The sequence below is a fragment of the Erpetoichthys calabaricus genome, chromosome 1 (genome assembly GCF_900747795.2).
Source record: "Erpetoichthys calabaricus chromosome 1, fErpCal1.3, whole genome shotgun sequence".
Classification (NCBI taxonomy): domain Eukaryota; kingdom Metazoa; phylum Chordata; class Cladistia; order Polypteriformes; family Polypteridae; genus Erpetoichthys; species Erpetoichthys calabaricus.
Window position 1 is genome coordinate 332,077,992 of NC_041394.2, and position 144,179 is coordinate 332,222,170.

General features: G+C 40.6%; 4 protein-coding genes across 4 annotated transcripts in view; 1 reads left to right on the forward strand and 3 right to left on the reverse strand.

The window, feature by feature from the left end:
* The first annotated feature begins 7,547 nt into the window (after positions 1–7,547).
* Positions 7,548–31,595, forward strand: LOC114661382 (gastrula zinc finger protein XlCGF57.1-like). The gene is made up of 3 exons (XM_051925559.1): positions 7,548–7,621; positions 8,879–9,394; positions 29,964–31,595. Exons 2-3 carry the CDS (start codon positions 8,917–8,919, stop codon positions 31,385–31,387), a joined length of 1,902 nt encoding a protein of 633 aa, XP_051781519.1. The 5' UTR covers positions 7,548–7,621; positions 8,879–8,916; the 3' UTR covers positions 31,388–31,595.
* A 22,236-nt stretch (positions 31,596–53,831) lies between these two features.
* LOC114665614 (oocyte zinc finger protein XlCOF6-like) lies at positions 53,832–92,591 on the reverse strand. Its single transcript, XM_051927908.1, has 5 exons — positions 92,427–92,591; positions 84,259–85,313; positions 74,796–75,859; positions 65,883–65,886; positions 53,832–55,591 (listed from the first exon to the last, which is right to left on the reverse strand). Exons 2-5 carry the CDS (start codon positions 84,635–84,637, stop codon positions 54,390–54,392), a joined length of 2,649 nt encoding a protein of 882 aa, XP_051783868.1. The 5' UTR covers positions 84,638–85,313; positions 92,427–92,591; the 3' UTR covers positions 53,832–54,389.
* Positions 55,619–61,764, reverse strand: LOC127527729 (uncharacterized). The gene is made up of 3 exons (XM_051927389.1): positions 61,314–61,764; positions 58,399–59,420; positions 55,619–55,913 (listed from the first exon to the last, which is right to left on the reverse strand). Exons 2-3 carry the CDS (start codon positions 58,883–58,885, stop codon positions 55,630–55,632), a joined length of 771 nt encoding a protein of 256 aa, XP_051783349.1. The 5' UTR covers positions 58,886–59,420; positions 61,314–61,764; the 3' UTR covers positions 55,619–55,629.
* Positions 92,592–132,818: 40,227 nt separating the features above from the next.
* The window catches only part of LOC114666580 (zona pellucida sperm-binding protein 3-like), a 515,374-nt gene continuing 504,013 nt past the window's right edge, over positions 132,819–144,179 (reverse strand). Inside the window, exon 11 of the mRNA XM_051926578.1 lies at positions 132,819–132,912. Within this exon, the coding sequence (XP_051782538.1) occupies positions 132,833–132,912 (80 nt within the window). The 3' untranslated portion in view covers positions 132,819–132,832. The remainder of the gene's footprint in view (positions 132,913–144,179) is intronic.

Consider the following 144,179-nt stretch of genomic DNA (forward strand, 5'->3'; position numbering starts at 1 on the left):
TTTTTTTAAAGCATATCAGCTCATGGGAGCCAGAAAGTCACTGAAGATACATACATTCTCATCTTGACCTTATTCCTCCAAATCTGAGCAATAAGCATGGGCAAAGATTTCATCAAGATATAAAGGTGATGGAAAACAGAAATCGGGGAGAATTCACTCCGATGGGTGACTACTGTTGGCTCTTGTAAAGATAGACGGCTGTGCAGTACAAGCGCAAAAGCACGCTGACCTCACTTTTATATTGAGGTAAACTGACATAAACATGTTTTAACGAGTCTCTGGTATCGTCTTCTGGTTTGTTTTAAAAATAAAACATATCAAACCAATTTTGGTGGGAAACTCCAGATATTGTGTTGATATATTATATCGATATTCGAAAATGTCAAGGAGGTGTATCTCAAAAACCTGACATGCAAACTTAATTCCGCTTTCATATAAAAAGTCAGCGTAAAAAACTTAATAAAGAACTGGTCTTAAATTCCCGTTGGCAAACAAAGTATACATTTTTTGTAGACCAGTGTTATGGATTAAGGTTTTGCATCAAATTCATTTTTTAAAAAGTTTGGCATTCTGTAGACATAATATCTAAGGGTCTGTTATGGTAAAATCAAATCAACCTTGCAAAGTGGAGATAGGACAATCATCCTTCCATTTACATTGAGTTAATGTCTTATTGTTTAAAAGGTCATAAAGTAAATCTCCCTGTAAAAACAGTTAGTGGAAGGCAACTGGGAGCACCTTAAGTGAAGCAGGCACAGTTTTGGGTGGATTGGTTCAAACAATGCCAAGACGATGATGAATATTTCTTTGAGTCCAACAGTGGCTGTGATTGTGACTGCTCCACAGTTATGTCATAATATGGAAGTGGACCTCGGATAACATAAAGAAATCTTCATTTTTTGCCTATTTATGTAATAGTGAATCACTTTGTAGTGTAAAAGTGTCCAAGAAAGGCACTTTAACCTCTCAGGTTCTATTTTTATATTGGTGCACAATACCTATTCAACATTCACTGGGCACAGATAAGCTCAAATACAAAGCAAGAATAATGTCAACATTGGCCAAGGTAACCGACCTCAAGTTCAATATCTTATCAGGGGCTAGAAAGCCACTCAAATCATGAGATATTACTGCCAGGATTCACTTTAAAGCAATTTAAGAATAATATGTCTCTAATGATCAGTCTAATGCTGTAGTCAGATGGCCTGGGAGGACAGAAAAAAATAAAATCTCCAGGAGTTGTGATGTACTGTAAGGGAAAAACACAAAATCTGCAGGAGCCCAAAGGCCAGAGGAATGCCCAGCCAATTCTGCACATTCTACTTAGCATTAATGTGTGTAAGAAGTTCCTGTTGTTTTTATAAGCTTCATCTTGGAAGAGTATATAAATATATCCTTTGGTGAACATTGACCTGCAGGGTTCACTCTCTCTGTCCAATGTAATCTCACTTCGGCGCATTGTTCAGCAGTAGTGCAATCCTGCGGTGCAGCGTCCATGTTCATTTGACTTTAATGAGCCTAATGGCCGAGGGTATCCATCAATAAGGGCGCGCACATAAAGGCGACCTTCAAAAGGGCGACCTCAATTGGGCGCGGCGAATAAAAGCGCACATAAAGGCGATCCTCAAAAGAACGACCTCAATTGAGCGCCGAATAACTGCACGCATAAATAAAGGAGTGCTTCAAAAGGGTGACGTCAATTGGGCGCAGCAAATAAAGGCAAACACAACAAAATTATTACAGAAAATTTATTAGATAAAGGCAATGATTGAACGTATAAAAAGGTGAAAGCAAGAATATTAAAATATCCAATTAATTAATGCATGAACTTCTAACGAACTATTTCTAAAGCTCTCTATATTTCGTTGTTTTCAAAATTACAGAAAATTAGATTAAGGCAATGACTGAATGTATAAAAAGGTGAAAGCAAGTTACACTTGAAGCTGTAGATTATGTGCAATGCCACGTAGATATTCGAGATGCGGTCTATTAGCATAATCAAGGACAATTAATTTAATTGATTCGGCGCTCAATTGAGGTCGTCCTTTTGAAGCTCACCTTTATTTATGCGCGCCTTTATTCGGCGCTCAATTGAGGTCGCCCTTTTGAAGGTCGCCTTTTTGTGCACGCCCTTATTGAATAGAACCATGGCCGAGTGCTGAGCTCTACATGTCTGAACTACTCATAAGCCAACTTAACTGTGTTGTGTTCTGTCAGCTTCAATCTGTAATTTTCAAATTGCCTTTGTTTTAATTTTCCCTATCCTGTATATATGTAATGGATTTATCTTCAGACAAATATGCAAATTGCTGCACTGCTACAGCAGTGAAAACCCCATTAAATAACAATTTTGTTTGTGAAAAATAAACACACGGAAACAATTCAAGTGTCATTCACGTCGTCAATAAATGCAGTGGTATGAGGGAGCTTCTTTCTCTTCTGTGATTGAAAGACACCATCCTTGTCAGATTGTCCTTTTATACATAACCCCCAGCCTGGAATTAGTATGGTGTAGATCACTTTGTGGGCAGCTGCGCTAGGCCTCCAGTCCAGGGGACCTCTCAGTCCCCTTGTAAAAGTAGGAGACATTGTTAGAGACATCACCCCATCCTGCCTTGGAATGTATCGATGGGCTTAGCGGAACCGGAAGAAGAAAGACGTACGAGACTACAACATGAAGCTGAAAGAGAAAGTGACTCCATCGCCAAAGTGAAACCGCTGAGCAAAGTCAAATGAGAGAGAAGCTTGCTTAGCCGCTGATAGACAAGGAGGGCGAGCACGTCAGCAAAACGAAACCGCAGACTCTGCATTTCAAATTTTTTTCTGAAGATTTGAAAAGTTCCTAGGAGCCCTGGCTTTTTACAGCATGGACTTACACAGCTAATATATATATAAATATATATATGATCGAGGACAAACACACAGACTCTTCCAGCTCTTATTATAACAAACGGTAAGCTAACTATGAATACAGAAAGGGCAAATCTTTGTGTGTGTGTGTTATTATTTGCTAGAAAATCAATTCCTGAGAGTTTAAAATACCTAGGTTTTTAATCCTGCTTTTAAGGTTATTTTATGTAAGTGTTCACTTCTCCAAACCATGCATCAAAAAGTTGAGAACGCAGTGGTGGCTAAACTTGCAGCAACAGTTACCTTGATAACAAAGGTCTTTCTTTTACTAGCATTTTATAGCACCTTGAACTATAAGCATTCAAAATGTCCACAAAGAGTAATCACAGAAGCAATTCAATGCTGTGCTAAGTAATGTTATTTATTTCATAAAATAGAAAGTAAATGTTAATAAATACAAACAAGAAAACCTTTTTGCATACTACCTGACAATAGACTTGGGATGTTGTGATTCAGATGGCTTGTTATTCCCGCCAGCATTTGAATGTTAAGAAGGACAATTAATGATGACACTCGCCTTGAGCAATGTTACAGACATGTCCAAAATATTGTGTTTAGTTTGACATCATTTTGAAAATAAGTGGAATTTCTGAAATTCTCTGAAAATTATTTCCAGCATCATGATACTGACATTCATAGCTGACCTAATGATGTAGTAACTGTACAAGTTTATATAATTCAAAGTGTCCAAATCAAGGTGTGCAAAGCTTAAAGAGATCCACCCAAGGAGACTCAAATGTTTAATTGTTGCAGAGATTTATTGCACAGGCTCTATATAATTGTGTAATGGTATTCTAATGAAGATATAAGAATTTCGAAACCCGGTGTACACTGTTGAGGTGTGATTCTGATCTGGCTAAATGGGTTTAAGATACTGATAATATTTGTACTGGTGGGTTTCTCTTGACTGACGTGGTTTTAATCTAATCTTAGGAGTTTAATTCATTGCTGACTTATAGATACAGTATAGGTTTTAAAATAAAAATGAAATTTACAAAAAGAGAGAAGGGTAATACTAAGTGTGTATTTGAATATTTCTGATGGTTGTAGTGATAGCAGCAGAGGCCCTAAAGCACTAGGAGCTCCTACTGCACTTGGACTGAAGAGACCTCATTCTGTTCAAACCTCCCTTCAAACTAATATGGAGTAGCCCTTTACAATTCCATGACTTACTATGCAGACAGGTTTCCTGTTACTTGAAAACAATTTACACTCTTTTAAGTGGATTTGTATGTGCAATAAACAATGATAGTATTAAATATTCTATTTGAAAGAATCCAGTAAACCACAATTCCTTCATTTGGAGACTGGATAACCCCATTTGCCTGACTTCAGTTTGAACTCAGTTATTTTCGTGAAAGAACCAAGTAACTCTTATTTCCTGATAAACAATATGACATTGTGCTTTGAGATTTTTCCACTTGATTTGCAAACTTTTATTAACCTTGCATTTAAATGCCACATCCAAACCTTCAAAAGAGAAGACTGCTTGCAGAATTAATGTCACTGATGAAGACATATCCACAGCCCTGAGACATCATGGGCTTCATTCCTTTACCACTATGGTCACTGAGAAGAAATGACCCTAAACCTACCCGTATACCAATTATGAGCAAAAAGGCGAGGATTGAGAACTACATCTCATATGGATCATGAAACAGACCCTTACACCCTCCATAACTAGATCCTTTGAGAGAAGATTTTTACTTAATGTTGCCATTTGACAAGGAAAAACTGACACAGAACGTCTCATATACTTCCTTTACAGTAAACAGAATGGCAGTTTCTGGCACCCAACATACAAACTGCCTGAAGTGAGCAGGATACGCCATCTTAATGAACTTTCACCATACCAGGTCACTCAGTTGTGACTGCCTTTAACACTCAGACCACTAAAGGGTTCACCTTAGAAATAAGCCAACATGTTTAGATCAGCGAGTCCCAAACTTCATCCTAAACACCCAGGATTTTGTTCCAATGTTCCTATTTTAAATTGGACTCCTAGCCTAAACTATCCATCATCCAACCTGCTATATCCTAACTACAGGGTCACGGGGGTCTGCTGGAACCAGTCCCAGCCAACACAGGGCGCAAGTCAGGAAGCAAACCCTGGGCAGGGCACTAGCCCACCGCAGAGTGCGCACACACACACACACACCCACAACCCAAGCACACACTAGGGACAAGTTAGAATCGCCAATGTACCTAACCTGCATGTCTTTGGACTGTGGGAGGAAACCCACGCAGACACCAGGAGAACATGCAAACTCCACACAGGGAGGACCCGGGAAGCGAACCCGAGTCTCCTAACTGTGAGTCAGCAGCGCTACCCACTGCGCCACCGTGCCGCCCTAGCCTAAACTAGCCACATGCTTTTTTCCCTCCCAGTTTGTGGTGGGTGTAGGTATGTTTAGACTTTACCTAATTACAGGTTTTTTTCTACAGTATATTGGTATTACTTACTTTGAAGGTAGCTGGATATTTAAGGAGGTCTCACTATCCATGTTTTACTTTAACTTCTGCTAGTATGTCATGTGCACCGGCTTATTTATTTAAATCTAAAACCTCCTACATTGCATGGATCAGTGTCACCTAATGAGGACACAACTTGTGCATGTTCTGCAATGAAGACACATATGGTTTGTAGTTTACATCACAATATCAACATAAAATCTTCAGAAAAAATGACATTTCAATTTTTTTTAATAGAAGCTTATTTATTAGCTCACCATGGAAGTGAAATTTTAGAAATTATTTTGTGTGTTGTTGCTGAGACTGTTCTCTTAGGGAGAAGAACAACTGAATTCCTGGTATGAATGCAAGGGTTGTAACTGTAAGGAATAAACAAAAAGAAAAAATTAAAAACTGTATGCTGTTGTGGGGGTACAAATGTCTGACTCATACCATTTATTTATTTATTTATTTATTTATTTCTAGGAGTGCACAGTAAGAGCAGCACAGGCTGGTCAGCAGTTTCAAATTGATTCATGAAAAGGAGGCAAGGCGTAAAGTGGTCACTTTCCCTAAATTCACTTGCATAGAGAAAGGGAGAGCAGGAGATTTGTGGACCTATAAAATACACTCTTTAAAATGTTGGTTGTTTAATGGCACTTTATGGGTTCTTTTGTGGTTCCTCATTGAACTATTGCTTGACCACGCACTGTTTCATTCTGGGAAGGGTTCTTTGCATGTGACGTTGGTTCTTTGTGCTTTGAAAAACTTCCTAATATGTTAAAAAAAAAAAAAAAAAATACAAACTGAAGTCTTTAATGTCTAGTAGGCAGCAGGACACCGACAGATTCAGTAAACCTGCACTTGGCCCGTGTTATTGAATGCAACGAGAGTCCTTTCAAAATCAGGCACTCGTTCACAAATCGTTTACTAGATTTATTTACTGTTTGTAGCTTGTTATGGATATTAAAAAAAATCAAAGTTCTTTCTGGAACCTTCATGTGGATGGGTCTTTTGGGAAGCAACAATGGTTCCCCATTGGCATCACTCTGAGGAACAACTCTGGCACTTTATTTTTTAAGATATCTTCAAACATTTTCAGAGGAATACAATTGCTGCAAACAATACGGGCATCCCAGAATAACTCTGATGTTATAATACATGCAATATCTAAAATGCATTGTATTTGCACATGCATCGATTCATTTCTGTGCCCAGAAAATAATTAAAAATTTAGATGGAGTGTCCAAAGCATCTTTAGTATTTGTATGTATTTGAACAGCTAGTCCTGAGTGACATAACAATGAATGATATTGTACTCAATATAAAACTTTTGGCAGGTAAAGGAAATACAATCTCACCCAAGCTCCCAAGCATTAATATCCTTAAAACAAAATGATTCTTCACAGAGACTCCCCAATACCAGCTGCATGTGGTGTTACCTTAAACTGTGGAGGCCAGTGACTTAACAAAGTTTTTATTATTGTTGTTATTACAACTGAATCACAACTTGAAAAGCAAAGCTACAATACTTGTCATAGTATTTTATACAGCAAATAATTAATCTGAAATAAATACATTTTTTTACAAATACACTTCCACAAGATCCAAATCATAATATCATTACTTTTTTAGTCTAACATGTTCTGCTGTGTATGCCCATTTTAAATGACAAGTTGACCTCACCATTGATGTGTCTAAAGGTAAAGCAAATGTCGCATCTATGTGTGTACAACAATGGATGGACCTTTTTTTTTAGCTACTAATTACATTGGATGACATGCATTCTAATTCACAGAGTTCTTTCTTCTTGTTCTTTATATAGATTAGAAAAATTACACAAATGTGTTTGCCTTTTGTGTCCTTTTTGGGCAATGATGTAGCTTTTTCCGTTTGTTGGGTGTCTGAATAAGAATTCAATTGAATTATTAAGTAACAACATATTGCCTACTACAGCTTATTGTATCCACTTTAAGCAATGGATACATTTTATCATGTAATTTGTAAAAAAAAACAAACAAAAAAAAAAAAAACATAATAATAAAATGTTAATATATCAACAAAAAACAGCTTCATCAGTTCAGTTATGTAATTTAATGGCGACTTTGCTGATATTTTGAATTCGCCTGAAATCGTTGATTGACAGCTCATCCGCTCTTAGACCCGCCTGATTGGACCGCGTGGAAAGACGGTGACGTCACTAGAGCGACGGAGGAGGACGGACCGGCTGGTATTGTCGCCCACCTGTGTTTGGGAAAAGGTATGTACTTATAAAAATTATATGAAAATGAGACAGAAAAACTGAGGAAAGGAAGATCCATTGTCGGCGTAGGAGTTCATTGTAGACAGAAACACAGACTGCAGTCACCGAACGGCTCTTCCGAGTCTGTTGTGTGCCGTGCAGACTCTCTGCTCGGGTCTTGACACCTCAATCAGGGATCCGGAGAAGGTGTCCGCACGTACTTAGGTGGTCGGTCAGTGAAGGGCCTTGGGGTTTGCTGGTTGTAGACGTTTTTTTTACACGCCAGGTCAAGTTTTCTTTACTCGCTTCTTGTAGGGTGCTGCACTTGTGCATTGAGTGTCTCTGTGGGTCGCTGTGCCCACGGTTCACGTTCTGCTCAGTTTTCAGTGCCAGTTCTTAAAATTCATGCCAATAGTCAGTCTGGGGTCTCATACTCTTATCCTGCAATTAATTGGTGACCTGTGCACCATATGCATGTATTTGTGTTTTGCACGCGGCGTAATTAGAGAATATAATCCGCACCGCAGGAGTAACTTGTCAACTCTCTTTTCATATTCCTCTTTGTCATATTGTTTAAAATGAAAGAGATTCCTGTTTAGACTTACCATTACTTAAAATTACTCAAGACAAATACAGAAAGGAGCACTTTATGGGGAGATGAATTTATTCTGTAGTCAGTGAGTGGAGATCAATTTGGGGCTCTGAGGTCTTTCTTTGAAATGGTTTTGATAAAGGTGTAACTTATCAAATTAATTCATTCACAGGTAATCCTAAATTAAATAGGCTAGCAGTTCCCATAAAGACCGGTCAGTCCAAACAGGTGCATTCTGGACACGATTTAGATCTGGGTTAATATGTGGTTCATGAAGTTAAATGTAAAGGCATGAAAAATTAAGCCAAAATGTTAAATATAATTGATTATACAATAAGGGGTCTGCAGGTTTAAAGTTCATGTTATGAAAAAGTCTGTCCACAATAAGATTGTTCATAGCAGCAATAAATCAAGTCTAATAGGATTTTGTGTTACACCGCACTCCCACTTGTATGGGGTCAGCTTAAACTAAATGGCATTCTGTCAATGGCCACACCTGGAACACTGTGTTCAATTTTGGGATTCATATTGTAAGGAGCTTCACATAAAATGACTACAAAAAGTCAAGGCAAGCAGTGCCACCGAGCAGTAAGCCGTGAGAAAAGAACAGAGGGGGTGGGTGAGGTGTGTTCAGTGCTTTTTGGTGCATTTTAAATCTATTCTATTTTGTTCTTTCATCTTAGAGAGGAAGAAAAGGCAAACTTTATAATAGACATGTAATATGGAGGACATGGGCCCAGTTACACAGGAGCCTCCTAAGATGGCATATAAGTGTGAAGAAGCAGACTCAGAAGAGGTGAGCAATGAGGAGGAAGAGAAGAGTCACACACAACACACGGGCCTCCATTTAACGAGTAACTTGGAGGAAAGACATGTGGACATGAAGGAAGAGGACTGTGAATGGGAATATGTGCACCTTCCTCAGGACTGTCCTGGCATTAAGGATGAGGACTGTGAGTCTGAGGTGACATTTGACAGCTGTGACATGCAGGAAACTGAAATGGTAAGCAGTGAGACAAAAGAAGACTTAAAACTGGAGTTTGTCTCCCAGGACGTGTGTTCAGATGTCACTGGATTAGGCCTCACTCTGAAGAGTCAGCACACCCTACATCATTGCTCTGTCCCTGTGAAGCCAGAATATTTGGAGTCTGACGTGACCAGGATTGAGAAAGAATTAAGTTCATGTCCCTCTGAAGAAGGTAGGTGTCAAAGACAAACACCATGTTAGGCCTGCAGCTTGTGGGATTTTATGTTGTGGTCTTGTTTTTTCACCGAGTATGCAAATTCATTGCTGAAAAGTTACAGATTTTTAAACACTTAATAACATAATGGCGTTTTTTTAAATTAAACAAGTCCTTTATTCCAGACAGAAAGAGAGGCAAAGTAAATCGGAACAGTGAAGGACAGTGGAAGGATTGATGTCGGACATCATGAGCAAACGGATTACATGAGCTGAGAAGTTTTATGCATTCGGAAAAATTCTATGGCGCAAATGACTAGGAAAAGAAATGTAATACGGCACTGGAGAAAAAACTCGAGTTCAGGCGGTGCATTGTCATGTCAGGTTGTGCAGGAAAGTCACTGCAGTCAGATATATCCGTGTAGATGGGTACTGGAGAAACAGCGGGCTGTAAAGGAGAGAGAGGTATGAGATACTTATTTAAAGTTAAAACACTGGGAAGAGGCCATCATGTTTAAATAGTGTGGAGGCATTTATATTGTGGACCTAAGAGTATTACTATAGATACTATAATAAGTATTTGGACAGTGACACAGTATTCATAATTTTGGCTCTGTGCACCACCACAAAGGATTTAAAATGAAGCAATCAAGATGTGATTGTAGTAAACCCTTACATTGATTACAATATGCAAGCTTTCGAGGCAACTCAGGCAAGATGTAATCTTTTTAGTTAGCCAATAAAAGGTGTCATTTTGCTTGGCTTTTCTCTAGTAAACCCTTTAAATTAAAATTGAAAGTCTACACTTCAAATATCATATGAGCCATTTAGGAATGGCAGCCGTTTTTATAGATGGCCCCCCTATTTTCAGAGGCTCAAAAGTATTTGGACAGAGTAACATAATCATAAATATAATGGTTGAAACTCCTTTACATTCAATGACTGCCTGAAGTCTGAACCCCTGGCCATCTCCAAATGCTGGGTTTCCACCCCATTGATGATGTGCCAGGACTTTACTGCCGCTGTCTTCAGGTGCTGCTTCTTTGTTGGACTTTCAGCCATCAGTTTTGTCTTCAGCAAGTGACATGCATGTCCAGTTGGGTTGAGGTCAGTTGGTTGACTTGGCCATTGAGGAATATTTTAGTACTTTGTGCTGATAAGCACTTGGTTTGCCATCATAGTATGTTTTGGCTCATTGTCCATCTGGACTGTGAAGTGTCGTCCTATCAGTTTTGTCTGAATCTGAGCAGATAGTATAGCACCCTGGACACTTCAGAGCTCATCTTGCAACTTCTGACAGCAGTCATATCATCAATAAACACCAGTGAGTGACTTCCATTGGCAGCCACTCATGATCATGTCACAACCCTGCCACCACCGTGTTTCACAGATGATGTGGCATTCAGGAGCTGTTTCTTCACTTCTCCATGTTGTTCTGTTTCCAACATTCTAGTATACAATGATCTTAATTTCATTTGTCCAAAGAAGACTTGTTTTCTTAAAAATGTTTTCTGGCAAATGGAATGCAGTTGACTGATTTTTTTATTATTCATTTTTCACCTTCTCTTTCTTCCTAAAGAGAATTAATATTTTAACTTAACACTGCAAAAAGGGTTTTATTTAGGAATCCAAAATCTTGGATGCTATTAGCTGTGGGCTGCCATCTTCTATAGCATTAAATGACACATTGGTACACATCACATGACTAGCAGCCATCACTGGCAAACACCCAAAGGACAAATTGGACACGTTGTGACGTCTTTAAAATAAAGATTAGTTTCTGGTAATGTTTTGTATTTTTATTCATTAGTTTTTTATGTTTTAAAACCACGCAATCATATATTAAGATCTGTATTTCCCAGAATATAACGTACAGATTTTGACTTTTAATAAAACAACTTTTGTTGATTTTTTTCAACGACATGCGTTTCATGAGTAATTCTATCCTGCTCATTTCTTCTGTTTGTTATTGTTGTGATTTACCAGCAGTGTGGTATCCCTTCATCACAGATTTTAGTTCATTGTTTCCTCACTCGTCTCTTTTACAAGACGCAAGGTATCTTTATTGTCACTGTACAATACAATGAAGTATGGTTTGGAGCAAGCCTATAGAGGCCTTAGATAAAAGAATATAAGAGCAGACAATTAACTAATTAAACATTAAACTATGAGAAGCACAGTTACTATTAACAGTTCCAAATATACACAGAGTAAAAGTAAAGGTGAACGTGTAAGCATAAAAAGAGAATTAATAAATGAAGTCGCAGTGAAGATTATGGTCAATGTAATGGCCATGAGCTCCACATGGGTCGTGTAGAAGTGTGTGACTACAGTATGTGTGGCTGATGCAGAAGTTCAGTTCAATCAGAGGTGGTCTCTGTTATATGAAGGGGCAGGGACTGCTGTGCATTTAAATGGCTGATTGCTTTGGAGTCAAAGCCTGGTACTGTGGGCATGCAGGGCTCTGAAGCGCCTGCCAGAGGGCAGAGGAGTGGAGCCTGATTTATCAGAAAATAATGGCACCACATGTGGCCCGACATCTGGTTTGAGCGAACACTGATGGGACTGGTCGCCATTGCCGGCAACTACACTGTTGATTTTAGCTATGACTGGTGATTTTGCTGGTGACATTGCCATTATCGCTTATATCTCTGCATGGCTGTGTATGCACTATCCTCCGCCTAAACCCATTTCGAAACTTGCCTGGTTTGTTCTCTGGACGCCTGAGCTGCTTGTGGCCTTGCCTACAATGTGGACTGGTAGGATATTCACATGGTTTATGTTTGTTTGGTCTTTCCTGTCGCTCACTATCCAACCTGTGACAGGCCTTCTCCAGTATTCAGCTGCTGAGCTTCTTCAACTGCGTCTCCACCAGTCTGTGCCTTTGATGTCTGTGCTTCATTTCGACCCGGACGTCATATTTCTCCCCCACCCGAGATTTCAAATGGACACCTCGAAAGGAATTAAGTCCTTCTGGTCTAACACTCCGCACCCTCCACGTAACACAGGTAGGACTGCTGACCACAGTGTGTTAGCCAGCCTAGCTCGTTTGGCTACCACTGTTGCCAAATGCGACAGAACCATTGTCAATTTCGGTCTTCTGAACATCCGGTCATTCATGAGCAAGGGGAATCTCACCCTGGATCTCCTCATTGACCGTAAGTTTGACTTTCTGTGTTTAAACGAGACATGGCAACAACCTCAAGACTTTTCTCAACTTATTGAATCCACCCCCCCCGGGGGGTTTGTTTACATCTGTCATCCCCGTGCCTCTGGCTGTGGAAGAGGAATCGCGATAATTTATCGTGAGAAGTGGAAAGTCCTGCCATTGTCTGCTCCTGCTGTTAGCTCTTTTGATTCCACTGTGTGTCAATTATCTGGGCCTATTCCTACCATCATTGCAACTGTCTACCACCCCCCTAAATCAAACGATGATTTTTTGAATGACCTTGCTACCTTTCTTACCCATTTATCTACAATTACGTCAAACATAATTCTTTTGGGGGATTTTAATATACATATGGACAATATCAAAATCCCTCTCACTAGAGACTTTTTATCTTGCCTGGAGAGTTTTGGATACCAGCAGTATACTGATGTTCCCACCCATTGTAAAGGACATATCTTGGACTTGATCTGCTACTCTGGTGTTGTCCCTCTCTATCTTACAGCAGATGAATTCACTATAACTAATCATTTTCTCCTTTTACTTAATGCTAAAGTTACTTTTTCTATTATTAAGCTCCCCCGTCTCATATCTTTTCGTAATATTAAGAGTATTAACTTGGATTTTCTTTCTTCTAGAATTGATTCACACATGGACTTTTATAATTTATCCACTCTTGAAAAATTAGTCTTATATTATAACACTGGCCTCAATGATATTCTTAATTCTCTCGCTCCATTAAAAATGAGATCTGTTTTCTTTTTCTGCCCCATGGTTTATGCCTGAACTTTGGCTTCTTAAAGCCAAGGGCAGGCAACTTGAACAAGTCAAGTCAAGTCAAGTCAAGTTGAGGAGCATGCACTGGTACAGTGTGTTGCCGCATCCACTACACGACAAAACAACTCGGGATCTCGGTTGGCAACCCTCCAGGCAGACACGTGGTCCAGTCCCACCCTCCGGAAATGACCCTCTATCTGCCGCAGCCAGGTGTTAGTGGGTGACCACTTGGCCTGGTCCAGCCACTCGGGTCCCCAACAATGAGGATCTTACAAGCCGGATCACCCTTGGAGAAACGCGCCACATGGCCTTAGTGCTGTAACTGATGCTCCCTCACAATGCAAGTATTGTGCCTCATTTGGGACTCCATGAGCAACCGCTTATTCGACATAAAGTCAAACCAACGGTACCCAAGGATTCTCCAAAGAGACACAGTACCAAAGGAGTCCAGTCTTTGTCTTAGGTCACTGGATAGCATCCAAGTCTCGCACCTATATAGCAAGACATGAAGCACCAGGACTCTAAAGACTTGGACCTACGCCCTTTTGCATAGATATCAAGAGCACCACACCACCATTTCCAGCGACCTCATGATCCCCCATGTTCTCCCAAATCGTCTACTGACTTCATAGGAAGAGTCACAGAGACATGAATGTCACTACCAAGGTAAGTAAACCTCTCGACAAGGTCGACACTCTCTCTGCAGACAGACCCACTGCTGATGGCTGTGCCTAAGAGGTCATTAAAGGCCTGGATGTTGGTTTTTATCCAGGACACACACAATCCCAGACGCTCAGACTCCTCGCTCGGTCTCTCAAGCGCCCCAATCAAAGCCTCAATTGACTCCGCGAAGATCATAGCATCGGCAGCAAAGTCAAGATCCATTAATTTTTCTTCACCAACAGATGCCCCACAGCCGCTGGACCCCACGACCTTGCCCAACACCCAATCCATACAAGCATTGAACAGAGTAGGAGCAAAAACATACCCCTGATGAACCCCAGCATCAACTGGGAAAAACGCAGAGGTCCTGCCTCCAACTTGAACGGTTATATAAAAAAAACTGGACACTTTGTCCACAAAGAGATGCATAAAAGTCACGTATTTTATTATAAGGACTGGATAGCTCAAACCAAATCCAACTATTACACTCAGTTAAAGACTTGGCGTTACCTTGGTGTTTACAAGAAATTGTTTTCATTACTTAATAATGTTACACAACCTCCAGACTCTTTACCATCTCACCTTTACTCGACTGCAATTCTCTTATGTCCTTTTTTAATGAGAAAATCCAGAGGATACATCAGCACCTCGGTCCAGATTCTCTCTGTATTTCCTCTGAACTACACTCGCCTTTTCACTCATTTTCCTCTTTCCAGCTTCCCACCTTCTCAGAAATCTCAGATCTCATCTGCAAATCTAAGCCATTCACTTGACAGCTGGACCCCCTTCCCACAGTTGTGGTTAAAGCCTGCCTTCCCTCTCTGGTCCCTCTTATTTCTGCTATAATTTACTCTTCTCTCACTACTGGTACTGTTCCTTCATCTTTTAAAACTGCTGCAATAACCCCAATACTGAAAAATCCTGGTGCTGATCCAACTATCAATAATTTTTGCCCTATTTCTAATCTGCCCTTCTTGAAAAAATAGTTGCTATCTAACTTCACTCCCATTTATCTCATAATAATCTGTATGTACAGTTCCAGTCTGGTTTTCTATAGTACATAATAATCTGTATGAACAGTTCCAGTCTGGTTTTCCATAGTACACAAACTGCAATTCTTAAAATTACTAGCGACCTTCTTATGGTTGCTGATTCTGGTTTAATTACTGTTGTCATCCTCCTTGATCTGAGTGCAGCCTTTGATACTATTTGTCATACCACTCTCCTTAATAGATTATCTTTGATTGGAGTTACCCAGACTCCACTAGATTGGTTTAGATCCTACCTCTCAGGCTGCACTCGGTTCACTCAGCTTAAAACTTTCACATCCCAACCCACCGCTCTTATTTCAGGTGTGCCCCTGGGCTCTGTTCTGGGGCCTCTTTTTATTATTTACCTTCTTCCCCTTGGCAATATCTTTCGTAAATATAACATTAATTTTCACTGTTAAGCCGATGACACCCATCTCTACCTTGCTAGTAAACCCACTTCTTCTTTTCCACCATCTTCGCTTATCGACTACATTGCTGAAATTAAATCCTGGTTTTCTTCAAATTTTCTTAAATTAAACAGTGACAAAACTGAGGTTCTTCTCATTGGTACAAAATCATCATCATTATCCAAAGCCAATAATCTTTCACTTGCTATTGATAACTCCTTTGTTTTCCCATCACCTCAGGTCAAGAGTCTGGGTGTCATTAATAACATCACCCAGTCTGCTTACTTCCACCTACGTAATATTAATCGCATCCGCCCCTCCCTCACTCCCCATACCACTGCCATTTTTGTTCACAGTCTTGTTACTTCTCATCTGGACTATTGCAATTCATTCCTCTTTGGTCTCTGTAATAAATCGCTTCATAAGCTTCAGCTAATCCAGAATTCTGCTGCTCGCATCATTACTTGAACCCCGTCTATTCACCATATTACTCCGGTCTTGCAGCAGCCTCATTGGCTCCTGATTACGTTTCCAATTGATTTTAAAATTCTGTTGTTAACATTTAAGGCCATTCATAACCTCGCCCCTCCATATCTGTCCGACCTTCTTCATGTTGGCATTCCATCCTGTAACCTTAGACCCTCTTCCTCCATCCATCTGACCTTCCCTCTCTCCCGTCTGACCACCATGGGGAGCCAAGCATTCAGCCGTTCTGCTCCAAAGCTCTAGAACTCGCTACCTACTGCACTTAGAAATATTGAATCTTCAACTTTCAAATGTAAACTTAAAACCCATCTGTTTAAAATTGCTTTTTCTTTATGATTACAGTGGCTTTGTTTGGTTTCAGTTTTTACATTTTCTGTATTTTCTGATGTTTTAAGTTTTATTTATAATGTGTTTTTTATTTATTGTTTGTTTGATGTCCTTGAATGCTTAGAAATGCTCCTTGTATAAATAAAACATATTATTAAATGCTATGGCCAAGGTGGGTTTGATCTTTACAGATATTCTTTGCTTTTCTGCTGCAGTGGGTAGTGTAGATATCTTCCAGTGATAGTAGCTGAGCGCCAGCAATTCTCTGAGTTATTCTGATGATACGCTGGAGGGCCTTCCTGTTCTCTGAGTACCACACTGTAAAGCAATACGTGATGACAGACTATGGTGCACCTGTAGAAGGTAACCAGCAGTTGTGGGAGTTGTGTCTTCTTCAGGCTCGTCAGAAAGTGAAGCCTCTGAAAACCTTTCTTGGCCATGTTTGTTGTCCATGACAGGTCCTAGCTGATGTGGATTCCCAAGAATCTGAATCATCCTCTCACCGTTAATGCTTATGGGATGGTGTCCACTGTAGTTCAGTCTTCTGATGTCCAGAACCAGTTCCTTTGTTTTCTAGGAACTGAGTACAAGGTTGTTGTTGTGGCTCCAACTCTTCAGGTTCTTGTTCTCTTCTCTATAGGCTACTGCATCATTATTGGAGATCAGGCCTATCACTGTGGTGTCGTCTGCAAAGTTATTATGATGTTAGTATAATGGATAGGTTTGCAGTCGTTTGTGAAGAGGGAGAAAAGGAGAGGGCTCAGCACACAGACCTGTGGCGCCCCAGTATTTACTGTAACTGATGAAGAGAAATGCTCACCCATGTGCACAGTTTGTGGTCTGTTAGTGAGAAAATCTAAAATCCAGTTGCACAAGTGTGAGTTGTGACAACAAGTTGTTTAGTGTGATAGCCATGTTGTTGGGGGTTTGCATTGAAGGCAAAGCTGTAGTTGACGAACAGCATCCGCACAAAACTGACCCTCTGCTCCAGGTGTGACAGGGAAGTGTGAAGGGCAAGTGAGATGGTGTCCTCAGTAGACCGGTTTGTCCTGTAAGTGAACTGGTATGGGTCCAGGGAGGTGGGGATGTTGCTCTTAATGTGTCTGAGGACAAGCCGTTCAAAGCACTCAGAACAATAGGGGTCAGGTCCACTCAGGGACCTCGCCACTGCCTGTTTTGGAATAGCGGCAAGTGGGGACAGGGATGGCTGGTGAATGCTGCTGTCTGCTGTTCCACACAAGGCTTCAGTTGTGCAGTTGCTCCTTTCTGTCCTCTTCATGCTGATTGCTTCCTAGCCTGACCCTAAAACCGCCAACCCTGTCTTAGTGTCTTTTTCTCCCCTATTAGATTTGTAAAAGCACTTTTTAAAAAATTTGTAATACACTTTTAGTGGATCACTACAAACCAGTGGCAGCAAATATTCAAATAGATAGATAGATACTTTATTAATCCCAAGGGGAAATTCACATACTCCAGCAGCAGTATACTGATAAAGAACAATATTAAATTAAAGAGTGATAATGCAGGTATACAGACAGACAATAACTTTGTATAATTTTAACGTTTATCCCCCCCGGGTGGAATGATAGAACATCTGCAGCATCTTATTGCAGATTGTTTTGAAGGCCTTTGTTTCCAGTCGAGTCTCATGTTCCTTTAGTTACAGTACCTGATTATTTGATTGAATTGTATTATGATTCTGATAGTCATTATTTATTAAGGCTGCTACTTCAGCAGAGTTTAAGGTAAGCTGTAACAGTAAAAATCGAAGATAGTTGGGAAAAAATGACATGATCGTCAATGCAGGATCAATATCAGGCTTAGTAAAACAACATTTTTTTTTTCATAGGTTTTCTGATGTGGACTTGTAGATGAGGCATTGTGGACCTGCACGGCCAGAAAAACGGAGTCTTGTACGCCTCATCTTGTAATGTGGTATTGCAGAAAAAATATATAAGCCATACAGCCCTCTCATTTACTGCAAATTAACTTCAGTCAAATATAAAAAGGGAAAAATAAAGAGAAATGTAAATTAAAATAGCTTGCCATATTTTCCCTGAATATACCGTAAACCACGAGCTAGAAGTTTAAGTTAAAAGACATGATCAAAAATGACACTACAGATTATTACTGTTACTGATGAGATTAAATTATCATCTGTAGATATACTTTTCTTTTTTAATAAATTTCATTGCATCATCGGGCAGATGTACAACTGACACAGTGGAGTTGCTGCTAGCAGAGGTTGTCGGTGTTGAAATTCTTTGTCGTCAGATATTATTTTTGAGTTATTGTGGCAGGTCTGGGGTGTAACACAGCTTTTGCCCATTAACGTTTCTAACTGCATCTCATTAGTACTCCATTCAAGGTGCCACTTGCACAAATTGTCTGAAAACACAATAAAAAAAGACCTCCATAATTTGAAGTTTGTACATCTCTGCTTTAATCTGTGCACAGAGAGATTCTGACATTCAGCCCCAAATGGGTTATCAAGCACCCCAGTGCACTCAAGTAAAGAGATGCTTGCCAGCCTGCTTCTGTCCAGGTGGGCCAGGTTCAGGGCTGGGAATCCCACCGTCCAAAGGTTCTTTCATTTACAGTGCTGCCTCAATGCCACAATAGCAGTATAAAAACCACAATATCAAGCACACAAGTCCATCCCAACACAAATAAGAAGTGGATGTTAATCCTGAATTAAAGAATCTTTCAGCAAACAATTCCATAATTAGCTTCTACAACGAGGTCCAAGATAAAAGTCAACAGTCAGCTGAGCTGTTCTTGGTGCTCCAGCCATTATGTTCTCTGAGTGCTGTCAGAGCATCAAGAAGATTGGACTGGGAAATGTTATGGAGGACCACACTTCAGAAGTCCCAGAGTCGAGTAGATCAGCAGCTGTGGTGGTGCTCCTGCTGTGAGGTTCAAATGCCAGAGTGTGTTGTCACTCTTTTATAACTTTAAGACAGTACAGTCTTTTTAGAGCAACCCAGTCAGGCTCTAAGTAGGCACTTCACCCATATCACCCGCCTCAATCCCTGTGCTAGAAAGAACCTCATCAGCATTTCACTTGGCACCACTCAAGACACACGTTTTCATTGTGTAATAATGGAATGGAAACAAAAGCAAGAGTTTATAAAAAAAAAAAAAAGAAAGAAAAACAAGCAATGTAGCCTAAGTAATAAATACTGTATATCCAAACACATTTCCTCTGTGATAATAAAAATCCACCTAATCTAGAAATGATACATTAAAGAAAAACAATTTATAAGGAGGTTATAGGAGTGCAAAGCTGGTGGAATTCACCAAACCACATATTAATTAACTCCATGAATGCTTACAGCGCTCCTCCAAATAAAATGGAAGGTAGATACAATCTGTAATGGGCTGGTTTTAAAAATGGTTACCCCTTCTTACTGGTTACGAGGCCAAGCATCTCAGTGAATGCCGCTGAAGCAGTCAGACTAATGCAATGAACAGGGAACTGCAAAATGAGGATGGTGACGTACTGCATAACTGTTTGTTTATTTATTTTTGTGAGATGGTGTAAAATTTTAATTTTCCCTTGGGGGTAAATAAAGTATCTATCTATCTATCTATCTATCTATCTATCTATCTATCTATCTATCTATCTATCTATCTATCGGTTTTGTAGTTATCCATTATTTGCTTTTAAATGTTTTGGTACTGGTACTGGTACTGAGCTCCCAAAGCTGGTATTGATACCAAAGTCTAAAAATCCAGCACTAGTCACTGGTGGTCCCACTTCATCTTGAGGCACAGACCTGGATGCCGCTGCCTTGATCAGCTACAACAGCCTCCTCCTCTATAAGTGCTCGCCATTAAACCCTGTAACCTTGTTACTTGTTCTAAACCTTGGATCGATGAATGAAGCCATGTCCAACAGACCATTTGTATCATGGTCACCATATTTCTCACTCAGATAAATTTAATGGTCCTGATTATTAAATCAGGACCATCCAGCATCGCATGTAATGCAGCTGATTATACATACATCAAGGTATAGAGTGTATTTTTTTGGTTCAGATGCCTGATCAGGTTGCTGTCATCCTCCTGAACTGAGAAGATGCTGATGTTGAAGAACAGATACAACCCAGGTTTGATATAGCAAATGGTGACAAGTGCTTCATCTGACAGGACATCTGTAAATTACAGGGGGGTTTGGGTTGAGAGCCTTGGGGATTGACTAAATCAGAGGCCAAAACTTGGGAAATAGCTCTCTGCAGCTCCAGTACCCTCTCTATGATCTTATGTCCTTTCTTGTGGGAGACTCGGTGATGAGCTGATGTACATGAACATTCAGCTCTGTCTGAGCACTGGCCAGTTCTTTCCTTCTTTTCCAGCTGTATGAGAAGCTGTTCACAATCTTATTGTAGACCTCAACAGCTCGTTCAACTGTGGGGTCTCTCATACTTCTCTCTGTGAGGAGAACGAATACAATATTACATACACAACATCTATGCACAATATACAGTATGATTGTGTATATCACAGCATACAAGGAGATTCACTTGAAAGAGGCCCTGTTCTGTTCTGTAATTACTCTCCCGAGGAACGAAGCAATCTGAACGAAACAACATGCAATGTGCTCCTCAGTGTATATGGAGCTTTGAACAAGCCAGGATGCCCCTGCATCGGAGCAATGAGTATAAAGTACAAAATGTACATTTCTGACCACTTTTGGGCTATTTCCATTAACTGGAAGTGATACAGTGCATCCAGAAAGTATTCACAGCGCATCACTTTTTCCACTTTTTGTTATGTTACAGCCTTATTCCAGAATGGATTAAATTCATTTTTTTCCTCAGAATTCTACACACAACACCTCATAATGACAATGTGAAAAAAGTTTACTTGAGGTTTTTGCAAATTTATTAAAAATAAAAAAACTGAGAAATCACATGTACATAAGTATTCACAGCCTTTGCTTAATACTTTGTCGATGCACCTTTGGCAGCAATTACAGCCTCAAGTCTTTTTGAATATGATGCCACAAGCTTGGCACACCTCTCCTTGGCCAGTTTCGCCCATTCCTCTTTGCAGCACCTCTCAAGCTCCATCAGGTTGGATGGGAAGCGTCGGTGCACAGCCATTTTAAGATCTCTCCAGAGATGTTCAATCAGATTCAAGTCTGGGCTCTGGCTGGGCCACTCAAGGATATTCACAGAGTTGTCCTGAAGCCACTCCTTTGATATCTTGGCTGTGTGCTTAGGGTTGTTGTCCTGCTGAAAGATGAACCGTCGCCCCAGTCTGAGGTCAAGAGCGCTCTGGAGCAGGTTTTCATCCAGGATGTCTCTGTACATTGCTACAGTCATCGTTCCCTTTATCCTGACTTGTCTCCCAGTCCCTGCCACTGAAAAACGTCCCCACAGCATGATGCTGCCACCACCATGCTTCACTGTAGGGATGGTATTGGCCTGGTGATGAGCGGTGCTTGGTTTCCTCCAAACATGACGCCTGGCATTCACACCAAAGAGTTCAATCTTTGTCTCATCAGACCAGAGAATTTTCTTTCTCATCGTCTGAGAGTCCTTCAGGTGCCTTTTGGCAAACTCCAGGTGGGCTGCCATGTGCCTTTTACTAAGGAGTGGCTTCCGTCTGGCCACTCTACCATACAGGCCTGATTGGTGGATTGCTGCAGAGATGGTTGTCCTTCTAGAAGGTTTTCCTCTCTCCACAGAGGACCTCTGGAGCTCTGACAGAGTGACCATCAGGTTCTTGGTCACCTCCTTGACGAAGGCCCTTCTCCCCAGATCGCTCAGTTTAGATGGCTGGGCCAGCTCTAGGAAGAGTCCTGGTGGTTTCGAACTTCTTCCACTTGCGGATGATGGAGGCCACTGTGCTCATTGGGACCTTCAAAGCAGCAGAAATTTTTCTGTAACCTTCCCCGGATTTGTGCCTCGAGACAATCCTGTCTCGGAGGTCTACAGACAATTCCTTTGACTTCATGCTTGGTTTGTGCTCTGACATGAACTGTCAACTGTGGGACCTTATATGGACAGGTGTGTACCTTTCCAAATCATGTCCAGTCAACTGAATTTACCACAGGTGGACTACAATGAAGCTGCAGAAACATCTCAAGGATGATCAGGGGAAACAGGATGCACCTGAGCTCAATTTTGAGCTTCATGGCAAAGGCTGTGAATACTTATGTACATGTGCATGTCATTATGGGGTGTTGTGTGTAGAATTAAGAGGAATAAAATGAATTTAATCAATTTTGGAATAAGGCTGTAACATAACAAAATGTGGAAAAAGTGATGCGCTGTGAATACTTTCCGGATGCACTTTACGTTTTATTCAGCTGCAGAGTCTGATTTATTCAACTTTAATGTTAATGTCAATGTCAATCTATTTATATAGCATATATAAAACAACATAGGAATGCTGTGGCCAAAGTGCTTTACAATAAAAGAAGAAAAATCATACAATTAACATACAGTGGTGTGAAAAACTATTTGCCCCCTTCCTGATTTCTTATTCTTTTGCATGTTTGTCACACAAAATGTTTCTGATCATCAAACACATTTAACCATTAGTCAAATATAACACAAGTAAACACAAAATGCAGTTTGTAAATGGTGGTTTTTATTATTTAGGGGAAAAAAAAATCCAAACCTACATGGCCCTGTGTGAAAAAGTAATTGCCCCCTGAACCTAATAACTGGTTGGGCCACCCTTAGCAGCAATAACTGCAATCAAGCGTTTGCGATAACTTGCAATGAGTCTTTTACAGCGCTCTGGAGGAATTTTGGCCCACTCATCTTTGCAAAATTGTTGTAATTCAGCTTTATTTGAGGGTTTTCTAGTATGAACCGCCTTTTTAAGGTCATGCCATAGCATCTCAATTGGATTCAGGTCAGGACTTTGACTAGGCCACTCCAAAGTCTTCATTTTGTTTTTCTTCAGCCATTCAGAGGTGGATTTGCTGGTGTGTTTTGGGTCATTGTCCTGTTGCAGCACCCAAGATCGCTTCAGCTTGAGTTGACGAACAGATGGCCGGACATTCTCCTTCAGGATTTTTTGGTAGACAGTAGAATTCATGGTTCCATCTATCACAGCAAGCCTTCCAGGTCCTGAAGCAGCAAAACAGCCCCAGACCATCACACTACCACCACCATATTTTACTGTTTGTATGATGTTCTTTTTCTGAAATGCTGTGTTCCTTTTACGCCAGATGTAACGGGACATTTGCCTTCCAAAAAGTTCAACTTTTGTCTCATCAGTCCACAAGGTATTTTCCCAAAAGTCTTGGCAATCATTGAGATGTTTCTTAGCAAAATTGAGACGAGCCCTAATGTTCTTTTTGCTTAACAGTGGTTTGTGTCTTGGAAATCTACCATGCAGGCCGTTTTTGCCCAGTCTCTTTCTTATGGTGGAGTCGTGAACACTGACCTTAATTGAGGCAAGTGAGGCCTGCAGTTCTTTAGACGTTGTCCTGGGGTCTTTTGTGACCTCTCGGATGAGTCGTCTCTGCGCTCTTGGGGTAATTTTGGTCGGCCGGCCACTCCTGGGAAGGTTCACCACTGTTCCATGTTTTTGCCATTTGTGGATAATGGCTCTCACTGTGGTTCGCTGGAGTGCCAAAGCTTTAGAAATGGCTTTATAACCTTTACCAGACTGATAGATCTCAATTACTTCTGTTCTCATTTGTTCCTGAATTTCTTTGGATCTTGGCATGATGTCTAGCTTTTGAGGTGCTTTTGGTCTACTTCTCTGTGTCAGGCAGCTCCTATTTAAGTGATTTCTTGATTGAAACAGGTGTGGCAGTAATCAGGCCTGGGGGTGGCTACGGAAATTGAACTCAGGTGTGATACACCACAGTTAGGTTATTTTTTAACAAGGGGGCAATTACTTTTTCACACAGGGCCATGTAGGTTTGGATTTTTTTTCTTCCTAAATAATAAACACCACCATTTAAAAACTGCATTTTGTGTTTACTTGTGTTATATTTGACTAATGGTTAAATGTGTTTGATGATCAGAAACATTTTGTGTGACAAACATGCAAAAGAATAAGAAATCAGGAAGGGGGCAAATAGTTTTTCACACCACTGTAAGTAACATAACTAGAAATAATATAAATGAAAATAAATAAAATAATAAATAGAAGTAAGATTACATAATCACAATGAGGAAACCATCAGTATTACTGAAGGTCACGGAAAGCAAGTGAATAGAAATGAGTCTTTAATCTTGTTTTAAACAGTTCAGTTGTAGACGACTCCTTTATGTGATGAGGTAAAGAGTTCCACAGGCGAGGAGCAGCAGCTGTGAAGGCCCTGTCCCCCTTGGTTTTACACTTGGTACGAGGGACAACAAGAGACAACTGACCAGAAGATCTAAGCACTCTAGATGGCTGGTGTAAAGCACACAATTCAGATAAATAGGCAGGAGCAAGCCCGTGTAAAGATTTAAAAACTAGCAACAAGATTTTAAAATCAATTTGAAAACTGACAGGCAGCCAGTGTAAAGAGGTTAATATTGGAGAAACAGAATCAGACTTTCTTGCCCCAACCAGAAAGCGAGCGGCAGTATTCTGGACCAACTGTAACCTGTGTATCAGGGATTTGCTAATCCCAGAATCCAGCGAGTTGCAGTAATCAAGGCAAGAAAAGATAAAAGCATGAGTAGCTTTCTCAAAATCCCTAGAAGATAAAAAAGGTTTGATCTTACCTAAAAGATGAAGCTGGAAAATGTAACTTTTGACTACGGAATTAATCTGTTTCTCAAAAGAGAGGTTACTGTCAAAGATTACACCAAGATGGTGGACTTGATTGCGGTTTGCAAAAGACAGAGAAAGAGCTGAGAAGTCCAAGACCAATTTAGGCTTTAGCTGATGGACCCACTGTAAGCATCTCCATTTTATTTTGATTCAGATCAAAAAAATTATTAGCCATCCAGGATCTTAGTTCAAAAAGACAGTTGTGCAGTTGATTTATTGCAGATGGGAATATAAACCTGTGTATCATCAGCATAGGGCGGCACAAAGGCGCAGTGGTAGCACTGCTGCCTTGCAGTTAGGAGACCTGAGTTCGCTTCCCGGGTCCTCCCTGCGTGGAGTTTGCATGTTCTCCCCGTGTCTGCGTGGGTTTCCTCTGGGCGCTCCGGTTTCCTCCAAAGACTTGCAGGTTAGGTGGATTGGCGATTCTAAATTAGCCCTAGTGTGTGCTTGGTGTGTGGGTGTGTTTGTGTGTGTCCTGCGGTGGGTTGGTACCCTGCCTTGTGCCCTGTGTTGGCTGGGATTGGCTCCAGCAGACCCCCGTGACCCTGTGTTCGGATTCAGCGGGTTGGAAAATGGATGGATGGATGGATGGATGGATGGATGGTATCATCAGCATAGCAGTTAAAAGAAATGTTAAGTTTCCTAAACATAGTTCCAATAGGGTGAAGGTATATAGAGAATAAGATAGGACCCAAAATGGATCCCTGAGGAACACCACATTTAAGAGGAGCAGTAGACGAAAAAGAGGAATTTACAGTCACTGAAAAGTGTCTACCAGTTAGATATGACCTGAACCAGTTAAGAGCAGTCCCTTTAAGCCTAAAAAGGTGTTCAAGCTGCAACAGCAATATCTCATGGTCAATAGTGTCAAAGGCAGCGGACAGGTCAAGGAGGACAAGGACTGCAGCGCCACCTGAGTCAGTAATAATAGAGATGTCATTGAATACTTTCAGGAGGGCCGTCTCAACACCATGATAACGCCTAAAGCCAGATTGGTAGATCTCAAAAAAAATTATTGGAGTTAAGGTGATCAACCAATTGATTATAAATAATTCTTTCTAATATTTTAGCCAGAAATGGCAATTAGGAAATAGGGCGAAAATTGGCTAAACTCCAGGATCTAATTCTGCCTTTTTTAGACAGGGACGCACCGCAGCATGTTTAAAAAATGAGGGCACAACCCCCACACTAATAGAATCATTGATAATGGCTAGTAAAGGTGGTCCCAAAACATCAAAGGCTTCCACTAAGAGGCGTGGTGGTACAATAACAAGAGGACTGAGAGCTGGTGTAAGGGTGTCAATAGTTCTTTTTAGCTGTGAAAGTGAGACAAGATCAAAAGATTCGAAGAATATGCCATGATTAACAGTAGGAAGTTCATAGGCAGTTGGAACAATACCACAGTGGATAGTATCAATTTTACTGACAAAGAATGAAAGAAACTACTCACATGAAAGAACAGTGCTATTTAATCCCGTCACAGAATGAGGGTGAATGGTCGCATTAATTAAATTAAATAAGACCCTAGGATTCTTAGAATGACGGGATACTAAATCAGCGAAGAAGTCACGTTTAGCTGTCTTAACTGCAACCTGGAAGTTGAATAGAGAAGTCCTAAAAATCTGTTTAGAAACAATCAGTCCATCTTTTTTCCAACGCCGTTCCACAGTTCGACAGGCGTGGCATAGCGGTTACGTAGTTTCATTTAGCCTGGGAGCAGGTCTTCCTTTATTACAGTGCGGAGCAATTGAGTCTAAGACCGTTTTACAAGAACAATTAAATTCTAAAACAGAATCATCGATATCATCATATTGGACATGTACATCAAGACTAGAGAATATGGTTTTAAAATCGGATATAATAGAAAAATTAAAAAAGCGAGAACAGCATGGAACACAAATAGTAGTAGGGACATCTACAGTAATATTCAAATCCATCATTATAGAAAAGTGATCAGTAAAAGAAATATCACATAAATCAATATTATTAACTGAAATATCACGTGTAAGAATGAGATCAAAGGTGTGAGCGAGAGAGTAAGTTGGCGTATTAATATGCTGGATAAAATCAAATGAGTCCAATGGTGATAAAAAGTCATTGACCAAAGGTTTCGATTGACAACAAACGTGAATGTTAAAATCACCAACAATAAATATTTTGTCATGAGAGAGGGTGATATCAGCCAGGAGATCAGAGAATTCAGAAATGAAGATATCATTAATTACAGGCGGTCTATAAACCACAGCAAACAAAGAAGGGGAGCTGCACACTTTGAATAGTTGCAGTTCGAAGCTACTAAACGGACCCTTTGTAAGGCTCCGACACAAGAACATACTTTTAAAAACAGTGGTAATGCCCCCACCACGACGAGTCAGCCGTGGAGAGTTTAAAAATGAATAACCTGATGGTACCAAGTCAGTAAAACATGAATAGTCACCATTTACAATCCAGGTCTCAGTGATGAAAAAGAAATCCAGTTTATTTGAGATAATAAAATCTTGCAGAATAAAAGTTTTATTAGACACTGATCTCACATTCAAGAGAACAGCCTTGATAGAGGTAGAAGAGTTGCTGCGGGATGAGCACAGGTGAGCGTGCGAAGATTAGCAGCGTTTACTCCCCGAGAGCACACCGAGGAAGAGTGATGCCGCTTTGAAATGGAGAAATTAAATCCGGTATCCAGCACCCTTGGACCAGGGATGGAGTCCTGTGCAGGAGAAGATGGGTCATAGACGACTCGCAGGCATTGGGAATTCAAGCTTTGGGACTTGAGTCAGCATTGTTTAACAGCAATATCGTCTCTTTTTCCATGGCAGCAGCTGATACAGGTGAACACCGGCATCCAGGTGAAGAAGTCAGGACATGAATAAAACAAAGGTGGAGGTTCACATAATATCCCATCAGGAGAGGAAAATAAGCAAGAAAATATGTTAAGTAAAGAATCACGATCATAGGGCAGTGGCCGTTGAGATAAACTAATACAGTGGTACCTCGGTATACGTCTGCTTTGAATAAGTCCAACTTGGTATACATCCTGTTTGGACGTGAAAAATTTTGCTTGGCATACGACCTTTGTTTGGAATACGACTCGCATGCTAGAACACCACGTGTGGTATAGCGGGTCTGTGGATTCAATAAAAGGGCCAGGTTTTAACCCGTATAGCCATGTCAATCTCCGTGGGCGCGAGTGCACAACCGTGGAGAAGTTAATGAGGTAGCTGGAGCGAGTCGCACCTGCACAGGTGGGCTGTGATCGGGAAGAGTGAGACTGCATTTTTAACCTCAGATTTTATCGGATTTATTTATTGTTGTTTTTATCCCCACAGAACACTTGTTTTTATGGATATATATTAAATAATTATTTATTGAAACCAGATGCACTGCATTTTTTGTTTGGACTCTGATTTTTGTTTTAAATAAAAGCACTTGGCATTCTTGCACTATCCCCTGGCTTCATTTGAGAATTGTCCTCATTTGTTAGCTCATCTCGGTGACATTACTGATGCTGTCGGGTTCAGGGCTGCCCGTAAGGATGTATGGGAGCGTAGAGCGGACCTGCATCGTCCCACCATGCGCTACCCTATGCTGCCCACGAGCGACAGTATGCCAGTTGCCAACACGCGCTATAACTGTATGTGAATTTTCACTTGATTTTGTGTTTTTTCGCGTAAATTTGAATTGATTGTTGAAAAGTATGAAGGTGGCGTGCATATCCGGGACATGGCTGCTGCATACCGTATGCCGAGAACGACGGTATCTACGATTGTGAAAAACAAAACGTTAAGTGAGGTTAAATTTTAATTTATTTCATCTAATTGCTTTTTTATTTATGTATTTTAGTATTAAGCAGTGTATAAATTATTTTATACAACTCCATCAATGTATAATATACCAATAACAATAGGATTTTTTTTCATTGGAACAGATTAATCATTTTCCCTTTATTTCTTATGGGAAAAATTTGTTTGGTATACGTCCTGTTTGGTATAGGTCAAAGGATCTGGAACGGATTAAGGATGTATACCGAGGTACCACTGTACATAAAAACAAAGTTAAAACAGATTAACGAGACGAGTAGATGGCCAGCCACACCAGTTGGCGACATCTTAGTATCTCAAATAAGGACAATTCACTGATGAGCCACTGAGCTTGTGGCTGCTGAGTCTCCGCCGGCAACGCGAGCAATGGGTGAGTCGGGAAGAAAGAGAAGGAGGAGTTAATCTGCATTTTTTAAAAAAAAATTATTTATTAATTTATTGTAATCATTCTGTACAAATAGATCAATTTATAACAAAAAAAAATTGAAGACAAATCAAACCCCACCCCTGAGAAGGAGAGCTTAGCCAAAGGAGAATTACTTAGGGCTTTTTAATAAGGCAACAATAATCTGCATTTTTAACCTCAGATTTTTAATGGATTTATTTATTGCTTATTTTTATTCCCACTTTTCGTTGGATTTTATGGATTTATTTATGTACTTCTTTTAGAACTGCACAATTGACACTTTTGTTGATTTTACTTTTGTTTTGACTGGTTTTTAATAAAAGCACTTGAACACTTTTTCCACCATCCTCTGGCCTCATCAGTGAATTGTCCTCATATGTCAGCTCATCTCGGTCATAACTATCGACGGTGTTAGTTCAGCAGACTCCCATGTGGGAAGAGGGAGTCTGTAGGGGACCGGCATTGTCACAATATTATTAATTTGATTTGTTGTGGTTCTTTAATGTACAGAATTTTAAAATGTATTCATTGTCTTGTGGTTTACTCCTCAAATATCCATCCCCATCGAGGGGAGACCACTCCCAATTTTTTTTAAACAGAAGATAAAGATTCTTTTAATTAATATCCTGGAAATCTGAAAGTTTGTCTCTCATTGTGAGTTTCTTTCCACAGTAGTACGCTATTATACACTAAATGATTATCTCTTGTCAGTTCTCTTTCAAAACTTTATATATTTACATGAAATTTTGTATCTGTCTATTTCTGCAGATTTACAAGAAAGTCACACAGTCTCTCCATCATTATTTCCTCTTCACTGTAAGCCACGGGAAAATGAAAACGTGAAAAAGTTGAAGTTTGGTGCAGAAGTTTTGTTGCCAGCCTCTTTGCCATGTAGTTCTCTGCCTTTTGAAAAATTAACTAGTACAAATGCACTCAGTGCACAACATCAGGTGTATGATACAGATGTCACAGCTTCTAAACAGAAATTTAAAACCAAACATAAGTGGAGTCACACAAGGCAAAAATCCTACTGCTGTACTGAATGTAGCAAACAATTCTCACAAGCTGACCACCTTCAGACTCACACAAGAAATCACACTAGAGTGAACCTATTTTGCTGTACTGAATGTGGCAAAGAATTCTTCACCAGTGGCGATCTTCAAACCCACAAAAGAATTCATACTGGAGAGAAGCCATATTGCTGTTCTGAATGTGACAGGCGATTTTGTAACAAGAGCAGTCTTAAGAACCACACAAAAGTTCACACTGGAGAGAAGCCATATTGCTGTTCTGAATGTGGCAAACGATTCTCAAGGAACTGCAATTTTCAGATACATGCAAGAATTCATACTGAAGAGAAGCCATATTCTTGTTCTGACTGTGGTAGGCAATTCTCGCAAAAAGGGCATGTTCAGAGCCACATGAGAATTCATACTGGAGAGAAGCCATATTGCTGCTCTGAATGCGGCAAAAAATTCTCTAATAAACGCAATCTTCAAACCCACAGCAGAATTCACACTGGGGAGAAGCCATTTTGCTGTACTGAATGTGGAAAACAATTTTCTACAAGTAGCCATCTTCAATTCCACACACGAATTCATACTGGAGAGAAGCCATACTGCTGTATGGAATGTGGCAAACTATTCTCCAGGAGTAACAATCTTAATTCCCACAAGAGAATTCACACTGGGGAGAAACCACATTGCTGTCCAGATTGTGGCAAACGATTCTTCACCAGTAGTAATCTTCAGAGCCACACAAGAATTCATACTGGAGAAAAGCGGTTCAGCTGTTCTGACTGTGGTAAAAGATTCTTTGACAACTGTGGTCTTAAGATCCATAGAAGAATTCACACTGGAGAGAAGCCATATTGCTGTTCTGAATGTGGTAAACGATTCTCTACAAGTAGCTATCTTCAGACTCACAGAAGAGTTCATACAGGAGAGAAGCCATATTGCTGTTCTGAATGTGATAAACGTTTCAGTACCAGTGGTGATCTACAAACCCACAGACGGATTCACACTGGTGAGAAACCATATTGCTGTTCTCAATGTGACAAACGATTCTGCACCAGTAGCAGTCTTAAGACACACTTTCGAATCCACAGTGGAGAAAGTAAATACAGAACTAAACAGCAAAACATGACTGAACAGAAAAGGAATGGATTTAAAGTGGAACATAATCTGTCATAATGAGATACTGGCAAAAACAATGAATGTTTTGAAGAATTAAAGCAAAGCATAGAAGCACAAATGAGGTAAAGTGACAGCAGAATCTTAAGTTATACAAGCAACACAGTAATCTCGATAATATCATCCCTGCTATACAACAAGCAGAGACTAGAAAATAAAACATAGTAAAACATTTCCTCACTACAAACCAAGAGTGAGGGCCTACCTACAACCACACGCTCATTCAGGAAGTGGTTCCCTGAAGCAGAGCAGGCACTGAGAGACTGCTTTGGAACTACAGACTGGGATATCCTGCAGGGATCATATAGTGAGAACATTGAGGAGGTTGTTGACTGCACTACAGACTACATCAACTTCTGTATGGACATTGTAGTTCCAGTAAGAACTGTACGCTGCTATGCTAACAACAAGCCATGGATTACAAGTGACATCAAGGGCATTTTGAACCAGAAGAAAAGGGCTTTTAAAGGCGGTGATCAACATGAGCTCAAGTGCGTGCAGAAGGGACTCAGAGTCTAGCTCAGGGCGGTGAAGTAGCAGTACAGGAGAAAGCTGGAGCAGTAGTTGCAGAATAACAGCATGAAGGAAGTGTGGGATGGGATGAAGATCATCACTGGCTGCAGCTCGAAGCCGGGTGCCACCATCGAGAGAGACGTGAAGAGAGCAAACCAAATGAACAACTTCTTTAGCAGGTTTGACCACCTTAACCCACTCTCACTCTCACCTCGGAGTACTGCACCCTCCACCCATCCCTGCTGATACCAGCATAGGAGAGACATCCCCACCCACATTTACAGCAGTGCAGGTGAGCAGAGAGCTGAAGAGACTTCGTGCCAGCAAAGCAGCGGGTCCAGATGGAGTATTGCCACGACTGTTGAAGGTCTGTGCATTGGAGCTGGGGAGTCCTCTACAGCGCATCTTCAACCTGAGCCTGGAACAGGGGAAAGTCCCGAGGCTTTGGAAAACATCTTGCATCACCCCAGTCCCAAAGGTATCACGTCCTAGTGAGCTGAATGACTTCTGGCCCGTCGCTCTGATGTCACATGTGATGAAGACCATGGAGAGACTGCTGCTTTACCACCTGAGGCCACAGGTCCAACACGCCCTCGACCCTCTGCAGTTCGCATAACAGGAGAAGGTGGGAGCGGAGGATGCCATCATCTATATGCTACATCGATCACTCTCCCACTTGGACAAAAGCAGTGGTGCTGTAAGAATTATGTTTCTGGACTTCTCTAGCGCCTTCAACACCATCCAGCCTCTGCTCCTTAGGGACAAGCTGACAGAGATGGGAGTAGATTCATACCTGGTAGTTTTGGCGCCCGGACGTGGGGCAAGAGATGGCCGGTCGACTCCTCCAGTGAGACCATTTCAGTGATCCGTCTTACCAGCGGACTGCCGTCAACTTGAGTACTCCGGCAGCAGAGCATGCAGCTCCGGCAAAAGTTAGGACTGCCCTGTCCTGAAAGAGTTCTTGCGTGAGGAGCCCCTGGTCTCCTCTTTGCTACATCCACAGTGACTGAACGGATTTCCAGACAGAGCTTGCACACTTCCAGGCTGGGGTAAGCACCGGGGAATTTCCGAACATTTTTTTTATTTATTTTCTAAATTACGGGAGGGCGAGTTTCCTGTTGACCGTCTAGTCATATTCATATCTCAACGGGTTGCTTAAGGTGATGGAGACTTGACCCAAGCAGTTTGACGCATACGAAAGGTCTGACGAAAGGATACTGGCCTCACCCATATCCTAGACTCGGCTGGACGTATTGATGTAGTATTCTGCTGAACCGAATCGGACACGAAGTCACCTGAGCTGGAATCCGGGGATGTGAGCGGACAGGCTAACGGGACGAGTAACGGGGTGGTATATATATATGGAAACATAAACAGAAAAAGAGCACAGATTGCAGGATTGCTGTTAGGACGGAATAAATAAATCTACATACTAATAGGAATACCGTGTTCTCCTGGGAACTGGGACAGGACCGATAGTTGGGTGTCTCCCCTTGGGACTAAAGAAGGGAACAGTAAGGGAATAGTGAGTGGCACACTTAATACCTCGCTGATTCATACGTACAAGGGATTAGACGAATCAGTATATAGTTGGAAAATTAAATACAGGACCCGGGAGGGCAAGGGGACATAATGGGAACTTATAACAGTAAGCCTGTTAATCGCCGCACAGGGGGATCAAAATCATTAACGCTGGAAGAATTATTTTCGGAGGATCAACAGACGCCCCGTAAAAATGGGTCTCCTAGGAAATTTATAGAAAAGAAGACAGGTTTAGATTTCAAGAAGGCATGTAGGAAATGGAATAGACAGAGTGGTGGGCGTTGGCCGATAGAGGGGACAGTAGATGCAAGTGAAATACAGGAAGCTAGGAAGATCCTGTGTAGGAATAAGCAGGGTTGTTATAATAGTGGACCGTATCGAATGGATATGTTCGATAGATGGGAATTAGTAATAAAAGACAGAAATTTAGAAGCAGTACAGAAACAGAATGAATTGTTGCGGGCAAATGAGGGAAAGGCTAAAAAGGAGAAAGAGGAATTACTAATTACATTACAGAAAGTTCAGACAGGCACTGAACCACAGGCAGACGGGAGGAAAAGGAAGAATAATCCAAATAAAGACCCCCTTTATCCTATTATTTGTTCCCCTCCTCAGTACCAACCTCAGGCACCTCCATTATCCCCTCCTCTATCCCCCATTCCGACTGCCCCCCCTGCACTACAACTGGCAGAAGTTTCCCCTGATGATCCCCCAGGCACAGATCACTATGACCCCTCTACCCATCGTGATGACCCACCCTGTACTAGACAAACCCCCGTCTCCAAATGCACTCGCCCAATCCCCATTATAACCCTGCCCATCCAGCCGGACCCCAAAATCCCACAACAGTTATGATAAATCGGAACTGGGACATCCAAGAACTAAAGGATGTCGTGAATGCACTTCCAGATCCAAAGGAAGTAGGGGCGGCTCAGTGCCTCACATTTCCTTAGCTAAATCACGCACTGTTAAATGGGGGGAAATAGGACCATGGGTAGAAAAATGCCTTGAAAGAACAGACTGGTTACAAGTTACTCCAGGTATTTTTGATACTCCTGACCATTTAATAACTAAAGTGGTGCTTCAAACTGATTTTTTAGTACATCGCGCTTTGTGCCATCCTTCCTCTTTTGCTTGTTCATTGCAAACCACTTTCCCTTCTTGGCTCTCTATGCTCCCTGATTCACTATGGTCCCAGGGAAAGAATGATTATGGAAGGATAGCCCATTGTGAGCCTCTGGTGATCCACCCGAAATCCTCCTTCCGCCCGCACCGTGCCCAATATCCTCTGTCTCCCGAAGCAGAGGCTGGCATCTCCGCCGTACATTCCGATCTCGTCAAACGCGGTGCCATTATTCCAATTGAATACTCTCCAGTCAATTCCCCCATTCTACCTGTAAAAAAGGCTGACGGTTCATGGCGTTTCGTACAAGACTTGCGACAAGTAAATTCTGCCATCTTCCCTAGGGCCCCTATCGTCCCTAATCCTTCCACTATCCTCTCTACTATCCCTCCTTCCGCTCGGTACTTCTCCGTTATTGACCTAGCTAATGCTTTCTTTTCTATCCCTGTACACCCTGATTCTCAATTTTGGTTTGCTTTTACTTTCCAAAACCGCCGTTGGACATGGACCGTCATGCCTCAGGGATACACTGAAGCCCCTTGTGTATATGGACAAGCTCTTGCCCAAAATTTAGAAGGCTTTTGGCCGGACAGAGGTAGTACATTGATACAGTATGTAGATGACATAATGATATGTAGCGCTACGGAAGATGATTGTACAAAAGATACCCAGAAATTGTTGCTGTTTTTGGGGGACAATGGCCATAAAGTTTCTAAAGTTAAGCTGCAGCTAATCAAAACAACTGTAAAATATCTAGGTCATGACATTACGTATGGAACAAGAGCTCTCTCTAGCGATCGCATTACAGCCATCCAAAATCTTCCTTGACCGGTCACAAAACAACAGGTTATGTCTGTTTTAGGTATTCTGGGCTACTGCAGACAGTGGGTTCTAAATTTTACTGAAAGAGCACAGCCGTTGCAACAATTGGCTAATACTCCTGGCATCCCCCTTTCTGGCCAGGTCCAACGGAATGAACAGGCTGAGAAGGCTCTCTGTAACCTAAAAACTGCTCTTCTATCTGCGCCCGCGCTTGGTTTGCCTGATCATTCTCGTCCATTCACTTTGTTCGTGGACGAAAAGCAGGGATTTATGAATGCAGTACTGACGCAACAACATGGAGATAAACAAAGACCGGTGGCTTATTTTTCTAAAAAACTGGATCCAATGGCCGCAGCACTTCCTCCGTGTCTTCGTGCTGTGGCTGCAACAACAGAAGCTGTATTAGCAAGCACGGATGTAGTTCTCATGAGCCCCCTAACAGTTAAAGTGCCTCACGCTGTACATTCTATCCTAGTACAAGCCAAAACTTCACATCTCACTACTGCTAGGGCAATACACTATCAGAATGTACTCTGTACTTTGTCAAATGTTACAATTGAAAGATGCTCCACTTTAAATCCAGCCACTCTTCTCCCAATTAACAACGAAGGAGAACCACATAATTGCCATGATGAAATAGCAAAGGTTGTAAAACCTAGAGTAGATCTACAGGAAACACCTTTAGAAACTGGAGAAATGATTTTTGTGGATGGATGTTCCTTGCGATTGAAAAATGGAGCACCCTCAACCAGTTACGCAGTGGTCCAAGGGGACCGCCTGCTGGAAGCAAATCGAATTCCATCAAGCTTGAGTGCACAAGCAGCTGAACTCGTAGCACTCACTCGAGCATGTCAGCTGTCCGAAGGGAAGATCGTAACAATTTATACGGATTCCAGGTATGCTTTTGGAGTCTGCCATGATCATGGAGCACTATGGAAACTAAGGGGATTTAAGACCAGTACTGGCAAACCCATCCAACATCAGAAATTGATCGAATCCCTTTTAGAAGCTATAACCAAACCATCGAAGCTAGCGATTGTTAAATGTCAAGCTCACACAGGAAAACAGGATCCTGTTAGCAAAGGAAATGAATTAGCTGACCACTTTGCTAAAGAGGCTGCATATAATAACACACCAATTTCTTTATTCCAACAGAGAAATGACCAGGACCCTGATAATCAAATTATTTCTTTACAGAGTGCAGCCACGGATATCGAAAGGAGAAAATGGTCCAAAGAAGGGTCCCTCTCTGATGGAGTCTGGACTCATAAACACACTAACAAACCTTTTCTCCCAAAAGCCTCTTTCCCAGGAATGGCAGAAATCGCCCATGGCCTCGATCACGCAGGTAGAGATGCCATGGTTCGAGATGTTGAAAAACATTAGGAAGCTGTAGGTTTCTCTACATATGCAGAGCAATTTTGCAGACGCTGTGCAATATGTCAAAAGTTTAATGTGGGAAAAGGTACCCAGGTAAGTCCCGCCGTTACCCCTAATCCAATGGGTCCGTTTGAACACCTCCAAATGGATTTCATTGAACTAACCCCGTCTAAAGGGTACCGATATTGTCTTGTGATTGTCGATGTGTTCTCCCGATGGGTAGAGGCTTTCCCTTCAAAACACAACGATGCCAAAACAGTAGCTAAAGCACTAATTAAAGAGATTATTCCAAGATGGGGTATCCCTCAAAAGTTACAAACAGATAATGGCACTCATTTTGTGAACTCCGTTATAAATGAATTAACCACCTGGCTCCAAATTAATGTGCACCATTATTGTAAATACCATCCCCAAAGCGGAGGCATCGTAGAACGATGCAATGGCACTTTAAAAGCTAAACTCGCAAAAATTTGTGAACAAACTAATTTATCATGGCCGGATGCACTACCCTTAGCTTTAATGGGACTAAGGGGACGGACACACCGACAACTGGGACTATCGCCGTTTGAGATTCTGACCGGACGTCCCATGCCCATTGGCATGGTTGTAGGAAATGTGAGTTTGCATACTGTGGACAATGATCTTCTCTCTAGTCTTGCAGGTCTCCGAACCTCGTTGAAGGAAGTCCACCAGCAGGTTAATCAAGCCTGGAGGACCAGCCCACCTTCTAAGGATTTACCAATTCCCTTGGGCACCTGGATCTTGGTTCGAGATACTCGGAGGAAACACTGGCATCAGCCTAGGTGGAGAGGACCATTCCAAATTCTTCTATCCACACCACATGCCGTGAAAGTTGAAGGACTGCCTGCCTGGATCCACGCATCGCATTGCAAGAAATGGCTATCTTAAAAATACTTTTTCTGTTGACTGTTACCCGCACCCTCTCGGGCTACCCAAGGATGGGTGGTGATCTTTATCTTTATAAGGTAAAACAGAACCAGAATCAGAGATACCCGAATATCACAGTCACACAGGGACTCACCACTTCAGTGCAAATTGATTGAGTCGGACGACAAGAACAATGGACCTGGTCTGATAAATATGTTTGTGTTTCAGCTCCTACGGATTACGAAGACTGGTGCAGTCGGTGGGGTTTAGTTTTTGCAAATACAGGGTCAGATGACTGGGGATATTCTCCTTATAAAAGCCTGCAATACAGCTTGAAGACCCGATTCTCTATAATTAAGGGGCATGCCGTTACTAAATGTGATGAGAATCAATGTAACTCTCTAATTATTACGCTTAAAAACCCTACTGTTCATGATACTGGCACTTATATTCTTGGGGCTTATGTCTCAGGAACTGACCCCTTAGGAAAATTTAATATTAGAGTACAGGACCACCTTCCTTCGCCCTCCAACGTTTCCTTTGAAACCTCCACCCCCACCACCATTCCTTTACCTGACGATTCGGCCCCTATAGTTCGCGTGTTAAATCTAAACACTTTAACAAGCACCTTTTCAGTAGAAACTGGTTATGGGGATCAGAATAGATGGTTGCAGTGGGTTCTCTATTCAGCTAAGCAAGTTAATCGTTCTCATTGTTACGCGTGCGCTGCAGCCCGTTCCCATTTAGCTACAGTCCCTTTCCCATTATCTAACATTTCTGACCCCGCGGGGTTGCCCTGCCTTCTGTACTTATTCACTACTTCTAAGAAACCCCTCTCTGGTTCAAAGTGTTCTAATCTATCTATTCTTTTTCCCCCCACCCGTCACATGACTACCCCTATGTTTCAAACTCATGATACATGTTTCAAATCTAATGGAACGACATGGGTAGGAGAATTACCATTTTCTTTCTGTTCTCAAACTTTTCAGGTCAACTTTTCTCTGAATACCGTTCTGTCTTCCTTTCTCCTCTCCCAAACCACTCCTAGGTGGATGCCACCCTTCCCCCTAACTGGTCTGGTACCTGTGCTCCAGTCCAATTAGTAATGCCTTTTAGACTTCTATCCTTACCTCCCTCTCACTCCCCATATTATTCCACCCCTCCTTTTTATTTCCGACATACCCGCTCCCTTTTCCATATGCCTACTAATATCTCCTTACATGGCCCTGGAGTATACATAGATGCTATTGGAGTCCCCAGGGGTGTCCCAGACAGATTTAAAGCTAGGGATCAAGTTGCTGCCGGTTTTGAATCTATTATACCCCAAATTACTATTAATAAGAATGTTGACTGGATTAATTACCTTTATTATAACCAACAACGTTTCCTTAACTTCACCAAAGACGCTATTGAAGGCATACATGAACAGCTTGACCGTACTTCTCTGATGACTTGGCAAAATCGTCTAGCCTTGGACATGTTACTTGCGGAAAAGGGAGATGTCTGTGCTATGTTTGGCGATGCTTGTTGTACATATATTCCTAATAATACCGCGCCAGATGGATCAATAACTCGTGCATTGGCAGGCCTCACTGCTCTCTCTAATGAACTTACCACTAATTCTGGCATTATAAATCCCTGGGATCAGTGGTTTGCATCCTCCTTCGGATCCTGGGGACAATGGATAAGATCTGTTTTCATTTCTTTGGTTGTGGCATTTTGCCTCCTCCTCCTGGTTGGTTGTTGTATTATCCCTTTGTTTCGCTACATAATATCTAAGTACTTTACTGCCTCTATGGAAAGGGCATATATGCTACATGAGGAGCACATGTCTCGTATAGCTTCTTCCATTTTCTCCTCCCCATCCCCTTTTTCCCCCCCTTCCCCTTCATCAACCATTTCAATTTAATTATACTGCCCACATCATTTTGTTCAAAAAGGGAGGAGTGTAAAAACATAAAATGATGTAATTGAACAAAATGTATGTGTGTAAGTACAGAAAATAGGACAGAATGATCAAACTTGTTTGTGTTTTGCGTACGTGACAAAAAGCATATATACTTTCTGGAAGTTTTCTTTCAATGATGTGTGTGACAAGAAAATATACCTTTAGGGTAAGGACTTTACCAATTGGAATAATACAAAATGAGTCAGGACGCTATTTTTATTGCTTACGTGGTCAACGATCAGGAGACTAGAAAGGTATAAAAGAGCAAGGACATCTGCGCTCGAGGCAGATGAAGTGCGGTGTCCTAGGACTGTGTTTCTCTGTCATTTTACCCTTGTCTGGTATGTATCAATAAAAGGTTTTTACTAATTTTAATTTCTTCTCTGTCTTCAGTCACAAAAAGTGTCCACAGTAGCATGGATCGTGGACTATCTTACAAACAGACCTCAGTATGTGCGTCTCGGGAACTGCAGGTCTGACATTGTGGTCAGCAACACAGGAGCGCTGCAGGGGACTGTACTTTCTCTGGTCCTGTTCAGCCTATATACATCGGACTTCCAATACAACTCGGAGTCCTGCCATGTGCAAAAGTTTGCTGACGACACTGCTATCGTGGGCTGCATCAGGAGTGGGCAGGAGGAGGAGTATAGAAACCTCAACAAGGACTTTGTTAAATGGTGCAACTCAAGCCACCTACACTTGAACACCAGCAAAACCAAGGAGCTGGTGGTGGATTTTAGGAGGCCCAGACCCCTCATGGACCCCGTGATCATCAGAGGTGACTGTGTGCAGAGGGTACAGACCTATAAATACCTGGGAGTGCAGCTGGACGATAAATTGGACTGGACTGCCAATACTGATTCTCTGTGCAAGAGAGGACAGAGCTGGCTATACTTCTTTAGAAGACTGGCGTCCTTCAACATCTGCAATAAGATGCTGCAGATGTTCTATCAGATGGTTGTGGCGAGCGCCCTCTTCTACGCAGTGGTGTGCTGGGGAGGCAGCATTAAGAAGAAGGACGCCTCACGCCTGGACACACTGCTGAGGAAGGCAGGCTCTATTGTTGGCGTGGAGCTGGACGGCTTGACATCTGTGGCGGAGTGACGGGCACTCAGCAGGCTCCTATCAATAATGGAGAATCCATTGAACAGTATCATCTCCAGACAGAGGAGCAGCTTCAGCGACAGACTGCTGTCACTGTCCTGCTCCACTGATAGACTGAGAAGATCATTCCTCCCCCAAACTATGCAACTCTTCAGTTCCACCCGGGGGGGTGAACATTATTCAGTTATTGCCTGTTTTTACCTGCATTTTTTATTACTCTTTAATATTAGTTTTTTGTATCAGTATGCTGCTGCTGGAGTATGTGAATTTCCCCTTGGGATTAATAAAGTATCTATCTATCTATCTATCTATCTATCTATCTATCTATCTATCTATCTATCTATCTATCTATCTATCTATCTATCTATCTATCTATCTATCTATCGCAACAATTTATGTCCTAAAAGGATTAAAATGCTTAAAAAAGGCAGAAGTAGCTCTTACAATATGGACAAAGTGAACCAGCAAAACCTTAATGGACCTCCTTGATAGAGATGAGTGCAAAGAACCACACAGAAGAGAGCCATTACAGAGGATGTTTATAAACAGCACTGAATACATCCTAATATTTAAGGTAGGCGCGACTGTGTAATCTACAAATGAATTGTCAATTCCTGTTTTATTCCAGAGTTTAGGAGTCTGCCACGATGCCCTCAGTTGTGAGAAGCAGATCATAGAATGGTTGAAATAGTTTACTGTCAAATAATGCAAAGAGTACGCGACAGGGCATCGTGGCGGATGTTAGCCGACCTGCTGGCCAACCACAAGCGTTACCTGGTAGGTAACCACCCATACAATCAGATTGTGACACAGACTACGAATGCAATGAATGTAATTACCCCGATCTACATGCTGTCAAATAAATGAACCACACGCCGTGGCGCAGCGTTAGGGGCTTTGCCTCTAGCGCGGACGTCCGAGGTTCAATTCCCCGAGAGGGGGTGCAGTGAGTGTGTACGCCTGATGAGCCAAGAATTACGGCGAAACATGTGTTGCGTACTCTTTGCATTATTTGACAGTAAACTATTTCAACCATTCTATTATCTGCTTCTCACAACTGAGGGCACCGTGGCGGATGTTAGCCGACTTGCTGGTCAACAACAAGCGTTACCTGGTAGATAACCACCCATACAATCAGATTGTGACACAGACCACGAATGCAATATATATATATATATATATATATATATATATATATATATATATATATATATATATATTACATACAAATCAAATGATTTACAGAACTATACATGACAAGGGCATCTTCAGAGCAAAGATAATGTATGATTGACACAGTTTGCTGGCTCGTTTTGTATCTCATTATTGTTTGGCTGCTAACCAACAAAAAAAGAAACAACGAATGGGCCTGCATCTTAAATAGCAAATGAACTAAAGTAAAGGGGAAATAGTTCAACAGCAGCACAAAATGGTCATTAATTAAGAAAAGGGTTAGAATGAAAACCTGCTGCAACAGCACCACTCCCGGACCAGAGTTGGAGACCCCCTGCTGTGGAGGATTTGAGAGAAATCCAGGAGGTAACTTCAGCACAAGTTAGCAAGAGAGTGTTTCCATCCATCCATTTTCCAACCCGCTGAATCCGAACACAGGGTCACGGGGGTCTGCTGGAACCAATCCCAGCCAACACAGGGCACAAGGCAGGAACCAATCCCGGGCAGGGTGCCAACCCACCGCAGGACACACACAAACACACCCACACACCAAGCACACACTAGGGCCAATTTAGATTTGCCAATCCACCTAACCTGCATGTCTTTGGACTGTGGGAGGAAACCGGAGCGCCCGGAGGAAACCCATGCAGACACGGGGAGAACATGCAAACTCCACGCAGGGAGGACCCGGGAAGCGAACCCGGGTCCCCAGGTCTCCCAACTGCGAGGCAGCAGCGCTACCCACTGTGTCACCGTGTCGCCCGAGAGAGTGTTTGAAGTTGTGAAATGTGCAAAAAGTACAAATAAGCGTAAGGGTACATGTGATCTGGATCCAGAATTACTAGTGAATAGATTTTGCCCCCTTGGCTTGGGGCTTGAGACCCCCACATACACATGTAGACAGAAAAAAATGCAGAATAAAAAGAGGGTATGTGGCAGTCATTATCAAGTACCGTTGAGTGTTATGCGTGCATACAATGAACAGCCACTCATATTTTAGGCAACAAATACCAGGATTGGAATGAAAGAAACACTTTAGAAGTGTGAGACGTGCTGCTGTGGCCACAAGGGGGCATCTCACAACCCCCAAACCCTTGTCATAAGTCCTCAAAACTCAAGTTTTGGGTTCAAAAGGCTTTATTAATTATTATTATTATTATTATTATTATTATTTTAATTTCACGATATACCCTTACACTTTTTTTTCTTTTCATTGAAATCAACACCAACACAATTCCTTCTCCTCTGTGTTTTTCCTTCTTCTCCATATTTCTCAGGCAAGGTTTGTCCTCCTCCTCCTCCTCTCCTGACCATGACTTGCCACAGTGAAGCAGAGCAGTTCCTTTTTAACCCGGATCCAGGAGTAAATCTGGTACAGCAACATTGCCATCAGGAAGAACTTCAGAGCTTGTTGAAACTTTCTTAGGACAGTGAAGCATCATTTTAGCAACTCTCCCTGGTGGAGTGGCTGAGTTAGTTTATTATGTTTTATTTTAGTGAACATTCTCAAAACTATGGATTTTTTTATACTGAAATGCTTTTGTTTTGTATAGTGTGAATTTTGTTTAATATGAATGCAATCAGTGTATCTTTTGTATAATAGTTCCTGTTTACCTGTTGTAGCGGGGGGGGGCTTTAATTGATGAAACACCCACAGGACGCACATGCAGCATAACAGCAGACTCCCGGCAAAAGCTGGACGATGCTGTTGCAGGTAAGACACTTCTCTATGCTCTCTTTCTCTCGTGTAAGCTAACAAGTTTTGAAATTGTGCATTCTGTCTCAAGCTGCATAGAAACATCACATCATGTGGTTATTGATGTATCTTGAGGTTCTGTCGTCACTTTTTGTAGGCAGAAATTGATTTTAAAAAGTGTTTAATTTGACGGAGGTCTAGACTCATTAGCATATTGTTTGGCTTGCTAGGAGACTGAGAGAGCCTGTCAGTGCGTGTGTTGACTGTGCCCCTTACTGATTGTCTTATAGGTATGTTACAACGTTAATAATACCCCTTCATTGTTATTGTTCATATGCATTTGTTAAATTTGTATGGTTTTGAAAAGGTTAATTTGGATAACAAAAAGTATTTATTTTTATGGAACACATATTTTGTTTAGAAGGAGATATTTTGCACTTGTTTGACCAGGATTTGATTTCTGTTGAAATGTATTTGTTTCATTTGGTGTTAATTTCGTTTTCATTGTATTTATATATACAATATAATATATATATATAAAAGCTAGACAATGCTATAGCAGGAGACTGAGAGAGAGCTTGTCGCTGCATGTGTTGACTGTGCCCCTTACTGCTTGTCTTATAGAATAAACGGCAGAATCTGGATATTGGTGTATCTGTCTTCCTTCAAAGCATCAGCAGCCATTTTAAAGCTGCTACAGTGGCACCCAAACACTATAACAAGACCACCCAATGGGACAGCTCCCATACTGCTCTGCAGGTGTAGAAACAGAACTCCCATCAGATTAGTGCTGCTAGGGAAACACATGACCCCATGAGGCAGCATCCCAGCTAGGAACAAAAACACCATCCATCCATCCATCCTCTTAAGCTATCCACTACAAAGGCCTCTAAGCTGGTTAAGAAGACATTTTCCACTCCAGAAAGGATGCCAATCCATGCATGTCCTTTACACTGATTTAAAATTAAACATGCTATCAAATTTCATAATGGAAAAAATAAAAGTTGTTTGCAGTGAGAAGACGCAGAGAAAAGTTAAAAGAATGAGAGGTGGGAACAGAAAGTGTTTGAAACCTAATGCTGTTGAATGAAGGAGGCTGTAGAACATCTGTGCCTGCAACACACTCTAACATCAGACGGAAAGGAAAAGTAGAGGACATGGGAAGGGCAAGCATTTTACACACACATCTCTGCAAAGTGGCCTAAATAAATTCCAAATCTAGACCTCAAAGTAACTGATGGCGGTTTTTAGAAGTCAGTGTTCAGTAGATGCAACTTTGTCAGCCATGATAGTCTGTGCGTACAGGTCTCTATCTATGAGTGTACTGCCTTTATCAAGTCCAGCCACAAATTCTCAAGTGGAATAAGATCTGGGGCCTCATGCATAACGCCGTGCGTAGAATTCACACTAAAACATGGCATAAGGACAAAAGCAGAAATGTGTGTATGCACAAAAAAATCCAGATGCATAAATCTGTGCGTTCGGCAACTTCCACTTTCTTCCACACAATAAATCCCGGTCAGCGTGAAAAGTAGCGCACGCACCTGCTGCCACTTCCCCAACTCCTTTCAGAATTACGCCTCTTTGAATATGCAAATCAATATAAATAGCCCTTAAGCTCAGCGTTCTGTGAAAAGGTAATGGCAAAAGCATGGGGGGAAATAAAAGAATTTCAGTGAAAACCATGTAGAGGCAAGGAAAAATGTACTATTTATTGGATTAAACAGTGGTATAAACAACCAAAGGAAGTTGTTCGAGTGACGTAGCGTGTCGGAGAAACTCGAAAGCTCAAGTTCACAAAGTTGCACAGTGCCCGAAATAAAAAAAGAAGTTGCCAGATATTAAAATTGCCGTGAAAAGGCGAGTCGTAGCCCACCGTCTGAGAGTCATATGAAAGCTTATTAGAGTACGGAGAAAAACAAATAGGCACACAGTGGGGAAAAAAGCATGAAATGTCAACTTTAATCTCAAAATTTCCACTTTAATCATGTTTATTTTGTCATTAAAGTAGAACATCATAAACTTCATCTTAAAATCCCTTAATTTACTAGATTCTCAAATCCCATCGTAACTAAAGTAGCACGTTAAATGCTTTGTTTTGTATGTGATCTTCTATGTGCTATATGTGTGTGAATCACTACGTGCTTCTTAAACGGGCTTTCTCTTCCTCTGACAGGAAACAGAATCCATTACATTCGTGATATTACATCTCTACGAATAATTAAAATACTGAGATGTACACTTGATATCATTTTCATGATGATAGGAATTAAAGCATGTTATTAAACATGGGAACATGGTGGTGCAGTGATCGTTCATGCCTCACACAAGATGCTTGCTGCGCCATGCGCGACCTTCAATTAAATACTTTATTGCAGCAGTACTGTCACTTTCAAATGTACTAACCCCCAATTCCTGTCCTTACTTTTCTTTCTCCAAATACCCAATCGCCACACAATCAGCTCTGTAATAGACGTTAAGCCATCTGTAAGCTTAGAATGCCGATTCTTCAAAACTTTTAAGGAACATTGAAATATCTTCGTAGTGCATGTTTAATTATTCTATCCATCTATCATTCCAGTGTTGCGCCAACCCCAGCAAGAATACAGCACAAGGCAGGAACAATCCGTGAATGAAGCGTCAGCTCCTAGCTAGCGCTGCAGCACCGTGTCCTCACATGTTTAATTATTAACAACATAGATTATTTAAATTAAGTTAAAGTTTTATTTGTATAATAAACATTTTGCTGCATTTCATCTTAAAAATGATATCGTCATCACATGTAAATATGCGCTTTATAAAGTGGCTCAGGTTGTGCAATATTATAACCATATCGCAAGTTTACAGTGAGGTAATTGTACTTATAAGTACAAACAGTTCTACAAGGAGCACTTGATGGACTGATTGAGTGCATTTATAGTTCTTGGGATGAAACTGTTTCTGAACCGTGAAGTCCGTACAGGAAAGGCTCCAAAGTGTTTGCCATATGATAGCAGTTCAAATAGGCAGCATGGCTGAGGCAGCGTGTGCTTGATGCTGTATACCAATAATTCTCCTTCTGATCAGCTGCTCCGAGTGGTGCAGTGAGAGTAATATAGAAAAAGATGATCTGTTGTCGCAGCCCCTAACAGGAGCAGCTGAAAGAAGAAGAAGAAGGTGCAGTGAGAGTAACAACATTAAAGCAGTTATGGTATTTGGAATAGTTTGACCATTCTGTGGAGCATTATATTGTTACTGGTTAATTACAATCAGATGCATTAAACGAATAAACAATATGTGGTTAATTTCAGTGTATTTATAAAGCTGCTTCAGGGATGTGGATCTAAAAAAGAAAGAGAAACCACACTGGAACAGTAGCATTGCTTTGACGCTGGGTGCTGCCAGTTTGCAAAACTGAGTGGAGAACTTGCGTACGTCAAGCATTTAGGTACCATGAAAATGTGCATGGCTTTATGCCAAGTTTAGGTTGTATACATCGCGATTTGAGCATGAAAACATTTTGTGCGTACGCACCGTTTGTACATGAGGCCTCTGGACTTGGTCACTTCACATTGGTGGTTTGAAGCCATTCATGTGTAGCTTTGGCTTTATGTTTGGAGGGGTCTTTGTCTTGCCGGGCATGCTTTACGCTGGTGATAATGTGCAGTAGTGTTCAAACATGGCATTTATCCTGATAGCCAAAAAGACCAACTTTGGTCTCATCAGACCATAGAACCTTCTTCCAGCTGACTTTTCACAAATGTTATCCAAGATGTCATGTTTATATTTTTTCTTTGTTTTTATCCCATTAAGCTTTGACTGGTGAAGCACCTGTGCACAGCTGTGTCTACACAGAGTCTCTAATCTGAACTACTGTAGCTTTTAACTCCTTCAGAGTTCTCGTTGGGTTCTCAGAGAATTCTTGGTGGCCTCCCTCATTAATCTTCTTCTTGTGTGATCACTCACTTTTTGAAGACAGCCTGATCTTTGCAGATTTCTAGTTGTGCCGTAATTTTTCTATTTCTTAATGACTGGTTTAACTAGACTCCGAGCATATTCAATGACTGTCATTTTCTTGTCTCCATCCCCCTGAGTTTTGCTTTTCAAGGAATTGCATTGTATAGGTGAGACCACCATACTAACCCAACACAAGTTGGCCCTCCTTGATGCTGAAATTATTATTAGAAAGTATAAAAAAAAGAAAGTAAAGATCGCAGTAGCACAAACAAATGGAAATTATTACTCGAAAAGGAGAAAATAATCACCACGGACCAGGTGTCACTGAAAAAAAAGCAGGATAAAGCAAGGTCAGAAATAAAAGACATAGTAGAAAGCAAAGTAAAATGTCATAAAGAGGTTAAAAAACAAGGGGGCCACACACATGCAGAGCAGGTTAGAGATAATGAAAACTGGAATTTAAAAGCCTCAAAAAAAAAACGTAGGCACGATACACATGCAGAGCAAGATATGTGAAAGCTGAAAAAAACGACAGTGTCAAAACAAAGAAAGTAAACATTGCATTAGCGCAAAAAAGAGAAATTATTACTCAGAGAAATAATGAAAAGGCAAATAGGGATCAAATATATGGACATAGGTGATATGTCAGAAGTATGTATATATTGTAAGGCTTTGAAATTTAAGTCAAGAGAATTTCAAAAACGGAGTTTACCTCACGTGCATTTATTGGTTACTTTGCAAAGAAAATTATTACCTGCTGATGATATGGATTGTTTTGTCTGTGCTGAAATTCCAAACAGAGAAACCTATCCTGAATTATGGTACAAAGTCATAAACACATGTCTCACTGACCTCATTGAAAAGATTCAGCACACTGGGACTCGGAAGATTCCAAATATTGTTTTTACAGAAGTTCAGAAATAAAAGTGAAACTAAAGAAATAGCAACAATTCAAAGAAAAAAAAATCTTAAAAGTGTGTATCTGGAAAAACAAAAATGGCGGTTGGCGAGCAAAGCCCCCTAGTGTGTGTATGTATATATATATATATATATATATATATATATATGAGAGAGAGAGAGAGAGAGAGAGAGAGATTATCTTCTCTGCACAGCTTTTCATGATATACACAGTTATTTTCATTTAGTTACGAGTCCATCCTTGCGCTCCTAATTGCTTAGCTATTTCTTTTTATTGCCAGTATGCTATCACTTGAGAATACGTTCTATTTTAGTGCAGTCAGCTTCTAAGCAGGACTCATTTTTGAATGTATTTAGTGGGCAGCATCAGCCTGAAAATGACGAGTATTAGAGAAGAATCATTTGCACAGGCAGAACTCCAATACGACATCTCTTTACGCTCCTTAAAGGAGCCACTGATGGTGGATTGTTTTCAATAATCAGAACACTTATAGGGCTTCTCTCTAGCTTGAGTTTTTGTGTGAATCTGTAGCAAGTCATTGTAAGCAAATACTTTGTTGCTTTCAGGTCAACAACATGGTTTCCCAAACATGACTTGCTGTGCTTACTGTCAAAATGGCATTGTGGTGAAGTGAGGTCCATGGCTGGTGGGTGCATTTTAAATAAATAATTGTAGCTCTCGCGTGGGGGAGTGGCAGAGTGGCATGATCGGTTCCCATGCAAGATGCAGAAGTTGACGGCCCTGCACTCAGTGCACAAGTGCAGGATCACCCACAACCCTAACTGGTGCCAGGAGCTGCTGATTGCCATACTCGTGCTACATCCTTGTTTTAAAAGGTAATGTGCAAGTGCAAGAGGGAAGAAAAGCAGATCAGAGGGTCGAGAAGAAAACAGACTGGCCAGTGACTGAGAGAAACAGACTCAAGAGACACAAAGGAGGTTAAAAGGAAAAGGAGGACAGAGAGGCAGAGATGGAGAGTGAGAGCGCCTGAGCTGAAGGGAGTGAGGCAGGTGGTCAGGAGTGAGCCTCAAGGCTGTGGGAGCTGGAGGCTGTGAAAAGGGCACTTTCTTGGGAGTAGGAGCAGCCATATTGATGGCGTCTCCCCGCAAGGGCCAAAGGTGAGCAGTGGGAGAGATGTATGGGGCTCGACAGAATGCCCTGCATACGACGTTGGAAAGGCGGCAGGGAACAGAACCCCAATATGAAGGTTGAGTGCTTAAAGGGAAGCACTAGGGCTTGCTCACTGTTTTTATGGATTGTCTTTGGTTTTTAATCTCATTGTTTATAATGGATAATTTATTGAGCTGTTTTTTAACCTCCACCACCACCTTTAAGTTTTTGGATTATTTATTTACTAGGGGGGGCAAGCTGCCCCAGCACCTTTGGTGCCCAACCCCCAGTTGCAGCCAGAATATTAGTAAAATCTGTAAATGTCTAAAAGAAAAATGATTTTTTATTGGAGTCAAAATCATGAAATGAGAATAAAATATTTACTTTCTTACCGATTGGAGTAGTCCCATTAAACTGTGGTCCACTATGCTCAGTGCATGACTTTCTTGATATTTTAGTTTATAAATTTAAAAATGGAATAAGAATCTGAAAATCCAACAACATCACATTAAAGTTTGATGATAAATTCTGAAAATAAACATATACACACACATATATATACAGTATAAATATATTATATATATATATATATATATATATATATATATATATATATATATATATATATATATATATATACACACACACACATTACACACATATATATACATATATACACACATACTGTATATATATATATATATATATATATATATTAGTACATTGAACAATCGATGCACTGCACTTTGGGACACAGTTCATTTGATTGCTTTTAATAAAAGCACAATTCACTTTTGCACCTAACCCTTGCAATGTGCTGTGTCTTTTGTTCTCATCTGGTCATGACTATCGATGGTGTTGGGCTCAAGAGGCTCCCAAAACAAGAGTGGGAGCATGGAGCCGACCCGCACCATCACAGGCATAACCGGGAAAACAGCTGAAAAACGTGTGTTGAGACAAAAGCGCAGAGCTAGTAAACTCCCCTTTGCAAATAATTTCCCATTACACCTATAATCTAATTTATGAAATAAAAGCCTGCAATGATTTGTGATATTATTACTGAAAAGAGTTATTTACTGGAATGTAATTTTAATAATAAAAAACAATATAAATGAAATAAAGAAATCATGGCCGATTAAAAAATGTGAGAACAAACACAACACAAAGAGAAAACAAAAAAAAAAACATCTAAAGAACTGGTTGCTGTACTGTGCAGTTTGTAGTGTGCCACAAACAAACCTTGCTACACAAAATGTATAACAAGGGGAAGCAACAGCATACAAAAATGGAGAGACCACAAAAAGTCAGTTATAGAGGAACCGTACCATGCAATTTATAGTTACATTATACATATACATACATATACATTATGTGCAATTCCTTGCAAAAACTGTAAAAGCGGCACCCATCCATATAGAGTTAGGTCCATAAATATTTGGACAGAGACAACTTTTTTCTAATTTTGGTTCTGTACATTACCACAATGAATTTTAAATGAAACAACAACTCAGATGCAGTTGAAGTGCAGACTTTCAGCTTTAATTCAGTGGGGTGAACAAAACGATTGCATAAAAATGTGAGGCAACTAAAGCATTTTTTAATACAATCCCTTCATTTCAGGGGCTCAAAAGTAATTGGACAATTGACTCAAAGGCTATTTAATGGGCAGGTGTGGGCAAGTCCGTCGTTATGTCATTATCAATTAAACAGATAAAAGGCCTGGAGTTGATTTGAGGTGTGGTGCTTGCATGTGGAAGATTTTGCTGTGAACTGACAACATACGGTCAAAGGAGCTCTCCATGCAGGTGAAAGAAGCCATCCTTAAGCTGCAAAAACAGAAAAAACCCATCCGAGAAATTGCTACAATATTACGAGTGGCAAAATCTACAGTTTGGTACATCCTGAGAAAGAAAGCAAGCACTGGTGAACTCGGCAACGCAAAAAGACCTGGACCTCCACGGAAGACAACAGTGGTAGATGATCGCAGAATCATTTCCATGGTGAAGAGAAACCCCTTCACAACAGCCAACCAAGTGAACAACACTCTCCAGGGGGTAGAAGTATCGATATCCAAGTCTACCATAAAGAGAAGACTGCATGAAAGTAAATACAGAGCGTGCACTGCAAGGTGCAAGCCACTCATAAGCCTCAAGAATAGAAAGGCTAGATTGGACTTTGCTAAAGAACATCTAAAAAAGCCAGCACAGTTCTGGGAAAACATTCTTTGGACAGATGAAACCAAGATCAACCTCTACCAGAATGATGGCAAGAAAAAAGTATGGAGAAGGAGTGGAACAGCTCATTATCCAAAGCATACCACATCATCTGTAAAACACGGTGGAGGCAGTGTGATGGCTTGGGCGTGCATGGCTGCCAGTGGCACTGGGACACTAGTGTTTATTGATGATGTGACATAGGACAGAAGCAGCCAAATGAATTCTGAGGTGTTCAGAGACATACTGTCTGCTCAAATCCAGCTAAATGCAGTCAAATTGATTGGGCGGCGTTTCATGATACAGATGGACAATGACCCAAAACACACAGCCAAAGCAACCCAGGAGTTTATTAAAGCAAAGAAGTGGAAAATTCTTGAATGGCCAAGTCAGTCACCTGATCTTAACCCAATTGAGCAGGCATTTCACTTGTTGAAGACTAAACTTCAGACAGAAAGGCCCACAAACAAACAGCAACTGAAAGCCGCTGCAGTAAAGGCCTGGCAGAGCATTAAAAAGGTGGAAACCCAGCATCTGGTGATGTCCATGAGTTCAAGACTTCAGGCTGTCATTGCCAGGAAAGGGTTTTCAACCAAGTATTAGAAATGAACATTTTATTTCCAGTTATTTATTTTGTCCAATTACTTTTGAGCCCATGAAATGAAGGGATTGTGTTAAAAAAAATGCTTTAGTTGCCTCACAGTTTTATGCAATCGTTTTGTTCACCCTGCTGAATTAAAGCTGAAAGTCTGCACTTCAACTGCATCTGAGTTGTTTCATTTAAAATTCATTGTGGTAATGTACAGAACCAAAATTAGAAAAAAGTTGTCTCTGTCCAAATATTTATGGACCTAACTGTATCAGTTGCAGGTGGTGATTAAGCATGACATGAAGGGAGAGTATTGTAATAAGCACCAAGATGGAAGAGACACAGACAGACAGGCACCACAAGCAGTCTGAGCTCTCAGATGAACAGCCATAGTTATTGTTTTACTATAAAACAGAACAGGCAATTTGTTGAACACTAGCAGGTCAATGTAAACTTCCCCACTATTAAGGCTATGGGGGACGCCACTACAACAATACAAGAACAAATACGCAAACAAGCAGTGAGACAAGTTGCATCTCACCTTTGTCGTGTCTTCATGCTCACTCGGAATGATTGCAGGACATAGCCCACTGTACAACTGTTGACCGGAGGCAAACTGCTTGTGGTCCTCTCTCTCCTGCACATAAATCCTCAGGGCTCCTGACTCTGTCCTCTTTGGCTGATTTGCTGCCCACCATCTCAATTAACTTCTCTATCTACCCTGTAGGTTCTCCTCTGCTCCATGAATTTGCTTCCTGCCACTATAAATGCTGGACTTCCCAGTAATCACTGTGCTCCTGTTTAAAGCACCAGCACTGCAGACTGCACAGGCCCTGGATGGTTGTGGAAGAGACAGAATGCTTCTAGTGAGTTTGTTGTCAAATTAGAAACCTGGCTCCATTTTTGTAAGTACCATTCCCCGCAGTAAACTCTAGAGACACTTGCCATGCAACAACTGGTTTTGTCTGCTGGTTGCTGCAGTATCCACAACCTTTTCAAAAACAACATGCACATCACCACAAGGCACAATACTTGCTAATACCATTCTGTCCTGCAGGTGCAACTTTTATGATTTGTGCAACTGTCCACCAAAGTAAACTCCAGGGTTTTTTTTCCCCACAGAGACTATCCAAGATGGAAAAAGTAAACCAATATACAGTGGAACCCCGGTTCACGAACGTCTCGGTACATGTACAAATCGGTTTACGACCAAAAAGTTTGCCAAACTTTTGCCTCGGTTCACGACCACACACTCGGTATACGAACAAGCCAGTTTCCCTTTCGGTTTGTACATGTTCAGTGCATTTCCTGTGCAGCGAGCAAGAAAGAGAGCGAGAGAGCACCACACACACACAGGCAGCGCGAGAGAGAGAGACGCGCGCGCACACACACACAGGCAGCGCCAGAGAGAGAGCCTCGCACACACACAGGCAGTGCGAGAGAGACAGATGCACACACACAGGCAGAGTGAGAGAGAGAGCTGGACACATAAGGTAGGAAGGCAGTTAAAGAATACACTGGGCTTGATTTTGTTTTCACTTCTGTTTAAAGCGAGCGGTTTGTAGCGTGCATTGTTGCAATGTTACTTTTCTTGGTGGTTTATTAAATTATGGATTTTTTCAAATGTTCATTTTTTTTCCCCTGTGCTTAAAGCTTATTTTAAAAAAAAGTGTTTTTAGCCAGCGGTTGGTAGCGCTATAGCACAAACTATTGCAGTGTTAGTTTTCTCTGTTGTTCAAGGTTTTCTCAGTGTTATTCAATGTTATTCAATGTTTTTACATTTAGTTTACTATTACACTGTGCATTCTATGGTTTAATTAACTATATTTGTGCTTAAAAACTTAAAAAATATATATATTTACATACAGTTCGTATGGTCTGGAACGGATTAATTATATTTACATACAATCCTATGGGGGGAAATTGCTTTGGTTTACAACCAGAGTTTTGGAATGAATTACGGTCGTGAACCGAGATTCCACTGTACTGTGCACATATTTGCCCAATCATGATATTATGTTGTTCTGCTACTGTTATTCTGTTAAATTAATGACAATGGGTCAGTGTAGCACCTTTTCTAATGCTTCCTTTTGTAGTTCCTAAGGGGTTATGGTGATTGGCAGGAGGTGCAGATGGGCCTGGAAGTTCCCTTTTCTGTTCAATGTGGATTCTTGTATGTTTTTGAAGACCACGCTTATCAGAGAATCGTTTGCCACATTCAGAACAGCAGTGTGGTTTCTCTCCAGTATGAATTCTTGTGTGGGTCTGAAGATCACTCTTCTTGTAGAACTGTTTGCCACAGTGAGAACAGTGATAAGGCTTCTGTCCTGTGTGAATTTTTTTGTGCATATTACAACTGCTGCTGTCAGAGAATCGTTTGCCACAGACAGGGCAGCAATATGGCTTCTCTCCACTATGAATTCTAGCATGGGTGTGAAAATATCCTATTTGGGAGAACTGTCTCCCACATTCAGAACAGTGATATGGCTTATCTTCACTGTGAAGTCTTTTGTGGATCTGAAGATTGCTGTTCCTTGAGAATTGCTTGCCACAGTCAGAACAGAAATATGGCTTTACTCCAGTGTGAATTCTTGCGTGGCTCTGAAGATTGCTTTTGTTGCTAAATTGTTTGCCGCACTCAGAACAACAATATGGCTTCTCTCCCGTGTGAATGCGTTTGTGAATCTGTAGCATGCAACTGTGAGCAAATACTTTGCCACATTCAGAACAGCAATAAGGCTTCTCGCCAGTATGGATTCTTGTGTGTTTCTGAAGACTGTAGTTGGTAGAGAATTGTTTTCCACATTCAGAGCAGCAATATGGCTTCTCTCCTGTATGTATTTTTTTGTGGGCTTGAAGATTGCTATTCCGTGAAAACTGTTTGCCACATACAGGACACCAATACGGTTTTTCTCCTGTATGAATTCGTCTGTGGTTCTGAAGGGAGCTAATTTGTGAGAATCGTTTCCCACAGTCAGAACAGCAATATGGCTTCTCTCCAGTATGGATTCTCGTGTGGCTCTGAAGGTCACTGTTTTTGCAAAATTGTTTGCCACATATAGAACAGCAATATGGCTTCTGGCCTGTGTGAATCCTTATGTGCCTCTTAAGACTGCTACTGTCAGAGAATCCTTTGCTACAATGAGAACAGGAAAATGGCTTCTCTCCAGTGTGAATCCTTGTGTGGGTTTTAAAATTGGCAATCTGTGCAAATTGTTTCCCACAATCAGAACATGAATATGGCTTCTCTCCACTCTGAATTCTTCTGTGTCGCTGCAGACTGCTATTATTTATTATTATTATTATTATTGCTAGAGAATAATTTGCCACATCCAGAACAGTATGGCCTCTGTATTTTATCACTCCTCTTTTGTTTGGTCATGGATTTTTGTTCAGCTATTTTCAGCTGATCTTCATAAGAATACAGAGCTGCTGAACTACATGACGAAGTCAGTATCAGAACATCTGATCCTACTGTGAAGTTGTTCATTTCTTCATTTTTCTGGGGCTTACAGAGAGCAGAGGTCTGGGTAAATAAAGTCGAGGAGACTGTACCACTTTGTTGTAAATCTGCAGGAATACATAAGTTACAAATTCAGGTAAACAAATTCTGAAAGAGACTATGATTTAGTTTGTAACAGTTTAACACAATTTACAACATAGAGAGTGTTTTCACTTTATTAATGAAACACTTTTTATATCCAGATAAAAATTGGTTTGACCTGAGAACCTAAATGTAAAGAAACTAACAATTAAAATAGGACACAATAAAAAATTGCAATAACACAAGAAAAATGATTTTAGCTTTAAAGCACAACCCCTAGTTCCCATTAGTTTTTTGGTAACTGATCACAGTCTATGTGGTGCTTAAACGTTCTCAAAAAGTCCCCTGGTTCAGTTTGTTTTGGTGATGTTTTTATTATTTAATCCTTCTGCTCCTAAACAAACTCAGCTTGAGTTAATTGGTGGCTGCAACTTGACGTGGTATGAGAGAGTATAGGCATGACATGAGCAAGACAGACATCATGTTCAGGATTGGTTCCTGCCTTGTGCTTGACATCACTGGGATAGGCCCCTGAATGTGAAAAGAACTGAACTTGAGTTCAGAAGCAAATGAGTGGTCACACTGAAATTACATTATGTCCAAGACATTAGGAAGTAGAACAACAAAGCAGTATGTCAGAAGGCGGTCTAACTTTGTTTTTCTACATAACAATTCCCCACTATACTGCATAAGAACTCAGTTTCTTAATACATTTTTACTTAAAATACAAGCACTAAAAGTTCATGAAAAAGCAACTTCAACAGTAAAAGAAAATGTTAACATCAGAGAAACAAAACACAAAAATACCATGTTCATGTTGAAAAAAGTAAGCACTCACCATCTTCCAAACCAGAATAAAACCATTTAGAAAATAGGGGGATATATACCAAAATATCAAAAGGACAGAGAGAACAACACTGTAAAAATCAATGTACAAAAGGCAGCAAAATCAGAAAATCTTAAACTTGAGCTATCTGCCCCATGGAATGTATGACCCAGTGACCAAGGTCGTCTGTATCTCGCTTTTCATCAAGTAAGTGTGAAGTTGAGCTGAGGAACTGTTCAGACAAGCAAACTGGGGCCACTCTTGATCTGACGCTCCCTCCTCCCCTTGGCCGACAGCCTCTGTCTCAGATTAACACAAATATATCACTCCTGCAAGCAAACTATGATTCTTAGCGTGATGAGAAAAGTCACAAAATCAATCAGAACGTTCAAGCAAATTATAGAAAAAAAACCCCAATCAAATCCGTTAAGTAGTTCTCTTGTGAAAAGCAGACAGACATACAGACATTGGATTTTATTTATATAGAGATGTAAACTTGTGACAGAAATCTCAGTCTGCACTCAGTCAAGAGTGCTACATACAAATAAACTGCATATTGCCAATCATACTCAATATGAATTTAATGTGCCATGTCATTACATTTCAGTGTTAACAATTTAAATAATCAAGATGAACATAAAACAATAATCAAAACACCATACAGTTGAACTGCAGGTTTCTCAGTCCGCTACATCTTTAAGCGGAAATTTATTTTTTGGTAAAACAGTGTCTTAATGAACTCACCCTTAGATGAGCAAACAAATAAACTAATGCGGGTCTGTTGAGTCTCGGCCACAAGAGAAAATTATAGCCATTTAGGAAAAAGCCCCTAATATAATATTTTCACATAGACTTAAACCAATACAAGTCCATAAGTGGCTAGAATCATTGGAACAAGAGTAATGCTCAGTGGGCACCAGTCCTTTACTGGGTGGGTCGAAATACTGTACACAGTTGGCTGATATTTTAAGAAAAGTTGCAAATGCAAGCCTCTCTGATGTGTTTTCTGCTTTTATTTATTTATTTTTTTTTGGTTTGGTTGGTTAGTTTTTAGGTCCAAGATAAAGATTTTTTTTTTTTTTGCCAAATCAAGGCAATTAACATGTGATTTCTTCTCTTTGTGAAAAAGAAAAGGGAATTTTTGCCTAATATTACCTTGTATGACCCAAGAAAGTAGCAAAGTACACTGCTGTCAGAAAAGATGGGAGGCTAGACAGGTCAATGTGGCACAGGAGTGGGACAATGAGTATCAGGATGGAGTGCATCTCTGACATGTCGTTCCACCAGTCACAGAAGTGTGCCACTCTGTTATAGGATTATGAGTAACACCAGTTAAAGGTGCTTTGCTATGTAATACACACCTCAAGTAACAACCTGCTTTGTGTGCTTTAATGCTTACAATTGGACTGCATTTGTGCTTGGATTTCTATTTGCCATAATACTGGTTAACTGTGGCAACATGGTATCTTTAGCATTTTTGGGAAATCAGATTAATAAATAAACCTTAGATAAATGGATGTCTTTAGTCTGAACGGTTACTATGAGTATATTTCAACATTTCAGTATATAATGTATAATTTAAAACAGACCAGCACTGCGAAGTTCAGTGAAAGGGTAGGGGGACGTCCTTCCCTTCTGGTAAATCACATAAAACTTTGTGTTGATTTTTACATCTTAGCTCTTACCTTCTCCTGAATACCTTGAACAAAGTGCCTTCTCAGAATCCAAAATTTCAGTCTTCACCTGGACAGAATGACTCTGGGGGAAACCGGGTCCACCTTTTGTGCAGTCTGTCCCAGTCACTTTCTCATCTAAATGGACAGACTTAGTGGCAGACTCTGGTTTAAAGTTCTCTGCCTTGATATGGTTTACAGTTTCACTGTTTTGCTGTTCGGTAGCCTCATAAGTTTGCTCAGACTCTTCTTTAAAAACTACTTGCTCCCATTTACAATCCTCTTCTTCCTCAGTGCCATAATTCATCATCTTATGTTGCACGGATTCCCACTTACAGTCTTCTTCCTTAATGGCCACATTTCTTTTGTTCTCCATGGCATACCTGGAGAGAAGACTTCTGTTTATTGTGAGATTCCTCCCCTTCCTTGTTGTATTATACAGGGGGTGCTTACACTTTAATGCTGTAGTCTCCTTGGCAGCCCACCCCAAGTAGCCCATAGAGAGAATATATGACTCAAAAGACACTGAATAAGTAAGTATTTACTGAAAATAGCCAGCATGTCCAGTTATCAACAATAAATGAAAACCAATGGCAACCAGTAGCAGGCCTAGTCTTTGCTCTTGTGTCCAACAAGTTTGGAGGATCTTATACCTTGATAGACTCTGCACTTCTTCTACTACTACTACTACTACAACACTTGGAGCTCTGTCATTCTGCATAATACAAAATATATGCATAAGTTGTTTTCTTCACTCCAGTTGGCTAAGAGAGTCAGTTATGGGAGGTCTGCTGAGCTGTTTATTGATAGGGACTTCATGTGCAGGGCCTCTGCTCCACTTTCTTTATGTGTGCCTTCAAGTCCAAAGCACACCTCCACAACAGTAACCATTAAGCAGCACAGTATCTCTGAGGTGACAATGCCACTGAGCACAGCACCTCAAACATCACTTGTTATTACTCATCTCTGCTGGGGTCACTTCTTCATGTTTATATTCTTATTTCTAGAAGATCTCAGACAGCTTCTCTTTGTAACTCTAAACAAAACAGAGTAGAATATATTCAAAGTGGCATGAAACAAACAGAACACATTTTAGTCACGTTATCACCATTTCTTCAATGTTCTTTACGGAGGGCTCTTGACATTATCTAACTGATTTTGCCTGGACTTTCTCCATGGCTTTTACACACCTATATTTAGAATCTGAAGAAGCTGAAAAGAATGATCAAAAACAAAGTCAAACAAAATCCTGACGTGTTCTTTCTATGTTAAGTTTTTGAAAGCTGTCAACTGAAAACTAACAGGTTATCTTTTTACCAAAGACTGCTTAACATAAAAGTGAAAATATCTGACAGGCTTGTGTTAATGACTCCCTTCTCCAGTGTTGTTCCTGCCTTGCGCATGGTGCTTGCTGGGATAGGCACCAGCTGTCCCACTACCCTGAGCTGAAATTGCAGATTAGGAAAATGTGACATTTAACATCCATCCATTTTCCAACCCGCTGAATCCGAACACAGGGTCATGGGGGTCTGCTGGAGCCAATCCCAGCCAACACAGGGCACAAGGCAGGAACCAATCCCGGGCAGGGTGCCAACTCACCGCAGGACACACACAAACACACCAAGCACACACTAGGGCCAATTTAGAATCGCCAGTCCACCTAACCTGCATGTCTTTGGACTGTGGGAGGAAACCCACGCAGACACGGGGAGAACATGCAAACTCCACCCAGGTCCGCAGGGACATTTAACATTGCTTCTATTTTTTGGTATAAATTGATTTTGTGTTGTATGTAGTACATAATCAAATCTATGCCACTTCTCACTAGTTTAATTCTTTAAAAGTTTGCTGTATTCTTTTTACATATGACTTTTGTAATAAATGGATTAGCTCTCTGGAACCTTTCGGCAGTGAACTGGACTATGCCTGTATGAAAAGGATAATCAGAATAAGAACATCAAAAGTTTTCACGTTATTTTACCTTAACGGCCCCGATGCTTCTGTACTCCCAATTGTCTCAGTACCTACAGTGTATCAAGTCCGTAAAGGTCTCTTTCTTTCTTTCTTTCTTTCTTTCTTTCTTTCTTAAGCAAGTGTATTAAAATTAAAATACCAGTCACTCATCATATCTGTGTTTTAGGGTCAATGAAGAAATTACATAAGTAAGTGTGTTAATAACAATTAAGCAGTTATATGTGGGTTTTTTTCTTACTTTTTATTTATGTTCATTATGATTTCCATTTTGCCTTTCCATTATTGACTAATTAGCAGGTTTGATGCTGAAGCAGTTGCAGCCTTTCATTGTTTAGTGTTGTTCGCTTAGGTGTCTGTTTGCTTGTTTTTAATTGTAAGATACAATGAAGGGAGCAGACTACTCAGAATATGGAAAAAAAACAACAGGGAAACAACAAAAAGAGTCAAACATTTAAAACTATAGCAAAAAATAGAAATATTTCTAAATGTCCTATAATGTAAAACTCATACCTGCTGTGCTTTCCTGAATGCAGAATAAGAGAAAGACCAGCTAATTAAGTAAGATCAATTATTCTGTTATTATCACGTACTGTGAATCTGGTTGAAACAAAAACCTGCAGCCACTGGGGGTCCCCAGAACCGAGTTTGGGAACCCCTGACTTAGAACAACGCATGGTGTTTTTACTAATTGTGACGCCCCGTTCTTACGAATACTTCTAACCGAGGCGGTCTCACTGATCACAGGCACACCGATTACTTAAAAATAGAGAGACACAGATATAAAGACTTGACAATATACATACTCATACAAACATTCCAGAAAAGCGCGTCCTTGATACTCCACGACCTTTAACGAGGCAGATGGACATCAGCTCCGTGGCCGTTTGAGCACACAACAGAGATCAGGAGGGTCCTACTACTGCTCCCCTACTCAAAAAATATAGTTCACGTACCGGTTTATAGTCATGTGTCTGTTTCCACAGCCACTGCACCTTTCACCTTCTTCCTCGGAGTCCCCATAGACGTGTGGTGTTAACCCACTTCCGGTTACGTCACACTGACTGACGTCTTGCGCAGCTATACATATACGTAGAAATATATTTTGTGTGCGGCGAGAAGCTCTACGGTGAAGTTCATGCGGTTTTATGCCGAAAAAGTTGAAATACCGTACGGGAAAAGCAGGTGTTCGCAAGAGAAAACTTAAACGAAACAGAGAGGGGAATAAAACAAGAATATTAGACAGCTATTAAGGAGTCCGCGCTGGCACACTGTGATACTGGAGCTTTCTTAATTTATACCGTGTGCTTCAGGCTCTGCTATGCTGGTCATGGTGTGGGTGTGTGTGCGCGCGTCCAGTTCAGCCAGGCACGTCAATAGATTCGCCATATTGGAGCGGTCGACTTCTCATTTTCTTAAAGCCGGACCCGGTGTGATATTTATCCATCCATCCATCCATTTTCCAACCCGCTGAATCCGAACACAGGGTCACGGGGGTCTGCCGGAGCCTGTGATATTTATGTGTCAACAAAATATTAATACGTATATGCGCAGGTTTTTTTTTTAAGATATGGCATTGAAATGTATTACTATTATCAGCCTTTTTTGGGCACCTATGTCATAAGGAAAGCTCCAGAAAAAGGGACCTCAATTGTTTTTTGTTTTAGGGTTTAATATAGAACGTGAATGTAAGAGTTGTGTTAAATAAAGTTCCCCTGTGTATTTACAAAACCGTCTCGCTATCACTTCATTTTGCAGAATTGTGAAAACAAGACACAAAGTGTGTCAATTTTACATGAAACTTTGACAAAAGGCCTCAAAACTGGCCAGCCTGCAAATGCAAGGAGACGAAAAACCTGCAGACAACACAGGGATGGTACACAACTGAGAGTTGTTTTGTGTGTTTTCGTTTTATTACCAATTTGTTTTTTATGTGACCAGTGTAACCTAGTTAGCTCTGTCGGACTGTAAGTAAGGAAATGATGTAATGTTATTTTTATTTGTGGAAGTGTAACCCATGCCAAACTATTTATTACAGGTTCAGTATCTGTTGCGTGGACATAAGGAATAATATTGTATTTTCAAGTCCTGATGTAGCTGTTTGCTCCGTTTTACAGCTATCATGTATAATTACATATTATTATTGAACAATTAATATTGATTCAAGCACATTAATACTTGTGATTGAACACATAAATATAATTCCATCCAAAGTCTGTAATCAACAGTCACATTTTTTATCCTTATGTTTCATGGAATTTAATATGTATGAGATTTTAGGCTTAGTTAACTGCCCTAAATTAACAACCAGCCATACATAATAAACCAAAAACAATTCAAATAGCACATGTCAAGCACAGCATGAATAATAAAATCACTTCAAGTATCAGGCAAACTTCAAAGAAAAAACAACAACAATAATAATAAAAACCCAAAGCTAGGTGAAATCACAACATATACAAAAAACAGAATTTTCATTGTACACTTTTAAAAATAATGTCTCTTTAATGGCATTTTATGGTTTTTTATTGGGTTGTGTGGTATTCAGGAATATTTAGGACAAAAATAAATAAATAAAAGTGCTGTGAAATTTGAGCATAAATAAATAAATGTGTCATAAAATGTGAACATAAATAAATGTGTCACATAATGGTGCCCATCGGAGTCAATTCCAACTGCTTGCAGCTCCGGGGTGGAGGCTGTGGTTCTGCAGAGATATACGCTTGAGTTTTTACAAATTGTGATGAAGAGGTGTCAAGCACCTACTACTGACAGTACAAAAATGTTCCAGATATGGTGAGTTCAGCCACAGTTTCTCCTCAACTTTTTTCTTTCCTTTTTTTTATTCAGTCCTGGTACAACAAACACAAGACATCAGAAAGATGTGCCATTTTTCTGCTTGTGGGGTCCACAGTACCTGTATTCCTCCTTTCCTTGGCACCACATTGTTGGTATTGTAGTGTTGGCTGAGCACTCCTTAGTAGGTGAGTAGCTCTCAAACACACAAGACCCAATCCCAACAACTTATAATGAAATCAGACCTGTTGAATTTTGTCACAGACAGGACTGACTTGATGGGGATGTCAGACTACACGAGTTCTTGTTAGGGAAGTGTGCTGCGATTATGTAAATGCAGTCTGGGATTGAAAATTGCTGGAAAGGTGACAAGGAGAATGGCATATTAATGCTTTTTGGACACTTAAGCTTTATTGAATTAAAAAAAAAAATCAATTATCAGTTATTCAAAAACAAATATCTATAAGTGAATTCAAATTTCTTCCTTAGAACTAATTTAGTTTTGCATAGTTCAAGTTGCATTTCCTGCCATCTGTATCTTCTGGTTTGATGATGTATTTTTCTCAAGTCAATTCATGTTTGCTGTGCCCTTGGTATTTATGGGAGTGTTCTGTTTTTATTCTTTTATGGTTTTCTTTATTTCAGAAATGTGCTTTTAAATGGTTGAAAAGGTACCTTGTATAGTTTCAATCAACTGTGTATTTCTCTGTCTTAATGAGGTTCAGTAGCATTTGTTCAATTTCCTGAATTCTAGTGGTTTTTCAGTTTATGCCATGCTATTGTGTCGTTCCTTTTTCTTTTTGTGAGTTTCAGGTGTACTCTGTCTAGTTGTTGCATTTATTCTTTAGTTGTTGTTTAAATGGATCAGTCCTCCTTTGTGGCACATGAATTGTTATATGTGGCCTTAGGTGACTATTATTGCAGAAATATTTGTTACAGTCATAACACCAGTACAGTTCCCCTTCTTTGGATTCTCATTTATTCTTATGGCTCTCTAAAAATGACATTTACCACAATAAGCACTGTAGTGAGTTCCTTTCAGTTTTAAGTTTGTGCATGCACCTTCGGCTCTTTAATAATTATTTAGCAAATTAGAACACCAATATGACTTTTGTAATACTGTGTGCACCAAAATGTGCAGTTACTTAAATTGCAATGCTGCTTCTCTCACAGGGCAGTGCCTCAATATGGTCTTGTCTTTGTTCAAGCAGTGAACCTCACTCACTAGTAATGCCTTGTTTATTGCTTACCTTTCATTTTCCTAAATTTGCAGCAGGGGCTCTGAACAGAACATGCATTGTCCCGAACAATACAGAAGTCTGTGGCTCGCAAACGTGATGGAAACAGGCAGAGCATCAAGGTGAGGGTAAGTTGTTAGTCAGGGGAAAGGGCAGGTTCTACAACAGATATGGTCTCCTGTGCAATATATATTTGATTTTTTACTTATGTTACACCAACGTTTCTCAACCTGTAAGTATTTGTGACCTGAGTTTTCATAACAGTTTTAAACACCCTAACGTTTTTTTGAAACCCTAATAAAATTTATTCCTATATTTTTTGCTGCCGATATACCACTACAAGTTTAAAATTTCCCTATGAATAGCAAAATTACACCACATATGTCAATATTCGCGCCCCCTTTTTTGTTACTAGGGGGGCGCACCCCACAGTTTGAGAACCGCTGTGTTACACTGTCCATTTTCCTCTTTTATTATTCCTTTTTGCTTTTTGTTTTCATCATTATGCATTATGCTGTATCATGTGGACTCTGCCAGGAAAAATGTTGGGAACATTTATTTTGGAAAAGCACTAATAATCAATGTGATGCTGTGGTCTGTGAGCATGATTTTATAATATAGTTATGTTTAGCATGCATGCATACATACAGTTCTGCAGTATACTATATAAAACTTGCTCAAAAACACTTTTTTCTGTCAGCTGTGACAATGTGGGAATTATAAAATGGCACCTCTGTGAAGATTGGTGATATACAGCAGGTGCATTGTTCCAGCTTGACAGAAGAAGGTTAAAACCTGTAAAGCAGATGTGCTAAACTGGTAGAAAGGAGCTTAAGCTGCTTAATATTGATCACAGTGCCCTTCCATAATGTTTGCCATAAAGACACATTTTTCCTTGATTTAGCCCTCTGCTCCACAGTTTAAAATTAAAAAATTGAAAAATTCAGACATTGTGATTAATGTGCAAATTGCAGACTTTCATTTAAGGGGATTTACATACATTTCAGTCACACCGTATAGAAATGACAACACTGTTTCTGCACCATCTCCTCATTTCAGGGCACTATAATGTTTGAGACACAGAAATGGCAGGTCTATTAAAGCTGTTCTCATATTTATGACTTTGTCGCATATCCCTTGCATGCAATGACTGATTGAAGTCTGTTATTCACAGACATTACCAGGTGCTGAGGATTTTCTCTGGTGATGCTCTGCCAAGCCTCTAATGCAGCAATCTTCAGCTTCTGCTTGGCCATTCAAGAATTTTCCATTTTTAGCTTTGACAAACTCCTGTGTTGCCTCAGCAGTATGTTTGGATCATTTTCTTGTTGTAGAATGAAGTGGCATCCACTGTGATTGAAGCCATTTACTAGAAGTTGAGCAGATCAGATGTTTATCTACACCTCCAAATTCATTGTGCCACTGCCATCAGCAGTTCCGTCTTCAATGAACAGAAGTGTGCCAGGACCTGTGGCAGCCAAGTCCCAACACCCTCCTCACCATGTTTAACAAATGAGGTGGTCTGAACATTAGAACAGTCTAGACAAGAACAGGCCAATCAGCCCCACAAAGCTCGCCAGTCCTATCCACTTAATTCTCCCAAAAAAACATCAAGTTGAGTTTTGAAAATCCCTAAAGTCTCACTGTCTATCAAACTACTTGGTACCTTATTTCAAGTGTCTATCGTTCTTTATGTAAAGAAAAACTTACGAATGTTTGTGCGAAATTTATCCTCAACAAGTTTCCAACTGTGTCCCCGTGTTCTTGATGAGCTAATTTTAAAATAACAGTCTCGATCCACTGGACTAATTCCCTTCATAATTTTAATCACTTCAGTCAGGTCACCTCTTAATCTTCTTTTGCTTAAACTGTAAATTCTCAGTTCTTTTACTCTTTCTTCATAATTAATCCTCTGAAGCCCTGGAATCAGCCTAGTCGCTCTTCTCTGGACCTTTTCTAGTGCTGCTATGTCCTTTTTGTAGCCTGGAGACCAAAACTGCACAAAGGACGATGAGGCCTCACCAGTGTGTTATAAAGCTTGAGCAGAACCTCCTGTGACTTGTACTCCACACATCAAGGCGCTATATAACCTAACATTCTGTTTGCCATTTTAATAGTTTCTGAACACTGTTTGGAAGTCAATAACTTAGAGTCCACTATGATTCCTAAATTCTTCTCATAAGGTGTACTGTCGATTTCCCGACCATCCACTGTGTATTCAAACCTAACATTTTTACTTCCTATGTGTAATACTTTACATGTACTGACATTAAATTTCTGCCCCAAATCTGCCCAAGCCTGTATGCTTTGGATCTTGGGCAGTTCCTTTTTGTCTCCACACTTCACTCTTGCCATCACTCTGATGCAGGCTCATCTTCATCTCATTTGTCCTTTTCCCAGAATTCTGCAGGCTCTTTGAAGCTTTTTTTCACAAACTGTAATCTGGCCATCCTGTTTTTATGGCTAACTAGTGGTTTGCACATTGCAGTGTGACCTCTGTACTTCTGTTCATGAAGTCTTCTGTAGATAGTTGTCTCTGACACACACACATCTGCCCCCTGAAGACTGTGCCTGATCTGTCAGACAGGCGTTTGGGAGCTTTTTCTTTTCCATAGTGAGGAATTCTTCTGTCATCAGCAGTGAAGGTCCTCCTTGGCCTACCAGTGCCTTTGTGATTGCTGAGCTCACCAGTGTGTTCTTTGCTCTTGATAATATTCCAGAGAGTTGATTTAGGTCATCCTAAGGTTTTACCAAGGTCTCCATTGTTTTTATTCTTGTTTTTCAGCCTCATAATGGCTTTTTTGACATTCATTAGCGCAGCTCTTGTCCTCATGTTGAACAATGGCAACTATAGACTCCAAAGGGTAGAAGCAAGCCGAGGTATCTTATGAAGCCATTAAACACACCAGAGGAATCACAAACACCTCACATTATGGTGCTCTGAAATGGGGGAACCATGTAAGGAAAGTGTTGTCATTTCTACATGCTGTGACCCAAATGTATGCAAATCCCCTTAAACCTATGTCTAGAATGTGTGCTTTAATCACATCTGAATTGTTTGATTTGTAATTTTAAACTGTGAAGCAGAGTGGGAGTAAATCAAGCAAAAATGTGTTTTTGCTCTAAACATTATGGAAGGCACTGTAGTATTGATCAGTGAAAAGTGCAGTAATGAAGCCTCACAGAGCCTCATTAAGTCAGGAGCCTACACAAGATGCAAGTCCTCTAATCAAGTCTGTGCTAAGAGAAACTCCACCAGGGAGATGGACCTACAATTCTTCAATGGGGTCATTGAGAATTCTAAGACAGTTGTATTGTTTAACATTTTTTCTTTGGCTGTTAGTATGTAATATATTTCAGGAATGAAAGTTGCATTTTAAAGCATGTTAAATATATTTTTCCTTTGGACCATTTCTCTTGTCTTAATATCTCAGCTGTGGTTACTGTGAAGGGATATGTATGGGTTCAAAGTATGAGCTGCAATTCTAAAATAACACATTCCCACAGATCATGTGCCTCCTGGTGGGTACAGGTAACACAACATCTAGTAAACATTGTTTGTTCTTTTGTAGAAAAACAATATTTCATTAAAGTTATAAAATAGCGTTTCTACACCCCGGCATTTAAGCACCCCACAACCACTTGAGCACCATTACTTCTGATCTGCTCAACACTGAGTTTTAAATAGCAGCCTGCTATTACCTTCCACCCTACAAACTTTTGCAGGCTCTGACAGCATCTGGAGAAAGCAACAGCCAGAGCACGCCGAGAGAAACAGAGTGTGAGTATCTTTACTGCCTCAGCCACACTCACCCTGCCAGGAAAATTAGGAAAGCTCGCATGGAGCTGCAGTATCACAGTGTGAGTATCAGGGTTCAGTGGATTCCTTAATAGCTGTCTAATATTCTTGTTTTATCCCCCTCTCGGTTTCATTCAAAGCCTGATGTGGACTGAATGCGGAATGATTCAATACAAACCATGTTTAACATTACGGTATTTGTATTGTGACTGTTTTTGTCACCATTTTATAGCACCTATTTGTCAATTTGTGGAGCTAACCCTCCCTGTTAGACATAATGTATGAATGTGAAATGGTGATCTGAAAAACAAAAATCACAGTTTAGGACTAATCTCACATAAGTGTGGAATTCTTAAGGTTCAAATTATGAAAACTACTGTATTCTAAATTGAAAATGAATGCAACAGGTCCCATTTGTAGTGTGCTGGTCTACTTTATTTGCATTTGATTAAGCCTGTAAATTCCTGTAACACTGTAAAAATTAAAGTGAACCCAAATGCAGCAAAATGAAGAAAAAAATTAAGATCTAGTATTGGAATCTGCAGCCAAGTTAATGTTAGCAGCTGTAATACCTGCTATTACTAAAAGAGAGAACAGAAATGTATACAATTCAAAAATCTCCATACATAATTGCCATTGTTTCATCCATGAAATAGCATGATGCACAGATTTATTCTCTGATATCTAGTAATTGTAAGTTTTTTCTTGGTCCAGATTTCGGATTACAAAATGTTTATCAATATACAGTGGTGCCATGTACTTCAAACTTAATTTATTTTAGCTGGTGGTTTGAACTCTGAATTGTTTGAAGTCCGAATCAAATTTCCCCATTAGAAATAATGGAAAGTGAATTAATTTGTTCCCAGACCTTAAACAAAACCCATTTCGATTACACAACTAAATGCCCAGAATAATAAATTAAAACATGAAAATAGTAAAATACATAAATATTGTATAATAAAATGAAAATTGCATTTACTGTACCTTAATGAGGAGTGGTGATGTCCCATATGGATGCCATGGTTAATAGATAGGCGTTATATATAATATATTAGGTGTTAGGTGTTATATATATATATATATATATATATATATATATATATATATATATATATATATATATATATATATAACACCTAACACCTAATATATACACACACACACATACTGTATATAGTGGGTATAGAAAAGAATCACTCCATTCAAAATATTCCTTAAATAGTCTTAAATGAAAACACACACAAAAAATATTTCTTCCTAACTTTGCTTGCTCAATGCAACATACAACATCCAAGTTAAAGATATCACAGCTACAGTTCAGAAAAATGATAAAAAAAAATCAAAAACAAGATTAATAAAGGTTCACCCCCCATTTTGTTGACCCACCTTTTGCCTTAATGACACACTTGAGTCTGTTGGGATACTTCTCTATCAGTTTTGCACACCTAGATTGAGCTATTAATATTTGACTTCTCTTCTTTAACTGTTCAAGTTTGGTCAGATTGGATGGTGAGCGTTGGTGGACTGCTATCTTCAAATCTTTCCACAGATTTTCAATGGAATTAGGTCTGGGCTCTGACTGGGCCACACGAGGACATTCACTTTTTTCTCCTTCAGTGTGTGTGGTCAGTTTTGCTGTGTGCTTCGGGTCGTTGTCACGTTGAAGGGTGAGCATTCTGCCCATCTTCAACTTTCTGGCAGAGGGTAGTAGGTTTTCCTCAAGAATTTGACAGTATTTTGCCTCATCCATTTTTCCTTCTACCTTAACAAGAGCCCCAGGCCCTGCGGCAGAGAAACACCCCCACAACAGAATGCTGCCACCTCCATGGTTTACTGTAGGTATGGCGGCTTTTTCTTTGTGACCCTCCCGAACAAGCCACAATTGTGGAGCGCTTGTGAAATTGTTGTCACCTGCACACAATGACCACTCTTTGCCATAAAATCCTGTAACTCCTTCAAAGTGGCCATTGGCCTCTTGGTAGCCTCCCTAACCAGTTTCCTCCTTGCTCTTCCATCCAGTTTAGGGGGAAAGCCGGATCCAGGGAGGGTCTTAGTAGTACCAAACACTTGCCACTTCTTTATGATGGACTTTACTGAGCTCCTTGGGATTGATAAAGCCTTTGAGATTTTTTTTGTATCCATCTCCTGTCTTATGTCTGTTCACAACTCTATCCTTGAGATCTTTTGAAAGTGGCTTGCCACCCATAGTCAGTTGTCTGCTGTCAGTTGCACTACCAAGCAAGAGAATGAATGCTCCAGGAACAGCTTCACTAATCACTCTGATTACAATTAATCACAGGTGGAAGGACACCAGTAACCGTGGTCTGCAATGGAAATGGTGGGCACTTACAGCTGATTGAGTTTAGGAGCGGGGTGATCCTTTATTAATCTCAGTAGGTCTTGTTTTTTATTTTTTAAAGTTCTTCTGAACGGTAGCTGTGGTATCTTTCATTTGGATGTTATAGGTTGCATTGAGTAAGTAAAGCTGGAAAAAATATTGATTTGTGTGTTTAAGGCTGTAGAGCAAAAAAATGGGAATATTTCGAAGGGGGGGATTCTTTTCTATACCTTATGTATGTACGCTTGCTGTATAAGAGCCTTCTGCTGCTGCATTTTTTTCACTGCATGTGCAGTTTGAACATAGAAGCATCAAACTCTGGATTTTTCTCAAATTTAGTGTTCGTACTCTGCAACGTTCTTAGAATTGTTAGGCATCACAGTAAACATTATATACAGTGCAGAGAATGTCATCTTTTTATTGATGTTGCCTTACATGCTTTTTAATCTTTAACTGAATTCCCACACGGTTTCTCTATGTGCAGTTGTTTTACTTCATGTTGGTCGTTCCAGCTGGACAGATTCATCTTAACCACTAATTGCTTGCACTTGAGGATGGTTTGAACACTGATGTTAAATCCATGACCAGGCTCTGTCAGGCAAAACAGTGCTGACAAAGAATCTCTCTGAAATATTTATTTCCTTATTGTCCTATTTGAGACCATGATTTGATCTTTTGCTATAATGAAAATAGTGTCATTGCCAGTAGTGCATTATGGAGTTTCTCAAATGGGGCAATGGTTTTAATCAGTTTCATCCATGAATGTGCTGAACTGTTGAATGCTATGTTATACTCTAGTCAATGGTAGGGATGGGAATAGAAAACCGGTTCTTGTTGAGAACCGGTTCCCACTGTTTCAATTCCTTGGAATTGTTTGCCATTTTTGCAAACGATTCCCCTATCGATTCCAGTCGCCTCGAATGACGTCAACACGTTGCGTAGCGTCATTTACCCAACAGGAAACATGGCGCCTAAGCGGCACAAACGCTCCAAAGTTTGGTTATACTTTACGAGAAAGGATGACAACAGGGCAACCTGCAATACTTGCAAAGTAGATATTTCATCAAAGGGAGGAAACTACGAATATGCAAAAGCATTTGCTCACAAAACACGCGATAACCTTAAATGAATGTCGTGTTTTTGATCCGCTCCGGACTAGTGAATCTCAACCCAGCAGCAGCGGTAACGTTTGCACGTCCTCTCCCGTTAATACGGCAGGTAACTAATCAACTAACATTGCATATTATGTTAGCGCGATTTGCCTTATTGCAAAACCTGCTATTACTGTGCATTGCATTTAGATGACCATGACGAGAGAGACAGACAGAGTCTGGCTGGCTTAGTTGCTTGCAGTTCTCGCTGCAGTCTACCGGTAGCTTCTCCTTTCACAGAGGTGGGGAAAAGTAAAATTTCCTTCCTGAAAAAGCAGATATGCTTATATTTCTGCAAAAGAATTGTTAATTCTCCATAGTTGATGGTTGCAGAATTGCACAGTGCACAGTTCCATTGGACTTGAGTTGATTGTATTTGTTGCTGGCTGATGTAGTTTTATTTTTGAGTGCTCAGCTCATATATACTTTTAAAAAGGAGACTGTAAATGTTACTGGACATTCTTGTGTAATTGCCACAGAATAATTTATGTTGTACTTTGTTATTGCTACAGAAGAATATTTATTTTATTATTATTTTACATTTACAAATTTTTTTCTGGGGACCCCGTGGCACCCCATCGAGGAGCCGTAGGCTGTGGATCTCTTAAGATCTCACTGTTGGGTTTGTAAGGTCATGCTACTCCTAAATTTCTATCTTGCTCAAAGATAAGAGATAAAACAAAGTTCTAAGCTAATCGACCTGTGTGTTCTCCTTTTTTAAAAATAAGAATCGATAGGAGAATCGATAAAGAAGCAAATTGTTAAACAGAATCGAAAATGGAATCGGAATCGTGAAAATTTTATCAATTCCCATCCCTAGTCAATGGCACACTCAGGTTTATGCTTTTTCTTGCAGCCTTCTATCACTACTTCCACCAAAAGTTAGATTTTTTTTTAATACATTACTTACCCCATGTAATTTGGAGTGATGGTCGTCCTCAGTAGGACCCGTGATCACTTGCTCACTTACCAGCGACCGGAACAGTCTGGTTTTATGCCTAAGAAGTCTACCATCGACCGCATCCTGGCACTTAGGGTTCTCATGGAGCGCAAACACGAATATCAGCAGAGTTTCCTTGCAGCCTTTGTTGACTTTCATAGAGCTTTAAACTCAGTTGATCTAGCTGCCCTGTGAGATATCCTGAGGGTTCGCAGGATCCCCTCGAGGTTGCTAGATATTATGGCTGGCCTATACACTGGTATTGGGCAAGGTCGTGGGGTCCAGCGGCTGTGGGGCATCTGTTGGTGAAGAAAGATTCACAGATCTTGACTTTGCTGATGATGCTGTGATCTTCGCAGAGTCAATGGAGGCTGTGATTGGGGCGCTCGAGAGACTGAGTGAGGAGTCTGAGTGTCTGGGCTTGCGAGTGTCCTGGATAAAAACCAAGATCCAGGCCTTTAATGACCTCTTGGGCACAGCCATCAGCAGTGGGTCTGTCTGCAGAGAGAGTGTCAACCTTGTCGAGAGGTTTACTTACCTTGGCAGTGACATTCATGTCTCTGGTGACTCTTCCTATGACGTCAGTAGACGGATTGGGAGAGCATGGGGTGTCATGAGGTCGCTGGAAAGGGGTGTCTGGCGCTCCCTATATCTATGCAAAAGGACGAAGGTCCAAGTCTTTAGAGTCCTGGTGCTTCCTGTCTTGCTATGTGGTTGCAAGACATGGACGCTATCCAGTGACCTGAGACGAAGACTGGACTCCTTTGGTACAGTGTCTCTCCGGAAAATCCTTGAGTACCTTTGGCTTGACTTTGTGTCGAATGTACGGTTGCTCATGGAGTCCCGAATGAGGCACATTACCTGCATTGTGAGGAAGCATCAGTTATGGCACTACAGCCATGTGGCGTGTTTTCCTGAGGGTGAGCCGGCTCGCAAGATCCTCACTGTGGGGGACCCGAGTGGCTGGACCAGGCCAAGGGGTCGCCCACATAACACCTGGCTGCAGCAGATAGATGGTCATTTCCAGAGGGTGGGACTGGACCACGTGTCTGCCTGGGGGGGTTGCAAACTGGGATCCCGAGTTGTTTCGTCATGTAGTGGGTGTAGCAACGCACTGTACCAGTGCATGCTCCCTAACTTGACTTGACTTGTGGTCTATACTGCAACCACATCTGAAGAAACGAAGATGAGGAGAGGCATTCACTGTTCAGATTCTGCAATCTGTAAATACAAAAAGTCCAGAAACAGAATTGAAAGAGGTAGTCATTTACTTCTTGTCAGTTCTGTTGAAATAATCCCAATTTCACAACAATAAAGTGAAACCCAGTATCCTTATTTTATTGAAGATTTTTTTAAACCACTGATTTCTCTGCTATCTGATAAGCCACACAAATGAATTTCAAAAGTCTGTGCTACAGAAGTCAATTTATTTTGTATTTACAGTGTTCTAGTAATGTGACACTTTCTGTGCAGAGTTTACACAATTGCTACTAGCTTTCTTTTCTTTTTAGCTGGGTGCTCTAAAGTGATGAGAGTCTACATCTATGTATGAATATGCCCTGTAAAGTTTTCATCCTCCTACTAGGTTGGTTCTGTGCACTGGAATTAGGCTTGCCAATATAAAACAGACTAGGGAGAGCTCAGTAATAAACAGTCACTTGTTCAAATTACATGAATTATGTCAAAAAAATAAAGAAGCAGAGAAGAATCATTTCCAACAATTGGAGCAGCAGTATGGCTTATCTCAGGTTTAATTTCTCCAAAATAGTGCAAGGTACCCACTTCTTTAATCATCTCATACCACTATTACAAAAATAGACACAAGAAATAAATTACAAAGTAGTGTGGCAGAGAGTAAGTCTTCAGGGACCTTTAAAACTTGACTTGATGTTATTTTGGAGAAATTAGAAGGATAGGATTGGCAAGCTTAGTTAGGCTGTATGGCCTGGTTTCATCAAACTTCTAATGTTATAGGTACTATTATTGTCTTGAATAAAGTGATGCCTCCTTTTGTAGTTTATAGGAAGTTCTACTAATTGATAGGACATCAAGAGAGATGGTATGGTGGTTTATTTTAGGTTTCCTTCTCTCCAGTATGAATTCTTGTGTGGATCTGAAGGTGGCTCATTTGTGTGAATCGTTTTCCACATTCTGAACAGCAGTATGGCTTCTGTACAATGTGAATTGCTTTGTGATGCCTTAGATTACGTTTGTCAGAGAATTCTTTTCCACAGTCCGAGCAGCAATATGGCTTCTCTCCAGTGTGAATTCTTTTGTGTCTCTGTAGACAGGTGCTGGAGGAAAATCGTTTCCCACAATCACAACAGCAATATGGTCTCTCTCCTGTGTGAACTCTTGTGTGGATCAGAAGATTGCTTTTGTCAGCAAATTGTTTGCCACAGTCAAAACAGCAGTATGGCTTCTCTCCAGTGTGAATTCTTCTGTGTCTCTGATGACAGTTGCTGGAGGAGAATCGTTTGCCACAATCAGAACAGCAATAGGGCTTCTCTCCAGTGTGAACCCTTGTGTGGATGTGAAGATTGCTTTTGTCAGCAAATTGTTTCCCACAATTGGAACAACAGTATGGCTTTTCTCCAGTGTGAACTCTTGTGTGCTTCATAAGAAGGCCATTGGTAGAAAATCGTTTGCCACAATCAGAACAGCTATGTGGCTTCTCTCCAGTGTGAATTTTTATGTGGGTCTGAAGACTGTTATTGTTGGCAAATTTTTTGCCACATTCAGAACAGGAAAATGGCTTTTCTCCAGTGTGAATTCTTGTGTGGCTCTGAAGACTGCGCTTGTTAGAGAATCCTTTGCCACAGTCAGAACAGCTATATGGCTTCTCTCCAGTGTGGATTCTTGTGTGGGTCTGAAGATACCTTTTTTGTGAGAATTCTTTCCCACATTCAGAACAGCAAAAAGGCTTCTCTCCACTATGGATTATCTTTTGTATCAGAGGCCTGCTATTGTTGGAGAATTGTTTTTCATATTCTGAACAGCAGTATGGTTTCTGTCCTGCTTGTCTCCACTTATACTTTGTCTCCAATTTTTGTTCTGAAGCTTTTTTCTGCTCTTGAAAGAAGTCCAAAGCTTCTGAATGTGCGTCATGCATGCATGGAGTGTTGGTCGTCCTCAAAACCTCTGAATTAGGTGTCAGTCTTTCCAGGTTTTGCTGTGGTCTCTTCAGTGTACAGGTCTGATGAAATGAAGATGGGCAGAAGGCACCCCTTTCTTTTATATCTGCGGAAATATAAAATAAATACAAATTTCATGTAAATTTAAGTTCAGACAGAGAAGAGAATAATTTAGTCTATAATAGCTTATTGCTGTGGAAATAAACTCAACTGACGATGACATTCTAAGATTATTTTCAGTTTATTAATGGAAGATTCATTTTCCTTTGATTTAAAAACACACCTAGAAAAAGAAGGCAAAAGAAGAGGCAAAGAAAGCCGCAAAGAGGAATTTTTAAATAAATATACATCTAATTATAGCAGCCTAACAAAACATGTTTAGTCATGCAGAACATTCTGAAATAAGAGTTGATAAATATTTTTTATGTCTTTATTATGACATGACATAATGAGAAGTCAAGGAAAATGACACCTTTTATTAGCTAACTAAAAAGATTACAATATGCAAGCTTTTGAGGCAACTCTGGCCCCTTCTTCAGACAAGATGTAATACAGAAACTGGAATTCCTTGTGTTTTATATAGTTAAAGGTTTTCCAATGCTGTATCGGTGCTGGTGTCTATATAAACACAGGGGGGCATTCTGTAACCCTATTGGTCTAAGGATTTGGACTGGAATTTATAAGTTTGGTCACTTTAACTCGTCCCTCTCTCTCACATGGACACCCTGGCCACAAGGAGAACACAATGAGGAGCACAAATCAGCAGCCATATTGAGACAGGCATCTGGACTAGAAAGGATGACTTGACCAGAGACATTTGAGTAACTACAAGTCTGTGTGCTGCCTGATACTACACATCTAGCATTTATTAGGTTGTACGGTTATGGTTTGCCAACATTCACATGTACTGTGCTTCATTTTTATTATTTTATGAATACTATTAATAATACATTATTAACACGAGTAACTTAACTCCTACTTGTCCTTTTACGCTAGTTGCCCAAGGTTATAGATGTAGAAGGGAGAGTGGGAGTGAAGTGCTAAAGTACAATACCTTATAAACAGTGGTAAGTCTATGGGATTTGCAGCATTCTGATAAAGTCAACACAATAAAGAGTACAAAAAGGTGAAAGTAGAGTCACATAGGGCTCTACCAAGATAAAACAAATAGGTAGTTTATACATAACATTTCCTCCAAACATACTGAAAAAAAATAAACATGAAACACATTCATTTAGTTCATCATTAAAACCACAGGCAGGGATAGACTGCCCCGATGCACTTCTGAGGATTACTATAGCGGCTGCCAATCAATGGTATTAATTCCTTCATCCTCCAGGAACTGCCTGCATGCTCTCTCCACATGAGGCCGGGCATTGTCGTGCACCAGGAGGAACCCACTGCACCAGTATAGGGTGTGACAGTGGGTCTTAGGATTTCATCCCGATACCTAATGGCAGTCAATGTGCCGTTGTCTAGCCTGTAGAGGTCTGTGGCTCCCTCCATGGATATGCCTCCACAGACTATCACTGACCCACCACCAAACCAGTCATGCTGAACGATGTTACAGGCAGCATAACGTTCTCCACGGCTTCTCCAGACCCTTTCACGTCTGTCACATGTGCTCAGAGTGAACCTAATCATCTTCATCTGTGAAAAGCACAGGATGCCAGTGGTGGACCTGCCAATTCTGGTATTCTATGGCAAATGCCAATCGAGCTCCACGGTGCCGGGAAGTGAGCACACGGCCCACTAGAGGGCATTGGGCCCTCAGATCATCCTCATGAAGTCTGTCTCTGATTGTTTGGTCAGAGACATTCACACCAGTGGCCTGCCTGCTGCAGATCATTTTGTAGGCTCTGTCAGTGCTCATCCTGTTTCTCCTGTCCTTCTGATGGGTTAAGGACCTTCTACGAGGGTCCCTGTCCCGCTCTCCTAGAGTAACTGCCTATCTTCTGGAATCTCCTCCATGCCCTTCAGACTGTGCTGGGAGACACAGCAAACCTTCTGGCAATGGCACGTACTGATGTGCCTGCCATCCTGGAGAAGTTGGACAACCTGTGAAACCTCCGTTGGGTCCAGATATCACCTCATGCTACCAGTAGCCAAATGCAAAACAAGTGAAAAAACAGATGAGGAGGGAAATATGTCAGTGGCCTCCACCTGTGAAACCATTCCTGTTTTGGGGGTCATCTCATTGTTGCCCCTCTAGTGCACCTGTTGTTAATTTCATTAACACCAAAGCAGCTGAAACTAATTAACAACCCCCTCTGCTACTTAACTGACCAGATTAACAGCCCAGAAGTTTCATTGACTTGATGCAATACTCTCATTAAAAAGTGTTCCTTTAATTTTTTTTTCTTGAACTTCATAGACAGGTCTGTCCAATCATGAGATATAAAGGTATTTAAGGTGGTCAATCGTAAGTTATGCTTCCCTTTGACTCTCCTCCGAAGAGTGACAGCAGGGGATCCTCAAAGCAACTCTCCAAAGATCTGAAAACAAAGATTGTTCAGTCTCATGGTTTAGGGAAAGGCTACAAAAAGCTATCTCAGAGGTTTAAACTGCCAGTTTCAACTGTAAGGAATGGAATCAGGAAATGGAAGGCCACAGGCACAGTTGCTGTTAAACCCAGCAGGTCTGGCAGGCCAAGAAAAATACAAGAGCGGCATATGTGCAGGATTGTGAGAATGGTTACAGACAACCCACAGATCACTTCCAAAGACCTGCAAGAACATCTTGCTGTAGATGGTGTATCTGTACATTGTTCTACAATTCAGCTCAATTTACACAAAGAACATCTGTATGGCAGGGTGATGAGAAGGAAGTCCTTTCTGCACTCACGCCACAAACAGAGTCGCTGGTTATATGCAAATGCTCTTTTAGACAAGCCAGATTCATTCTAGAACAAAGTGCTTTGCATGGCGGAAGAAGAACACCGCATTCCAATAAAAACACCTGCTACCTGCTGTCAAATTTGGTGGAGGTCCCATCATGCTATGGGGCTACGTGGCTAGTTCAGGGACTGGGGCCCTTGTTAAAGTCGAGGGTTGGATGAATTCAACCCAGTGTCAACAAATTCTTCAGGATAATGTTCAAGCATCAGTCACAAAGTTGCAGTTACGCAGGGGTTGGATATTCCAACAAGACAAAGACCCAAAACACAGTTCGAAATCTACAAAGGCATTCATGCAGAGGAAGAGGTACAGTGTTCTGGAATGGCCGTCACAGTCCCCTGACTTGAATATCATCAAAAATCTATGGGATGATTTGAAGCAGGGTGTCCATGCTCGGCAGCCATCAAATTGAACTGAACCGGAGAGATTTTGTATTGAAGAATGGTCAGAAATACCTCCATATAGAATCCAGACACTCATCAAAGGTTAAAGGAGACATCTAGAGGCTGTTATTTGAAAAAGGAGGCTCAACTAAGTATTGATGTAATATCTCTGTTGGGGTGCCCAAATTTATGCACCTGTCTAATTTTGTTATGATGCATATTGCATATTTTCTGTTAATCCAATAAACTTAATGTCACTGCTGCAATACTACTGTATCCATAAGGCATGTCATATATTAAAAGTAAGTTACTACTTTGACAGCTCAGCCAATGATAAACAAAAATCCAAAGAATTAAGCAGGGTTCACAAACTTTTTCATATGACTGTATAATATATAGTTTTATCACTGCATTTTTTTTCCACTTCATACCCTCCCCACTTTACATTTAAAGGCCTTGACATTCAAATAGAGCAAAACAAATAGGACTCTAACTCCGGTCTCAGAGAGTAAAATTATCATTTTTTTAAAAAATTGCAGACTGCTTATATTTAGTTTGCTCAAACAAACCATGATGACCTGTAATTTACAGGATCCTTAAGGCAATATAACAGGCAATATCTCTATATATTGTGAACACAGTCCCAAGGGGATGTGGCCGCTCCTCTGAAACCCCCTCTGTAATAAGTGTATATGTTTAATATGTCACTGTGCTCTGTACAAATATATTTTATAAATCTACTTTTCTTTCTACTCACATGTACAGCTAACACAAAGTCAGATTTAGCACACAGGTGCTCACCATATAAGAACTGTTAGGCAAGCATTAAAACACAAGGCAGGGACAATTGCGAAATGAGCATTGTATACTATTTGTGTGTGTCAAACTCCGCATGAAATTGTATCCTCTCTTTGCCTTGTTTGGAATGACATGATTCAACTAAGTAGGTGTCTGCACATGAAGAAAGAGTATAAAGCCTTGGAACATTGCCCGGCGCATCTCTGAAGCCGACGGACGAATGGGAGATACCGTCATCTGATCCTGAAAATCCTTCCAACGCAGCAACGAAAACAGCAGTCTCTGTACTTCAGACCCCCATTCCAGAAGGTCTTGTCATAGCTTCCTTCATCTGTTATGCTACGTAAACCTTCATTAAAGAAAGCTATTTCTCCTATGTGATTTCTTACCAACGTATCACTAAGGGAGGGGTATTGCCTTTTTATATTATATCTATAGAGTTTCAAGTTATGTAACACACCACAATAAAAAAGAACTTATTCCAACAAGGGAGCTAGCGCCCCCTGCTGGATACATCCTCTTAAACAGGGATTCAATGGGAAACAAAACACAGTTTTTTATCTCCTCTTCGCTGGATCAGCTGCATGCCTGCTGCTGCTGTCGTGCCGCGTTATTTGCACCTCGTGCTGGGCTTCAAACATTTAAAAAGTCCACAATGCTGCTGTCCTTTTGTCTCACTGCCTTGTTTCTCTTTTCCCAGACATCCTCTGCTACAGTTGGGGCTCCCGCTCCTGAGGCGCGCCCCTTTGAAGAGGAAGAGTTTGTGTTCTTTTGATCGAGAAATGGAGCTGTGGTGTCCGGGTTGAAACTGAGCCCGGATCACACCTGAAAGAGACTTATGTTTGTTTTGGCAGTGTTTGAATAAAGTTTCTGTCTCTTGTAATCTCCAAGTGTATCTGTGCAACTTTGTGACCCAATCGTGACAATATATAAAATCCAACGTCTGTCTGTATGTCTGTCCGCTTTTCACGAGAGAACTACTTAACGGATTTAGATCGGGTTTTTTTCAATAATTTGCTTGAACATTCCGGATGATTTTGCGACCTCTCTCTCTCTCATCGCTTGCAGGAGTGATATATTTGCACTAATCCGAGATAGATGTTGCGGATCAAGGGGAGGGGGAAACATGACGTCAGGAGTAGGGAGCCAGGCAGGGCCCTCCTCAAAAAAAAAAATTAAAATTAGAATAAAAATTAAAATTTAAAATTAAAACACAAACAAGACATTGTGCAAAGTCAAGACTGTCAATATTTCACTTCAACTTGGGCGGAGCCACGAAGGACGGCTAGTATATAATTACAGTAATCCCTCACTATATCGCGCTTCGACTTTCGCAACTTCACTCTATCGTGGATTTTATATGTAAGCATATTTAAATATATATCGCTGATTTTTTGCTGGTTCGCGGATTTCTGCGGACAATGGGTCTTTTAATTTCTGCCACATGCTTCCTCAGTTGGTTTGCCCAGTTGATTTCATACAAGGGACGCTATTGGCAGATGGCGGAGAAGCTACCCAACCAGAGCACGTATTACGTATTAAAGAAAACTCCTCAAATATATTGTGAGCACGGGGGCTGTTCGCACCCCTAGAGGATACGGCCGCTCCTCAAAAAACGCTGAAAGATTACCTTCACATTGCTCCCTTCCTTGCTGGGCTTACATGTGGCTGTTTTGTCAAGCGATATGCTTCCCGCACGGTGCTTCGCATACTTAAAAGCTCAAACGACACATATTGATTTTTGATTGTTTGTTTTTCTCTGTCTCTGACATTCTCTGCTCCTGACGGAGGGGGTGTGAGCAGAGGGGCTGTTCGCACACTGGCCTAGAGGATACGGACGCTCCTCTAAAAAATGCTGAAAGACTACCTTCACATTGCTCTCTTACTTACAGCTGCTTTGTCCGGCGGTGCTTCGCATACTTAAAGCCAAACAGCGCCTATTGATTTTTGATTGTTTGCTTTTCTCTCTCTCTCTCTGACATTCTGTGCTCCTGACGCGCACTCCTTTGAAGAGGAAGATATGTTTGCATTCTTTTAATTCTGAGACGGAACTGTCATCTCTGTCTTGTCATGGAGCACAGTTTAAACTTTTGAAAAAGAGACAAATGTTTGTTTGCAGTGTTTGAATAAAGTTCCTGTCTCTCTACAACCTCCTGTGTTTCTGTGCAAATCTGTGACCCAAGCATGACAATATAAAAATAACCATATAAACATATGGTTTCTACTTCGCAGATTTTCACCTTTCGCGGGGGGTTCTGGAACGCAACCCCCACGATCGAGGAGGGATTACTGTAGTACAGAGGAACGCCTAAAAGCCTCCTCGATTGTGGACTATGATCCAAATACATATAGTCTTTCTGTATTGTAATTGTAATTTATAACATTAATGCATCTGTTTTATTGTCCAAGGAATTTATGGTGCTTTTAGTCTAAAATAGTCAGTGAGCTAACAGCTTAATGGTAAAGAAAATTGAGACAGTTAAGAGATTATACAGAATAAACAGAAACCAAGGAGCTGGTGGTGGATTTTAGGAGGCCCAGGCCCCTCATGGACCCCGTGATCATCAGAGGTGACTGTGTGCAGAGGGTGCAGACCTATAAATATCTGGGAGTGCAGCTGGATGATAAACTGGACTGGACTGCCAATACTGATGCTCTGTGTAAGAAAGGACAGAGCCAGCTATACTTCCTTAGAAGGCTGGCGTCCTTCAACATCTGCAATAAGATGCTGCAGATGTTCTATCATACGGTTGTGGCGAGCGCCCTCTTCTATGGGTGGTGTGCTGGGGAGGCAGCATAAAGAAAAAGGACACCTCACGCCTGGACAAACTGGTGAGGAAGGCAGGTTCTATTGTAGGCACGGAGTTGGACAGTTTGAGATCTATGGCAGAGCAACGGGTGCTCATCAGGCTCCTATCAATTATGGAGAATCCACTGCATCCAATGAACAGTATCATCTCCAGACAGAGGAGCAGCTTCAGAAACAGACTGCTGTCACTGTCCTGCTCCACTGACAGACTGAGGAGATCGTTCCTCCCCCACACTATGTGACTCTTCAATTCCACCCGGGGGGTAAATGTTAACATTATTCAAAGTTATTGTCTGTTATACCTGCATTGTTATCACTCTTTAATTTAATATTTTCTTTATCAGTATGCTGCTGCTGGAGTATGTGAATTTCCCCTTGGGATTAATAAAGTATCTATCTATCTATCTATCTATCTATCTATGTACAGGATCAAAGCCTTTGCGCAGGAGCGGCCCATCACAAGGACAGCTAGCCAATCAAATGTGTGTAACGTCACATGATCCAGATAGCCCACATGTGATTTTAACATAGGAATGGCTCGTCTGAGAGACCAGAAAAGAATAACATAGGAAGCTACAGTACGTCATAGACATGTTGGAAAGAAAAAAAACAGACAATTTCTTCTGAATGTCAAAGAACGTAACTTATGCCCCATGCCAATTGCCGAATCAAAAAGCTGCCAAAGGACAACGTCCACCTTGACATTTCTGATTTTTAGTAAGCCTTTCTAAGACTATGTACATGTGGACTTTGCTATCTGTTTTACTTTCTATCATACTTTCTTCTGTTAGTATTATTATACTTTAACAAATACCATGTTGCTTTTACTTTTCTATTCTTTTTCTTCATATATATTTTAGTGGCTGAAGTAATTTCTTAAATATTAGACTCCTTTCGCAGGGGAGACTGCCATTTGGTCTTTCTTCAGGGTTTATCAAGGCGGAGAGTTTGCACAAGTGCAGCGGATGAAAGACCCAAGTGGTTGGTTAAGTAACATGTTAGCAAAAGATATACAAACCTTCATGTGTTTCAGGGCCTCCCATCCATTGTTGGTGCCGGAGAGAGAGAGTCCCAATGTGGAGTACCGAGAAGTGACTGGCAGTTAGGCATTACTTTTGTGGATGGGATCCTATGTGAAATATTACAGAGTGACTGGCAATTAGGCATCACTCATGTGTAGTTGTGTGAATAAGATCCATGTATGTGTTATACGTATGGTGCGAGAGTAGACCAACCTAGTAATGAATGTATGGAGTCTCACTCATCCCTCGACAATCCACCTCCTATTACTTCTTGCTTAGTTTTACATCCAAGACAGAATTAAGGCAATCGCAAAAATATTATTTTTCTTTCTGAAAAGAGATTCAAAGAAATTAGAGAAGCGATACAGCCTTGTTTTAACCAAGAAAGAAGCAAATTATAGTGCTGTTCTTAGAAAGGATGGAGTCCAAGATGTTTAAAACGGTAGAGTAGGAGAAATAATTAATTTCTGAGTGGAGTACACTTCTTTAAGTTCAGAATTCTTAAACCAGAACAAATCAGCATTTCCAAGTTCTAAGACACAGAGGGCCCTTTAGGTAAATCACATTACACGGGATTATTTATTTTTAACTCTTACCTTCTCCAGAAAGTGGTGCTTTCTCAGTTCCCTTCATCCAAGAATGGAAACATTCTGTCTTCATCTGGACAGAATCATTCTGGATGTTGTCAGGTTTATTTTCCGCAAAGTCTGTTCCAGTTAGCTCCTCATCTGGATGCACATTCTGAATGACCGACTCCAATTTAACATCTTCAGTCTTAACATGATTTACAATCTCACTTTTTTGACAGTCAGTGTTATCAGACGTGGACTCAAACTCTTCTTTAATAACTACTGGTTGCCATTTGAAATCCTCTTCCTTCTCCGTACCATGAGTCATCGTCAGATGTTGCACAGATTCCCATTCACAGTCATCGTCGTCTTCTTCCTTAATGCCCACATTTCTTTTGTTCTCCATGGTAAAAGGAGACTCCAGTGTAGTGTCAGATTCTACCGGTTCTTTTTGTATTGTGTATTAATGCTGCAGTCTCCTTGACAGATGACTTTCCTCTGGTATTTTATACCAGCTATCCTCCAGAGAAAGGATATGCTCCAAAGGAGTTCAAGCGAGTCTTTACTGAGAAAAACCAACACTTCTGCGTATCAACAAGAACGGGAGGTCCAGGGCAGATGGCAGTATGCCAGGCTCTTTGGCTTTCAAACTTGCTGCTGTTGCCCCTTCAGAGAAGGTGATGGTATTGTTCCAGACACAATGGTTACAGATACACGCAGTCTCTCATATTGTTCAAGGGTGAACTTCAGCTTTTGGAGGTCCTTTCAGTCTGCATTATACAAAATGCTTTAGCCAATGACTTCACCCAAGTTGCTTTCTGCTCTCTGATTGGTTAAAACCATTGATTATCCATTGAGCTGCTTATTTATAGTCTGTCAAGGGTGCTGCTATTTTCTGTCTTTTTGTGTACAGCAACAAAAAATGTTGAAAGTCCATCTGACAGCACTCATCCAAAAGAGCAGCCAGCTAGCAGTGCTGAACACAACATGGCAAGCACGAATGGCTTGGTATTTGTATCTTCTGAGGTTACTCTATTCCAGCTCCAGGGGCTTCTGGACACTTCTCATCCATTTTCTGTAGTCTGAACAGAGTAGAATACAATTAGAGATGCACCATAAATCACTACACTCATTTGAGTCAAATTCTCCCACCTTTCCTTATTGTCCAGCTGCTCTTAACTCTTTTAGGGCAGATGTCGACACGAGGGTGAGAGCGGATGGCCAGAAGGCGATGAAGCTGTAAGTGTCAAAAACGCTCACTGTTACATTATAGGTAGACTCTTTTTGCTAGGAGGACTGTTAGACTCACTGACTTGACGTCAAATTCCGTAAAGAGCAAGAGTAGCGTAGATTAAACAACATCTAGAATGGCATCAGCATCTGGCGATAGAGTGAAGCAAGTACTCAAAGCAGAGTACTCTATTTATTTATTTATTGTGTATTATCGCTGAATCAGACTCTAACTTATCGAAGTCCAGTGTAGATGCAAGTGCTCTGAAGATCAAAAACAAAAGTCAGATACCTGCATGAGCTGATCAGACCCCAGCTGATGCGCGTATGCCTGGGAGGACAACACAAACATTTATCAGACTCCGATTTTGATGCAAACGATCTGGATTTTGAAAACGAGAGACAGCTACCTGCATCAAGTGATTGATTCCCAGCTGATCAGTATTGTACTGCTCAACATGCTTCTATAGCTGACATACCTGCGGCAACGTTCACCTGGCAGGACTACACAAACACAGATCCATGGGCAGCAAGCTGGCTTCTAGACTTCATCAAACGATACGGAGTGCTAGTGGACATTATGGATTACCAGCCACTCGGTTACTTCAAGCTGTTTTTTTCCAGAAAGTGCCTTTCAGCTTATAAGGGATGAGACACACAGCTGTGTAATAGGTATGTCATAATTATGTGAAATTAAATACTATAGAGGCTCATGGACTATAGAATAGAGTGACATTTGTCATAAATAAGTTTTTTTTTTGGAAAAATATTCATCCCTGGGACAAAAGAAAAAACAAATTGGCCCTAAAAGAGTTAAATCGGCCTACCTGCTCATTGACTGCACTTCATCCAGAGCTTTTTGTTGTACTTCTTACAACAATGGAGACCAATAGCGCACACCTTACCTCAGATGCAGTCTCTCAACTGTGTGATACAGTTTAAATGGAGCCTCTCTGCTTGTACTGCACACAGCCTACATGATGTTATATAACGCAACATCTTCTTTGTGTTTTTAGAATGCTTCTGTACAGTATCTGGTCATGAGCAGCAAAGAGTCCCCTACAACTCCAATGACTTGTGTATTTCTTCTTTTTTTTTTTTTCACACAATATGCAAGACTTTAAATGTATCTTCATCTGTCCCAGTCCATCTATATGAACTTTAATACTCTTTAGAGCACAGTTTTAAATTAATCTGCAAATCTAAGTTATCAGTTACATCCATCCATTTTCCAGCCCGCTGAATCCGAATACAGGGTCACGGGGGTCTGCTGGAGCCAATCCTAGCCAACACAGGGCACAAGGCAGGAACCAATCCCGGGCAGGGTGTATCAGTTACATGTTTATCCTAATTTTAATAACATTTAGTATAAATGGTCTGGTGCCCTGTCTAGGCTTGGTTTGTGATCTGAGGCCAATCTAACCAGGATAGGCACTGGCTTCCCTGTAATTAATAATAATAAAATAATAATAATACATTTTATTTATACAAAGGTGCCTTTCTAAGCACTCAAGGACACCGAACAAACAAATAAAAAAGCCCATTATAAACAATACAATTAAGTAGGTTTAAGAATTATGTTAACACATTGACCCATCTTTAAGTCCCCCTTTCAAACTCAGACTGATTTTGGAAAAAAGAAGGAAAAAAAGGAAAAATCCATCTACAGATTATTTTCTATTTTTAAGCCCATCCTGCACATGTCCATCACTATACTGTCAATCCCATCTTTTGTAGAGAAGATCCACCTCTATCTTATTTTCTTTATTTCATTCTGTCATGGTAGATAAAATGTGACAAATCAGACTGATGAACTACTCTTCTGTTTGTAAGGTCCGAAACCCCTGCGTTGCTCATTTCTCGCATTTTATGCACCATGCTTATGGCTCAGTTCTCAGCTCTCGCACACACACACACACACAGTGCCTTCCCTACGACTTAAGACAAAAATCCGACCGGTTTTCTTGGTTGAACCAGACTACACAACTGCAGCCAAAGGGAGTGCCCAACAACTTCCACTGGCTCACTAAGATTATGGAAAGTAAGTCTGCAATTGAAGATCACTGGAAAAATCGTGTAGCAAGGCAACGCTTTTACGAAGTACAAGGCGTGAAAATGGTTGAAACCACAGCTGACCGGTCACATTGTTGCACTCTCAGGATATTCACCCATCATCTGTTTTTATTTCACACAAAATGGGATAAAAAGGGCACTGCCCTATGACGGTGTGCTGCAGTCTCATTCTACCTGCCTACACCAACCATCAGAAAGCACTGCTTGCTAATTATTTTATGGTTTATACAGTTTTTTTAATAGTTTGACAGTTTTGTTATTATTGATTGAACATAGTTATCATCTACTTATGTCTTTGCACTTTGTTTTTGTGATAAATTAGCACGGGAACATTGATACTTTTGTCAGGTGGCTCTAAATGTTTCAGCTGGTTACGGTAACAGTTCATATTTGACGACTATAGATTTACACTTTAAATGCATCTGTAGTGATTGGGCATCATTTTACATTTATGTTATATTTTTTCCCCCATTTCACAATGTTTGTGATTCAGGACAGAGCAAGACATTCAACTAAATTCTTTTTATTTTACTTTAGCATCAGGCTCTTCATTTGTTACGTTGTTTAGTGATCTGTTGAGCTTCACCAACTACACATAGCAGGGGCAGAACAGTGGGTAAGTGCTGGCATTGCAGTTACACTGTGTGTTACTGGTAGTACCTCTTAAATCCATCTCTGCATATAGCATTTGTTATTGAGATCTGAAGGAAATATCCATCCATCCATTTTCCAACCCGCTGAATCCGAACACAGGGTCACGGGGGTCTGCTGGAGCCAATCCCAGCCAACATAGAGCACAAGGCAGGAACCAATCCCGGGCAGGGTGCCAACCCACTGCAGTAAAGGAAATATTTGAAATATTAAACTTGTCTAGCTAACCCTGTGCTTTAAAGTTTATCTTAGTGAAGCCGGGGCTCGAGTGCTCCCCATTTCGTCTGTGTGATGATGTGAGTTTTATGCATTATCATGTGCCAATCCACAGGATTTTTATTTTGTGTTTAAAGTTTTTTTTATTTAAAACAAAAAATCACCCGAGTCATTTTCCATTACATGCAGACATTTTGTTGAGCCATGTATTGTGATGTTCTGATAGTATGATGCCTACCTTTGCACATTAGGATGGCAGTCATGGCCACTGCAATACTAAAAATGTGTCAGAGGGAGAGGGAGAGGTGCTATTGGATACATGGCACACGAAGTGAGTGTACAAGTCCTCAGCATACCACGTAGTCTCGTCTGCAGGAACTAGCAAAAGGGTAGCTGCTTAGTAATGGCAAGGGTCTCAGTACAGCGGGTCTTCCTGTGGAGAAAATTCACTAGGATACATTCTTTTTGCCAAACAAATGCAGCATGTGACATTAAACAAAACCAAAAAACAAAAGACAAACACTGTGCCAAGGCCAACATAGGCACCTAGGTGTCAAGGCTCAAAAAGAAACCCACTGAAGACACCCCCACTAGTCATACGTGCATACTCACACACTATGAACATCACATATGCCAATAATACATTGGGTACAGGGATTAAAGTAGAAAAAAAAAATCTCAAAGTTTATCAGCTTTCCTTTTTTGTTCATTATAGTATTGCAATGAATGTACTAAACTGATGAATGCAACATCACCTTTGTGGTATATTAACTTTCATCTCACAATGCAGTTAAGGAGAATCAGTTTAACACTTTTAAGAGGGCTGTGCCACTTTGCTGCAAATGAAATACAAAAAACAAAACGTGATATGTAACTGAGCACTTTGGGGTCACACAAAACAGAATAACGCGATCCTTCATTTGGGTTGCATTTTCTTTTGGTGTACCTTATGTCCTGCAGTCGCTTTGCCATCTAGCATTCTATTGTTCATGCCTACTGTATGTCATGTTATGTTATGGGACTCTGCAGAATGGGGTTGCGTTTTGCTGCTAGAAGCAGTGCTGTTAGCCATTTCCTGACTGATCTTTAAGATCACTTGCATTAGTCTCAACTGCTGTTTACTACTTGTTCAAATCATTTTTTGGGGACAATGTATAGTTTTCAGCATAATGGCATTTTTCTCTCTTTTTTTTTTTTTTCGCTGCCCCACTAGGCTTGCGTTTTGAAGGACTTTTGATGTGAACTTTTGTAGCACAGGAACATATTAAATGTACAATTACATAAAAGTGACCTATCAGACACATGCCCTGATCATATCAACCAGCCAGGCATCACATTTTTTTATTTTTTTTGGGGTGGAGCAGGGCAGTAGATAAGTATTATTTTAGAACACCTCTCTACTAAATAAATCATTTAAAAAGTTTCCTTAAGAATAAAGCTAGTTTCATATAACATAATACTTTTGAAAAATAAAACTCTCCAGACTCCGATCTAGAGCAGCATGGTATCAAAGATTGTTAGCCCAGTATCCCCAAAATCTTTGATTCAAATTCTGACCCCAGTCACGATCTCCATAAGATTTGTAAGCCAGACCATCTGTGGGTTTTAATTCTACATCCCTTAATTAATGTGACTTAGGTGAATTGGTAACTAAAAATTGTGCCCAGTGGTGGATTGCCATCCCATCTGGGGTTCATTCCTGTCCTATATCTAATGCAGACAGAATGTGCCCCAGCCCCATATCATCCTGAAGTGGGGTACGCTGCTCTGACAAAGGATGTATGATTCTGAATCGACCAGTCTGGAATGACTTCAGCTTGGCATACTGAAAGAGAAGCTTGAGATCAAGACTGTAGGCTTTTATTTGGGTTGCATTCCTTTGAACTTGTATCAAAGACGACAACTTTTTTTACTTGCACTTCTCCACTCCTAAGTAAGCAAAAACCTAATAGAACATACAGTTAACAGTTTTTAACACATATAATATCACACCATTCACAATGCTGGAACAACAAACAATTCAGTGCAGTCACAATTCAAAAGGGCAGTCTGTAATCACTCATGTAGGATGTCATCAAGTACCAACTATGAGCAGAACACAGGCTCACGAATAAAAGAGGATCTCAGTTCTCAGGTCACAATCCAAAGAAACAGATGACCTTAAACAGAATTCCACATGGAAAATATAAATGCTTAGGAACAAAGTTAAGTAAATATCTTGTTTTCTTACTTGGGATCACAAACTGCTCACCTCAGATATGTCTGTCACAACCACAGTGTGTGCAATGCTTTTAAATATTATACACTTTACTGTGAGTTAGCCAAAAAGAAGTATCTGCCTCAAGTTACAGAGAGAAAACATTTTAAAAAATGCTTTACCAGCACAAGTGGCCCTAACTCTATTCCTGATTTGTTAGAATACCTGATCTCAGTTCATTTTATAATATGAAAGGGAGGGCATTGATCTGAAACTGGACAGATTCTCACCAGCAGACATTTGTTGCTTCATTATATTAGCTATGAGCTGGGCCTCTCAGAGGTCCAAAGAGCCTGTGATGAGACTGCTTTGAAATGTGCTGAATGTCAACATTACAGACTTTTTCAAATAAAAGACATTAAAGTGGGTACATTAACTCTAAAACTTTAAAAATGTGCAAACCTAACCCAAGCTGACATTATTCTTAATTAACTGTCTCTTTCAAATCGGTTCTCCTCAACTATCAAACACTGGCTTGTTTTACAGCAACCTTATGAATACAACAAAAAATGGTTCAACAGCATCCCACTGCCCCAGTGTACAACTCAAAAACTGATCGTCTTCTCAAGTTGAATGTGCCTCCGCTATGAAGAACAATTGTCAGAGGGCACATCTGACGGTTCAAAGTGAAGACTTCTACTTTGGTAAACTAGGAAAAACTCTCTCAGTGACACTAATATGTTATTTATTCCCTTAAACTGCATTTGTTTCACACAAGTTTGGATCCCAAACCACCACTTCACATTTCTTAGTAACAGAAAAAACTACATCATACACACATTTCTTTCTTATACATCTAGTCAATTCAGAAAGTATTCGGACCCTTTCATTCTCTGCACACTTTGTTACATTTAATTTTAAATGGATAATTTTACCATTCGTGCCCATTAATCTGTACTCAATTGCTCATAATGACAAAATGAACATATTTTCTGAAAGGTATGCAATTGTATTAATATTTACAAATAAATCTACAACACAATGAAGTGTGGGTGGCACAGTGGTAGCGCTGCTGCCTCGCAGTAAGGAGACCTGGGTTCGCTTCCCGGTTCTCCCCGTGTCTGCGTGGGTTTACTCCGGGTGCTCCGGTTTCCTCTCACAGTGCATTAGGTGCATTGGCGATCCTAAATTGTGCTTGGTGTGTGCCCTGCGGTGGGCTGGCACCCTGCCTGGTGATTTGTTCCTGCCTTGCGCACTGTGCTGGCTGGGATTGGCTCCAGCAGACCCGCAATGTTTGGATATTGCGGGTTGGAAGATGACTGACAATGAAGTGTGCGGGAAAATGATGGTTTCTTGATCCGCAGCATTGTTACTAAATATATTCCGTCAATTTTGGTCATCTTATTAAAGTCTACAATTCATTGCACCTTTTCTTTTTATGAAGAAAATCAGCCGAGGCCTCAGCGTAAATATGAGGACGGAACACACTGTTTAATAGTGATCGGCGTGTGTAAGGGTGATTTATATACGGGATTAGGGCCGGAAAATAAACATGTGGTTAGTCGTTTTCATAGAGATCTGCTATCTTACACGTAGGCTCATTGAGAGATTTACTACACACTCGCTGCGCCCGGGCAAGTTGAATCCGGCTGTACATAAAAACAAAACATGCTGCGCGGTTTCCCAGTTCTACACCCTAAAACAGACAAACCCTGCACACAATAGAAATTAGAACAGCCAATGACGTGGAACTTGAATACCATGATCTGTAAGTAGCGTCCCCTAAATCTGCATGTTACTTCCCTCTCGGTTTCATAGACGTACATACCGTTTTTTTATCGAGCACCTGCTACCCCGTGCAGCATGACACCAATTCAATGTTCCTGGTGGAAGAGTCACCATAAGACTTCACGGTAGTGATGGGCCGCTCGATACTCAGGTTTCGAAGCACTGGAGATCGAAGCGCCGCTTCGAGGCTTGCTTCAAATGCGCCCGTCACGTGATTTTGAGTCACGCTAGCGTAATGACGTCATTGATATCCGCGCAGTCCAAGTAGATATTGCTGCAGACCGGAGTAAAATGGGCGTGAATATCATTTTCGACTTCAGCCAATCATATATTAAATTTGCGCATGTCAGTCACTGATCAGCCAATCGCAAATTTAAACGTCGCGGTCAATCACCGTTTTATTCAACAAATCGCCAATCGGTGTTATTTGTCATTCATGCTCCACTTTAGCCAATTGCCTTTTGGATACGTAAAAAGAAAGGTGGGTGTAATTTCTAAAGGTGGACGTGTAAGAAAATTTCTAAAGGTGGACGGTCAAGATAAAGTGACTGTAAGAGACGGGGTGTATACTGTATTCATAAAATTGGCTACCTCTGCGATGATAGTCTACTAGTGTCAATATCTTACACTATAGCACTTTGTCGAGTGCATTATTAAGACTGCAGTGTATTTTTACCACAGTCATTTATGAAGTAGCGGTTCTGAAAAAATGATAATAAAAGTTTGCATATGAGATATTTATCGTTACTGAACAACGTCTGAAGAAAATTTAAATGAACATAACAATACAAATTTGTGTCCGCCTAATTTTAATGGATTGACGTGGACTTAAGTGTGGGCTCTACTTGATTAAATCAGTCAGATTAAAACAAATGTTTGACTGTTGGTGTTTACTCGAATGTCCAAATGAAATAGCCGCCTACATTTAACGGCTCACCTTAAAGACGGGCTATAAACGTATTACAATTTTAAACGTTGAATAAACTGTCAGAGTTCCTAATATTCCATTGTAGCCCCTTCTTGCCTGCAGATCACCATCTGTTCTTTGTTTGCTGATGTCAATATTCTTCGGTCTTCATGTTTGTTCTCAATATACCAGCAGCTCTAGTGAGTTTCTTGCCTGTGAATCACGTATTTAAGTTTATTTTTTAGCTGTATTATGATTACAGATTATTACAAATCACATACTTGACACTCTCACGTTCAGGTATCAGGGAATATAAAACGTTAAGAAAGCTGGCAATAAAATTGTGACTTTAAAGAATGCATTGGCTGTCTCTATGTTATCAATGTTAAATGTAAGAAACACAGTTTTCATAGTGCTAATAGTCACCTTTCAATTATTATTTTTACAATGAAGTTTACTATGTTAAACGATCTGTGAAGAGCAAATATTATGCTTTCAAAAGACTAATAATTTTGCAGTTTTTGTGACTGTGCACCTGTTAATCAGGGTATTCAATTATTTGACTTAATTGGACCTTTATTACTTTTGGGATTTTAAATACCTCTTTAAGATCATCAAATATGTGTTTATTATAATACATATTACTTACATTTAGAGATTAGAACATGACAGATGTTTGTAGTTCATATCTCATTGAGCCTCCATTTGACTCCATCAGGTCCCACTGGTGTGTTGAACACGTCAGCCTGTCTTTAGGGTCTCTGAGATTAGAGGAGGTCAGGAGTCCAACTGTACAGCAGGCACTGATGGGCATCAGCATCACGACTGGTAACAAGATAGAGATGACAGATATTTGAGCGTGACATAATCCTATATGAGTATCCAAGCAAACAACATATTAAGAGCACACCGAGTCTGTATACTCCAGTATGGCCCTGACATAACAACCTGTACAGCTGTAAACGACTCCACTTAACTGGTCATTTAGCACACACTGCACTGAGTCTGTCAAGTCTGAACCATTAAATCATTCAATCTGAACAGCTGGAAATTTATTTTGGCAATGATATTTCTGATAAGGCATTTTTATATTGTCGTTTCTCATTGGTTTATACTGAAAATCTGGTTTACATCAATGTAGTTTTCAATAGTATGTATTATATATATAGTATATAAAAAAAATTAAAGGAACACTTTGAAAGCACATGAGATCTTAATGGGAAAAAAAATCTTGCTGGCTGTCTCTACTGCTATGGACTGATGTGTTAGGAACAAAAGGATGGCACATCGTTTGTTGGAAATGAAAACGATGAACCTACAGAGGGCTGAATTCAAAGACATCCTGAAAATCAAAGGGAAAAAACAATGCGGCAGGCGAGTCCATTTTGATGTCATTTGTGCTGTAATTTCATTGTATGCTGCTAATGAGATGAAGGATGGTGTCCTGGGAGATCTCCTCCCAGATCTGGACCAGGGCATCACTCCTGGACAGTCTGAGGTGCAACCTGGTGGCATCGGATGGACTGAAACATAATGTCCCACCCAGAGGTGTTCTTGGGGGCAGTCAATGGGATCAACTCCTTCATCCTCTGACCAGGAGGAACCCAGGAGCCACTGCACCAGCATAGGGTCTCCCAATGGGTCCAAGGATTTCATCCAGATACCTAATGGCAGTCAAGGTGCCCACTGTTGTCTAGTCTGTAGAGGTCTGTGTGTCCCTCCATGGATATGCCTCCATAGACCATCACTGAGCCACCACCAAACCGGTTATGCTGAAGTACACCACAGGCAGAATAACATTCTCCATGGCTTCTCCAGACCCTTTCACATCTGTCACATGTGCTCAGTGTGAACCTGCTTTCATCTGTGAAAAGCACAGGGTGCCCACCAGTGGTAGACCTGCCAATTCTGGTATTCTATGGCAAATGCCAATCGAGCTCCCTGGTGCTCACTAGAGGACGTCGGGCCACCTTCAGGCCACCCTCCTCAAGTCTGTTTGTGATTGTTTGGTCAGAGACATTCACACCAGTGGCCTGCCTGCTGGTGGTCATTTTATAGGCTCTGGCAGTGCTCATCCTGTTCCTCCTTGGCCAAAGGATCAGAAACTGGTGAGTCCTGCTGATGGGTTAAGGACCTTCTACGAGGGGCCCTGTCCAGCTCTCCTGAAGTAACTGCCTGCCTGTCTCCTGGAATCTCCTCCATGCCCTTGAGACTGTGCTGGGAGACACGGCAAACCTTCTGGCAATGGCACGTGTTGATGTGCCATCCTGGAGAAGTTGGACTACCTGTGCCAGCTCTGTAGGGTCCAGGTATGGCCTCATGCCACCAGTAGCGACACTGACTGTAGCCAAATGCAAAATGAGTGACAAAACAGATGAGGAAGGAAAAATGTCAGTAGCCTCCCTCCACCTGTTAAACCATTCATTCCTGTTTTGGGGGTCGTCTCATTGTTGCCCCCCCCCCCCCCCCCCAGTGCCCCAAAGCAGCTGAAACTGATGAACAAGCCCCACTGCTACTTAACTGACCAGATCAATAGCCCACAAGTATCACTGACTTGATGCTGTACTCTCATTAAAATGGGTTCCTTCCATTTTTTGAGAAGATATATCTATCTATATCTATATCTATATATATAATGTCAAGACCTTAGAACAACAAGGTCCTAGCTGTGAATCATGGTTTTAGAATACGGAGCTTCAAACGTTTTGACTATTTATCAGGCGTATACAATCCTTTTCTTTTAATTTTTGTTCCCATATGTAAAATCTGTATTTTAAGTTAAAAATGCAAGTGTTATTGAAAATGTGACTCCTAATAAAAGATAAGTAAGAAGCATATTATTCTGGAGTAAGTTTGTAAGTGAACAGCAAAGCCTTGATCAGGATGCTCAGTTTCCAAGCTCTTTTATCTTGTGGGATTAAGTGCACACCATTTGTAACCATGTGGATACGAGTGGAGGCTCTGGTCACATCTATCAGTGTTAATACGCAAGGTGATTGGACCAGCACCACTTAAACAGAACACTCAGTATTATCACTACCAAAAATAAGATTTTATTAATAATTATTCAATATAAAAATTGTGCAACAATTTCAAGAAATATTTACAATTATCGATAATGATTGGTCAGGTGAATTGAAAGAAAGAATGCACAAAGATTAAATTTAACAAACAGACTGATCAAGGAATATACTGAAGTATTAAAACAACAGCATGCCCGCTTCTATATATTATATATAAATAAAACAACATTGTAAAATGCATAACAACTGTACAAAGCAGTTATAACAATTAAAGAAAAAATCCAGATGACATCAATTGTCTAAAAACAGACACGCAATTTCAAATATACAGAACTTAATCAACAATCTTTAACAATAACAGAAAGTGTCCTTTATTACTTACATCAATAGTTACATTAAATATATACAACTCTATTATGTACAATCATTTTAACACACAAAAATAAAAAAGGCAAAAGAGAAGTAAAGAAAGAGACACATTTATTTGAGTAGGGTTGAGATGTAATCCTGAGTTTAAATGCCTCAGTGGTGCTTTCCTTGTGCTTCCAACTGTTGTAAAACAAGTACAGTTTGTCAAACTCTTCCCTCTCACTAAAAAAACAAAACAAAAACAACCACACAAATGAACAAATTCTAATCATACCAACCAGAAACACTTCTGCATTTGTCATTTCAAACCACAATTCTTGACCTTGTACAGTTTAGAATAAATGCTACATATGGCATACTTCTAAATGTAATTTTACCAATACTAAAAATGTACTAATGTACAGTTTAAATGTCACTTTAAACATATATATTCACATTTATATATATTTAGTTTATATTCTTGTCTAAATTCACAACAACTATAGGGTATTCTGTTTAACAGAATAATGGCGCTGAAAAGAAAAAGAAAGGACTGTTTATTTAACCACATGACGTACCACTCACTGTATGCTGGTCCATCCATGAACAGATTTTCTGCCTCTGGCAGAGAAATCCTCTCAACTGTTTGTACAGCTTTAATAAGAGCCCATCAAAAACACAGAAAAAGAGAGGATGTTACTCATAGACACACTTTCTGTACTCATTAGAGATTTACGAAGGCTAATTAATCTCTGGCATCAGCACATCCAGAATGATGCGAACTCTGTCAATCCTCTCAAAAGTGCCTACAGCACTTGACAGCACTTCATCCAAGAAGTTGTAGAGGCCATCTATCAGCTCCTCATCTTCTATATAAGTCATTACCCTGTGACCTTTAGGATTTTCATAATTTGTTAACCATTTGGACGATACCTTACGAGATACAACAGCCTGTTGGACAAGAAAATACAAGTGTTTGGCACTATAAAGTCATCATAGCTCTTTGCTGCCAGATAGATTACAATACCAAAGTTTTACTTGTCATCTGAACTAAGTTACCAGCAAGTGATCATCTGCTCCATGGTCCTTTATTATGAACTCTAACAGTTTTTCATGATGAGTCCTCCTGTAGGCCCTGCTGATCTCTGCAGCTGCAAAAATCTGAGCCACTTGTTCTTCAGTCAGCTGCCCGGCTGCAGCCACACAGCCAGCCTGCTCTCCTACACTGTGGACACACACAAATAAATGCATCAGACTGTCACATGTAGTATTTGTCTTATGCAAGCTGTCTGGTTTTGGTCTGAACAGTTGTGTTTTCTCGGAAAAGTGGACACATTGGAAGACAGTTGAAACTGTGAGGATTACTCTGTGGATCACTACAAAAACTCCTGTTGGATGTGATCTCAATAGCTTTTCTGAATACATCCATTACTTCAGAGTATTATGATTGCACCAGTCCGGACACTGGCTAAAGTAATATGCAAGTCACAGAAAAGCTTTGAAGATATTTTTATTCTAACCATCAAAATCCATATTACTAACCAAGAATGCTAAACCGGATGATGGACGCAGGCACATCCGGCAACGGGCCGTAGCTGCAAAAGGACGTACTGCGCAGGCGCAAAAAGAGTCCGCGAGAGTCGGCTGAGGAGCCGAGAAAGGTGGACAAAAGAGGGCGAGAGAGGCGGATGAGGAGAAAGGCGGACAAAAGAGGGCGAGACATGAGTGCAATCCTCCTTAATACTTATACATATTTCGCACGCTGAGGAACAAACAAGTCATGCATACACGGTCACGGGTACAAAACGATTCGGATCGGATAACGGGACCAAACACACGAACACGAATGAAACAAAAAGAATACACGGCGGCGCATACAACGCGCTTCGGAAAATACGTCAGAAAAAATGTCTCGGGTCAAAAAACGCAAAACTCAAGTAACCCCGTTACAGAGACGTGCCCAAATGAAAAGACACATTGAACATAGACGCATACAGCGCGCGTCTCAAAGTGCTGCATCGAAACAAACACGATTTCAAAAGAAACAGCTCGCGTCTCAGCCATACAAAAAAGGGAGCAAAGCAACGCGCATATGACCGGCCAGAAAACAAGCAAGCAAGACTCCAAAAGCAGAAAGCTCAACTGACCGACATACAAAAACGGACAAGGTACGATACAAACAATGCACGACATAGAGTGAAACGGACTTTGCGCAAAGCAGAGGCGAATCAATTAAAAATCAAAAATAGCGCGTCACAAATAATGGACATGCAACAACGCGGCACTCAAACACCACAAGCAAAACATGTTAACGGCAGCGAAGGCTACAACGGGCTTCTCACACAGCACAGGCAAATCGATTACAGCTCCAAAACAACACGTCCCAAATACTACACATGCAACAACGCGCCTCTCAAACGGCACAAGCAAAACATACACCAGGAAAATTCATTCGGATTAATGAATGTCATTTGTAATCATTGTCATTCAGTTCACTTCCCTGAAGAAACAACTGGAAATACAAGTTATACATTTACACGTTGTTGTCAAAAGGGTCAAATTAGACTGCCTCCTTTACATTCATATCCTGAATTTCTACAGAAGCTTCTAACTGACGATGTACCTGAAAGTGAAATCTTTAGCAACTGCATTAGATCCTACAAATCGGTATCCACTATGAACATTAACGGTGGCACTGCACGTGACATCCGTCTTGAAAAAATGTTGTTTATTGATGAATGTTCAATGGCATGAAGTCACTTACTCAACACCATTCATAAACTTCTACAAACGTTTATGAATAATAATATTCGATTTGGAGGAAAGGTACTTTTATGAGGAGGAGATTTTAGACAGTGATTAGCTATTCTTCCAGATGCCATGCACTCAGCTATTGTTCAGTGCACCTTAAAATACGCAGACAATTGGCATTGCTTTCAAAAGATACAGTTAGTAAAAAAGATACGATGTCCAGAACCAGATCATAACAATTGCTTATTACAACTGAGAGATGGTACACTCACCAATACAGATGGACTTCAGACACATATTATTACAATTCCTCAAGCCTTTATCTGCGACGACTTAGTTACAGACAGATTTGGAACAGCAATCTCATTAGACCAAATGCCCCTTTTAACACAACGCACTATATTATGTCCAAAAAATATTAATGTGGAAAACATAAATACCCAAGTCATTCCATTACTTCCTGGAGAGACACAACTCTTTCTAAGCTCTGACAAACTTGACTCTGATCACAACAATAACCATCTTCATTGACCTTACAAGTTCTGAGCTGGAATTACCTTTTACACTTAAACGGCGTGTACAAAGAAATTTTCCAATAAACCTTTACACTGTGCCACACACTTTATTGTTTGCTTTCTATTTGCATCATCTACACCTTCACACTATTCTATATCTCATTCATACATCACGCTCTTTGTCATTCCCAACACCAGGGGTTGGCGAGCGAAGCGAGCAGGGGGCCCTAGTAACCAATCTAACACTCCCCATGTGACAACGGGTCAAAAAGCTTATGACAATCCTTCATACCATGTTCAATTTTAAGGATTTTACTCATGTTGAACGAAGTATCAAACCACAGTGGTAGACTAAGTTCTACATTAATACCTTGGTGTGGCTGTATCAGTATATTCCTCAACGAGTTCACTGCTGCCATGATCTTCTTGGTCCTGACTTTTAGACATTAAAATATTGATGTTATTCATTTAACAGAAAAAAAAGAGTGCCAGTAAAAGTTTACCTGTATACACCAAAGCACACGCTGGTGTATTTAAAATAACACTATATGAACTTATTTAGACATTAAAAAATGTAAAATTCCAAGCTTATTTAAACTATTTTCCCCTGGTTGGATGTGAGGTGTCACCTTTGATTGTCCAAGTATCTCAAAAAGGCGCGTCTCCAAAAGCAGGGTACCCGCACCGGCACTCAGCAATGGTACACTCAGAACAAGTACCAATATCTGTAAATTATTCTAACAAGGCACAGGTCATTTGGCACCCACTAAACCAGACCATATGAGATGACCACATAAAATTATGGGATAAATTGTTAACAAAACAAAAAGGAAACACTGAATATTTACCACCCATACTCAGCCTGAGTTAATGGGAAAAGTGGGATACACGTACCTCCGTAGGAAACTGCTGTTCTGCGGTGATCTCGTAAGTGTTCATTTGCTCGTATATACGAGTGTGAAGAATACAGTCACGGATGACAGAAAGGGCACAAAAACACATCTGAAGATTTGAAGTATGGACGGAATGTCTGTGGTATTTTTGATCGTGATATGATCCTGTTAAAAAAAATGTAAAATAACATTACAGCGTTTTAATCGAACATCTCACAAATGGAAATATGCACAGAGTTAATAGGGAACCAAACTACTGGCGGTGATCTACTAGCATTCCACTGAGCACCGGAGAGGGGGTGGGTATGGGTGGATGTTGCCCGTGAAACTTGCTTTGCGGCGTTTAAAGATTTGCCTGCACCGCTGAGTGCCGGGCCACTTCAAGCACTGAATATGCATCAATAACTACAGCGACAATGATTATTAATACAAACGTGAATACAATATATATTAATATTTATACAAACGTACAATCACAACAACGAAACAAAAAGTTGTTTGAAAAACACGAAGAAAACTTAGCAATTGCAAATTTCATACGTTTAAATTTAGAAGCAAACTTACTTCCATTGTCAGAAATAACAAACAATTCGTTTCGTCGCTTCTTCTTTGGTCTAATAGAGTTTCTTCGCTTCTGCTATTTCAAAAGAAACTCTATGAGGCGGAACCTCAAATCGGTAGGGATCACTAACTGTGAAAAGATTGGTGGAAGTTATACTTGATAGACAACTTCAAACGTTGAGTGAGTTTTTGATTGTCATACTTTAACAACAATCTCATTCGTTGAAATTCTGAATTAGCCAATACTATCCACTTCCATTTACAGTTATCCCGCCTTCAGATCCGCCCATAATGTCTCCGGTCTGCAGCAATACCCTTCTCGCGCAGTCAGCAGTCGATTTGGTCATTCAGTAGTCTGTTAAAGCGCTTTGGCTCAAAGTGTAAAAGCAGTTGTTCTTGCTACAGCGATAAGGTTCGCTAACCCGAGTTCAAATCCTAATATAGGCTCGCATATGTTGAAATAAGGATTTTGTATAAAACAGTTAAGTAGTACTTGTCTGAAAGTTAACAAATATATTTTGGAGACATTATGAACGATTTACATGGGGCACCTTTTTCCTTGGTGTGGAATCGTGTCCACCTAGAATCTGTAACAAATTAATGAGCATATTTTGCGTAAGGTAGCACGTATTATAACAATCCAGAATCTACTCTACGCCATGTCGATCATATCAGAGAGGCTAAGAAACGCTTCACTAAAGCCGACGTGGTCATTACACCAGTATATGCGCAAGACACTCTCATTAAACGTTTTTACTATTCAGTGATTCCCAGATCTGTAGCTGATTTGTATTAGTGATTTCCAAAAAGCAATGTGAGTAAAAGCGTGTGCTGCATAACTAATCACAACTGTCTTCTGCAATTTTAGGAAAGCTTCGGAAGTTCTGCGTTAATGAGACAAAAACGTTGTAAAGAAACTTTGCGAATTCATCCAGAGGTGAACATAAAGATCACTCAAGTACTGACAAGAAGGAGCAGCTGGATAAGCACATCTGGAGCCAAACTTTCAAAAAAGCACCTGACTTTGTCAGCAACATCCTTTCCTTCTGAATGCATCTTATCAAAGGCTGCGCTGGGGGGTAAATAAGTAATCTTCCGAACTGCAGCTCAATGGAGTAAATCATTGATGTAAATAAAATTATTGAAAGACTAAGCTTTTGTCGTTTCTGTATTCTTAAACCATCTTCCAGTCCCACAATCCCCCGCAGTCACTGTCACATTTAACGTTCCCTGCTCCTCACCTGTCGTGTCACCCAAAGCATCAACACTCAGTTTCATTCAAGGCTTTACCGTCCTTCCTTTCATAGACATAAAATAAGACACACATTCCCTCTACATACGTGTCCAATAATAATAGTAAACTGGCAGGAACGAGAAAAAGCACAAGATGGGAATATTCATGACAAGAGCCTCGGCATCAGGGTGAGGATGTGCCTTGTCACCCATTACGTGAGCTCGTCTGCCACCCTTCAGTTGCACTGGCACACCTTACACTCTGGGGCAAATGCAATGGAGAATACCGACAATGTACACCTTCAGAAGTGGAATAAATCGACTGTATAAGTAGAACATTTCAGATAAACTATGAATTTTGTTAATCATAAACAATGCAACATAACTATTATATGTGTTGTTACTTTTTATTTATTCTCACCAAACGTTACATATCTACATGGGAAATGAACATGGGTAATATGTTTATAATCATTCTCACTAAAATACACTGTCAAAATATATTAATGAGCAAACTGAGACACATTGGCCTTTAGGAAATATCAAAAAGCGTATGCGCTGCCATTTAGGACAGAATGCATTGTTAACATCATGCACTCTCTACTGATGCGATGTCACGAAAAAAAAGAAACAGCACAGTCCATGCAAACTCATCGCCTCCTTGGTTTTTGACCTTATGATTGTCAACATCAAATCAATAAAGTCATTTTAAGAAGATGACAAGTCTGCTATAGTCACTTCAATTAACGCTCCTTTTAAAAAAAATGCTTATACCGAATATAAATCAGAATCTCAATGATGCGGGACTCGCGAGTAGTAACGAATAATATATGACACTGAGAAATTGTAATTCCTAATAACGGGAACAAGTAAAAACTACGATTTCCTAAAACGGACACTGTAAATGTAGGCATTTCAATAAAATAATTTAGGAGACTTGTGTGTGCATTTCAATACCAATTTAAGAACTACGTAGGCTACCTGTTGTACTATAAACGCTACCTCAAGCAGCACTTAACAGTAAATAGTCTAACAGGACAATGAATGACTGAAACGAAGATGCTGCGCCGCTACAATAAAGGTTCACACTGTCATTCTGCATGTTTAGAAGGCGCTGATTGGCTGAAACTGTTTATAGCGAATTGTCTTAAATTGATAGTGCCGTATAGCGATCAGAAACGAAAAGACACATTTAGGCATGCTGGACAGTAGTTTGTTTTTCTACAATACAAATTCAGTACGACACCAGGGTCTCCAACACACAAATATGAAGCTTATTACGTTTTACAGTGAAACTCTTTACATACACAATATAATTAGGGACGTGTGCCCCCTGCCAGTCTACGGCGGCCCAATCTTCCCTCCACAGCTCGATTCGCTCGCTATCCGTCCAAGCTGAAAATATTGTTAAATGGAGGAATTGAAAAAAACCTTTAACAAGTGGAGGATCGACGACGCGAACCGCTGGTGTTTTTACCGAGAGACAGTTGCGATACCATTGAGCCACCTAATCAAGATAATCAACGAGCTTCGCACAACTACTACTGTTCTTACTGCGGCGGATGTGGAAATATGTTGTTTGACATATGCACGTTAAATTGGTTTAATTGACACGAGAGTATCATTGTTGTATTCTCCTAATGAAGACAAAAAAATTATATTTATAGATGTATACTATATGACGTACGGTTTTGAACAAAATTAAGTGTTCCATAAAAAGGTTGCACGATTTACCTAATCTTTTTATATATATAAAGTTGATATATGACAATATATCTTTGACACTGTGTACCAGACAAAGGAAATCACAGCAAACCACAAGAACAATAATTACTTCTCAGTAACTACCTGAATTGTAGTTTAACTATATTAAGTGAAGTGTGCAATGTCAATACGAATTACAAAATATAACTAGAGAGTTAAGTGTCAGATAGACTCTCAAAATATTGAGGTCAATGCCGTTGAGTGTGCTGAGGCTTCACAAAGATTCAGTAACCAGTGACCAGTGACCATGTCTGCTCGAGACTTCGAAGCCCTATCATGATCCAATCTCAGTACTACGCATGTCTGAGGCTTCAGAGCTCCGTCATGATCTCAGTACTACGCATGTCTGAGGCTTCGAAACACCGTTCGAAAGCTGTCGCTACCCAATCTGCGTGCCTACCAGATTTGCACGCGCAGGCGCAGAGCTTAACTATTACGACCCTGCACGATCTGCGTTTTTTTTACTTTGCAACACGAGTCCCCATCCGATTTGTCTCGCGCACGCGCTCTCTGCTTAATTAAAATTCATTTCACGACGCTGCCCAATTTGTTCTGCACATGTCGAATGTTTTACGACACACGAGAAAAAAAGTTACCACGGGATTTTAATTTCTCGGTCTGCATTAACAAATAGAACTTCCGCCACTCGAGTGAGAAGGAGAAAGAAGAACGCTGTAGAGAATAGGAGCATATTGAATTTTTCTCCTGGCAGAAGAATATTTTTCACTTCTTGAAAAAATGAAGACTTTTCAATTTTACAACGACTTGAAAGAATATCTTTTACGGGAAGAATTTAGCAACAATTTAACGGTCAGAGAGCGAAGTGAAATACGACATGTGTCCGTGAATTTTATGATTAAAGGTACTGTATGTACTGTTTATTGAATGCTTTTCAATTTTTGAGAATACAGTATATACTGTAATATAATCTAGATATATTTAGGATTATCTGACGTTTTGTTTAATAATTGGAATATTACAAAATTTACCGTTTTAAATAGGCTGGTGATTTCAATGAACGCGCATGAATGTTTTGAAATATGCAAAACTTTTAATAAATTGTGTTATTAAAAAAGCTGCTCAGGTGGACTTTCCTGTTATTTACTGATTTATACTTGATTAATGGATTAGTAGGTTTTCTCTTTTTGGGAATTTGAAAATCTGAACTGCCTTGATGTATCTCAGATCAGGTGTCTAAATTTTACAATTCTTTTAAAGAGAGAAGTAAATTGGTATCCACTAACGAATGTTAAAATGTGTTTTTTCTTATGCAACTCCCCAACATTAGACCACAATATTTTAGTCTGTGTGTGAATCCTCGCAATCCCAGTAACTGTTGTGTTTTTCTCGTTGTATGAGTTTCAGTAGAAACAAAACCAGGCTGTTTCATTTGCAAAATAAAGCACACATTCTTAGGGGTATTATGCTTTGTTACTCGGTAATTGGTGTATGTATGCCTTCACTTATAATGTGATGTGGTCAGATTTCAGTTACATGCAAGCAACTTTTGTATTCTGCTCTTTCTTAATTTTGGATAGTCCATCATCCATGTCCTGGCTGCTCTACAGGGTGTATCAGGACAGGAGGCAGAAGACTTATTTCTTGGTGGCCCAGAATACAGTATCAGGTAAAAGTCAAGTCTGTGAATGTTTGAAGTAAGTGTTTAAATATTTCTTGTTTATTATTTTTATATTTTACTTGCCTTAGTGAAGTAGAAGAATTTAACTGAAAGATAGGGCAGCAATTAAAGAAGGAGGGAATGCTGTGATATCTGTTGGAATAGAAGATGATGTTACTGCCCAGTGCTTCCAGAATCCTTCATTTGAGTTTTGGATCTGAAATCTATGGCGTCATTGCCAAGTATTCTGGGGTAATGTATCTTGTTTTGTTTACATTTTGTTTTTCTTCATATTCCAAGCTCATTTACTTGACCTTAGCTTTAATAAACTGGATGGCTGTCTCCTTCACAATTGATTTTAAAGTACTATACTATTCATTACATAAAAAGCTCTGAACAGTTTAGTCCCTTCCTGTATTTGGTACTGTCTCTCCCCCAACACTCCTCAGTGTAATCTTTAATGCACAACCACTAATTTGCTTATGAAAGAACTGGTGAAGCAGCTTGCACATGTACTGTACACCAAAAATATAGAATGCCGGCTATAAATGAAAAACCTTTCAAATACTTTTAAAACTCCATTTTTAAACTTCACCTCTGCTTAATTCCCACTTCTATCAGTTTATGATTTACTTCTGGTTTATGAATGGAACTGCATACACTTTGAAAGATTTACACCAGATAATAGCCATTGGTTTTTTTTTTTTGCTGTTTTTCTTTTTTTTGTCCAGTGATGCCCTTTGCCTTGCACCCTGGTCAAGTCTTGTGCCACTGACTGTGGTGCTGAAGAGAGAAGATTTCTGAAGACCCTCTTGAAGTGGAGCTGCAATTGGATTAACACCACAACAGTATGCTGGCTGAGAATGTCCACAGGGGCCTGGGGGGGCTGTGACCTTGTGACCCTGAGACGTTGTTTTGTCAATCATCCTGACCAACTGGACCTTCTTGTGTTCTTCAACAGGGCCATCTGACCAGCAGATATATTTAAGGAGAAGGACCTTTCAATTTTCCTCTTGTGTACTTTTAAATTGTATATATATTTTTTCGTTTTGATAAAGTTATATATATTTGTTAAGCAGTTTAGCAGTTTGGGCTTTATTAGTATTAAAATATGTTAGAAGTTATCTGTGGAATAATTTTAATAATCAAAATAGCAAAACAATGTAACTTTAAATTTTCTGTGCTCTGGGTAAAATATGTTAAAGCTATGTGGTGATTTTTTTTACTTCTTTGGGTTTTTATGTACATTTGACAAATGTTTTTTTTAGGTGCATTGTTCTCACATTGTTCACTTTTGTTGTTCTCATAACATTTATTCAATAAAATTTGCATGAAAAGTGTTTCCTTTTTCATTATTCAGTTATTAACTCACAGTTAAGACACTATATGGGTGAATAAAAGCCATTTAAATTTGAGTACAAGACAAGCAATAGTATCACAGAAGATGGTGCTGGGGTTGGGCTTTATGTGGTTAGACATGAAATGAAGATTTCTTTTTCTTTAAAAAGACTGTTTATGCAATCAACTAGTATCACCGCAACAAAATTTTATAAATCATGATGCCCTATGACATGTGTATTTCATTAATAATAATGTAAAGTTATTTTTAAAGAGTTTTTCCAGGGATGAAAAGTGCATCAACAGTTCATTTTTACATATATACACACTTATTTTGACTAACTGCATGAAAGCCTGGTACAACAGCTGCACCAAACCTGCCAAAAAAGCCCAGTAGTGGATCATAAAAACATCACAAGACGTTCAATGGAACTGAACTGCCATCACTTGATCATCGATACAAGATTCCTTGTGTAAGAAGAGCTAAAAACATCATCAAGGAGAACACTCATCTTGGACCGAACTTGTCTGAGCTTCTCCCATCTGGCAGGCATTTCAGATATATAAATGCAAAGAATTATTATTATTATCAATCTGTATGCTACAACTGGACAAAAAAAAAAAAACTTTTTTCCAACTGCAATAAACTTATTGAACTCGTATATCTCCTCAATCTGAAATCGTTTTCATTGATCATGTACAATTAATGTAGTGTAGGTAATCTATACTGCTGTGCATTTATGCAATAATAATCCATCCTGGTTACTTTAACATTATATATGGCATCTTGCCAATATTTTGAACATATTTTGTATGATTACTCAGTTTTTAGTTCATTATTTATTTATTGTATTATATATCTAAACTATTTGACAGTGGAATTTAAATGCAACGTGAAGTTGACACGAGTAAATTCGTTGCGTTACTCAATGTCAATAAAGTACTTGAATACATCTATTTTTTAAAACTGTCATTTATTTTTTATATGTAGACTATAATAACATATACAATGGTTAAATACTTCTTTGTACAATGGGAACTGAAAAAAGAAGTGCTATGTAAACTAAACGAAGCGATCTCAGTGATAAACAATTAACGTGGTATGACAAGCTTAATTCAGCCGTGAAAACAGAACGTACAATGAATATTTAATAATATTATCATTATGGTCAACTACTACGGCATTTCAACGAAAATACTGTACTGCCCGTTGTGTATCGACATGCGCAGTTGAGAGTGACCCGTGCCGCAAAGCGAAATGTTTAGTATATATATTTTTTTTATTATTAAGCGCATGTGGAGTGTGTTATTGCATACGTATTGAACGAAAACGTCATCGCTCACTTTACGGTGCTGCCCAATCTGTTTAACGCATGCGTGAACACTTTACGGCATGCTAGGCTTTCAATACGCCTGCGCGCGCAAATCTGGTAGGCACGCAGATCGGGTAGCGACAAAGCCCGTCATGACGCAATCTAAGTACTACGCATGTCTGAGGCTTCGAATCTGCTTGACGCCTCGAAGCCTCAGCTAACCCAGTGCGCAAGTCTGAGACTTCGGAGCCATGTCATGAGCTCAGTACTACGCATGTCTGAGGCTTCAAATCCCCGTTCGAAGCCCGTCATGACGCAATCTCAGTAGTACTATGCATGTCTGAGGCTTCAAATCCCAGTTCGAAGCCCGTCATGACGCAATCTCAGTAGTACTACGCATGTCTGAGGCTTCAAATCCCCGTTCGAAGCCCATCATAACGCAATCTCAGTAGTACTACGCATGTCTGAGGCTTCGAATCTGCTCCAGGCTTCGAAGCCTCAGTTAACCTAGTGCACATGTCAGAGGCTTCGGTGTCCCGTCACGATCTCAGTACTCAGCATGTCTGAGGCTTCGACACCCCATCAGGATGCAATCTCAGTACTACGCATGTCTGCTCAGTGCTTTGAACCGCAATGCATGGGGGCGGGACATTTCCACTCCTCATGTCAGCTTACTGCTTCAACCCGAGAGTTAGGAAGTTATATTAATTACATTACACTGCATATTCCACCACCAGGTTACAAAATTTCAACAGAGTTGTGATTGGTGAAACAAATCTTTCTGGATCATTAACACAATTGAAATTATTGTGCAGTACATTACTTAGTGTCAAAATATAAAATGACAAATTTTGCATATTAAAATACTGACTATTAGAATGCATAAGAACAGCTGTACTAATATGGTTCAAAACACTTCCTTCACCATAATACTCTGACTGTTCTCATAAATATTCCAGTCTCTGTGTTGCACTGTCTTACTTCTATAGTGAACAGTGTTATGCGTGTATTCACTGAATATAGAAATCAACATATATATATATACTAGGGGGCTCCGCCCCCTGCTCGCTTCGCTCGCCAACCCCTGGTGTTGGGAATGACAAAGAGCGTGATGTATGAATGAGATATAGAATAGTGTGAAGGTGTAGATGATGCAAATAGAAAGCAAACAATAAAGTGTGTGGCACAGTGTAAAGGTTTATTGGAAAATTTCTTTGTACACGCCGTTTAAGTGTAAAAGGTAATTCCAGCTCAGAACTTGTAAGGTCAATGAAGATGGTTATTGTTGTGATCAGAGTCAAGTTTGTCAGAGCTTAGAAAGAGTTGTGTCTCTCCAGGAAGTAATGGAATGACTTGGGTATTTATGTTTTCCACATTAATATTTTTTGGACATAATATAGTGCGTTGTGTTAAAAGGGGCATTTGGTCTAATGAGATTGCTGTTCCAAATCTGTCTGTAACTAAGTCGTCGCAGATAAAGGCTTGAGGAATTGTAATAATATGTGGGTGAAGTCCATCTGTATTGGTGAGTGTACCATCTCTCAGTTGTAATAAGCAATTGTTATGATATGGTTCTGGACATCGTATCTTTTTTACTAATTGTATCTTTTGAAAGCAATGCCAATTGTCTGCGTATTTTAAGGTGCACTGAACAATAGCTGAGTGCATGGCATCTGGAAGAATAGCTAATCACTGTCTAAAATCTCCTCCTCATAAAAGTACCTTTCCTCCAAATCGAATATTATTATTCATAAACGTTTGTAGAAGTTTATGAATGGTGTTGAGTAAGTGACTTCATGCCATTGTACATTCATCAATAAACAACATTTTTTCAAGACGGATGTCACGTGCAGTGCCACCGTTAATGTTCATAGTGGATACCGATTTGTAGGATCTAATGTAGTTGATAAAGATTTCACTTTCAGGTACATCGTCAGTTAGAAGCTTTTGTAGAAATTCAGGATATGAATGTAAAGGAGGCAGTCTAATTTGACCCTTTTGACAACAACGTGTAAATGTATTACTTGTATTGCCAGTTGTTTCTTCAGGGAAGTGAACTGAATGACAATGATTGCAAATGACATTCATTAATCCGAATGAATTTTCCTGGTGTATGTTTTGCTTGTGCCGTTTGAGAGGCGCGTTGTTGCATGTGTAGTATTTGGGACGTGTTGTTTTGGAGCTGTAATCGATTTGCCTGTGCTGTGTGAGAAGCCCGTTGTAGCCTTCGCTGCCGTTAACATGTTTTGCTTGTGGTGTTTGAGTGCTGCGTTGTTGCATGTCCATTATTTGTGACGCGCTATTTTTGATTTTTAATTGATTCGCCTCTGCTTTGCGCAAAGTCCGTTTCACTCTATGTCGTGCATTGTTTGTATCGTGCCTTGTCCGTTTTTGTATGTCGGTCAGTTGAGCTTTCTGCTTTTGGAGTCTTGCTTGCTTGTTTTCTGGCCGGTCATATGCGCGTTGCTTTGCTCCCTTTTTTGTATGTCTGAGACGCGAGCTGTTTCTTTTGAAATCGTGTTTGTTTCGATGCAGCACTTTGAGACGCGCGCTGTATGCGTCTACGTTCAATGTGTATTTTCATTTGGGCACGTCTCTGTAACGGGGTTACTTGAGTTTTGCGTTTTTTGACCCGAGACATTTTTTCTGACGTATTTTCCGAAGCGCGTTGTATGCGCCGCCGTGTATTCTTTTTGTTTCATTCGTGTTCGTGTGTTTGGTCCCGTTATCCGATCCGAATCGTTTTGTACCCGTGACCATGTATGCATGACTTGTTTGTTCCTCAGCGTGCGAAATATGTATAAGTATTAAGGAGGATCGCACTCATGTCTCGCCCTCTTTTGTCCGCCTTTCTCCTCATCCGCCTCTCTCGCCCTCTTTTGTCCGCCTTTCTCGGCTCCTCAGCCGACTCTCGCGGACTCTTTTTGCGCCTGCGCAGTACGTCTTTTTGCAGCTACGGCCCATTGCCGGATGTGCCTGCGTCCATCATCCGGTTTAGCATTCTCGGTTAGTAATATGGATCATAATATGGATATGGATAGTTATTGCAAAATTTACTGACAGTTAGTGATGGACCAATCGCATTTCCACGAGTTGTAGTCTAGTTTGGTTGAAGAGTTTAATTCAAATACTGATATATGCTGGTTTTACATTGGAATTAGAATATGAATGTACATTATGCAGATTAAATTCCCGATTAGAAGTCTAACACCAACCAGGTTTTCAAGGAGCATTGCCACATAATCGGAACTATCAATCAAACGCATCAGGCAACGGCAATCTGCAATCCCCAGACAGATGCTGACCAGGTTTGTTATTGAACACGAGACCTGGCGCTGTCCGACTGGTCAACGTTGATCCGATTACTGCAGAATAATTACTTAAAATGCTTGACATTATTGCCAATTATAATTTTTGACTTCAAAGGTGTATATCACAACTTCATAGAGATTCGGTATTCTTCCACAATGCTCTAAGAGTTTACTGTTAAAATGTGCTGTTAATACAAATGGCCAGGAGGTGTCCCTAGAGAGGTGAATGTCAAATGCTTCGAAGCTTCGATGCGATTTCCGACACAATTGCTTCAAACGTGTTGATGCTTCATGAGGCTTCACTCCGCCCATCACTACTTCACGGTTCAACTCACAGATACACGCTTACGTATGTATGGCTATGTGCGATGTCAATTAGTGTGACGTAAACGGAAGTGGGAGGACACCACGTGCCTACACAGAAAATGTTGAATTGTCAAATCGACAGACTGGCAGTGGCTGATGGTATCATATTAACTGGCTGGTACTTAGCACGTGTCTACGGGGAGGGGGTGGCGGTTTATTCAGAGGATTAAGACCCTGATCTTTTTGTCTGTTTTGGCGGTTGTACAGAAAGCTTGGGAACTTAACAGTTTATTTTTTAAATCTCACCGAGGAATGCAAATGCAACAATCGTGATGACTTTGAAGCTTTGCTTAGTGTTCAGGATTTTTTTCTTTTTACTGTTGCGGTTGTTCCCCAGGCCCTGCATATGTGGTGACTGAATATATACAGTATAACGGTAATATGCAAGTGAATGGAAAATGTGTCCAGGGTAACAGTGTTCAGTTTATGGAGATGTGATGTGGTGGTTAGGGAATCCGCTCATGTGCTAAAACGTTGTTAACATGAATAAAACATCTTTTGCCAGTTTGAGAGGGTTTCCAAATTTAGGAAACAAAAAGCTTCACTTTGTATTATTAAAACTAGAGATGACTTTGTTTCACATTGGAGTTGCATTGAAGCTGAAATTTTCAGTTTTTGGACACGCAACATGTGCCGGTGAGCTGGCATTAACAGTTCATAAGAATCCCAGTATTTGTGGTTATTGAAAGGACACATCCTTTGAGAATGACCCGTATTAATAATAATGTTTTACACTGATTTTAACACCACAATTTTAATAACACCGTTAATTCTTTTATTTGTTGGGTTTGTAGTTCTGACAAAGTACTGAAAGAATTATGATCACTGCCATTCTGGACTGCTCTGAAAATGTGTATTTCTAAAATAGAGGCCCAGATTATAGTCAGGATAATGGAGCAGGTAGGTACCCCCTTAAGTCTGATGGTGGTATCTAGTCCAGTTTTAGAGTTTTACCTTTTCTTTTAATTGAAGAATGGACCAGGGCCAGTCATTCTAACAAACACTGAGATTCAGATAGGTGAGTACGACATTTAAGTTTCCTCTTAGGATGCTGTGAGGCTGGAGCACATTCTGGCTCCATTCGGTACAAGTCTTTAGCAAAACACAAATTAGTAATCTTTTGTGAGGTTCAGCATGGTGGGTGTGCCACAGTTTTATATAATTTTATATATTTTTACTGATAATGAAGGCCTACATACAGTAGTAGCTAAAAGCAGCATGTTATTAAGAGAAGACCAGAGGATGCTCTATAATGTGAAAATGTCAAACCCTCAAGTGCACTGTGGTCCATCTTGATGTGTGAATGGACTCCAGACTGGTAGGATAAAATCCTACTTAGTTTGTTCAATGAAAGTGACTGGCTGTCCAGCCTTCATATTTGTTGCATCATATGTTTCTATGTTTTCGAAAGACTTTAGCCTCTGCTGAGAAGAGAAGACCTGAGATTTCAAAAATATATACCCGCTTAAAAATATGTGGCGGTGGTTGTGGTATCTTGCCATTGCTGTTGGCATTTTCACTTTATCCAATCTTCTTAGGATATGTAAATTATCCATATGCCAGCCGTATCATTGAATTCAAATTGTAATGAGTATAGCTGACATCTAGTAATAAAAGTAAGTTGATTTGTTTTTGTGAATCTAAATCTCAATCCAGGAAGGGAGAGTATGAGGCACTTTGCAGTTAATGGAGGGCCACTATAAAAAGTACACTTTGAAGCCACAGTGGCTGCCATGCTCTTTATTTGGATTTTGGTTTTAAAATTAAAATGCTTATATGTTGAAATTTAGCAGAAGGCTGAAAACAAAGTGATAACACTGGATTCTTCAGTTGTATTTGACGTTGATGAACTTTGGCCTTTCATCAGTCAATTTTTAATATGCAATACAAGAATTGACAGTTGCAATTTTGCTTGTAAGGTTTTTACAGAGTTTATGCACTTTAAAACATTTTTTAATAAAATCTAACTAAAGAACATAACAGCCTTATTGAAATACTATTTTAATTTTTATTGTGTACTTCTGTGGTGTGCTTCCATAATTTTAAATCTCATTCCAGTGGCAGGCAGTAATAACATGGTTAGCAATAGATGATGGGCCACTTTTGCTAGTGGTGCGCATTAAGAATTAAAGCTTGCAACCAATTAGGATGTTTTTTTGAATTTCACAGACAGATGTAGACAAAATATGATTAAAATTTCAATTGCCATGGAAAGGAAAGTACACCATTTCTATTCTTAAGTGAAGCATGTACATAGCACTTGTGCATGTGTGTACATATCTGTCTATGTAAACTAGGGGCCTTCGCACCTCGCTGGCCAACCATCCGTCCTGCCAAACAACAAATCTTTTAATTCTCGTGGATATTCCTCTTCATTGGGAAGAAACGCTACTTTTCCCTGATGGCAACACGAATTAGACAGTCTACAAATCTCCGACTTAAAGTTTAAATCTGAACAATATATTCTCTCTCTTTTTGCTATTCCATTATTTTATCGAGAAATAATTTCTGTTTGTTTGCGCTAATGTGATCTTTACTATCATTTTTTTGAGACTTTCAAATTGTAGTACTTTCATTATTTATGACCTGCGCTTCATGTGTATCGTGCCAACGTTTTGGAACCTCTTTACGACGTTCTACTTTGTCATCAACTCTTTGTCTTTTATTTCCAGCCCCAGGCGTTGTTAAATCTCTTGGCACAAAGTCTCGTCTCTCGGGACGTAAAAGTATCTCTGTGAAAAAGTCTTGTCTCGTCCCAGGAATTTTTTTATATAATAGAGAATATGAACACACACACAGATATACTGTACACACATACATGCATGTGCTGCGCACACTCACCTATACATATATAGTCAGTCACACAAGCGTTTTTGCAGATTTTGGGAAAATTAGATTTTGTAGAAGACACAGTTTCTGCTTGTTTCTTTGGAGTGAAACAGAAAAACCCCAAGGTCCCCAAGGACCTCCAACCACCCATTTTGCTCATTGCGATGTATAAACAAACCATCAGTGACCAGGAAGTCCACATGCATACTTGGCCCAGCTTCAGACCAGGACACAGCTCCTCCAGTTTTTAGCAATTTTCAACCCAGCATACAGCCGCTGTTTTTTTGTGCATGATACATGCTTTTCTTTTTGCCTCTTGGGATCACAATACTCATTTGGCTGTTGTTCTGTTCAGTTTACAGTACACACGCTGAGAGGACCCCTTAAAGAATTTCAGTCTTTTTATAAGTGATGCCAGTTAGACGTAATTGTGCCCAAGCCCAACAGACAGCACATTGAAACAAAATTCCAGGGTGCTCAGTTGGTCTGATGCCACTCATGATGAGTTTCTGGATTTTTTTTCCCACTTATTGTATATAATAATTTAAAAACCTGACATTAAAATGTGCTAGTCAATACTGTATAACTTTCATCAGAAACACCTTGTGGACAGCAGATCCCGAAAGAAAAACTTTTCAGTCTGGTATTTGCATTTTGTGTCCTGTCACTTTGCACAGTAGTCAGAAATTCTTTTTAGAAAATGAAATTGTTATTTGAGGAGCAGCTAGAGGGGCTGTCTATGCTTTACATACTTGGGAAGACTGTTGCTGGCAAATCACTTGTGCTTTGGAAAGGTCATTTGGCTATGAAACGATAAGTCCCTAATATAAATTTACAATTACCAGTAACAGTGCACTGCACGAATACACTTGACTTGAGCATGTCTAGTTTTCATCCTCTTTCACTGTACATTTAGCATTTGTTTCCTCAGAGGTTGATGTCCTTGCTGCTTCCTGAGCGGCTCTTCTTTTCTCCACTCTAGCAGCCCGCTTCTTCTCTTCTTTTGTTGCCATCTTTTCGCATTTAAACTGATTAAGTCAGTGTTTGTGTTGCAATTACTTAGAACATTTTCTGTAATTTTTCACTTAAGCTGGCACTCTGCCTCAAAAATGATTTAAGATATGTGAAGAGGTAGGGGAAGTCACTGTGAAGATGGTAGGGATAAAAATGGCGCACGGCCGCTGCCGAGCTTTGATTCTACAATAAAATAAAATAAAAAGAAAAAGAAGAATAACCTTGGAGGTCAATCATCACCCTGAAAGTGGACAGTAGATGTCATGTAGTATATGTGTACCAAATTTCAGGTCAATAGTTCAAATGGCTTGCGAGCTACAGGTGATTTAAAATCCTGGACAGAGAAACGGACAGTCATGGTAGCATATTATATAGAAAGACGAGACTTACGAACATTTCTTTGTACCTGGCGATCTAGCACCTCGGGATGATCTGTCTCTGTGATTATATTCGCCATGCTGATCTGCTCCCGTTTCATCTTACAGTACTCTACGACCGGAACTGATCTGATGTTCATACTAACCTGGCTTATGGCTTCGGGGCGATCACGCCTGAAATTACCAAGCGTTACTGTTTATGGCTGTGTATTGAAACATCCAAATCCTGCTTCCTCCTCCTGCTGCTTGCTATCGCCGCTCACCTACGCTACCACACCCGCTTGTCCTACCGGCTGCGTTGTGCTGTGCTGCTTCTACACTGCTATCAGCTAAGTATCACTCACTATTTTAGCGCTTTGAGTACTGAGAAAAGCGCTATATAAATGTAATGAATTATTATTATTTATTATTAAACACTAAAGTACAAAAACGAAGTAGAAAGTAACACTAAACCGCAACACCGCCGGGAACACCGGCACACCGCGTCTACTAAACACTAAGAAACACTAAAGGAACAAATACTAATCAGTAATTACGGCGTCTACTAAACTGTAAATCAGTAAAGGAGAAAGGACTAACCGCGTCAGCTGCGGAGCTCAGCTCGGAGCTAAATGAAGTGAATGAAATGAGGTGAATGAGAGGGGAGATGATCACGTGACTCCCCCACCTGCCTTAACTCTCCATCCCTCCACAAACATAGTCTCTCGAATCCCAACTCTCCTTTCGCACACCGTGTCTACTAAACACTAAGAAACACTAAGTAGAAACACTAAAGGAAAAAATACTATTCAGTAAGCACCGCGTCTACTAAACAGTAAATCAGTAAAGGAGAAAGGACTAAACACTATGGAAAAAGAACGGCAAGACCGCGTCAGCTCGGAGCGAAATGAAGTGAATGGAATGAGGTGAATGGGAGGGGAGATGATCACGTGACTCCAACACCCGCCTTAACTCTCATTCCCTCCACAAACACAGCCACACGGATCCCAACTCTCCTTTATATATATATAGATGGAGCTGGCAGTATATTGACTGAACAGTCAGTAATGTTTATTGGTGGCTTTTCAAAATTGACTAATCTGCAAACTGGTGAACAAACTTACTGAGAAACTTTTTTGTTTTTTAAATTTTCTTTTATTTTTGTTTTCATTTTTTTTTCTCGTTTTACCAAACAGATGAAAATACATGAAACTGTGAAAACAACTTGGTGCCAGAATAATGTTTTCTATGTTTTTTTTCTTCTTTTTTTTAAAATCCTCTCTCAACCTCTTTCTTTCAGATAGTTGAAGGTTCAGACTCTTTTTGGATTTCATATTTGACATGGCATACTGTGCTCTGGTGATGCGATTATCATGTATGATTCTCCGCTTTGATGTTGCACACTCTGTCCTCTCTCTCTCTTCATCACTGACAATCTCCGATGCTATTTGTTTAGTTCACTCTTAAACATAAAGGTGCCCGAGTGGTTCTTTAGAGTCATGATGGATGGGAACTATTTGTGGTTCACGAAAGACCCATCCACGTGAAGGTCCTAGAAAGAAACTTTTATTTATTTAGATCTGTAACAGACTCCATACATCACCATAAATAGATGGTAACAGATTTGTGAAATACCAGTGGGTTAATAGTTTTAAAAGGACTCATGCTGCTTACAATAACACAGACTGAGTTCTGGTGTTCTTAATGTTTTAGTGGCCTGTGAGGCAGCCTTTCACACAATAAAGATTTCAGGAAGTTTTTCAAATAACCATTCAAACAATGAAATGGTGCACAGTCAAGCAACAGTTCCATGAAGACCCATACGACCCAGTTAAGAACCATAAAATACTGCTGTCCATTCACCTTGTTATATTCTTGCACTACTTGCTGTTCTTGTGTTGTGCCTATTCAAGTTTAAGCAACTCCCAGGCTTTCACATTATTTACTACTTTCCTCTGTGGTTCCCTCTGAACTGCTGGTTGGGGGCCAAACAATAATTCAACCCCAGGGACCTCCCCTTAAGTCCACCTTTGTGTGTATATAAACTGCTCAAAAAAATTAAAAGAACACTTTGAAAACACATCAGATCTCATTAGGGAAAAAATCCTGCTGGATATCTCCACTGATGTGGACTGGGTAATGTGTTAAGAACGAAAAATGATGCGGCAGGCGAGTCCATTTTGCCGAAATTTCATTGCAGCAACTCCAAATCGTACTCAGTAGTTTGTATGGCCCCCACGTGCTTGACAACGTCCTAATGAGAAGATGAATGGTGTCCTGGGGGATCTCCTCCCAGATCTGTACCAGGGCATCACTGAATTCCTGGACAGTCAGAGGTGCATCCTGGCAGCGTCGAATGGACCAATACATAATGTCACACCCAGAGGTGTTCTACTGGATTGAGGTCAGGGAAGTGAGTGTGAGGGCCAGTCAATGGTATCAATTTCTTCTTCTTCATCTTCTTTCATCCCGATACCTAATGGCAGTCAAGGTGCCGTTGTCTAGCCTGTAGAGGTCTGTGCATCCCTCCATGGATATGCATCCCCAGACCATCACTGACCCACCACCAAACCAGTCATGCTGAACGATGTTACTGGCAGCATAACTTTCTCCATGGCTTATCCAGACCCTTTCACATCTGTCACATGTGCTTAGGATGAACTTGCTCTCATCTGTGAAAAGCACAGGGAGCCAGTGTTGGACCTGCCAATTCTAGTATTCTATGGCAAATGCCAATCGAGCTCCACGGTGCCGGGCAGTGAGCACAGGACCCACTGGAGGACGTTGGGCCCTCAGGCCACCCTCATGAAGTCTGTTTCTGATTGTTTGGTCAAACATTCACACCAGTGGCCTGCCTGCTGGAGGTCATTTTATAGGCTCTGGCAGTGCTCGTCCTGTTCCTCCTTGCCCAAAGGAGCTGATACCAGTCAGTCCTGCTGATGGGTTAAGGCCCTTCTACGAGGGGCCCTGTCCAGCTCTCCTAGAGTAACTTCCTGTCTCCTGGAATCTCCTCCATGCCCTTGAGATTGTTCTGGGAGACACAGCAAACCTTCTGGCAATGGCACGTATTGATGTGCCTGCCATCCTGGAGAAGTTGGACTACCTGTGTACGCTCTGTATGGTCCAGGTATCGCCTCATGCTACCAGTAGTAACACTGACCATAGACAAATGCAAAACAAGTGACAAAACATTAACTATGGTTAATTAATCGCTGTAATGTAAAATAGTTAGCTCTATTATGAATATGTAACAATTCCCATAAAAATAACAATCTGTTTAAATTGTACCTTCGTATCCCCATACACGAGCAGCAGAACCTTAAAGAGGCTAGCGCGTAGAGCAGGCCCGGAGTTTGGCAAGCAAAGCGAGCAGGGGGCAAAGCCCCCTAGTATATATCTAATATTACATGTATACTGTATACACATTTGTTAGGTCAGGCATTGTTGGATGAGACAGCCTGGCTCACAATCTCCATTCCAGTTCATCCCAAAAGTGTTTGATGGGGTTGAGGTCAGGGCTCTGTGCAGGCCAGTCAAGTTCTTCCACACCAAACTCATCCAAGAATGTCTTTATGGACTTTGCTTTGTGCACTGGGGCACAGTCTTGCTGCAACAGAAAATTTCCTTCCCCTAACTGTTTCCACAAAGTTGGAAGCATAGCATTGTCCAAAACATCTTGGTATGCTGATCCATTAAGATTGCCCATCACTAGAAGTAAGGGGTCTAGCCAGTGGCGTAGCGTAGTGGGGGCGGCAGGGGCGGCCTGCCCCGGGTGGCATTTTTAGGGGGCGGCAAAATTTCACAATAAATAATAATAATATCTTGTAAAAATTTGAACCATACCTAAATAAGGGGGCGGCGGAATTTTCCTCCGCCCAGGGGCGGCTGACACTGACGCGACGCTACGCTACTGGGTCTAGCCCAAACCCTGAAAAATAGTCGCACACCACTATCCCTCCTCCACCAAACTTCACAGTTGGCCCAATGCTGGCAGGCAGGTAATTTTCAAACACAGGCATTGGACTTGGAGATGTGAGGCTTGCATGAAGCTGCTCAACCATGGGAACCCATTCCTTGAGGATTTTGTGCTTACATTAATGCCAGTGGAACTTTGAAACTCTTCAGCTATGGAATCAGCAGAGCGTTGGCAAGTATTTGTATCCAGCAGGGGGCGCTAGCTCCCTTGTTGGAATAAGTTCTTTTGTATTTGTGGCATGTTACATAACCCGAAACTTTATAGATATAATATTAATAGGCGATAACCCTCCTTTAGTGATATGGCGGTAAGAAATCACGCAAGAGAAAATAACTTAGCTTTCTTTAATGATGATTTACGCGACATAACAGATGAGGAAGCCATGACAAGACCTTTCGGGTTGTGTGTATAGAGTCTGCCATTTTCTGGAAGGATTTTCCGGCATCCATCCGTTGGCTTCAAAGGTGTGCCAGGCAATGTTCAAAGGTTTTATACCCTTTCTCCATGTGCAGACCCCCACTTAGGTAAATCATACCATTCCAAACAAGGAAAAGAAGATCCAATGTCATGCTGACTCTGACACACAGAAATAGCACAATGCCCATTTCACAGTTGTCCCTTTCATCTCTTCTAATGCTTGCCAAGCAGTTCTAAATGATGAGCCCCTGTGCTAATTGTGTGTCTGGCCTTGTGTTAGCTGAACATGTGAGTGGATTTATAAAATATTTTTTGTACAGAGCACAGTGACATATTGAACTTATATACTTATTACAGTGTTACACATCATGCACCTTAGTAGTCGTTGACCCAATCTGTGACTTTACGTGGTCTTTCGCTTCGAGTTGACGTTGTTCCTAAACACTTCACTACCACTTTAATACCACTTACAGTTGACTGTGGAATATCCAGCAGGGATGAAATTTCACAAACCGTCTTATTGCAAAGGTGGCATCCTATCACAGTACCATGTTTGAAGTCACAGAGCTCTTCAGAACGACCCATTTTGTTTCACAAATGTTTGTAAATGGAGACTGCATGGCTAGGTGTTTGATTTTATATACCTATGGTGGTGGGTCTGATTGAAACTCCTCAATTCAATAATTATGAAGCGTGTCCCAATACTTTTGTCCATATACCGCATTTCATTGTATATCCTTCATCTGCCACAACTTCCTTTGTGTGCTTTTAATGCCTACAATCAGACTGCATTCATGCCATAGTACTGATTAATGATGGTCTGTGGTCATTGTTAATAGTTTCAGAGAAAACAAAAATAATACATTTTGCTAAAATCAATGACTTCATTTTAAAACTGGCAACAGTGTTATTAGGTGTTTATAACTTTTAGCTTTTCAGTTCTAAGTGTCTAAGTTCAATGAAAAGAGAGGCAAGCAGCTTGTTCGGGTAAAGCTTAATGTAATTTATTTCAACTCTTACCTTCTTCAGAATGCATTGAACATGATGCTGTCTCACTCTTCACCACGTTGTAATCCAAAGCTTCAGTCTTCACCTGGACAGCCTGACGTCTGCTGTCCATTGTGCCTCTTCCAGTCACTTCCTCATCTGGACAGACATGCTGAGCGACAGGCTCAGATTTAACATCTTCTTCCTTGACCCAGTTAATAATTTAGTCAGTGGTAACAGAGGTTGGCTCCGACTCTTCTTTAATAACTACTGGCTCCCATTTACAGTCCTCTTCTTTCTTAATGCCATAAATCATCAACTGATGTTGGACTGAATCCCATTTACAGTCTTCTTCCTTTATGTCCACATTTCGTTTGTTCTCCATAGTAGACATGGAAAGGCAGCTCCTGTGTAGTGCAAGATTCTGCCCTTTTGTTGTGTTATGTGCACTTTAATATTAAAGCCTCCTTGACAGATGGCCTTCCCTCTACATCTCAATCCAACTCTCCAGCAGAGAAAGTGGGTCACCTGACAACGGCCAACTTGTCTAGCCAACAGCTAAAGGATAAGGCCCATGGAAAGTCACCTGGCAGGTTGGCTTTCAAATTTGTCTCACTGACCACTGAGATAAACTGAGGGTCTTACCTCAGGCACAAAACTTACAGGCATATACAGAATCTCAGCTCATCAACAGGTGAGGTGAGCTTCAGCTTGATAACGGTCTATATATATATATATATATATATATATATATATATATATATATACACACACACACACACTAGGAGGTTCCCCCCTGCTGGCTTCACTCACCAGCCACTTTGCGTCTCTGCAGCTCACGTTATGAAGAAGGGGGGCTGAACGCACCCCAAGGATACACGTTTGCTCCTCCGAAACCCCTTCTTAAATGGTGATACAATGGGAAACAAATAATTTTTATTTCACCTCCTCTTTGCTCGATCAGCTGCTGGCTTGCTGCTGCTGCCATGCTGCATAATCTGCATCTCGTGCAGCGCTTCGAACATTTAAAAGCCTGTACAGCAGCTGTCCTACTGCTTCTGTTTTATTTCCAGCCCCGGGCCTCGTTAAATCTTTTTGCACAACGTCTCCCCTCGCGAGACGTCAGTTCTTGATATTTTTTAGTTTATAACTTAAAAACAGAATAAAAATCTGAAAATTGAACATCACATTAAAGTTTGATAAATTCTGAAAAGAATGATACCAAACATATATATGCAGGTTTTAAAATAAGCCCGATTTAAAGCGTGATATGAAACAGGACTTTATAAACGTCATTGTTGCACTTTTAGGCTTAGGATTTTATATCTACAGAGTAGACACATATATATATATATATATATATTCCCAGATGTGAGACCTGGGACCATCTGGGGGGCTCAGGTAAGCCCACTGATACCAGTCCAAGTAGGAGGGGGGCTGTCGCTAAGCTCTTGTGTTCACCTGCTTTTCACGCCTTCATGTGTGACTGCTTTGGCACACAATTTAAATTTCTCAAAGACTATAAAGCATTAAGTATTCAGTGGATACAGAAAGTGTTCAGACCCCCCACCTTTTCTGCACACTTTCTTATGTTGTAGATTTTCTTTTATATAGATCCATCCATCCATCCATCCATCCATTGTCTCCCGCTTATCCGAGGTCGGGTCGCGGGGGCAGCAGCTTGAGCAGAGATGCCCAGACTTCCCTCTCCCCGGCCACTTCTTCTAGCTCTTCCGGGAGAATCCCAAGGCGTTCCTAGGCCAGTCGAGAGACATAGTCCCTCCAGTGTGTCCTGGGTCTTCCCCGGGGCCTCCTCCTGGTTAGACGTGCCCGGAACACCTCACCAGGGAGGCGTCCAGGAGGCATCCTGATCAGATGCCCGAGCCACCTCATCTGACTCCTCTCGATGCGGAGGAGCAGCGGCTCTACTCTGAGCCCCTCCCGGATGGCTGAGCTTCTCACCCTATCTTTAAGGGAAAGCCCAGACACCCTGCAGAGGAAACTCATTTCAGCCGCTTGTATTCGCGATCTCGTTCTTTCGGTCACTACCCATAGCTCATGACCATAGGTGAGGGTAGGAACATAGATCGACTGGTAAATTGAGAGCTTCGCCTTGCGGCTCAGCTCCTTTTTCACCACGACAGACCAATGCAGCGCCCGCATTACTGCGGATGCCGCACCGATCTGCCTGTTGATCTCACGCTCCATTCTTCCCTCACTCGTGAACAAGACCCCGCGATACTTGAACTCCTCCACTTGGGGCAGGATCTCGCTACCAACCCTGAGAGGGCACTCCACCCTTTTCCGGCTGAGGACCATGGTCTCGGATTTGGAGGTGCTGATTCTCATCCTAGCCGCTTCACACTCGGCTGCGAACCGATCCAGAGAGAGCTGAAGATCACGGCCTGATGAAGCAAATAGGACAACATCATCTGCAAAAAGCAGTGACCCAATCCTGAGCCCACCAAACCGGACCCCCTCAACACCTTGGCTGCGCCTAGAAATTCTGTCCATAAAAGTTATGAACAGAATCGGTGACAAAGGGCAGCCCTGGCGGAGTCCAACTCTCACTGGAAACGGGTTCGACTTACTGCCGGCAATGCGGACCAAGCTCTGGCACCGATCGTACAGGGACCGAACAGCCCTTATCAGGGGGGCCGGTACCCCATACTCTCGGAGTACCCCCCACAGGATTCCCCGAGGAACACGGTCGAATGCCTTTTCCAAGTCCACAAAACACATGTAGACTGGTTGGGCAAACTCCCATGCACCCTCCAGGACCCTGCTAAGGGTATAGAGCTGGTCCACTGTTCCGCGACCAGGACGAAAACCACACTGTTCCTCCTGAATCCGAGGCTCGACTATCCGACGGACCCTCCTCTCCAGGACCCCTGAATAGACTTTTCCAGTGAGGCTGAGGAGTGTGATCCCTCTGTAGTTGGAACACACCCTCCGATCCCCCTTCTTAAAGAGGGGGACCACCACCCCGGTCTGCCAATCCATATATAGATACATTTGCTATTTTTAACAATCATCTACACTCAATAAACCATAATGACAAAGTGAAAACATGTTTTCAGATAGAATTGAAAATTTATAAAAAAATCAAAAACTGAAATCTCTCATTTACATAAATATTCAGACCATTTGCTGTGGCACTCCAAATTGTGGTCTTGGGCCTATTTGCTTTAACTCTACTTGAGATGTTTCTAGAAGTTGATTGGAGTCCACCTGGGGAAAATTGAATTGATACCTATTTAAGGTGTAACAATTCACTTTACATGTCAAGACAAAAATCAAATTGTGGTAAGGTACCGCATATACTGTACTCACGTTTAAATTGGAATGTGGAAAATTCATGCTATTGGTCCAAGAGATTATGATATGTTAACGCCCACCCGAGAGAGTAACCACAGAGCACACGGCCTTTGTTTTCTATGTGGGTGCGGCAATGTGCTCCTAATCTCTCTCTCTCTCTCTATTGTGCCTACGTGACTACATTGTAATACCTGAACTATTCCAAAGCGATGTTTGCACTGATTTGTGTTTTTTGTATCTCACACCCTCATACTCCTTTATCGTAAGAGCATCCCTTATCTACGATGGAGTGTTCAATCAGAAAATATGAAGCTGGTTTTAACTTAAAAGTCATTGAAGCGATAAAAGAAATTGATAACTGCGCTGATGCAACAAAATTTGATGCGTCAGAGAAACTGATGGGAGATTAGAGGAGGCAAGAAAATGTAAAAAAAAAAAAATCTAAGTGTTGCATTTTTGAACGGGCGTATAAGTCGGGGTCTGATTTTATGATCGATTTGTCAGGTTTCAAGACCCAACTTATATGCGTGTATATACTGTACATATATCAGAGGAAGGGGATAAAGCCACTGATGAAACTTTAAGTGTTCCTTGGTGTGCAGAGACTACAAAAACTGTGAAACTGAAGAAGTTTAGAACCTCCAGGACTCTCCTCTGAGTTGACTGTCCAGCCAAACTGTTATGGTCAGGGCTGAATTTTTGGGTCCTATTGCTTTTTCTCTATTAGGTTTCTAGGGACGAGGTCTTTGGGGGTTGTAACATTGAGTTAATTAGCACAACAAAATAAAAGGTGTGCATTTGCACCAAACTATCTGATGAGCAGATGAATAATTGAACAAAACTCTCTACCATCTAATTGATTTTTGTGCTTTGCCTGGTTTTGACTTCTTGTCCAATTTTGATTTTTGCCTCTCTGTGTCTGCGTTTTGGTCATTTCATTTAAATTTTAATTTTTTGTTTTGCCTTTTGCATGCATCTCCTGGTTTGTCCCAAACATATGTAATTTGTATCCTGCCGAGCCAGGACCCAAACTGAGTAACCAAGCATGAAAAGTCAGAGAGATGACCATCAACACAACATTCACTCTAACAGACCTTCAGAAGTCCAGTGCTGAGATGGCAGATCCTGTTGGAAGGACAAGCATCTCAACAGCACTCCATCAATCAGGTGTTTATGGTCAAGTGGTTAACTCCGTCTTTGGAGTTTGAATGGCTTTCAGAACATTCTGAGTTCATCAGGGAAAAGATTCTCAAGTCTGATGAGACAAGAGTTAACATCTTTTAGCAGAACTCCAAGCACTATGTCTGTCAAACACCTGGCACAGGTCATCTCAGTCTAACAGCATGTCATTGGTGAAGTGTGACAGTGGCACCAACATGCTGTTGTCATGCTTCTCAGCGGCAGGGACAAGAAGCCTAGTCAAAATAATGGGAAGGATGAATGCAAACAAATACAGAGTGATCCTTAAAGAAAACCTGCTCCAGAGTGCACATGACCTCAAGCTGGAGCGACAGCTCACCTTCCAGCATGACAATGACCCTGAGCATACACTCCAAACAACACTGGAATGTCCTTGAGTGGCCCAACCAAAGCCCAGATTTCAACCCCATAGGACATCTGTGGAGAGACATGAAGATTGCAGTTTACAGACGCTGTCCATTAAATCTAATGAAGCTTGAGAGCATCTACCAGGAAGAATGAGATACACTCCACAAATCCAGGTGTGCAAAGCTTGTAGAGATTCACTCAAGGAGACTCAAAGATGTAATTGCAGCTGAAGATACTTCTACAAAGTAATGAATTATGCATGTGTAAAAGTACATAAATGAAATATTTTTAGTTTTAATACATTTTCAAACTTTTCTGAAAACATGTCTTCACTTTGGGTTATTGAGTGTAAAGTGTGCAGAAACTGAAGATGTCTGACTACTTTCTGCATCCACTATAAATAAATCTGAAACAATGGGAATCTCAAAAGCAGCAGGAGAAGAGTTGGCAGAGGCCCTGAGCCACTGGGAGTTTCTACTGCACTTGGACTGAAGAGGCAGCATTCTGTTCAAACCTCCCTTCACACTAATATGGAGTAGCCCTCTGCTGTTCCATGACTTATTATGCAGACCTGATTACTGCTACCAGAGAACAATGTACACTTTTTTAGTTTAAGTGGATTACTCTGTGCAATAAACAATTATAGTATTACATACTGTATTCCATTTGTTAGAATCCAGTAAACTCTATATTTGGAAACTGGATAAACTCATTTACCAGACTTCAATCTGAGCTCAATTATTTTCATGAAAGAACCAAGTATGGATTTGCTATTAAAGCTCTTATTTCTTGTGGAACAATGTGGCATTGCCATTTGAAATTTTACACTTAATTTGCAGACCCCTCTTTTTAAAATTCCACTTCAGGTTTCATAGGACTGCTAAAATTGGCCTTCCATTGAAATGCTGCCTCTGAATCTTCAACAGAGAAGACTGCAAGCAGATTCAATGTCACTGATCAAGACATATCCACAGCCCAGAGACATCTGCATTTTAATTCATGTACCACTATGGTCAGTGAGAAAAATCACCATTACTACCTGTGTATCAATTATGGACCGAAAGGCTAGGCTTATGAACCCAAGAAGCCAAACTCAACTATATCCTTTATAATCCACCTCCAGCATTAGTTCTGTTCCTTCTGCTTCACTTAATATCTGCTTGAACTTTTGCTCTTTAGTACCAACCCTACTATACAGGGTGGCCGTTAATAAAAGACTGAAGAGACCCTTTCACTGTCAAGGGTAATATTGTGCTGGACTATAAGATGATGGTGACAAGTTGAATCCAACCTCAGTAGGAAACACTAAAAGATTACAGAAAAACAATTCTTTCTTCCAACAGACTTTAAGTAGCATAAGATGGGAAAACTTGGAGTTTAACTGCAGTACAACCAGCTAACATGAGGTATGACCAAACACCCAAACCCACAATGCCCCTGAACAAAGACAAGACACTTTTGTCACCCTTCTGACCATAGAAATAGAATTTCTAGATGCCTCATGACCAGCAGCATCGTACGTTAACGTCGCCGCCATATTGCGAGTGGCACTGCTATGGAGTGAAGTAATGGATAAAGATGCCTCACGCATGTGCTGCTTGGGATTGTACAAACCGCTGTACGCTCCAAACCAGATCACAGGGATTACATTTCATAGGTAAAGCTGAACAATTGTTTTGGTTATATTTGGCCATTAGAAAATCCCGTTTTATAATCTTAACTTTAGCTACGCCAGGCTAAGCTAGCAAAGCTATGCATTTATGTGTTCAAGTGAGCCTCCAAACAATGTTTTGGCTAAAAGTATTTAGTCATTAACTATATAGATTGTTGTTAGCTGTTAACATTTCTCAAACTTTGAAAGTTTCCCAAAGAAATCCACCTCAGAAAGCAGTGGGAGGTAGCCCTTAAACGGGATTTTGAGAAAGCTGTCCTCTGATGTGTGCCGTGCTAGTTTGGTAACAGATGCTGTACCGACATCATATGATCAAAGCTACCACTCGCTCACATTAAAAAAACAAAGGAGGTGTGAGGATTCCTTCTGAGGGTACAGTCAAGGTGGTCAAAGTAGCTGAGCATGTTATCCGACAGTCGACATTAGGACAAGCTGTCAGTGTATCTTTGATCAATCAGTTTGTTCAGGCTGAGATTGGTTCAGATGATGCGTTTTTTCTCAAGGAGCACATTGAGGAAACACAGTTTGAAACTGACAACCATCATTTTATGCTCATGTCTTTAGTTGTGTCTGTCTTCCATAAACTAAGGCTGCACCATATTGCCAGAATGAATACTCTCAAATTACAGAGTGGCAACACACAGAAAAAGCTACGTAAGACAGTTCTGTTTCATGGATTTTAGATCCTATCCTGTATATATTTAAGTAACCACATTGTGTGTGTGTGTGTGTGTGAGAGAGAGAGAGAGATTGAGAGAGGAATGAGTGAAATGTTTTCAGAAATTATTAAGCCAAATTGTATACAATAAAATTTTTATTTTTGTCATTGTCTTTCTTTTAACAGTGAAATGATACTGCCAGTTATCTTTGTTTGAGTGTAACAGTGCAAAATTCACAATTGGTATGCCAGTTTGAAAAGAAGTTTTGAGGATAGTTTTAAAATGTGTTATTGAATCAAGCGGACGTATATGAGAGTTGAGGAGCACAATGAGAGACGCTCGAGCTCCCATAGAACTGAGTTTGATGTGCGGTACAGAAAGTCGAGCTGCAGATGAGGATCTGAGTGAGTGAGAGGAGTGTAAGTGTGTAGGAGATCAGTGAGGTTGTGGAGAGCTTTAAATGTTAAGAGCAGTATTGTGGATTGTACTCTGTAGTTAACAGGGAGCCAGTGAAGTTGAGAGAGAATAGGTGTGATATGTTTAGTGGATTTAGAACAGCAGGTTATTATCCTGGCAGCAGAATTTTGAAGAAGTTGTAAGCGATGGATAAGTGTTTGTGGGATGCCAGATAGAATAGTGTTACAGTAATCTATACGTGAGGTGACTAGGGCATTAATCAATACTTCAGTACTGTGTTGCATAAGAACAGGACAAAGTCTAGAAATGTTTCTGAAATGGAAGAATGCAGTCTGAGAAATGTTACTTATATGGGAGGAATTATTTAATAATTATTAAATAATTGTCATTTAGTGTAAAAATGGATATAAATAATTGCATTTAAACGATTCGCCAAAATGTTGTATGTAAACGATACGGTTTTAAACGTTATTGTTTTTTCATCAGAAAACCCGGTTTCCACGTTTACCTGTATTAGTTCAAATGGCACTTTTGCCACTCGCAACATGGCGTACGCGCTGATGTAGCACGTCGACCGGGCAACACAGTAAATGCGGCGTCTATCTATATATGTCTATGCTTTTAAGTGTCAGAGACCACTTGGTGGTCTATAAAAGAATAGAGGTTATGCATTTGCCTGTCTAATCAAAGGACAAAAATAAGCACACCAGTTATAATTTTGGTTCCAAGATAGTTTGCAACATCAGTTTGTTCACTTTACCCCCAGCAATCTAAATGCAAGTTAAGTGTTTTTTAGGTTTCATCCAACTTTAAACTGTGGGTTTACAATCACAGAGTGGGGCAGGTGCCAGTAGTGGAGACAAACAATAGTTTATAACCAGATAGAAACTTAAAAGCTCATTTGACAGGCTCCCCAAAAAAAAAAAAAAAAAAAAAAATCAAAGTGCTGGTCTGGAATGAGGCAAGCAAAAGCTGCCAAAAAACCATGATTCGCTTTTGTTTAAGTTAGCAACGGGCCCCAAAACACTTTAAAATACATTTAAAAGCTTGTCTGGAATGAGTTTTCTTGACATGCTTTAAGTCAGGGATCCTCAAAGTCCCGGAGGGCTGCAGTGGCTGCAGGTATTTATTCCAACTAGTTTCCTACCGTATATACTCAACATATTAAGTCGGGTCTTGAAACCCGAAAAAGCTATTATAAAATCAAACCCCGACTTGTATGTCTGTTCAAAAATGCGACCATTGCATTTTTTTTTTTTTTTTTTTAAATCTTCTTGCCTCCTCCAACCTCACAGTTTCTCAGACGCATCGAGTTTTGTTGCAGTAGCGCAGTTACCAATTTCCTTTCGCTACTTCAACTTTTAATTGAAAACCAGCTTCATATTTTCTTCCGATTGAACGCTCCATCGTAGGTAAGGGTTGCTCTTACGATAAAGGTGTGAGGTACAAAAAACACAAATCAGTGCAAACGTTGCTTCGGAATAGTTTGGGCACAATAGAGATTAGGAGCACACGCTGATACAGCGCATTGTTGCACCTACATAGAAAAATAAGGCTGAGTGCGCCGTGGTTACTCTCTCAGGTGGGTGTTAGCATATCTTAAGCTCTTGGACCAATAGCGCGAGTTTTCCACATTTGACTTGTACAATAAAAATCAAGCCTGACTTATCCACGGGAGAGCTTGTCCGCAAGTACGGTAATTAGAAAAGTAGTCCATGCTGATAATGCAACTTGGTATTGAACTATTTGGCTTGTTAATGCTTGCATTCATCCAAGAGCTACTTTAAGTGCAAGAGTTTCCTTCTGTGAGAACATTATCCATGCGTTTGTGGACCAGAACAGATTTAAACTTAATGATCCTTTCCCCTCTTATTTCTAAACATTTTTAATCACCGATAGTTCATGGTAAGCACGTGAGCTGGAGAGCTGCTGCTTGGTTTATTAGTTATCTGCATCTCATTAATGTCTGATTAAGAAAACAGGCAACAATTCAAACTTAAAACAAGCTGCTAAAATCTAAAATAGGCAATTAAGGGTTCTGAAAAGGTAACGGGCAAGACAACTAAAACGAAGCCCAAAACAAAATTGCTTTAGTAAATAAAAAGGGGTCTAATTAAAATTGGTTAAAGTGAAAACCTGCAGCCATGGCAGACCTCCAGGACTGTAACGGAGGACCCTTGATCTACAAGGTAACAAATTTGTCCGATGAATATAAAGGCACTAACAAGTCTCATACATTATCAGCAAGAACGGAGTTCTAATTAGGACCTTGGGTGGAATGGAAGCCCATAGCCACTGTGGCACTCCAGGACCGTGATTGAGGACCACTGCTTTAGGTCAAATTCAAAACCTGTACATCTTACAATACAGCAGAAGGGGAGACAAAAGACCAAACCAAAATTTGTGTTTGATAAGTACCCCTCTAGTCCCCATTACAAGGAACCTGCACCAGTTGGGTTTGTGACAATCCCAACAGGCAGAAAATGTCAAGGTTGATGTGTCCACCTGGGTCAATAGATCTTTAGTTCCGACATCCCAGCTAGATCATGAAATGGAACCTTATGCCCTCAATAGCAACAACATCTTTGTGATTTTACCAAATATTAAAATTTGACAAGAACCGACAAACTGTTTAAATTCAATAAAATTGCTGTTTTAGCAACAAAAACCTGTCTGAAGTTAAGTCACTCAAAATTCGATATTTTAACTCAGTTATGAAGGCCATTAAAGTTCAGTCCACAAAAAAAAAAAAAAAATTCATCCTTTACTTCTTGATCTTAAACATTTTGGCTTGGATTTAAATTTCATCCTGGACACCGAGGATTTTGGTCTGGTTAAATTTGGCTCCTAGCCTAACAGAACTGTCTCTCTCTCGTTCAAATCTGGGGTCCAGTAAGACATTTGTTCAGTTCCCCCATATTTATATATAAATATGGGGAAGACTCCCTAAATTCATCTCCTTTTCTAGTAATTTAGTCCACTAGATAGTGAACCGGATGCTGATAGAAAACCAATTTCTTTTGGAAAATCACTGGTGGGTACCAGAGATTAAGAGCCATGCGAGTTCTTCCATCATATTTGGCAAACGGAGGCTGGAGACTACTGCCTAGACTAGTAGGCACAGTTCATATGACACTTTAACAAAGGAGGTTGGGACAAAATTACAGTTTCCTTAGTACTCCGACCTAAGATTATAGGTGTGAGATTGTTCCATGTCTACAAGATCATTCAACAAGACCAAAATAAATTCAACAGGTGCTGGTATGCTGCCCCCTGAATATAAACAAACCAAGCCATGTACTTTAAAAGTTTTTATTTCTTAGTGTTAACAATGCCTTTTGCTTTTCTGTAGGCAAAGAATAGTACAGCCACACACGAGACAGCCAAGACACCTACAACAGCTCCAAGGACAGAATATTGGAATTGGGAGCCTGCAAGGAGAAAGGCATTAGGAATGAAATGGAATGCAAGTTATACTCTGGTGCTAGATCAAAGAAGTCCTTAACATGACCTGTATTTAGGATGTTGAACCTAGTTACCTGAAGAGGCTTTATCTTGCTGGCCAGACAGGGACTGCGATACAGAAGACAAAGGAGAGACCTGCTCCAGATAAAGAGGGCCAACAGAAATGGTCTCCTGCCATTCAGCTGGTGCTCTCCATTCACCTGCAAAATACAATTGCAGTTTGTGTATCCCAGGCTGGACACTGCAGAAGTCTGCTGGCGAGGTCACTTACTTGCTCTCCTGGGTCTGTGTTTAGGGGCACCAGAGCCCCTCCTGAAGGGAGGGGGGTTGGCACAGCTGGTGTCACAGCAGCTACAGACAGCATTGTTCCCATCCACTGAGCTCCACCTGAAAGCACAGCCACCAATCACAACCCACTACCTCATCTGAACAGGTGCACCATCATCCTCCCAGTCACTTACTGGCTCAGTGCAGAGTTGTATGAACAATCCTTATTCAAAGGATCAACATTAGCCGATGCCAAGGTCACCTTCAGATGGCAGGTAATGAAGATCTGTAGACATGCAAGAGACTACAGTCACACCTGGGATCTTCAATGGGATTCCTCCAAAGGAGATGGGAGGAAAGGACTTACTGAACTAGTAGTCAGACCATAAAACCTGAAGGCATCCAGCTGGAACTGCATTACAGACTGGGCAACTCTGGGGGACACGAACTGGGAATTGGAGCCTGTCAGTTTGCTGTCCAAGAAGCACCTGCAATACACAAGAGGGACCATAGCATTGTGTCTCCAGATAAAGATCTGGACAGACTATGGCTCACACTCACCCATTATTCCCAATGAAGGTGTAGGCTGGGGCCGATGCATTGGACCCAGGAGTGGCCACACAGCTGTCCACAAAGACACGGAGAGGCACATGGTTAGTGCTGTCCACAGATGCTTGAAGGTTAATGAGGTCTCCTAGGAAGAAGGTGTTGGATGGACTTGGCCCACTCCAGTCACCTGCAGACAGGAATGTTAAGGTGTTCAGGTCACAGTGCAAATGGAAAGGAGGATTTTTAAATGTGTACACTTACTGCTCATTATAACAAGCGAGAAGCCTAGAATGTCCTCAGCAGATATTGTGGAGGTGTAGGGAACCCAAGTGGGGTTTAAGGCATTGCTGCTTACGTTGTGTAGCCTGGGGAAAGGACATTAGAAAGGACTCAATAGGGCCAGGCTTTGGGGAGATTAGAAGGTTCTTGCAAAGTTTTAAATGGCTGGCTGAATAGTCAATTCAAATGGCCTTCTGACTTGTACCTATAATCCAGGTCTTACCTGTTGTACTGGCATTCAATCTGCACCACAGCTGGATTTGTTCTTACAATGGGCAGACCATCAATTGGAGAAGGATTGTAGTCAAGGGTGAAGGTGTAGGTTATTACAGCTCCCAGCATCTAAAGAGAAGTCAAAATGAAGCAATACTGTTCCATGATGGTTCCCGTCAGCTGAACCACTTTATATTATCAGACTACTTTATTAACACAACCAAGATGTGGTCTATAGAATACTGCACTGTTCCACAAAAGTATTAATCCAAGTAGAAAAGTTTAGATTAGCATTAAGACCCCAAAAAGCTCAATTGGCTCGGTAAAGAACTGTTTAATGTTGGATTAGTCACAGCTTATAGTTGGCCATTTGGCTGGAGTCCTCTTCTAGTGGAGAAACTGGAGCACACCAGTCAGCTAAAAATTGCTTTTAATGTGGTGACAAGTAGACCTGGCCCACAATGTTTGGCTAATTTTGGGCATTTGGTTGTCTTGAAAATGGGCACAATTGATTAGAACAGGTACTGTGACAATTTGAATTATGGATTAGACTATGCAATAATAAATCCTGAAATCTGTTAAATACCTGTGTGGAATTTAAATGACCTTGTCAAAAGGGAATGATCAAGTTTCATTTAACTTGTGAAAAATGCAAGTTGGCAACATTTTAAACTGAAGAGTTCAGCTGGGGCCAAAGAAAAAGCCTCCAAGCACCACCTGTTCAATCAGGTACTGCCCCTTTTAGGTCTGAACATTCCATTTGGAGTAAGACTACATCACCATTTTGACCAGACCTCAAAGAATGGCGACCCGTCAGGTCCAATAAGTGGCCAACCTATAGATAGTCTAAACTGGATCCTTTAGAGGACAAAAAGCTAAACGCAGGCTAAAATTTTTTTGCACTGTAACACCCCTCTGAAGACTTCCTCAGCAGGACCCTTTATGAATTTTAACGGGTACCCATGCAGGTCTAGACTGAATGGTCAACTAAATTAAACCTCGAATTTAGCCTTTAGGTCTTTGTTTCATATTCAAAGTGGACATGGTGGTTAAGGGTTTGAAATTGAGGCAATGGTTTTAACACCGCCGACATTCAGAGTTGAGGGACTATTCGCCGTGCTGTCCAAGTCAGACTTCAACCGACCTCCGCGCTCCCTAACCAGGCACATGTGGCCACATACAGGTCACGAGTGGGCACTACACCACCGATAAAGGATCTGCACACAGAATGCCGTCTTAACAGCCCAAGTCTCGGGCCAGCCAACGGGCAGGCAGTCTGCTGTGATTTCTCATTTATCGTAATGGACAGTGCAAACAGACGTCGTTAATGCGCGTCTGATCAATTACGACTTCACTTCCAAAACAGTAAGTAACATCATAAACCACAGGCCCGAGCCAAGTACTAAAAGTTTTCAGGAACGGTCACCTTGAGACTGAAGCAACTCACCTCCACGGTGCTCCCACAGCCCTGCAGAGGGGCTTCAATCACAAAGGGCTGAGCACCGGCCGGGCTGGTGACTCCACATCCACCCATGGAAAGATCAGAAGGCTGGACCGGCTTTTGGATGCCCAGCAAGTCCGGACTGATGGTGACGATCACCTCACTGTCGGTGCATTGAGCGGTTACGGTCTGCGAAGCGCCAGCTCTCGGCTCAAAATATTGCAAGACCGCGGGCTGCTGGTGCTTTGCGATAACTTTCTGTCCTTTGAAACGGGGCTGAGCAAAAGCATCGCAGAAGAAAAAGAGCAGCAACACTACGGCTATCTGACCCTTGTCTTTACACCACATTTTGAAATAACAAAAGGAGGAAATTAGCAAAGTGCAGTAAAGATCGACGTGCAGCTCAGTCTTTATATACACGAATGAAGTCGTTCGACTTCTTAATGTTAATAACACGTGCGGAGAAAAAGATCGCCAATCAGTCACCAATTGCGTTTGAAATGAATAAGACACTTCAAGTACTGAGGTTAATTACGGGAAGGAGATAATAAAATTAGAATCACAAATCAAGACAAACGCCAAAGCGTAAGATCATCTCAGACAGTGACTTGACAGTTCTTATGTAGAACACGGGGCAAACAATTGAGTTTTAAATCTCTCGTTATTTAAAACCAGACTTATTTGCTTTGCGTATACGAATAAAGTGAACTAAATTTAAAGTGTTAAGTGTGATATCTTGAAGAAGTTTCACTTAGGAGATTTGTGGGCGTGTGGATACACTGCAGACTAACATGGCAGGCTTGTGTAAATAAATTAATTGACAAATGTAATTAAGTTGAATGTAGTCGAGTGCTTTGTGGTAATAGGGCGCTACTAAAAAGTCTTTATGGAATTTTTATGTAGCTTCTATTTAATATAATTTTCATAATGGATTATGGTATCAGTTGCATCAAATTAATTTCATAACTTTAGGAGTGATGCAGGCAGCTGAAAGGATCTGTTGTGGTAAAATCAAATCATCTCCAATATCAACCTTGCAAAGTGGAGACAGGACAATCATCCTTCATTTTACATTGAGTTAATGTCTTATTGGTTAAACATAAAAGGTCCTAAAGTAATCCGCCATGTAAAAAAATTAATGAAAGGCAACTGAGAGCACCATGTGAAGAGCAGGCACAGGTTTGGGTGGATTGGTTCAAACAATGCAGAGATGAAGAAACATATTGCTTTGAGTCCAACAGTGACTATGCCTGTGAGACTGCTCCATGGTTATTATTATTATTATTATTATTATTATTATTATTATTATTATTATTTTGCCTATTTATGTAATAGTGAACCAATAGTTATGGTGTAAAAGTGACTAAGAAATGCACACTTTAACCTCTCAGGTTCTATTTATATTGGTGCACAATACCTATTCAACATTCACTCGGCACAGATAAGTTCAAATACAAAGCAAGAATATCTCAACATTGGCCAAGGTAACCGACCTCAAGTTCAATATCTTATCAGGGGCTAGAAACCGCTCAACACATGAGACATCCCTGCAATTTAAGCAATTTAAGAATAATATGTCTCTAATGATACGTCTAATGCTGTGATGGCCTGGGAGAACAGAAAAAAAATGAAAACTCCAGGGCTTGTGATGTAAGGAAAAAGAAACAAAATGTATAAGAGTGCAAAGGCCACAAGAATGCCCAGCTGTTTCTGCATATTCTACTTGACATCAATGTGCGTAAGCAGTTCCTGTTGTTTTTTAAGATTCATCCTAGAAGAATATATAAATATATCCTTCATTGAATTTCAGCAGATTTCACTCTCTCTTTCCAATGAAATCTCACTTTGGCACATTGTTCAGCAATAGTGCAATTCCACAGTGGAGATTCCATGTTTATTTGACTTTAATGAGCTTTGATCTGTTGAAGTAACCCCATAACTTTCAAAACCTCATAACCCCATAACACCTCATTTTAATTTTCCATATATATATATATATATATATATATTAAAATTAAATTAAATTAAAGGACTCTGCGGTGGGCTGGCACCCTGCCCAGGGTTTGTTTCCTGCCTTGTGCCCTGTGCTGGCTGGGATTGGCTTCAGCTGACTCCCGTGACCCTGTGTTCGGATATAATGGGTTGGATAATGGATGGATGGATTAATTAAAAGACTAGTGCTGATGTGGAATACAGTGGCCAAGGACTGGGCTGAAAAAAAAATAGATTGGACTCCTGCTATGGATGTGTTATAGGACAGGTGGAAGTGCACGTTATTGGAAGATTATGGTGGTGGGGGTGTGGACATTATGGTGTGTGTTTTAGTAGAATGGGGAACTGGGAAAGATGGCAGAGGATTGGGCGATTTAGAGACAGGTGTAGTATAAAATTTGGGTGGCAGATGAATCTGTTCTTTTCACTTCTATAGGGCAAATTATGGGAAGAATAAAGGAGCTGTGGCTATGACAGACTGGAGGTTTGGAGCACAGTAGAAACGGGAAAGCTGGCATCAGATTGGACAACATGGTGGAAAGGGTAGAATACATTTTAGCCTGGATTTGTCCTATGGGTCTAGTACTGAACAGACCAAGATGCGCATTGACACTATGATGAGGACCATGAGAGCTCTGGATAGATAGATAGATAGATAGATAGATAGATAGATAGATAGATAGATAGATAGATAGATAGATAGATAGATAGATATGTACAACATATATGAGTTATGTCTATATAGTGATACGCGAGTTACCAGCTTGCACCTGAGAGAAGATGCTGAGCCCAAAGTATTCAAGAAAACCAACTTTATTCCAAGGAACAGTCAACATATATTTTTTAAATGGGAGCCACCAATTCAATACACAGAGACACAAACAAACAAGAAGTGACAGGGTCAGGTCAGTGGCCAGGTTAGAATGCTCCCCGCATCAACCATCAGGCAATAGATGCAATACACAGCGAGGCTACAAAGTTGTAGTTGCCTCTGTGACGCCATGAACCTGAGGTTGCCTCAGCAACAGACAACCAATCTCTGTCTGCGTCAGCTTCTTATCAGGGGTCCAAACCTTAAAGCTCCGCCCTTTAAATATCAGAGGGACTCTCATATGTTTTTATGGACACAGTGGATGTTCACCCGGTCCATGTTTGTGTAAGGGGTTTGCCTGAGCAAGTCATGGCGAAGTACATGGAAGTCACTTCCAATGTCCAAGAGAGCCGGGATTTCGTGTACAGCCAACTTAATAGAGACCTTAAAATTTTCTTTCTTCAACATCTTGCAGGAAACTTGAGAACCGTGTATGTGGGCCAGACCAAGATCCATGGACTATGGTGGCGAGAGGCAGCACTCCCAAGCCAGATATCCTGGTTGATCACAACAAAAGCAACAGTGCTCAATCCCAGCTGCGGAGATCTTACGACATGATACGAGTCCATGTGCCCCAAGCAGTGGCATCAGCAACTCTAGGAGGCTGGGCTTGAATGGGAGGGGCCGAGGCAGAGAGTGGCAGCAGATGTTGCTCTGAAGAGAGACGAGGACGAATTGGTGCTGGAGGCTGAGACCCATAGCTTCGGTGATTGACCATCTGGTGGGGATGTAATGGCTGAGTAGAAGTCAGTGCCACATTAGGACAGCTCCTCTGCTTCCAGGTGCCTTCGGTCCAGTCTACTTGGGTCCAGTCTTCCACGTGGCTCACGTCTAGCAGCAAGTGAACATCATTCCAGAGCATCTCATCACAAAAGTCCTCATTTATGCCTGATAAGACTGTGTCTATAGCAAGCTTTCCCACAATGCACCTGTTGGGCATCCCTAATGAAAACAGGGGCCAAAATAGATGCCCAGCGTCCCTTGTGCCAGCACATCAGTCTTGCTGTGCGTTCAAAACAGAATAGGAAACACTCTGGGGTGTCTGAAGGGGCCATCTTCACCAGACATCTCTGGGAATGGCAAGGGGCAGGAGCGCCTGCAAAAGCCTCATCTCTTCAACTGAAGAAGAACATTGTATGACTGTTGATGATCCATTGGTGCAAAACCCCACTTCTGGTACCATTTGAGTCACTTTCTTATACCTGAGAGAAGACGCTGAATCCAAAGGCTTCAAGAAAACCAACTTTATTCCAATCAAAACAGGATTTTTATTCAAACAGGAACTACCACTTCAACACATACAGACACAGCAAACAAGCAGCGAGAGGACCAGGTCAGTGGTCAGGTTAGTATGCTTCCCCTACATCAATCATTGGGTGACAGATGTGTTACGCCATGAGACTGCAAACTTGAAGTTGCCTCATCAACGGACAAGCAATCCTTGACAGATGCGTCAACTGTGTTTCACCATGCAGCACAGTTGGGGAGTGTATTAAAGGATGTCAAAAATCTTACCAGATATATATATATATATATATATATATATATATGTACACACACACACACATATATAGTCACACTTGTGAGAGCTCTGACTCTTTGGGGGGCTCAGGTAAGCCCACTGATACCACTCCAAAGCAGGAGGGGGCACTGCCACTAAGCTCTTGTGTTCCCCTGCTTTTCCAACCTTCATGTGTGACTGCTTTGGCATACATTTTAAATTTCTCAAAGACTATAAAGCATTAAGTATTCAGTGGATACAGAAAGTGTTCAGACCCCCCACCCTTTCTTTACACTTTCTTTTAAATAGATACATTTTCTGTTTTTGACAATCATCTGCACTCAATAAATCATAATGACAAAGTGAAAACATGTTTTCAGATAGAACTGCAAATTTATAAAAAAAATCAAAAACTGAAATCTCTCATTTACATAAATGTTCAGACCATTTGCTGTGGCACTCCAAATTGTGGTATTGGGCCTGTTTGCTTTAACTGTCCTTGAGATGTTTCTAGAAGTTGATTGGAGTCCACCTAGGGCAAATTGAATTGATGCCTATTTAAGGTATAATAATTCAATTTACATGTCAGGACAAATATCAAATTGTGGTAAGGTACCGTATATACTCACGTTTAAATTCTCCCACGGTTAAGTCACCACATGATTTTACTGTATAATTTCTGGAATATATAAAGTCGCTCGTATAAGTCAAATATGGTAAACTCACGCTATTGGTCCAAGAGATTCTCAGGTGTGCGTTAGCATATCGTAGAGTAACCACGGAGCACATGGCCTTTGTTTTCAATGTGGGTGTACCAATGCGCTGTATCAGCGTGCGTATCTAACCTCTCTCTCTCACACTATTGTGCCTACATGACCACACAGTAATATCTGAACTATTCTGAAGCGACGTTTGCACTGATTTGTGTTTTTTGTATCTCACACCCTCATACACCTTTATTGTAAGAGCATCCCTTATCTATGATAGAGCATTCAATCAGAAGCGATAAAAGAAATTGGTAATTGCGCCGATGCAACAAAATTCGATGCATCTGAGAAACTGATGGGAGATTAGAGGAGGCAAGAAAATGTATAAAAAAATTTACGTGTCGCATTTTTGAATGGGCTGACACAAACTCCACAAAGAGCCATAGCAAGGGTTGGGGCAGCGACCCATATAATTGGTTTCCTGGCTGCAAATTGATGTTTAAATGATAGCACTGCTGTTCACAGAACTGAGGGAATAGGGAAAAGGTGGAGGCTTTTAAAGGGGAAGACAGGAATTGAGGTCAAAGGGGCCAGGCTCATGAGGGTCTTCAACCATAGGCTCAAGCCCAGACGTGATATCACAGAGGCCGGACCCGGCAAGGTCTTCTTCCATAGGCTCGGACTCAGAAATGACGTCAAGAGGGCCAGGTGGAATCTTCTGTGTATGGTCTGCAGGAAAGGGAGAAAAAGAGTCAGTGCACTCTGCCACATCCTGGTCCAATTCGGAATCGCCATTACTCAAGCCCTTTAGCTGCCTCCCATGCACACGTGTGTGACAGGGTATATAAATCGGGGTCTGATTTTATGATTGATTTTTTGGGTTTCAAGACCCAAATTATATGTGAGTATATACGGTACATATATCAGAGAAAGGGGATAAAGCCACTGATGAAACTTTAAGTGTTCCTTTTTTTGCAGAGACTTCCAAAACTGTGAAACAGAAGAAGTTTGGAACCTCCAGGACTCTTCTCTGAGTTGACTGTCCAGCCAAATTGTCATGGTCAGAGCCGAATTTTTGGGTCCTATTGCTTTTTCTCTATTAGGTTTCTAGGGAAGAGGTCATTGAGGGTTGTGACATTGAGTTAATTAGCACGACAAAATAAAAGGTGTGCATTTGCACCAAACTTAATCTAATCTGCAGATGAACAATTGAACAAAACTCTCTACCTTCTATTTGATCTTTGTGCCGTGTCTGGTTTTGACTTCTTGCCTCTCGTCTGAGTTTTGATCACTATGTTTATGTGTTATTTGGTTTGTTTTGCATTTTTGCATGCATCTCCTGATTTGTCCCCAAAATAAATTATCTGAATTTTGCTGAGCTAAGACACACTCTGAGTGACCAGGCAAGAAACGTCTTGGTCAGTGAGATGACCATCAACACAACATTCACTCTAACATTCACTCTGAGATGGCAGATCCTGTTGGAAAGACAAGCATCTCATCAGCACTCCACCAATCAGGTGTTTATGGTCGAGTGGTTAACTCTCGCTTGGAGTTTGTGAAATGGCTTTTAGAACATTGAGTTCATAAGGAAAAAGATTCTCAGGTCTGATGAAACAAAAGTTGAACTCTTTTGGCAGAACTCCAAGCACTATGTCTGTCAAACACCTGGCACTGGTCATCTCAGTCTAATAGCATGTCAATGGTGAAGTGGCACCAACATGCTGTAGACATACTTCTCAGTGGCAGGGACAAGAAACCTGGTCAGAATTAAGGGAAGGATGAATGCAGACAAATACAGAGAGATCCTTAAAGAAAAGCTGTTCCAGAGTGCACATGACCTAAAGCTGGAGCGATGGTTCACCTTCAAACATGACAATGACCTGGGACCTCATGTATAATGCCGTGCGTAGAACTCACACTATAATATGGCGTAAGCACAAAAGTGGGAATGTGCGTAAGCACAGAAAAATCCAGATGCAGGAATCTGTATGTACGCAAACTTCCATGTTCTTCCGCTTTATAAATTCCGATCAGCGTGAAAAGTAACGCACGTGCACACGCCTTCTGTCCCACCCCAACTCCTCCCAGAGTTACGCCTCTTTGAATATGCAAATCAATATAAATAGCCCTTAAGCTCAGCCTTCTGTGAAAAGACAATGGGAAAAGCATGGGGCAAAATATTAGAATTTCAGCGAATACCAAATGGAGGCAAAGGAAAAACGTACTATTTGTTTGTTTAAACAGTGGTATAATCAACAAAATGAAGTTGATCGAGTGACAGAGTGTCGAAGAAACTCGAAAGCTCAAGTTCACAAAGTCGTACAGTGCCCGAAATAAAAAAGAAATCACATATCAAAGTCACCGTGAAAAGGCGAGTCGTAGCCCACCGTCTGAGTGTCATATGAAAGCTTATTAGGGTACAGACAAAAAAAAATAGGCACACAGTGGGGAAAAAAGCACGAAATGTCAACTTTAATCTCGAAATTTCCACTTTAATCACATAGTTTATTTTGCCATTAAAGTAGAACATCATAAACTTCTTCTTAAAATCGTTTAATTTACTAGTTTCTCAAATCCCATTGTAACTAAATTAGCACATTAAATGCTTTGTTCTGTATTTGATCTTCTATGTGCTCTGTGTGTGAATCACTACCTGCTTCTTAAACGGGTTTTCTTTTTCTCCGACAGGACACAGAATCCAGAATCCATTACATTCGTGATATTACAGCTGTCTGAATAATTAAAATGCTGAGATGTATACGTGATATCTTTTTCATGATGATAGGAGTTAAAGCATGTTATTAAACATGGGAACACGGTGGCGCAGTGCTTGTTCATGTCTCACGCAACAGACTTGCTGCGCCATGCGCGACCTTCGATGAAATAATTTATTACAGAAGTACTGTCTCTTTCAAACGTACTAACCTCCAATTCCTGTCCTTACTTTTCTTTCTCCAAATACCCAATCGCCACACAATCAGCTCTGTAATAGACGTGAAGCTTAGAACGCCGATTCTTCAAAACTTTTAAGGAACATTGAAATATCTTCATAGTACAGGTTTAATTATTTTATCCATCTAGCCTTCCAGTGTTGCGTCAGCACCAGCAAGAATACAACGCAATGCAGGAATAATCCATGAACTAGTTAGCGCTGCGGCACCGTGTCCTCACATGTTTAATTATTAACAATACAGATTATTTAAATGAAGTTAAAGTTTTATCTGTATAATATAATCAACATATTTTGCTGCATTTCATCTTAAAAATTATATCGTCATATGTAAATACGCGCTTTATAAAGTGGTACAGGTTGTGCAATATTATAACTATCTCAAGTTTACAGTGAGGGGATTGTACTTATAAGTCCAAAC

Excerpts from the sequence above, each read along its gene's own strand:
- LOC114661382 (XM_051925559.1), top strand. The coding sequence starts at position 8,917 with ATGGAGGACATGGGCCCAGTTACACAGGAGCCTCCTAAGATGGCATAT. Across the intron at positions 9,395-29,963 it reads TTCATGTCCCTCTGAAGAAG|ATTTACAAGAAAGTCACACA; the intron begins GTAGGTGTCAAA and ends CTATTTCTGCAG.
- LOC127527729 (XM_051927389.1), bottom strand. The coding sequence starts at position 58,885 with ATGGGCTACTTGGGGTGGGCTGCCAAGGAGACTACAGCATTAAAGTGT. Across the intron at positions 55,914-58,398 it reads TTCAAGGTATTCAGGAGAAG|ATTTACAACAAAGTGGTACA; the intron begins GTAAGAGCTAAG and ends GTATTCCTGCAG.
- LOC114665614 (XM_051927908.1), bottom strand. The coding sequence starts at position 84,637 with ATGGAGAACAAAAGAAATGTGGGCATTAAGGAAGAAGACGACGATGAC. Across the intron at positions 75,860-84,258 it reads AGCACCACTTTCTGGAGAAG|ATATAAAAGAAAGGGGTGCC; the intron begins GTAAGAGTTAAA and ends ATATTTCCGCAG.